This window comes from Paroedura picta, chromosome 12, assembly GCF_049243985.1.
Source record: "Paroedura picta isolate Pp20150507F chromosome 12, Ppicta_v3.0, whole genome shotgun sequence".
Classification (NCBI taxonomy): Eukaryota; Metazoa; Chordata; class Lepidosauria; order Squamata; family Gekkonidae; genus Paroedura; species Paroedura picta.
Window position 1 is genome coordinate 3,369,411 of NC_135380.1, and position 108,720 is coordinate 3,478,130.

At 52.6% G+C, this 108,720-nt stretch overlaps 4 protein-coding genes and 1 long non-coding RNA gene across 12 annotated transcripts; 1 reads left to right on the plus strand and 4 right to left on the minus strand.

The window, feature by feature from the left end:
• Positions 1-1,941: 1,941 nt before the first annotated feature.
• On the minus strand, positions 1,942-36,909 carry MCAM (melanoma cell adhesion molecule). 3 transcript variants are annotated; one of them, XM_077305334.1, is made up of 16 exons: positions 36,751-36,909; positions 18,878-19,002; positions 16,833-17,043; positions 15,811-15,878; positions 15,059-15,146; positions 13,851-14,030; positions 13,402-13,529; positions 11,856-11,994; positions 10,620-10,735; positions 8,919-9,060; positions 8,703-8,827; positions 8,108-8,246; positions 7,775-7,807; positions 4,121-4,262; positions 3,249-3,366; positions 1,942-2,190 (listed from the first exon to the last, which is right to left on the minus strand). In XM_077305334.1, the coding sequence occupies exons 1-16, from the start codon at positions 36,806-36,808 to the stop codon at positions 2,161-2,163; spliced, it is 1,842 nt and encodes a 613-aa protein (XP_077161449.1). In that variant the 5' UTR covers positions 36,809-36,909; the 3' UTR covers positions 1,942-2,160. The 3 variants fall into 3 exon arrangements, with proteins under 3 accessions (XP_077161449.1, XP_077161448.1, XP_077161450.1); XM_077305333.1 differs by having other exon boundaries at positions 8,919-9,063; XM_077305335.1 differs by lacking the exon at positions 3,249-3,366 and having other exon boundaries at positions 8,919-9,063.
• Positions 36,910-54,113: 17,204 nt separating this feature from the next.
• Positions 54,114-67,373, minus strand: LOC143821695 (uncharacterized). Of its 2 annotated transcripts, XR_013225879.1 has the most exons (4): positions 63,962-64,124; positions 61,676-61,841; positions 54,948-55,929; positions 54,114-54,720 (listed from the first exon to the last, which is right to left on the minus strand). It is a non-coding gene; the product is annotated as an uncharacterized LOC143821695 (long non-coding RNA). The 2 variants fall into 2 exon arrangements; XR_013225878.1 differs by lacking the exons at positions 61,676-61,841; positions 63,962-64,124 and adding an exon at positions 67,191-67,373.
• Positions 67,374-67,608: 235 nt separating this feature from the next.
• Positions 67,609-73,023, plus strand: RNF26 (ring finger protein 26). The gene has a single exon (XM_077305317.1). The coding sequence runs from the start codon at positions 68,344-68,346 to the stop codon at positions 69,802-69,804; it is 1,461 nt and encodes a 486-aa protein (XP_077161432.1). The 5' UTR covers positions 67,609-68,343; the 3' UTR covers positions 69,805-73,023.
• An 11,599-nt stretch (positions 73,024-84,622) lies between these two features.
• Positions 84,623-91,961, minus strand: C1QTNF5 (C1q and TNF related 5). Of its 3 annotated transcripts, none has more exons than XM_077305794.1 (3): positions 91,602-91,961; positions 86,545-86,766; positions 84,623-85,929 (listed from the first exon to the last, which is right to left on the minus strand). In XM_077305794.1, the coding sequence occupies exons 2-3, from the start codon at positions 86,762-86,764 to the stop codon at positions 85,412-85,414; spliced, it is 738 nt and encodes a 245-aa protein (XP_077161909.1). In that variant the 5' UTR covers positions 86,765-86,766; positions 91,602-91,961; the 3' UTR covers positions 84,623-85,411. The 3 variants fall into 3 exon arrangements, with proteins under 3 accessions (XP_077161909.1, XP_077161911.1, XP_077161908.1); XM_077305796.1 differs by lacking the exon at positions 91,602-91,961 and adding an exon at positions 91,438-91,581; XM_077305793.1 differs by lacking the exon at positions 91,602-91,961 and adding an exon at positions 90,236-90,384.
• Positions 91,962-92,986: 1,025 nt separating this feature from the next.
• MFRP (membrane frizzled-related protein) lies at positions 92,987-107,366 on the minus strand. Of its 3 annotated transcripts, none has more exons than XM_077306096.1 (13): positions 106,968-107,366; positions 103,923-104,070; positions 103,614-103,745; positions 102,776-102,925; positions 102,395-102,623; positions 101,697-101,827; positions 100,887-101,015; positions 100,544-100,620; positions 99,574-99,722; positions 98,376-98,506; positions 96,068-96,266; positions 95,156-95,283; positions 92,987-93,782 (listed from the first exon to the last, which is right to left on the minus strand). In XM_077306096.1, exons 1-13 carry the CDS (start codon positions 107,100-107,102, stop codon positions 93,706-93,708), a joined length of 1,815 nt encoding a protein of 604 aa, XP_077162211.1. In that variant the 5' UTR covers positions 107,103-107,366; the 3' UTR covers positions 92,987-93,705. The 3 variants fall into 3 exon arrangements, with proteins under 3 accessions (XP_077162211.1, XP_077162210.1, XP_077162212.1); XM_077306095.1 differs by having other exon boundaries at positions 96,084-96,218; positions 106,968-107,351; XM_077306097.1 differs by having other exon boundaries at positions 96,084-96,266; positions 106,968-107,327.
• Between the last annotated feature and the right edge of the window lie 1,354 nt (positions 107,367-108,720).

Here is a 108,720-nt window from a genome sequence, read left to right on the forward strand (position 1 = left end):
TGGTTGATGCCTGGATGGGAGACCGCCAGGGAAGTCTAGGGTCACTCCACGGAGGCAGGTGACGGCCAAACCACACCTGTTCATCGCTCTTCCCTCAGGAAACCTTGCTGGGTCGCTCCCGATAGGTCGGCTGCAATTTGATGGCCTTTCTCACCACTCCCACACCAGTGGAAGTGTGGCCTTTATTTTTTGTTCAAGAGGAAGAGTTCTTTAAAAATATCCAACTAGCACCCGATTTACCATAGCACGTAGAACATCCAGAGCAGGACCTGCAGGCCATGGTCTGCTGAACACGCAGGTCAAGTGTTGTCAGGCAAGGCAGCAGGACCCATTGAGGGACACTCCCTCCCCTCAGAGCTACCGTAATGAAGGCTAGTAGGTTGGGCTGGGGATTTTCCCACCTTCAGAGCCCGGAAGTGATGCTGGGCGGCCAATAAATACACTTCGAGAATCGAACTGTTTGTCACAAGAAAGCACTCGGTCTAAAGAGGAAGCGTACTGCAAAAGTGTAGCATGGTTTTTCACTAAACAACACACGGTCCACTTTGTACCTGGACTTGACTGTGTGAAATGGCAAATTCCACTTGCAAGCTGTCACTGAAGTGGATGGAAACGGCATCATTTGTCAGATGTGAAAGCTCAAGTGGAGTGTGTGGGTGGGTGGGTGGGGGGTTCACCAAAAAAACCCACCTCCTATACCCCGTTTGTGTGACAGCAGAAGACAACCAATGGCAAAAGACCTTTTAAAACTTTTTATTTTCATATACATATATAACATATATAAAAACACCCTGCAAGTCAGACACTCTTAAATTTACACACACGTCAACAAAAATATATATATAAACCAAAAAGTTTTGTTTGATAACTTTCTCGCTTACAAGATAAAGTACAACGCTCCCTACTCTCCCTGGGATTCTTGCCGCTAAGGATTTTGCTTGTCCATTGAACCATTCAGGAAATGTCGCTTAAAGTACAGTCTGCAATTTTTGCAAGGCTTTTTTTTTGGAGGGCGGGAATGGGGATGGGGGGGGGGGGGTTTGCCACAGAGTCTGTTCTGCCACAGCCTCTAGAAAAGCAACCTCTATAAAAGCGAGGGGGTGCTTTGACTCTCCGTCTGTGTCTGCTCATTTAAAAGAAAAACTGGTCCGGGAGGGAGGAAGAGAAGCAGACAGAAGAGGGGACATTATGGTCCTAGCAATGGGACATTAAAGAGGCCTGTGTTTGTGACACCTTGGTAGGTTCAAGTGCCGTCTTCTTTCAGGCTTTCCTCATGGCATTTGCCCAAATTCTCGAGGAAGTTGGCGGGATTCAGGAAGAAAGACCAGGATAGAAATCTTCTACCTCTGCTCAGCATCCGTTTCAGTGCCTTGAGGTTTTCCCAGAGTCTCGACAAGTGCTTTGCAGAAGTGAAACCTGCACATTGTTGCTTAGAGGGGAGGACAGGGAGGCGTTTGCAGGGAAATAAATGTGCCGATGAACAATTTGTACAAAAGGGAGACCTTGTTGCCCTTGTAGCTGCTACCGTGCAGGAGACGACCCTTTCTTGTGCTGTCTTAACTCTACATATATTTACCTAGAAGCCAGCCCTCCTGCCTTCGTCAGGGCCTTGCTCTGAAGGGGAAGGAGGCGGGGATTGCAGCTCTGTGCACCTGGCCTGCAAAGACAAAGGGCTGAGGGAAAGCCGCTCTCTTGCTGCACCCGAAGTTGCTCGCTTAGGGCTAAGCTTCAGCAGTTGGACACGGAGTTTCAGTTCTAAGCAGAGATGTGCCCAACTGGGCCTGGCAAGAACTGAGCGTTTCCGGGTCTGTTTTACAAATAAAAGCAACCAGATGCTGCAGCAGCAAATGCTAAACTTTTTCCAAGTTCGTTTCCCTGTGGTCTAACTCTGTAACAGGGAAGCAATCCGTTTTTAAGGTTTTTGTTTTTTAATTTGGGGGGGGGGGGGTGGTGGTCTGGAAGGAAGCCCAGTCTCCGGTCATCCATTCAGATCCTTCTGGTTGCTCAGTGCTCTTCGGTGTAGATCCATTTTGTGTACTTGTGGTGCTGAGCTTGAATGACTTTGGCTACTTGTCAGTGGGGTTGGGGGCGGGGGAGGCAATAAAAGGGACACGGGGGGATTTGTCTTGGAGGGGGGAAGCGCACTGCAGTCCCTCTTCCTCAGTTCCTCAGATCGATGTATCTTTCTCCCTTTTAAGGAGGCAAAAGGGGAAAAAAAACAGTTACCGTCCAGAAAAACATTTTTAGGAGCCTCTTCTGAATTTGCCCGGTTGTCGGGGGTGGAGTGGGGTGGGGTGTGTTGCAGCAGCCATGGTGTTAGTGGAGAAAGAAAATGGCACACTCGACCCAATTCGTGTCTTGGCGCTGCCAGACTAGCTGTGTTAAGGAATCTTTGCACTCTAGCAGAAGGAAGGGGAAACGTGTCCCAGGGTCACCCAGCATCCAGGTCCAGCATGGGAAGATGCTCCACGTTACGCCTTCATCCCAGTCAGGCAATGGCGCAAAGCGGTCACTGATGATGCCCTGTGGAAGAGGACCTGCTCCAGGTTTTGGGGAGCTCCCACCAGGGCTGTCCTTCCCACCCCCAACACCTGCGTTCTTCCCACCTGCTCACAGGTCCTCTCACTTGCAAATCCAGCCACCACCATGCTCAGATGCCTGGTCACCTGCATGCACTTTCCCCAGAGCTGTTGGTCAATGTATGCCACTGCCATGGGACCCGGAATGCTGTTAGTGTGCAACCCCCCCCCCCCCCACGCCCTTCCTTCCTTCCGGGGCTCTGGGCAGATGGCAAGAGGCTTGCAGGCGGGGATCCGCCGCAGGGGGATCCAAAAGAAGGCCTGAGCCCTGGCAGAGGTTCTGCTGATGAAGGCCCTCCTGCAGAAGCCGGCTCTGTACGTGCATTTGGATGGCCAATGCTTTGGGCCCTGAGAAAACCACGGCAAAGGTGGAGGTGAAAAGCAAGGATGGCACAGATGGGGAACCTTCAAGGAGGTACTGCAGGCTTAGCAGAAGCCAGTGGGCAGAGCCCAAGAGTGCGGCGAAAGACCTCTGCCCGCTGCAGGAGGGAAGGGTGGCTTAGAAAACAGGCCCTCTGGAACCCTGTCCGGAGAAGCCGAAGCCTCCGTGCTGCTCTCAATTGCACCATCAGCCTTTTCTGCACAGACAGGACAGGAAGTCATGCAATGGGGGGGCGGGGAGGGGAATGGAAGGTTTCCCAAGAAGCTAGCAGGGGTGCTCCGGCCTACCTGGTCGCCTGCCGATTTCTTCTCACCGTTGGCGCCCTGCAGAAGCCCCGCCTCTTCGGGAAGTTTATCTGACTTAACTTCAACTACAATCTCGTCTTTGTGTGCTTCGGGCCTTGTGCTGGGGAGGGAGGGAGGTTGAATGTTGAGACGGCTTCACACAGCCCCCCCCCCCCCCCGAGGCCGCAATGGGGTGGGAGAAGGTATGGGGGGTGCTTTAAGAGGAAACCGCAGGTGGGTGGGGTCGCTCATGCTCCTCCCACCCAGCCCTGCTTCATCTGCCTGCTCTATACTCTTATGGAAGACACCCACGTTTGGTTCTTCTGAAAAGGCAAGCCAGTTCCTTTTCGGTGGACTGAGTTCCTGGCCAAGCACGATCCTGAGTGATCTTTCTATCCCCCCAGTTCTGAGGTGGAACACAAACCAGTCTGCCCGAGCTGAAGGCAGTAGGATGCATGGGGCCCCTCTCCCAAAACATGGGCCCACCCCCTGATGCTCTCCAGGGCCAGGGGTCACCTCTTCTTCGGCCCCCTGCTAAGGGCACCAGAGGAGAGTGTCTGCGAGAGCTATGGCCGAGAGGCCACCTTCCGCTCCTTTCTGAGGTAGCTTCCCTCCCCCTGTTCAGATGCAGCTTTGGGGTCTTTCCACCTGGTGTGTGTGGAGAAGTCCCATTTCCCTGGCTGGAAGGTCTGGGCCGGGGGGTGGGGTGGGGTGGGGTGGGCTGAAGCTGTCACAGGTCCCCTCCCACACCACCCGCCCCACGCTACAAAGAAGCGAGCTGCTTGGTGCTATGAAATGAGGAAGCGTGGACTGTGGTGGACAGATGGAAGGGAGGGCGGAAGACACGGAAGTGGAAGGAGCCCGGCGGTGCTTACATCTCTTGCTTGCCGGAGCGACCGCAAGGGAGCTTCCCTTTCTTGTGCAGGAAGTAGAGGACTGCCCCCAGGACAGCGATCAGCAGGATCCCGACCACGACAGCCACGATGATGACGCCCTGGCTCTCTTGCGCCTCCTTATCTGCTCAGGTGCAAACACACAACACAACACGCCAATCACTCTCCGAACCCACTGGCCACCTCGCCCTCGCCCCTTGGCTTCCTCCCAAAGCTTAGCGCAAGCCGGGAACCCAGCGGGCACGCCTCCCACTCTTGGGCAGCTGGAGGCCCCCACACCAGCCTGGGAGTTCTGGCACCCCTCTTTTTTGGGGGGGGGGGGATGCAAACACTGGGCACTTTTTGCTGCTGTTGCTGTGCAGTCTACAGGCTGCTTTGGAAGAGCTTGCCAGCGTTGGGAGGAAGAGGGGCGGGGGGGAGGCGTCTCAGGAGAGCTGTCACAGCTTGTCCAGGGGCAAAGAGGGTGGAAGGAGCACCGGAGAAACAGCGCAACAGCACAGAAGTCGGCAGGATCACGTAGCAAAGCTGCTACCCTTCCCCATCCAGGCACCGTGGCTTGCCTGGGGAGGAGCGGAAAGACGGTTTTCGCAAGGACTCTGTGCCCATGCGTGCGTGTGTGCGCCAGATCCCATGACTCTAGAAAAGCCATGGAGTGTGGCACTATGGGTAGAATTCAGCTTGCCTGAGAATCTCTGCTTTTTAAAGTTTCCACCTCTTACCAGCTTGAAAATCCCTGGCCAATATCGGGTGAAATTTGTATGCAGACTCAAGAGAATCTCAGAAGCTGAATAAGATTTTGGGAAGGGGCAGAGGATCAACGGCCTTTACCCCTTCACAAAATTAGCGGGGGGGGGGGAATTTGCAAAATAAGACAGATCATGCGTATTTGCAATAATTTCTACAGCTTTTCTTTTTGCAAAATCAGGTTTACCGGAATGCGAAACCTTGTTTTTCCTCTTTCTTTCTTTCTTTCTTTCTCTCTCCCCCTTTTAAGCCCAGAGTTCACACAGCCAAAGCTCTTATCCTGTGAACTCAAGAGTTGTCCTAGAAAAGGCTAAAAGGCAGAAAGAACATGCGTTGAGCAGGGTGGCTGAATCAGGCCGTCAAGGAACCGTGCCGCATCCATATGGCTGTGCTGGGGGGGAAGCAAAATGGATACCTGTTTTGGTGAGGTTTCTGTCTGTACCATTCTGTAGCATTGTGTAGTTTTGGGGCGCTGCTGTCATGTTCAACCCCACATCTGTGATGTTTCCATCTGTGCCCTCCAGTAACCCTTCATAAGGCTGGGTCGTCACTGTCTGGTTGGACCCAAAAGCTATCTCTGTGATGTTTGCGGCTGTACCGAGGGGCACCCATGCAGGAGTCTGGGCTGGTGCTGCTTGACTGAAATCAAAATCTTTCTGTGTGCTGTTTCCAGTTGTACCCTCATGCATTCCTCTGTAGCTCTGGGTTGTTGCTGTCTGGCTAAACCCAGCCGCTTTCTCTGTGAGGCTGACAGCTGTGTCCTTGGGTATCCCTCCGGGAGCCTGGGTGACCGCTGTCTGCCTGTACCCAGCCGTTTGCTCTGTGACTTTTCCAGCTGCGTCCTTGGGTACCCCTCCAGGAGTCTGGGTGACTGCCATCTGGCTGTACCCAGCCGCTTTCTCTGTGACTTTGCCAGCTGTATGCTGGGTCCGGGTGGCCGCCGTCTGGTAGATCCCAATAGATTTCCCTGTGATGTTTCCAGCTGTACTTTCATGCACCCCTCCGTCAGTCTGGGTCGTTGTGGTCTCGTCAAATCTTGACATTTCATTGTCTGCTGAGTTGAGGTGGGGATGTATCCAGAGAAGGCGGCGAGTGGCAGAAGGGAGGCAGGGCTAGGGTTTAGTTCACAGTCCTGCATGGAATACTAAGTGTTGAGGGGTTGTGTGCTTGTTTGAGTAACGGGGACGGTGGCCTGCAGCAGGAGCAGCCAGGCGCCTTGCATGGAAAAGCCACCTTTTGATGCCTGGAGATTTGACTCATTTTACCTTGAGCTGACTGGCTGTCTATTTCTGGCTCAGCCCATCACTATAGATCAGCCTTCCTCAACTTTTTTTTTATTGTTGAGAAACCCCTGACACTTCCTTATATGCCTGAAACATTCTTCAGGCTTTGAGGAATCCCACAAGTGGCATGATAGTGCAGAAGAGAATTGGGAAGCATAGCTGTGGACACGCCCACCAGGGGCCCCTCCCCATCCCACCCCTCCAGGCCCATCATTGGCCATTTGGGAGGGAGGGCGGGGCAACAGGACCACCTATGGTCATATCCCCTGATAACTGTTTAACAAAGTTAAAATACATTTAAAAATTTAATTCACTCCCACCCATTCAGGAAACCCTTCCAGGGCCGTTTAGAAACCTCAGGGTTTTACGAAGCCCTGGTTGAGAAAGCCTGCTATAGACAGACACGCCCACCCACACCCTGTGCAAATGTCTTAACGGTTGTACAAAAGATGCCTCTACAGGGGGGGAAAGCTGAAGACTTCTGAAAACACCTTCCAGACAAGGATTAGAGGAAAAAATACTTCCGTCTGCTTCTGATCTTCCTTTTCTTTCTCATATTCTTAATACTGCTTTTCTCTCTTGCAACCTATCCTGGATTGGGAAGAAGGGCTGACAGCAGAGATGCCAAACCGGTGGAAACCGGTTTATCGTGGCCCGGCTGGGTTTTCAAGGCTGGAGACGGCTGGCTGCTGCTTGCCTGGCCTTGCTTGGGGGTCTCCCATTCAAGCACTAACCGGGACGGACCCTGCTTAGCTTCTGAGAGGAGTTAAGATGGGGCTTGCCTGCGCCTTCCCAATCAGGCAGAGTTCCCTTTTGACAGCCGCGCTCACCGGGGAGCAAAGACTTAAGCAGCCTCTGCTGTAGTGCCTCTGCTGTCAATGTCTGTATGCACCTGAAAGCTTACACACAGGAGTGCACAATTGGGGAACTGCACTAAAAGAGGTGTTCTAGAGCAGGGGTAGTCAACCTGTGGTCCCCCAGATGTCCATGGACTACAATTCCCATGAGCCCCTGCCAGCGAATGCTGGCAGGGGCCCATGGGAATTGTAGTCCATGGACATCTGGGGGACCACAGGTTGACTACCCCTGCTCTAGAGGTAAGGTGCTACCACCTAAAAGGTCTGTGGCAATTTTATAGTCTTAGAGACTGGAAGTTTTGGGAACTGGTGTACAAAGAAGAGATCCTGAAGGGGGCAGCGGGATCAGACAGCACTTCTCTCTCCTGTTAAGTGTCATCCCTTGTCTGACTCCAGACTGCTACTCTTGGGGCAGTTTCTTCTTCTCAGAAGCCCTTCCCTTAGTCTCCTCTCTCCCTCTCAGCTGGAGATTGAGCTGTGAACCTCTCTGTGTCTCCTCTTCCCTATCAAGTATGTTAGTTCCCTAAATAAACCTTTGTCTACCCTTTAATCAGGTTGCGCACCGTTGCTGTGTGAATTACTCTGCCCACAGGAAGGACCTTGGAGCCAGACCGGTCCCGCGGGGTAGGAGGAAGACTTCAATCTCCAGGGTCAACCCTCCGGCTCCCACGGGCCCAGACTGGTCAGCCCTTCCCCCGAGATCTGGCTGCAGGAGTCGGTGTCATCTAATAAAGCAGTAGGAAGGTGCTTACCAATCCTGGTAGAGGGAGATGTTGGGTGTGGTCCTAAGAAAGAAGGGGAGAAAAGAAATCGTCAGGTATGAGGCAGACTGGGCCGGGGGGCTCACTGTTGCCCCACAGGGCGATTTTCACCTCCTCTAGCAGCCTCCCCCCTCCCAAGCCTTCTGTTCCCCCTAAATAGGGCAAACTGAAGATCCAGGGGGATTGAACCTGGGACCTTCTGTGTGCCAGGCAGATTCTCTGCCACCAAGCCCCTTCCCAATCTGAGTCATTCTGTCACCCCCAGGCTTCCGCCAAGTGAGCCCCGGGCTTGCTCACACCCACCCACAGCTGCACACTACTTACTCTTCTGCAGACTGAAGTGATATTCTGCCAGGCCAAGGCTATTCTGGGCTGTGCAGTTGACTCCAGATTTCAGAAGTTCTGGAGTGACCTGGATCTGAAGTGTGCTGTTGACTTGGCCGTTCCGGTGTGAATGCCCACTCTGCAAGGCACAAGGGAAAAGAATGTAGGGGGGGGGATTAATTTTATCCTCCCACCCTCGGGAAAAACCTTTGCAAAGAGAGATCCCTAATGTGTCCGCGTTCAAGCAAAATTATTCTACATCAGGGGTAGTATTATTATTCTACATCAGGGGTAGTCAAACTGCGGCCCTCCAGATGTCCATGGACTACAATTCCCAGGAGCCCCTGCCAGCGAATGCTGGCAGGGGCTCCTGGGAATTGTAGTCCATGGACATCTGGAGGGCCGCAGTTTGACTACCCCTGTTCTACATGGTATGTTGTTGTTGGGGGAAGGATGCTGGAAGAAGAGGGGCTTGTTTGAGACCACCAGTGTTCTTTCCTGGGGAACATGAGATCTGTCTGCCCAGCCGCAAATGCAATGTCTTTGAAACATGGAGAGGATTTTGTGAAAAATTAGCGCTTTGCAATCCCCTTACCGTCCCGTTGGGGGCGCTCCACAAGATGGTGGCCTTGGGGACTGCCACCGCGATGCAGGACAGGCTGATGAGCTTGTTCAGTTCGGCGTATTCCTGGTGCACCTCTGCCATCAGGACAGGTTTGGCTGCAAGAAGGAGAGGCGGAGAATCTTCGGTGCCTGCCCCCCATCGCTCAGGGGCAAGGCGGGAAGGAGACGGGGCGGGGTTCCTACTTACAATACACGTTGACAAAGACGTGTTTGGAGTGGACGAGCCCCGCCACCTCCGGCATGGTGACCACGCAGCTGTAGTTGCCCAAGGTCTCGTGGGTGACGTTGAGCAAGGAGAGCTTCTTTCCCCGGGCCACCAGCTTCCCCTTCTGCTGGGGAGGAAGGGGTTGGGGAGGAGGGAAGAACAGAAGGTTGTCTTAGGAAGAGAGGCAAACCCACAGCAGTAGCATTTCTCTAAGCCCAGAGAGCGAACCTCAAACTCAAATACCCTTCAAAAGCTACCTCACCATGGAGCAGCTGTCCCCGTGGACTGACTTGTGTAGAATACTGAAGAAAAATCACCCCCGTGCAAGAAGAAATAAATAAAATCCTTGAGCTGCAGCATTTCGATTTTTTAAAAAACATTTCTATCCTGTTCTTCTCACTCATCAGAGACCCCAAATCAGCTTTTCACTTTGTCCCCCCTCCTCTACTTAATCCTCACAACAACTTTGTGAGGTAGGTCAGGCTGAGAGACTAGAAAGTGCCTGAGGTCACCTGGTAGGCTTGCATGGCTGAGTGCAGGATTCGAACCCCTGGTTGTCCCAACCCACATTGTCTTGCCCCCGGTCTCAATTTCTTTGCCCCTCTGTTCTTGTTGACTTTAGAGAACACAAGAGTCAGACCAGGGGTCTGTCTAGTCCAGCATCCCATTTCACACAGTGGCCAACCAGGTCGTCTGCAGGGTCAACAGCAGGGCAGAGAGGATGAGGCCTTCATGAGAACATCAGAAGAGACCTCCTGGATCAGACCCCTGGTCCATCTAGTCCAGCACCCTGCCGCAAACAGTGGCCAGCCAGGTACCCTGGACAGCCAACAACAGGGCAGAGAGGCCAAGGCCCTCCCCTGATAAGGACACGAGAAAAGCCCTGCTGGTCAAACCAGGGAGGGTCCATCTAGTCCAACCTCCTGTCAGTAGCCAACCAGTTCCTCTGGAGAAGCAACAACAAGGAGCAGAGGCCAAGGCCTCCAGCATCCTGCCTCACCCAGTGGCCTACCAGTACCTCTGGAGGTCCAGCAACACGGCCAAGAGGCCAAGTTTCAGCAGCTGAGGCAACGGTGCTCCACGAGCTTCCAAGGGTGACTAGAACCCATCAGGCCAATCTCCTCACTTCACAGGTGGGAGCTGATGACTTGGCCTTGGCCTGACCACAGAACCTGGGACCTAGTGGGCCTACCCCATGCAAGAGGCACAGGGCTGTCATGCCCTCATAGCTGCGCATGGCCCATCTTGGCCATAAGGAAATGTGATTGGCCTGGTCAACCGACCAAGAGCCCAGCGGTCAACCTCGGGGTGCTAGGCCCCTGCTGGGGGCAGGGGTCCCCCTGGCACCCATCAGCCAGCCAGCAAGGGACTTACTGGCAGGAAAACAAGGCTTCAGCCTTTGTTGTCAGCCGTTCTTTACAGTGTGCATCAGCACTGACACTACCACATTACTAGCAATGCAGGGAGACTGGCATCTGGAGAAAGCCTCTATGGTAAACATGACTTCGACCATAGAGTATTTGTCCAAACACCAGAGTGTCCCTGTGTCATAGGCCTAAGCCTCTTTTCTCTGTCGGTGACTCTCCAACCCCACTCCTTGTCTGTTGCCGGGGGTCCCTGGAAACCCCAAGTCAACCAACGGGGAAAGTGTAAAATCTCTTGACAACGGCACCATTGGAATACCTTTTTCCACTTGAAGTCCAGGGGCTTGGAACCTTTGGCGTCACAGTCCAGGTGCAAATCTTCTCCTTCCTTTAGGGCTTCGTGGTGCACTGGGGTGATCGTGGGCACATCGATATCTAGGGGGAGGGGCGGAAATCAGACGTCCCTTTTTTTGGTAATGAATTTTTCTCTGACATTAAAAAATATGCGAGGCAGCAAAGTGTCCAGGTCCAGCGGCTGCGCCAGCACCTGCCCTGCCAGACCCACAGAGGCAGGAAGGATGTGGTTCCACCCCCCAACTGGCTGGGATCCAGTCTGGCCCAGGGCAGGCACCCCGGACACGGTGGGTGGTGGGACCAGGGCAGGCCTCCCCAGTATGCAGCACAGCACGGAAGTCAGCCTGAGCCAATGGAAGTGGTCCGGCCTTGGGAAGGCGGAGTCAGACCCCTTGGGAGAAGGAAAGGCAGCCCCATGGGGGAGAAGGGGAAGATAAAAGGAGGCCCTGGACGTGCATACATAACCCCTCTATTCCCATTATACAGCAGAAACCCAGCTGACCCTCAAGGGCTTGGCCATGGGATTTCCAGCTGGGAGGAGGACCTGGGTGAGCAACCCCCCTCCCTGTTCTGAGGCCCCAAGGAGGGTCCCAAAGTGAAAGGCGCAACAGCAAAGGGGGGCATCTCGGGGGTGTGTCTGTGACCCAAACCATAACGAATACAACAATCAACTGCACCAAAGAAATCAAACACACCCATTGGAACAATAGTAAAACCAGCCCCCCACCCCTCCAAATTTGCACACTAAATCAATGATCAAAATTTGGGAAGCACGGAACGGTGCTCACATGGTGCCAGAAAAAGGGGTTTTCAGGAGGCAAGAAATCCCACAGCCGGGAAACCACCACTAGAAAGCACCCCCCTCTCCAACAACCACCCTTCCTAGCCTCTCAGACAGGCCGGAAGGCCTCAGGTGTTGCCGGGTCAGTTCCCAATGAACAGCCTGGTGTGGCTGGCAGATGTGCCTGCAGCTGCCCACTTGCCTCCATTTGTTGGTCTAGTTCAGGGGTAGGCAAACTGCGGCCCTCCAGATGCCCATGGACTACAATTCCCATGAGCCCCTGCCAGCATTCGCTGGCAGGGGCTCATGGGAATTGTAGTCCATGGGCATCTGGAGGGCCGCAGTTTGCCCCCAGCTTTTCTCCCAGGGAGACGTCAACAGCCTTCAGCCCCTCCTCCCACCCTCCCAAGGGCCACTTACAGTTGACAGACAGACTGACGTTGGCGGTCAGTTCTTTCATGCTCTCGAAATCAAACACTCGGCAGTAGTAGGGGCCGCTGTCCTCCTTCGTGATGTGTTCGAAGGTCAGCTCCCCATTGGGGGCATCTAGCGTGCTGTCCTGGGGACAAGAGGGGAGGCAGGAGAAGCTGGACGAGAGGGTTCAGGATAAGGGGCCATGGGGCAGGGTCAGCATTACACACAGAAGGCGCCAGCCCCAATCCTCACTGGGAAAGAGCTCTGTCGGAGCCCCTGGAGAGCTGCTGTCCGTCCGAGGAGACAGTCGTGACCTTCCTAGGCCTAGGGTGGACTTGTGTGTGCTCGGATCACGATTTGCTTAGACCCATCAGTCTTTTTGTCCTTGCAGGTACTGTGGCCCTGTTCCACCCTGTCCTCCTTTCCCAGTAACCTCCGGCACGCGGTTTCCCTTTCGCTCTCCACTGCAATACCCAGGGTCAACACTTTCATTGAACTATCCACTCTGACACTCCCCCCCCCCAAAAGGGGGGGAATTTTAATGGGGAATTTTAATGGTTAATATATTGTATTTGTTTTAAAACATTGTGAACCGCCGCGAGCCGGTTTCCGAGAGCGGCGGTCATACAAATCAAATAAATAATAATAATAATAAAGGTTTCCCCAGAAACTGGAGAGGCTTTTCTTTCTCCAGCATCCTGCCGCCATCACCTGACCGTTGTCGGAATTGCCTGTTGGGAGGGTCAGGATTCCCAGCTTCCCTTCCAAGTTCTGAGGCCTTGCTCCTGCCCGGCATCTGGTCACCATGGGGACCTGCTTGTTGCTCTGTGTGTCCCTGGAGGAACAGCCACCTGCCTTCCCCCCTGGGGCTCCTTTTGAAATAGCTTGTCCTAGCTGGTGGGGGGTGTATGTGGTACAGAGAACCACTACCAGCATGCAAAGTTATAAAGTATTTATTTATTGAAGAGGAAAATGTTCACAAGCCTACTTTTAGCTTCAGGGGAGAGGGGGGGGTGCACTAGTTTCTCCTCTTCTGTCGAAGCGTATTATGGTTTTGCTATCCTTGACAGAGGGCAGGAACAGGAACTACCTCTGACCCTCGTCCCCAAGGGCTGGCAATCTCAAACTGCCCTCTTTTCTTGACTTCTGAGACTCTTCCCTTGCTTCCTTTCAAGGCTAGCCTCCTGCTGCTTTTAAAAAAAAAATCATGCTGGGGAAAAGCTGAAAAGGTCCAGGGAAAATTCAGATTCATTCAGGACCGAGCTATCAGTGAGAGTCAGCCACTGATCTGTAAATGGAACCTCCACGCACAAAGGCAGTGTACCTCTGAGCACCTGCTGCCGGGGGTCAGAAAGCAGGGGAGAGTTACAACCTCCTTGCCCTGCTTGCTGGCTCCTCAGAAACATCTGGCTGGTGACAGGAGGCACACCTGGACAGATGTTGTGTCTATTGAGCAAAGGAGTCTTGGTGTCCTCCTGTGCCACGGCTTTCGGCAACCGGGGGACGGAATTTGAACCTGATGCCTGGTCACGGGCAAGACGTACTGGCTCACCTCCACTTTGAAAATGTTGTAATCCGGCTCAGGGTTCCCATCAGCTTTGCAGCGCAGCGTCACCCGGTCACCTTCCTTCAGCTCCCTGTCGGGGCCATCGATGTCGAAATTGATGTTCTCGGAGGGATCTGCCGGCCGGCAAAGAGAGAAAAGGGCCTTGCTTAGATTGCCAACACTCCTCCTCCCTGATCTCCCCTCCAGCTGGAGCATTTGTCTCTACCCCCAAATTATGATGAGATTGGGTTACGCCTTTCCTCCCCCCAAATATCCTGCTGCACCCCAGAAGATCTTAGCTTTTTTGGGGATGGGGGAATTGTGGGCCAGGCTCTTCCACCGCCCAGTACAAGCAGGCGTCCACCTCTAGTGAGGGCCAGCCCTCCTCTTCGGCCCCCGTCTCCCTTCCCAGAGGCCCCTCCCCAACTGACACGCCCTCCCCAGCCCTGCCTTACAGAAGACTTTGACTTGGAAGCTCTCCGTCTGGGACGTCCTGTTGATCCCCAGCAGGCTGTAGTTCGCCTGGCAGTGGTAGAGGGCGTTGCGGTCCTCCTTGGTGACGCGTCCGGAGAGGGTGCTGCGGACGGAGAAGAGGCCGTTGGACTCCCTGGTGACGGCGTGGTGGACCTCCGTTTCTGGAAGGACAAAGTGGGGTGGGATTTACTCTGGATTAGGGACTCCTGGGGGGAGGAGAAGAGTCTGGGAAGCTTTCAGACCCAGAAGCGCTCAGGGGGGCAACGGCCAACTTCTTCTCGGTGCGAAGATGGAGCCTTAAGGGGGCTCCCGGTGAAGATAATTTTTGCTGTGAACTGAAAACACATGAGAACGGCAGCGTCCTGAAACCCTGCCACTCCGATGGGCTGTGGTGCCCGTCTGCATCCTGTCCCGGTGCCCTGAAGCTGGTATCGCCCAGAGTGGCATCACAAACCGGCACCACCGTGATCGTGAAGAGCCAGGGACTGGGTGAATGGTCACTCAAGGGGCAAATGTAGTTCGACGTAGGTGAAAGGGAGATCGTGCATTTGAGGACAACATGCTCCCCCCTCCCCCCGCCAAGCACAAGCTAACAGGGTCTGCACTTGCTGAGAGAGAGAGAGAGGGAAAGAGATCCTTTTTTTTGGGGGGGGGGGAGTGTCAGAGTGGATAGTTCAATGAAAGTGTTGACCCTGGGTATTGCAGTGGTGAGCAAAAGGGAAGCCGCGTGCCAGAGGTTACTGGGAAAGGAACTGGAAATAATCCAGCCAGTATTATAAAGCCCCTGTGCAAATGCATAGTGTGGCCTCCTTTAGCAATTCTGGTCACCGTATCTCCAAAGAGAGACTCCAGAGCGGGAAGACTACAGAGAAGGGCCACCGAGACGATTCAGGAGTCAGAACACCTTTCTTATCAGCAAAGGCTGAAGACCCTGGGACTACTAGCCATTGGGACTGAATGGAACCTCCACGTTCAGAGGCAGTAAACCTCAGATTACCAGGCACCAACTATAGAAGGTCTCAGACTCTGTTCCCAGCTGCTGGCCTTCCAGAGGAAGTGGTTGGCTACTGCATGAGGCAGGATGCTGGACTAGACGGACCCTCCCTGGTCTGACCCAGCAAGGTTCTTCCGCTCGTATCTCCCCAAAGTTATTCCGCGAGGGAAGTTCCACTCTGTTAGTCGGACTTACGCGTTTTGTCAGAGTGCAGCAGGTGCTGGTCCTTGTACCACGTGATGTTTGGGGGCGGGAAGCCATTCTTGCTGATACACGTCGCAATCTAAGACAGACCGACAAACTCAGACACCTGAAACTCAACCTTAAAATAGCGCCCCACGGCACACAATCCCTGGTCTGGCCGACAGGACTCAGAAAGCCTTCTTGAATGGCACTCTGTCAAAATGAAGTCCCATCAAGATCCAGAGATACCACCTCACCGCAAACCCCCAGGGACTTTCCAAAGCAGGGGACATTCAGAGGTCATTGCCCCACTGCCTTCCTCTGCAGAGCATCTCGGGTCTTCTCTGGTGGTCTCCCATCCAAGCACCAACCAAGGCCTGCCCCTCCTTAGCTTCCAGCTGCTGCCCTCTAAGGGCTGCTGTTACTGTGGAGCAGGGGTAGTCAAACTGCGGCCCTCCAGATGTCCGTGGACTACAATTCCCAGGAGCCCCCTGCCAGCATTCGCTGGCAGGGGGCTCCTGGGAATTGTAGTCCACGAACATCTGGAGGGCCGCAGTTTGACTACCCCTGCTGTGGAGGATGAAGAACCCAGACAGACAGGCAGAAGCCAAGGCCTGCGCTATTGTTCACAGAGGGTTACTTCTCCCTGGGGGGACCCCTGGCACAGTGCTATGGAGCGTGAGGCTCTGCCCTAGACCCAACCTCTTAAGGTGCAAACGCAGGCCCACGAAGGCCAGCCACAGGCACCGCTGTTCTGTTCTCACCTGAGAAAGCTCGTTCTTGGAGGCCGGGATGCCCTCAGTCACGCTGGTCACGGATGTTTCTGGAGCCTCTGGGGAAGGGAGGGACAGGCCAGGGTTAGCGGGAAAGGGTGGAAAAGCACACCCTGGGATGCTGCAAGAGGCTCCCCTTCTGGCAACTCTAGCCACGTTGACATCATTGGTTCTTTATTCAATCGGTCACTTATAGTCTGTCTTTTTTGCTGCGACTGCCTAACGCAAACCAAGTACAATCAACAGGCCGGGACAGCCTGTGCGGGACACGGTGGGGATCTGAAGACAAGGTGAAAACTCAGAGATAAAACCAACCACAAGCCTTTGAACACGAGACATTAAGCGCTGCAGAAGCTCCTTGGCCCGAGGCCTACTTCTAGCGAGAGGCAGCAGTGCAGCCGTCCAGCCCACTGTCCTTTCTTTTTACCAGTCGGACGTTCTGACCATTTCGACATGATTTACAGGTGGAAAAAAAAACCTCTTGAATAATTGCATTTTGCACAGTCTGCGGAAAGCCAGAAGGCAGCCTAACTTTGGCCGGAGAGGCCGTTCCGTAAAACGGGGCCACATGAAGGCAATCCCACTTGCAGGATGGGACGTGCAGAAGGACCTGCGGGGAGAAGCGAAGCTGCTGTGCAGCAGCGTTGGAAGAGAGGCAGCCAGCAGCTCATCTGGAACCGGCCGTGGAAGACGATTTCTTTCCTGACCGGAAGACAGAGCTAGGTATTGCTCATGGGAGTCAGCAGGGCCCGAAGCACAGAGAAAGAGGAGTCTGGGGATTTTAAGGCATTGGGCCCACCTCCATCCATTCATTAGGACTCCGAACCAGGAGAGGGAAGCGAGGTGGCTAAGCCATTTCAGGATGTGCTTCTCCCATGGGAGACACGTCCTACGGATGCCTCTGAACGACACGGTTTGTTCATCCCACCTCGGGCCGCAGCCTCTGCCCACCCAAAGCCCCCTGAAGCGACACGTCACACACGCTGTGGGATGGAGGCCTCGTGGTGACTCACTCGAGACGCGAAGATCCACCTGCTTCTCCACAAAGCCAGCGCTGCCCGCTCCCACCTGGCACAGGTACGTCCTGGCGTCCTTCGGGGTCACCTTGCTGATGGTCAGGGTGAAATCGTCACTGATGTTGACTCGCTCTTTCAGGTCTGACTCCTTGTGATCCACTCCGACCTGGGTCTTGGACAAGATCTCCTTCCGTTCATTTTTCTCCATCTAGAGGGGCAGGAGAGGTAGCAAGGGACAGGGAAGATGTCTTAGAAGGGCTTTTTCTGTTAAGAGAATAAAAGGTGCCTGCACTGGTATAGAACGAGATGCCCATGCCTGTTGGCAACCCTACCCATGCGGGAGAGAGTTAAAAATGTTCTTTGCGTGGGATTGTTTCAACCTCCGCACCACCCCGCCCCCACCCCCACCCCCACCTCACCCCAGTTTTCAAGGTATCCGTTCTGCGGTTCGGTTCGGCTCCGTTCCCCAAATCTTCTGACTGGTTTAAAATTGGTTCAAGCTCAATTTCTTTCTCTTTTTAAAAAAGCATCTCATATATTTGTTTGATTGTGGGTCGATGCCTATTTTTAAAATCATCGGCAACCTTTGGCACTGCAGTTTTGCTGGCCGGTGCCGTCAACAAGTGAAAGAGAACTTATTTTGGAAGGGCGAGCATTCCGGCATGAGGGGCTCGGCACGGAGCCCTGACAATGCAGGGGGTGTCCCCACTTCAGCCCCCCCCCCCATTTGAGGACCGGACTGTCCTTACAGTGACAGACTGAGACGACACTCGGACTTCTTGGGCCACAGACCTTTTCTCTTTGGGGCCGCCGGCCACTGAGCACTTTACCACCAGGGGGCAGCATGGGGCTTTTCAGCGCCTGTGAGAAAACCTTTTAGGCTGGCGTGGAGTCACACCTTACAGGCCCTCCAGATGTCCATGGAGTACAATTCCCATGAGCCCCTGCCCGCATTCGCCAGCACTCGTGGGAATTGTAGTCCATGGACATCTGGAGGGCCACAGTTTGACTACCCCTGCCTTACGGGTCGACCAGAGTTTCAGGGCATACGCTTTTGAGAGTCCATGCTTCCTTCATCAGAAGCCAGTAGAAAACAGGGCAGAGAAGCCTTCCCCTGAAGTTGCCTCCTGGCTTTCGGATTCAGGGGGTTAGTGCCTGTGAATGTGGAGGTTCCCCTCAGGAGCTATTGTTAGACTTATCCTCCACAAATCTCTCTACTTCCCTTTTACTGCTGTTTACTTCTGTGGCCATCACTACCTCCTCTGGCAGCAAAATCCATGTTTTGGTCACTCTCTGTGTCAAGTTGTATTCCCTTTAGTGCATCCTGAACCTCCTGCCCATGAATTTCACCGGATGCCCTCAAGGGAGTAAAATTTTGCTTTGTCAACTCTCTCCACCCCGTCATTTTATATACTTCCACCATTCCCCCCCCCCCGCAGTTGACTTTTTTCTACACTGAAAAGTCCCAAACTCTTTCCTGCAAGGGAAGGGGCTCCAACCCCCTCATCCCCTTGGCTGACCTCCTCTGAACTTTCCCCAGTTCTTCCATTTCCTTTTTGAGATCCAGGGGCCAGATTAATTAACGGGGCAGCCGCGTTCGGTTTGTGTCTTGTGGAAAAACCCAAAGCAGAGTTCCACGGCATCTTAAAGACAGACCAATTTATCAAAGCCAAAGTCTTGAGTCTATATCAGCAAAGCTTGCCTAACAATAAATGCATTCGTCTTTAAAGTGTCACGGAACTCCTCTTTTGTTTATACGTATTCTGTATTTTTATTTGTCTTGTTGAACTGTGAGCTGCCCTGGGAACCCAAATCCAGTTGGGAGGAAAAAAACCTAGTCCAGGAACAGTAGGCAGTTCTACAGGATACAAAGCAGGGAAGTATTCCTGAAGAAGCGTTCTGCGTGACTCAAAAGCTTGCATAGCCGTCAGCCTGATTCTGTAAGATCGGCCTCCAAATCGGGCAGAATCCAATGAACATGCAAACAAGGACATGTCCTGCCAACACCCCCAACTACTTCCAGCGGGGTTTTTTAAACTCACGTAAAGCCACTTGACGTAGGCATAAGTGCTGTTCTCGGGGATGACGAAGTTGCACGAGATCGAGGTTTCCTTTCCAATTTCTGCCTCCACCACCTTTGGCACGTGGACTTCGAGACTGTTGGCGCCTGTTGAGATAGACCCAGGTCAGAGCCAGGGACACGCCCATCCTGCTGTCTAGCCGGACAGATCCTTCCTTTCTCGCTCCTTGATTAGCCAGGAAGAATATTCTCGTTCATAGAATCATAGAGTTGGAAGGGGCCACACAGGCCATCCAGTCCAACCCCCTGCTCAATGCAGGATTAGCCCTAAACATCCTAAAGCATCCAAGAAAAAGTGTGTATCCAACCTTTGCTTGAAGACTGCCAGTGAGGAGGAGCTCACCACCTCCTTAGGCAGCCCATTCCACTGCTGAACTACTCTGACTGTGAAAAAAGTTTTCCTGATATCTAGCCTATATCGTTGTACTTGAAGTTTAAACCCATTACTGCGTGTCCTCTCCTCTGCAGCCAACAGAAACAGCATCCTGCCCTCCTCCAAGTGACAACCTTTCAAATACTTAAAGAGGGCTATCATGTCCCCTCTCAACCTCCTTTTCTCCAGGCTGGACATTCCCAGGTCCCTCAGTCATAACACAAGGGCCTTTCAAATGCTGCACAGTAGTCTGAATTCCTCTGCACGTACAATTCCTGTTTGCAAAGGTGCTGGACCCGGGCAAGAGTTACGCATTTCCTCGGAGCAGCCTTGCGGGCCATGGGGGTCACCAACCTCCAGGGGAGACCTGGAGTCCCCTCAGAATCATGGCTCTCCAGCCCACAGGGTGCAGCTTAGAGCCAGCTTGGTGTAGTGGTTAAGTGGCTTCTAATCCGACATTTCGGGTTTGAGTCCTCAGTCCTCCACAGGCAGCCAGCTGGGTGACCTTGAGCTAGTCACAGCCCTGATAGATCTGTTCTGACCACGCAGTTATGTCAGTGCGCTCAGCCCCACCTACCCTGCAGGGGGTGGGGAGAGGAAAGGGAAGGTGAATGTGAGCTGCTTTGAGACTCCTTTGGGTAGGGAAAAGCGCCACAGAAGAACCAATTCTTCTTCTTTGAAGATAACTTTCCTAAAGTTCGCTACAGAACTTTGTGGTTAAGTGGGGAGGGGCAACCTATAAATCGAAATAAAAATTAAAAATAAATAAATACCAGCCTCTCCGTTTATCCCTCGCCTCTGGTAGGGAAACACCACCCCTCCTGTGCAGCCACCAGTCTCCTTTCCGTTCTGTTCTGGATGCCAAAATGGACGAATCCTATGAAATCAGAGTCCAGGAGCACCTTTTAGACCAACAAAGATTTATTCAAGGCGTGAGCTTTCAGGTCCCCTCTCAACCTCCTTTAGCTTTGCTCACGCCTTGAATAAATCTTTGTTGGTCTAAAAGGTGCTACTGGACTCTGATTTCATAGGATTCGTCCATTTTATTGTGCTACTTCAGACCAACATAGCGACCCACTTGAATCTATCCTGGACGAATCCTACATGGCACCAAAGTTTCCTTCCAATATTCTCCCGGCCAGACTCGGGGCTCCAAGAAGGGCTTTGGTGCCTTCCCTGTCCTGTTTTCCCAGGCAGGTGAGCCAGAGCTGGCAGGTGAGCCAGAGCTGAGTGCGAGCTCTCTGTCCTACCTGCCAGGGGTGTGTGTGCACGAATCCTTTTCGTCAGCCACAACACGGGCTTTGGAGCAAAGGGGGAAGGAAAAGGCAACAGCTGGGTTTCCTTCCACGGCTGCTGTTCCCATCACCTTCCGGAAGCGGAAACCATTTTCCACCCGCTGAAGCGCCTTTCCAGATGCTGCTTGCAACAGGTGTGGATCGAGAGATTAGGGTGTGCACACAAGGGGGGGGGGTCCTTATCCCGAAGCCTTGACTGCCTCCTCCGGCTACCAGCCCTTTCCTCCCCGCACCCCTGGCTTCCTGCCCCCCACCCTCCCCCTTCCCCCCTTCCCAATTGTTCTGTAATGACATCAGCAGGATACAACCTCCAACGTCCGAGGGAGAGTTAGGCCCTCTTTGTCTAAACATCTGCTCCCTTTGGAGATGCCCAGAGCCTGGCAACAGGCGGACGTGGGGCAGGATCCGATCTCCTAGACGCCATCTGGGATTTCCTTCAGGGGTTCTTCCCCTGCCCTTCCTCACGCATAGGAAATCCCAAATTGCATTTCGAGAAGCTCTTCGCTTTATCTTGATGTGGCAGACGCTGGTGCTTTTCCCACATGCTCTTGAGGCGGTGCTTCCTTAAATGGAGCACAAATCTCAGCCCCACTGGATCGAGCCCAAGGTACACAAGGGCAGTGTTTTCTTTTCAACAAAGGCCTGCTAAAAACACCTCTGGAATGCTCACAGCCACGCATGACATTCGCTTCCAACGCCTCGTCACCAAAGATATACTGCTTCGGGACATGGAGGTTCCATTCCGGCATCTTGGGTAATGCTATCTAATTCCCCCTGAAGCTTGTTGTTGGGTATTCTTGGGCTGTTTACTCTCTGCCTTTCAAGCTAACTGACCTCATAAGGGAAGACCTTCTTCGTGTTGTGAGGATAAAATGGAGGATGGGAAAATGATGTTGTAAACAGCTTTGGTTCCCCGTTGGGGGGGAAAGCAGAGTATAAATGAGTGCAAATGGATAAATGTTTAATGACTGCCTGATTTACATTGCTGATTGTTTATCCAGCATGATAAACCAGTGTGGAGTAGGACAATGTGTCAAACCCAGTTCTCCAGATTAGAAGCTGCCACTCTGAGCCACCACACCAAGCTGGGGAATTCCTGGAAAGCGTGAGGTTAGGGAAGAGGATGGGCAGGGCCTCAGGGGGGTGGAAGGTCTAGAAGCCCCCCTCCAAAGCAGCCACTTCCCCCCATGGGAACTGATCTCTGCAGATCAGCTGGAAGTTCTGGGATATTTCCAGCTCCCACCTGGAGGTTGGAAACCCTGCCACTTGCTCCCTTTGTGGAGCAAGAGGCAAGGCTTTAGTGCAGGGGTAGTCAAACTGTGGCCCTCCAGAGGTCCATGGACTGCAATTCCCATGAGCCATGGGTCCATGGACCTCTGGAGGGCCGCAGTTTGACTACCCCTGCTTTAGTGGCTACTAAAAGCAGCATCACTAAAAATCTGCGGATCCATCTCCTGGGCGTGCGTTCTCCAAGTAATAAGAAGAACAATCGTTATTACTATTAACATTTTTATGGCCCAGTTGGGCCCTCAAGGCAGTCATGAAGTATTGGGAAGGAACACACACCCCATTAAGAACACAAGCAGGAAGGAGAATAATACGGGAGCACCAAGCAAAACACAATCTTCACCTGCTGGCGGGGGATGATGAGAGAAAAAGACACAGGAAGGAGCTTCCAGGAACCCCTCTGGTCGTGGTTCACCCATCACTGGAGGATGACCTGGACCAAAACAAATCCATCATCTCTTCCCACGGCGGGCACAGCGGTTCTGGATTTCCCCTTTTGCAGGTTTGTCAACAGCCAAAAGGGATAACTTGGTCCCTGCCACCGTGTTTGCTAGCGAATAGTTCTTCTGTTTATAATGCGCCTTGTCCCAGTGAGAAAGGCAGACTAGACCTGATGACAATCCCTACCAGAGGAGCTCAAGCGAAACGGCAGGAGGAATAAAAGTGTCCACAGTCCCCTCCCTTCTCGCTTTCTATGGGTCTCACCCACACCGACCGAGCAGGGCAGGATAAGCAGGCAGAGATGTGCAGATGTGCAGAATCGTTAAAATGGTTTCGCTCCATCTCAAGCTAGAGGCCGGGGACTTGGGCTGTCCCCGCCCTGCCAAGGGCTTGCACGGATCCTGCTGGCTTGCTTTCTGCATCTGGTCCTAGCGGTTCTTCTGTGCAGCTCTGAAGTTACCACTATTTCTTTGACCTGCCCCTGCCCACACTCACCCTCCGGGCGGGGCTCATCCACAGACCCATGTGTCATGGGGGGGGAGACTTGCTTACAGCTGAGGCTGGTGGTCCTCTGTTGCCACTCCCTTCCCCTCCCACCTCGACGCCCACCGTGAGCTGGAACAGGAAAAGGATGCAGAGTGGATGCACACCCAACTGGAGTGGAACTGGGGCTGGATTGGGGGGGGGGTCACCGAGTCAGACACATGCAACAGCTGGCGATTAGGAAATGCAAACGAAGGGAGCAAGGAGCGATTCCAAGGGTGAAACGTAGGCTGCAAAACAGCTGAATCCTAAGGCTGCCAACCTCTGGGGGGGGGGCATGGAGACCTCCCCAAATTACATCTGGAAAGCAAAGGGCTGCTTTGGAGGATGGGTTCAACTGGCATTACCCGGCAAAGAACTCTCCCGAAACTTCACCGTCCCCAAGCTCCACCCCCAGATCATCAGGAATTTCCCATCCTGGAGTTGGCAACCCTGCTGAATCACCTTCTCTTGGCTGTCAGACCTTGCCAGAGACATGCTGGGCAGTGGGGGTACAAAGAGACAGCTGAAAAGGGCAAAAGACCACAAGCAGGGAGCCAGGACCCCGAGGTCTATCCCCCTGTCCACTACACGCCCCTCTTGAGGTCCTGGAGACTGGAACTCCCTCCCACGGGAGCTGAGGACAGCGGCTTCCCGAAAGGGCTGGCAGGAGAGTCTGAAGGCCTTTGAGCCGAACCCATAAGTCATGGTGCTGCGGGGCAAGCGGGAATTGCTGTTAATTGACATTTCTGAAAGGCCTTATTGATCTTACTCTATTGACTAGGCATGTTGTCAACCACCAGGCAAGGGGAAGCGGAGGGGGTTGGCCATGGCCTTCCTCTGCAGAGCCTTCCTTGGTGGTCTCCCTTCCAAGGACCGACCCTCCTTAGCTTCCAAGTTCCGGCAAGACCGGGCTGCACCAAGCCAACCTCCTTGCCCTGGATCAGGTTGTTGATGATGTGAAAAGAACTCTGCCTGAGACCCCGCAGAGCCATTGCCAGTCTGCCCCTGAAAGGCCGAGGGTCTGATTCCATGTAAGGCAGCTTCTTGCGTTCAGTAGTGGCCTACCTCAGAGGGCTCTTGTGAGGAAGACCGAGCTAGAAGCTCCAGTTTAGGATGGTGAGGGTGGTTCGTGGTGCATCTCAACCACGTCACCGAGACAGCTCTACCGCACCAGCATGTTGTACATGGCTGGAAACATAGAAAACAACTCGGGGGACAGCAGAAAATCATTGTGGGTGAGGGTTGCCACTTTCCAGGTGTGGGCTGGTGTGCTCCTGGGGTGCCAATTGTTCCTCTGATGAGAAATCAGTTCCTCTGGAGACTGGCTGTCTCTTTCTGGCCGTCGATCAGAAGTGGAAGGGGCTGCCCGAGAAGGTAGTGAGCTCCCCTCACCGGTGGTCTTCAAGCAACGGCTGGACAGGTCCTTCTCCTGGCTGCTTGAGGCTGATCCTGCACTGAGCAGGGGGTGGGACTGGATGGCCTGCGTGGCCCCTTCCCCCTCTAGGATTCTGTGATTATCTAAGCAAAAAGCCCCCTGTGCCATGCCCAATTGGCCTCCAGAATTCTTCGAAAGTTGCAAGGACAGACTGCGGGGGGAGGGGGGGCTGTCAGGGGCCTTAAGTGATTTGGATGCCATCGGGGGGGGGGGGTGCTGACAATTCAGGCACTCCCTCTTCCTCCTTACCCCCCTCATACCTCCCAAGAAAGCCATCTCCGATGCTTTGCAGAGGGCAAACGGAAACCAGCAGGGGGTCAGGTGGTGGGCTCTGGTCTCAGCGCGGGAAATGGAGCGTCTGGCTGGGCTCCAGAGCAGAAGTAATGGGCTTAAATCGATCCGGTGCTCTTCTTCCGTTAGGCAAGCAGAGGCCGGCAGAGCAAACAAATCCCAGCATACAAACAGAGGCCTGGTCTGCTGGGGAGAAACCTCCGGACAAAGTCCCCCCTATTCCGGCAGGAGGAGGAGGGACCCGCCAAGCTGTGCTGCCTCACCCCCGGCACGAGACCTGGCCTGGTTTCCAAAGCTCAGCCAAAAGGACCACCAGAAGACGTGCATTCCCCGGGCAAGGACCCCAAGTGGAGACTCTGGCTTCTTGCAACGGCTTCAGGGGTTAGCCAAGAGAGTTTTAGGGTTACCAACTTCCAGGCAGGGCCCGTAAACCTCCCAGAATGACAGGGGATCTCCAGCTGACAGAGATCAGTTCCCCTGGAGAGAACGGCTGCTTTGCAGGGAGGACTCCACGGCAAGGTAGCCAGCTGAGGTCTCTCCCCCTGGCCTACCCAAACCACAACTCCCCAGGCAGCTCCCATCGCAGAGTTGGCAACCAAACCCCGGCTGTAGTAGTAGAAGAGCTAGGCTCAACACCAGAAGCACCAGAAGCACAAATGCTGGCAGGGGCTTCTGGGAATTGTAGTCCATGGACATCTGGAGGGCCGCAGTTTGACTACCCCTGGTCTTGGCAATAGGGCTCAAATCTCGCAACCTTCTCTCAACAGCTGCCCACCGTAACGGCCAGGCAGCCTCTCCTCCCGGGACTCCAAAAGTGCCTGTCTTCAAATCGCCCTTTCAGCTGGCAAGATGCGAGACCTAATTTCATCCGGGACGATCTGATCTGGAGCACGTCCCTGGGTAGCTGGGAGGGAACTGCTGGGGCTGATGTGACCGCTCTTCATCCGGGAGGAGGGAACTGGAGCTGCTGGGGCAGGGAAAGCCGGCCGCGGTGTGCAAACAGAGATGCAGCCTTGGCAAGCAGGCCCGGAGATGGACGGCCGGCCACGGATGCTGCAGGGGAGGGGGGGGAGCCGCTGTGTCCAAGAGGGCTGAATGGAGGCCTTGAGTCAGAGCTGGCTCCAGCCCCGTTTGCCAAACGCCGAAATCCCAACAGCCCTTCCTAATATGGGGCTCGATCTCTTGCACACGCCCCTCCGGAACGAACATGGGTCCCACATGAGCACAAAAGAGTGGGGAGACCAGTGGCATTCGGTAACTAACACACGTGCACAGAGTGAACAAGCGCCAGGATTTGACCGCTGGCAAGGCACCCTGAACGCGTGAAGCTGCTTTACACTGAAGGTCAGAATTGCCTGCTCTGACTGGCAGCGGCTCTCCCAGGGGCTCAGGCGTTGGTCTTCCGTATCGCCTCCTGCCTGGTCTTAACTGGAGAGGAGGCCGGGACTTTTTGCATGCCAAGCAGAGGCTCTGCCATTGAGCTCTACCCCCTCCCCAACTGGTCCAGCATCTTGTTTAAAGGGAGCGACAGCCTGCAGCCCTTGCCAAGTAGCTGCATGTGCTGCGTAAGGACATCAGTGCAACACACCCACAGGCCACCTCTGACGGGCCAACGAAGGATACTCTGCACTGTCCCCAAAGGATCCCTGTCCTGTTCCAAGCTCTTCTGCTTTGCATGCATCACGTTCAAACCTGGCCAGAACAGTCAGGGTCCAGGGGCATTAGGGGAGCCAACCTCCAGGTGGGGCCTGGAGATCTCCCACCATTGACACTGATCCCCAGCTGACAGAAGTCAATTCCCCTGGGGGGGGGAATGGCTGGGAGGAAGAAGAGCTGGGTTTTTATAACCCGCTTTTTACTACCTGAAGGAGTCTCAAAGTGGCTTACAAACCTCTTCCCACAACAGACACCCTGTGAGGTAGGCGGGGTTGAGAGAGCTCTAAGAGAACTATGACCGGCCCAAGGTCACCCAGTTGACTGCATGTGGAGGAAGGGTGGGGAATCGAACCCGGCTCTCCAGATTAGAGGCTGTTAACCACAGCACCAAACTGGCTTTGCGGGGTGGACTTTGTGGCTCCAGAGTCCCTCCCCAACCTTTCCCTCCCCAAGCCATAGGCTCCACCCCCAAATCTCCAGGGATTTCCCAGCCTGGAGCTGGCAACCCTACGCAAGAGCAGAAGGACAGCTGTCAGCAGCCAGAGTCCTCTTCCCTCAGCGAGCAAAGGAGGGAAATGATCGATCCGGCTCTCCGAAATGCTCCTTTGGATCCGTTACCATCAAGCATGATCAATATTCAGCATGTCTCGTTTCCAGACTGGCTCTGCGCCACGCCTGCCGGGGCCCGGCCACGTCTCCCACGAAATCAGCAACTGCGGCACGAATGTCACGTTAGGCGGGACTCTTTGCCCTTCTCACGCCGCTCCAAATACCGGCAGGGGCTCTTCGCAGACCCTGGACTCAGGTTGTTGCCATGGGCCTCCCAACTTCCGGTCACCCTGTCTCCCCCCCCCCCCCCCCCACAGCATTGCCTTAAACAAAAACTGGAGATGGGGGGGGGAAATGCAGCCCCCTTTTTATTTTGCAAAACCCAAAATGCTGACTGAAATGACAAATGCCTGTGCCAATGAGCTTTCCAAAATATTTAGGATCCTCTTGTAACAGAATTTGGCAACAGAGATTAAATGGTCTCTTCTACTGGACCCAGCTAAATACAGTCTGAGTCCAGTGGCACCTGGGTGTCATGGGGAAGAACAATGGGCTCAAATCTGGGAAACCAGATTTCATTCCCCATTCCTCTGCACACAGCCAGCTCGGTGACCTTGGGCCAGTCACAGTTCTCTCAGAGCTCTCTCAGCCTCACCTGTCTCACAGGGTGTCTGTTGCGGGGAGAAGAAGGGAAGGCAATTGTCAGCTGCTCTGAGACTCCTTCGGGTATTACAAAGTGGGTACAAAAAAAACAGCTCTTCTTCCTTCTTTAAGGCCAACCAAGTTTCATTCTGGGTGCGCATGCCCACTTTGGTGCGCATGCCCGCAGTCTTCCGCTCCATTTCTTCAGTGGGCGCACACAAAAGCTTATACTCAGAATGCAACTTGGTTGGTCTTCAAGGTGCCGCTGGACTCAAACCTTGCTCTGCCACTTCCAACCAACACAACAACCCACCGGGACACATTTGAGCTTCTGCAGGGAGGATTTTACAACCTTTCATCTTTGCCAGGATGTGACATCAGGGCAGGCTTTGAGGTGCCAGGTGGGGAAACCGCCAGGCCTGTCCCCGAATGCCAGGCATCAGTTGGCACTGCCCACAACCGAGCTAAGCTGAGTGAGGGCCAGACTATCCGGGCACCATGCACCCCCTGCCCCTCCCCCGGGCACAGCTAATTTCCTGGCTTTGCGCTGAGCTCATGGCCCAGGAATGTTGCACATGTGCCACTCGACACAAGCCAGAGAACGTGCCTTTTGTCAGCCCGCTGTCTCTGAGGTTGGCACGCAGCTCTGGGCTGGCACGTCATTGCTACCATTGCCAACTTCCAGGGAAGGGGAAGGGACGCGTAGGAGGAGAAATGGACCACCTGGACGGCCCCGTCCCACCAGCAACAGGTTAGAGAGGGAACATCAAAAGAGGACAGTTCACACCGGCCTTATAAACAGGGGCTAGATCATACGCCCCACTTCCCAGGGCAGGCCTCGGCCTCGAACGGCCGTCAGAGGCAGCCCGTCCGTCCGTCCATCCCCCTTCCTCTTTGGGAAGGCGAGGGGGGGGGCGCATGGGCACAATGGCTTTATTCAGGGCGCTGCAGCCACAAGGAGCTCCAGGGAACCTTCTGAGCTGGGCGGAGGGCAGGCTGGAAACAGAGACCCCATTCTCCCCACAAAGCCCTCCCCTTCCAAACGCCCACCCAGCATGGCTTGCCTGACGCAGAAGGAGGGAGCCCCCAGGGGTGACCTCAACGGGGACAGCATCCCCCTGCAACCAAAAAACGGCTTTGCTCCCCAGGACGCAGGCTGACCTCGGCCCATTAGCCAAGGGTCGGCAGAGACGAATGCCCGCAAGGGAGACCCTGACGCAGATGCAGAGCCCGGAAGAGGGATCTTTTGAACGCTCCTCACTTGGGGACAGAGACGCAACCGTCGCACAGCCACCGCCATTACGAGGGAACTGAGCCCCCCAGGGAAGGGGAAGAGCTGCCCGAGTGGCCCCCAGGATCCGGCCTGGATGGCAAGAGGCCTTTACTGATTAATGTTATTGATTGACTTCCGGTCTATGACACCTTTCTCCCCCACCGGGATCCAAAGCTGCTCACTTCCTTCTCCTCTCCTGTTTTACCCTCCCCCAAACCCTGCGAGGTAGGCTGGGCAGAGAGCACGTGTGTTTCGACGCAGGGGGAAAATGGTTCCCTGCCTTTCAGCCCCAAGGGCTGAACTGAACTCTTTCCCCTTCTTCACTGCGTGTCTGTCAATCCTCCACACGCTGACGGGGCACCCAGACTTCCAAATTCTCTGAAAGGGAGTTCTGAGTGCTCATGAGATCTTGGGTAATTGGATGGGATGAGGCTATGAGCCAGCGGAGGGGAAAGGAGCAGCGTCCGGACTGGCAGCTCAGGCGCTTTTGTTGCGTCAAGAGAATCTGTCCAGGCAAGAAATGCACCAAGCAGGGTTATGGCAGGATGGCCATGCTGGGGGTCCTCGGAGGGAACAAAAGACAGCAAGCCCAGGACACGGGCCCACATTCAGGGACCCACCCACCCTATTCCGCAGCTTGCATGCTGGAAGAAAAAGATCACTCCATCCAACCTCTGGTCTTTCAGAGCCTTAGGGAATCTCTTGCAAACAAACAGGGCAGGAAACCTCTCCGGTTGGAGCTTTGCGCTCTCTCTTGGCTTGAACCAAGACAGAGAAGAGCAGGAGGGGGCTGTTGGGAAAAGTCCCTGGCAGGAAAGAAAAGGGAACGTGAATTTGCCACTGCGGAAAGGGATGCCATGGCCTGTTTGGAAGGGGGACACTCTGGAAGCAGCAGGACCCCCTTCCCCGGGCTTCACTCGCTTGTCCAGCTACCAAAACTGGGGGGGGGTATGGCTCAGAGACCGGCAGCCATCAAGAGCAGACCTCTGTGGCCGTGATTTCTTTGGCAGGTGAACCTGGCTGGGCAGAAGAGGCCTTTCACGCCAGGAAATAGGAGTTGCTGGGGTGGGGGGTGGGGTGAGGAGGCTGAACTCTGCAAACTAAGGCAGAAGGGAAAGGGGCCTGTAGTTCAAGCAGCCCATCTTTGTTTGTTTTCTCCACCCGCCTGACTCTTTCTAAATCCTTCTGGAAGGCAGAGTCGAGCAAAACCAACCTCACCTTTCCCATTTCTTCTTTCTGTAAAAGCAACATTCACCTGTGTGAGTGTGAGCGTGCAAAGGGCTGCCAAGGTGGTCCCAACTTATGGCCGTGCTTGGAATTCACGTCCTCCAAAATGTCCTTTCGGTGACAGCCTCGCTCGGGCCTGGCAAACTGACGTGGTCTCCCAAAGGCATCTGGCTTCCTTTAAACTTCTCACCTCCCTCCCACCCACCCACCCACCACTTGAAGCTCAACAACTCTGAAGATTCTGCGCTAGCACTTCGCGGTTTGGAAGTTGCATTTTCATTCAGCACAGGCCAGCAACCCCCGGTTAAGAAACAGCTCCAAGATTGCTGGCCGGGCCTCTTCCCAGATGCTCTCTGGATTGCAGGCATGCAACTTTCCACTGCACATGTGCAAGGAGTCTGCACAATCAGAGAGCAGGGGGGGGGGGATCCACGGGAACAGCGTGCGGCCCGGCTCACAGAGGCAGCAGCACCGCTACCCGCCGTCCGTTAACCATATTTAGGCTGCCTGGGAACAGTCAGGACGCGAACCTCACAGCCCTGCCAAGCAACTCCCTGAGAAGTCTCCGAGGACCACGCTGGGGCAAGGGAGAGAGTCGGGACGGGAAGGAGACAAGCGAGGCAGAGAGATCTCCAATCTGTCCTTTTTGGCCTGGAGAGGGGGGAGACATGGCTGCATGGAGTGGCCCTGGGGGATTAGGCCGGCTTTACTAGCGGAAGAGGATGGGGCAGGGGGCCCAAGACGCGGGGGGGGGGTGGACACCATGCATGCCAGAGGGGTGAAGAAAACAGCATCTGGAGGAGTTAAAAAAGGAACAGTGGGAAAGTCCAAGACAGCCCCCTCGGAGGGGGACGCTCCCTAGCAGGGAAAGAAATGGCCATCTCCCAACCGCACTTGCCGGCCACAGTGTCTTCCGAAGAGCAGAGGGGAGGCTGAGCTCTGCCCCAAGAAGCCCACAATCCAAATGCCAACAGGGCGAGAGACGGACGCAGGAGGGCAGGAGGGGACGGGCCGAAACGGAGGAGCAAAGAGGCCCAGAAGGAGGCTCCAAGTCATTTGAGGTTGGCAGTAATCAAACTTCAACATCCAGTTTTGCAGGCAGATGCCCGTTTGGGAGGGAGGAATCCAAAGGTACCCAAAGAGGGGGAGTCCCGGGAAACATGGGGATTCCTTTCCCGCAGCACACCTGCCAAGTTTCACAGGCCACAGGGAAGGTTGTTGCCGAGCAGCTGCAAGTACGGCTCATGCCTCTGCTGTGATGGGGAGGACCAAGCCCCGTCCTCCCCTGCAGGAACTTGGTATTTCCCTAGATTCCCAGGCCTAGCTCTGCGATCCATTTCCCCCGGGAGGTTCCCAGGGCAGATCAACAGATGTGGAATTGGGGGGGGGGGGAGGGTGATCGGCGATACGCTCATCAAGATTCTCCAGTCGGATCAACTGCAGATCTCGGTCCCATTTTGCGCAGGGGAAACGGGGTGGCCGAGGTCCCCCGTCCCACACACACCACAATCCAATCACAATCAGGCCAATGTGGGCCTGTGATGCTTGAAATTCTTTGTCCACATCTGCAGGCCCGCCCGCCCGGGGAAAAATGCATTGTGCAGTTTAACGTACTGGGGCCGGTGGTCCCGTGCAGAATGTGTGCTCAGCCTCCGGAAAGGGAGTGGAGTTATTGGGAGGGGCTCCCATACCAAAGCCACGCCTTTCCCGCCCCCAGGCCAACTGTTTAGCATTCCTGTGTGTGTGTGCATGCACAGATCTTTGCACCGGATCCACTCCCGGGGGTTTAGACTCCTCTCTTCCCCACCTTCTTTTTACCTTCCCCTTGACCTTTTGCTTGAAGGGGTGTGTTTTCGAAGCAGAGAAGAGCTCTAACTTGCAAATCAGTGAAGTCTTTTGATCCCCCTCCAAATTTTCATTTCTCAAGCTTGAGGGTGGGGGGAGCTATGGAAGAAAAACAACATTCTGGCTTTGGTGGTAATGCACAACGTTTTAAAAAGGGGTCAGACATCTCGGCATGAGAAGGACAGGTCTCCGCTGCAGCCCCGTCTAAACAATCCTGTTTGATTGTTTCCCTCCCTCCTTTCCCAGAATTCTCCGCATCATCACACGCTGGTTACCCAAGATTCCTTGATGCCACAACACCTTGGAAAAGATGACCTTGATGAGCGTTTCTAGAGGTCACAAGACAAGCCAGGTCAAATGCAACAGCTGGAAGACCACTAAGGGCCCTTTGGAAGGTTGCTCAGACGACCACAAGCTTTAGAGATGTTCTCAGACCAGCTCTGTAAGACGGGACGTTGTTATCTGTTCCTCTCTTCCAGCAGCCAGGGCAACAGCGGCTCGCCTGTGGAATCAGTGGCTACCTAAAGGATCCACAGAAGATCCCAAGTGACCAACCCGAACTCCCCCCCTAGAAAAAGGCAAAGTGGCCCAGAAGGCAGAGAGGTCTTCCTTTCCTCCTTCGTCAGAGGTTTGGCAGGCCCAGGTCTCAGGACTTGAAGGGAAGACTGCATGGCTACGAGGACAGAGAGAGCTTGACGAGAGCAAACCCCGACCAGGTCCCCAGTTCGAATCTTGCCACGGCCACCAACTCACTACGCGGTCTTCTGACAAGGTTCTACAAACTCTCATCCAAAACTTGGCAGCAGGGCAGTTGAACATATTCCCAAAAACAAAGAGCACTTTAAGCACAATGTCTCTGTTGCCTCCGCCCCACTGCATGATCTTGCCGGAGGAAGCGTCTTTGCTGTTAGTGAAGAGGGCGAACTGCAGCTCAGTGGCAAAGCCTCGGCTTGGCGTGCAGAAGGCCGCAGGTTCAAGCCCCGGAATCTCCAGTTAAAAAGCCAAAGTGATGTGGAAGACCCCTCCGGAGACCCTGGAGAGCTGCTGTCAGTCAGAGCAGACAAGACTGATTACAACAGACCAATGGGGGGGGCATCTCAGCCCCTCTTTCCTCTCCTCTGCAGCCTGCAGGGTTGTTCTTTAATGCAGGCCCCACAACCCCAAGAATGAGCTTTCCAGCGGCCAGAGGGTTGGAGGCTTCAGGAACGCAGAAAGACGCGGGGGGGGGGGGGAATGGTGCACTCTCCCAAAACGGGGTGTTGGCTGCAAGCCACTCATGACAGCAAACCGAGACTGAACAGAGAACCGTCTCCAGCGGATCCCAACGGAGTCTCTTGCTCCCCGGACGCCTCCCACACGTACAGCCTGATTGCAAACCTCCTGGCCTAATCAGATTCTATTTCGGCAGGACACAGGAAGCTGCCTTCTACTGAATTAGCCCCGTCTGTTCAGACTGGCTGCTGTCCTCCAAAGTCCCAGGCAGAGGAAGGTCCTTGAACTGGAGGTGCCAGCTGAACGTCATTGAAATGCAGACGCCTGAGCAAAGTGGAGCTTACTGCCCACCATCGTGGGCTCTAAGTCTCCGTGAACGACATTTCAAGAAATGCCCATTCACCCAGGTGCCTGTGCTCAAAGGGAAGTAGGCAGAGCAAGGGAAGGGCATGAGCATGGCAGCAAGGCATGTTCACGTCCGGCACGGCCCAACCTCTGTTTTATCTCAGTTCATCACGTTTGCACGTGGCTCAGTGACAGAACATCTGCTTGGCGTGCAGAGGGTCCCAGGTTCTATCCCCAGCATCTCCAGTTCAAAAGATCAGGTGATGCGAAAGACCTCTGCCTGAGAGGGGAAGGGAGGGGCCGTGGCTTAGCGCCAGAGCATCTGCTTGGCACGCCCGAGGTCCCAGGTTCAATCCCCAGCCTCTCTCTCTCGAGTTGAAAGGATCACGCAATAGGTGATGCGGGTGACCTCTGCCTGAGACCCTGGAGAGCCGCTGCCAGTCTGGGCAGGTAACACTCACCTGGATGGACCGAGGGTCTTTTCACGTGCCCATCCCCTCCCCCAGGTTCATCAGCCTCGGCACCAAGTTCATGAGGTAGCTGAGAAACCCGGCCGGGGTGGGAAGCGCCGAGCAGGCCTTTCCCATTAGGCAGGGGGCGGGGAGTGGAATTCAGGCTCCAGTCCAGAAACAAAGCTCTCTGCAGCTATTTTATGGCTCAGCTTCCGAGACGGGAGATAACCGAGTGATCGCCGCAGGGGACACCCATCCACAAAGTCCTCCCAGATACTCCCGGTCCTCTTCCGTTCCCCTGAATGCACACCTCATGTGCACAAACTGGCACACTTGACACACACTTGGTTCCAGGAAGGCAGGGAAGAGGAATGCAAAGTCCAGGTTTCTCCCGTCAAGAAGAAAGAACGCTCAGCCCACCCCCTGGAGTCGGAAGGCCCTGCCGCTCTGTGGAAATGTTTTGGGCTGACAAAGACCCCCACACACCGCCTGGTCCACGAGCAACCGGAGAAGCCACAGGCTGAATGGAGGCTCTCAGCGCTGCCGGAGATGGTCTGCGTGCCCTCCCACCCTCCAGACTTTTTGGTTTCCTTTGGCATCCCCCCAATTACAGTCTCCGGCCCTCTTCCCTGGTTCTGGCGATGTTTATGTGTTTTAATGAATCACCTGTACGATTTTAAACGTATTTCTTTAACTGTTCAAAAATATTTTTTCAGTGTTTGCCATCTCAGGGACCCTGACCCAGTGGAAAGCAGGAGAAAAATGTTTCCAGTCAATAAATCAACAATGCAAACGGGGAAGTCTGTACAGTGGCTGGGAGGGGAAGGCGGCAGAATTCCAGAATCGGGGGTTGAGGGCAGGCGTGTCCCACCGAGCGAGGTTGGCGGCAACCGAGACACGGATTCAAATCCTCTCCAGACTAACAGCCGAACCCCACGTTGGCGCATCCCCACGGCGACTGCTGTGTCTTTTAGGTTTCTAACAACGCTCGTTGTGATGGCCCCCCAAGTTCGGCCTTTATCGAAAGCTAGATGCTGCCCCCAACTTGGATAGCCTGGCTGGCCCATCGCATCCCCTCTCGGGCACGAAGCAGAGTCAGCCCTGGGGCCACGGGGACACAATGCAGAGGCAGCGATGCCGAAGCACCACCTGGGAGCATTCTCCTACAGGGTCACCATGAACCGGCTGTGCCTTGGCAGCTAAAAAGGGAGAGCTCATTTTAACAAGCCCCCCCCCCCCCCCAGTCTCCCATGCGACTGGAGATCTCCTCCAAGCAGGGGGAGAAGGCTGCTGGAGCAGAGGAGACGATTTTTGTCCCCGGAGTGGGTGGGGACGAGACCCCTCCGAAATAGCACAGAGAGAGCCACGCCAGGGAGAACCACCGTGGGCAGGTGGAGCAGAAGTGGTGGTGGGGGAGGCAGGGAGGGGCCGAGCCACACCACACCACAGTCAGGGCCACCTGACTCCCACCCAAGACCTCCCCCGTTCCCAGACAGAAGGGCGGCTTCTGGTCTGGCGTGTGCCCTGAATCCCTCAGTGCCCTCCTTTCCCCAGAGACACCAGCGGGAGGAGGTGTGGGGGGGAATCAGACTGGTCTCACCTGCTGCAGCTCCCCCACCCTTTCCCTTTTGTCTGCCTTGACCTCCCCCAGGAATCTTCCCACCGGGGAGAAAGGGACACCACCCTTCCCCACCCAGGTTTCAAGCGCGGTTCCTGATTTCATTGACGTCCAGCCTAGAGACCGCCGAACTGTCCGGGGCAGAAGCTTTGGGGAGTGTTTGCCGCCCAAAAGCTTCTCCCCCCCCCCCTCCCAATCCTTGGGGTGCTTTTGGATTCGAATCCTGCTCTTCTGACAGCCCCCCTTCCCCAAACTCCCCCGCCCCCTTCCTCCTGTGCAGGGGGAGACATCCCCACCGTGGGAGCCCTCTGGGGCAGGCTCCCCCAAGACATTCGGGAGGGCTTCCTCCCAGGGGAGCTGTGGCCCTTCCCAGCCGCGCCCGGGCCCCAATCCCATGCACCCCGCCGCGTGCCTGAGGCTTTGCAAGCAGGCTGGCCAGCCAGACAGGGCGTGTTCGGGGCGGGGGCTGGCTGTCAGAACAATGCCTGTACCCCCAAATCCAGCGCTTCGCACCGGTTTCCCTGGGCTCCCCCCCTCCCGGGTCTCCCGGCCGTGGCAACCGGTCTCCCCTTCCGAGGGGCTCGCAACCTAGACGGCGCGGGCATTTTGGGAAGAACGTGTTGCCTGGGGAGGGGGGGGGGAGAAGGGCTGCGCCCCCCCCCTCGCCCCCCATTTCGAAGTCTCTCTCACAAAGGAGCCATAAACCCGAGGCTGAGATTTCTGGGGCGGGGCCGGGAGAAATGCGAAGAATGACTACCTGGGTCTTCCAGCAGGGAGGGCTGAGCTGGGGAGGAAGGGGCTGCGGGGGGCTTCAGGGGGCTGCATCCCCCCCTCTCTTACCAAAAGATGCAGCAGCAATCCGAGCCCCCCGCCCAAAGCCCCCCGCCCGGGCGGATCTGCATGCACGAGGCTGGCCCGCCCCCCTTCTCCCCCACCAGTTGCCAGGGGCTTCCCGCAGCCGAGACCTAGCGGGGTGGGTGGGCACGCGCGGGCAAAAGACGCGACGACAGAAAGGAGCGGGCGGGTAAATGAATGCAACGCCCCCCACCCACCCCCGCCCGCCAGACCGTGCAGACCCCCACCTGGCTTGCAAATAACAAAGCCCCGCTTTGCTGCCTTGCAAAAACGATCCCCGCGGGACGCGAGCAGAAAAAGGGGGTGTGTCCGCCCCCCCCCCCGGGCCGGCCGCCCCACGATTGCAGCCGCCCGCCGAGCGCGGCACTTGCACGGTCCCCGCCGCCTGCTGCCTGCCCGCCAAGCAAAGAAGAAACCCCCGCGAATGCAAAAGAGTCCGCCGCCCCCCTTCCGCCCGGGGCATTTGCAAGCGCGACTCTCCGCCCGCCCGCCCGCTCGCCCGCCCGGCGCTCACCTCTGCTGCGGCAGGCGGCGAGCAAGAGGCAGGCGAGGGCGAGGCGGGCGACGCTCATTGTTCTCCGCGCCGGAGTCGAGGCTCCAAATGCACCGACGAGAGGAGCTGCCGGCCGAGGAGCCCGGGCGGCGCTGACGTCAGGAGCGAGGGGAGGGGGAGGGGGAGAGGGAGGGGGAGAGGGAGGGGGTGCCACCCCCACCCCTCCCACCCACCCCTGGCGAGCGGCCCGGGAAGCCCCGGCCAGGCAGGCGGAGGGGGCGGCCTACCTCCCAGGGATGCCCGAAGCCGTTCAGCCGCAGCCGGGCCAGGGAGCGCTTCGGGGTATTATAGGGGAAACCCTGCCCGCCGCCAGCACCTTCCCGAGAGAAAGCCACACCGGTTGGAGAGCGGAGAGCCGGGCTGGAGTCCCCCCTCCTGCCCCCCCCCAGGCAGGCAGCTGGGTGACCTTGGCCCAGCCTCAGTTCTCTCAGAGCTCCCTCCGCCCCACCAACCTCGCAGGGAGGAAGGGGAGGCCATTGGAAGCCCCTCTGGGACACCTCCAGGTAGTGAAAAGCGGGGTGCCAAAGAAGCCCCAGTTCCTCCCCATCGGGTGCCTTTCCTACCGTCTTATCCTCCTAAGGCAGGTTCGGCTGAGAGGGAATGTCTGGGCCAAGGTCGGCCAAGGGAGCTTCCATTGCCCCCATGGGGAGTCGAACCTGGTCGTCCATCCGCCCCCCCCCTCCATACAGCCCTGGCCTGGGCTGCTTTGGGGGTCTCCCCTCCAAGCGCTAAGCAGGCTGACCCTTCCTGAGCGTCCAGGCTCTGTGCAGATGGGCCAGGCTGGGCAATCCACAAAGAGATCGGTGTCCTTCCGGGGTCCCACCTTTCGGCTCAGTGTGCAGCCCCCAGACCAGATTTGGGCTCCGGAGGTTGAAATGTCAACCAAGTGTCTGTCAATCAACTGATGTGTGAGGAAAAGCATTTTGAAATGAAATCAAGCGTCATGTTTCTGGAAGAGAATGGCCGGCCACCATGCGGGGCTCATCTCTGGCACTTTACAGCCCAGGAGCCAAACGGGGCATTTGGAAAGCCGGGAGTCGGCTGAGAAAAGGCCTGTTGGTACCCTCGCCCTCTGAGCCGGGCAACCCCTCGGCCGCGCCCACCCCTGGCTGCCGCCCAGGACAGCCCCCTGCCCAAACAGTTTCCAGCAAGGCGAGGCCAAACCCTTTGCGTCCTGCTGCCGCGGCCTGGATCGGGGCCGAGCGGTCCTGACGGTGCTGACCGAGGCCGGAGGGCCACTCTGGCTGGGCGCTTGCTCCCAGTGGAATCAGCAGACGGCCGCGTGCTTGGCCAGAAGCGGAGGTGCTGGGTGTCATCAGCGGGGTGTGGCTTGAAGGCACGTGACCCAGCAACCTTGCTGAAGTAAACATGTCTGGGATTAGGCCTGTCTGGGGCGGGGGAGAGGGGGGATTATTTATTTATTAATTATTTATCGTATGGCGTGTGTGTTCTGCAGCCAAGGGATCCTAGGACTGTCTGACTGCTAAACAAGAACCTTTGCAGGTGGTTTGCCGTTGCCTGCTCATGGGAATTGTAGTCCATGGACATCTGGAGAGGCACAGTTTGGCCGTCCCAGAAGGGGAATGGCTGCAGACCTCTGGGGGTCCACAGACCCCTGGCTGGGCAGCCCTGTTTTAGATATATCTTTCAGTGCTTGTTATACCCAGCGATGCATTTATTCAAGGAAGTCTATGGCAATTGGCATGAGCCTCTTGTGGTGCAGAATGGTAAGGCAGCAGACATGCTGTCTGAAGCTCTGCCCATGAGGCTGGGAGTTCAATCCCAGCAGCCGGCTCAAGGTCGACTCAGCCTTCCATCCTTCCGTGGTCGGTAAAATGAGTACCCAGCTTGCTTGCTGGGGGGTAAACGGTAATGACTGGGGAAGGCACTGGCAAACCACCCCGTACTGAGTCTGCCATGAAAACGCTGGAGGGCGTCACCCCAAGGGTCAGACAGGACTCGGTGCTTGCACAGGGGATACCTTTACCTTTATGGCAGTTGGCAAAATGATAAGCCAATAATTAAAACACAAGAGAAAGAAGAACATTCAGCACTGTGGGGAGAAGTAAAGATTGAATACATAATTTAAAATACATTAAAATAGCCACTGAATTGCTGGCCGTTTTACCAGGCGCTGAATTAATGGCCCCGACCTCTGTCCCCTGAAGTTGGCCCTGCTGTTTCAGCGAGATCCAGCCAGACGAGGGAGCCTGCTAATGAAGGACTTTGCAAGAGAAGTCTGAGCCACCAGCTGCCAGGGACGCTTCCCTGACCCACTGATCCAGGCAGCCCCCCGTCCGAGGAGGGGGGATTAGAGGCGGCAGCCAAGACAGGGACTCCCTCTGCATCGTTCACTCAGCTCCGAGACCAGCAGACGAGACCCCCAACTAGAGGCCAGCATGAGTCAGCCCGTACCATGTCGTAAGATGGCACAGTTTGGATACTATGACGCCGTTTACTAATTTGCCACTAATTTACCTTTTCTATATATCTGTACACTCGTGATCCTCGTTCCATTCTGTCTGAGGAAGGGGGCCTGCACACGAACGCTCCCGCCTTGAATAAACCTTTGTTGGCCTTTAAGGTGCTCCTGGACTCCATTTTTGTTGTGCTCCTTCAGAACAACACAGCGACCCACTTGAATCTATTCCCAAACTAGTTTATTCCGTGGTGAATCCACCTTCAAGGAAGCGCAAGATTAGTTGCATGGTCTTGTTGTAGCGATTGTGTAGTTCTGCTAAATAATATGAACGCCGGGCAGCAAATCTAGCTGTGGCTTCTTGACCTTTAGGAAACCTATAGATGTAGCCACAGGAAATTTGACGCAGGAGGTAGACTGTTACCAAAACTGAGAATAGGACGTTACCGGCATCTGTGTAAGGGCTCCCCACAATGTGCCGGGCATGGCTAGCCAGTCAGAATGTAAATTAACTGCTTGTTATATTATCCCATGAGTCCCTGCCAGCATGTGCAATAGCTACCTCTTGAACTGGCTTCTGTTTGTTTACAAAGACCGAGAGGTTAAACGAAAAAAGGTGGGCAAGAACGGACATGCCTGGCACTTGGATAAAACCTTGGGCTATTACGAACAGAGTTCTTCACTCCCGTTCATGGCTTGAGGTTGAAGTATTCCTTGTGACACAACGGGAACTCAAGCAAGCCACTGCTTTTGGGACTGAGGGTGGTGAACAGAAGGCCTGGCGAAGTGGGGGGCTCTGGAATTCTGTTTCTGGTTAAGTTGTTGGTGCCATCAACTCCCTGGACAAGATGGCTGCTTTGGAGGGCAGGCTTTGTGACACTGTCCCTGTCCTATCCGGGCTCCACCTCCAAATTGCCTGGGCTTTCCCAACCTTGATCTGGCAATTCCCCATGGGTCAACAGGGCGGGGGGAGACACACCTGACAACCCCACTCAGACCAGCGGAAGCTGTCCAGGGTCTCAGGTGAAGGCTCTTTCCCATCGCTTGCCCTCTGAGCCTCTTCACTGGAGACCCAGCAGGCTGAACCAGGCCCCTTCTGCAGGTCAAGGCATTTTACATGGCTCTTTCCTGCTGCTTTTAACTGGAGCTGCTGGGGCCTGATCCTGGCATCTTCTACCACTGAATCAAGGCGATATGCCCTCCTTAGGCTTACTTTTCCTGCTTTCTTCCCAGCCTTGAACATGCAGCTTTCCTTATTGTCATTTTATGGGTTCCGTTTTTTAATTCTGCACGGCATTTTTTCCTTGTCCATTTCATTGTACCAAAAGGCTGGCGACCCATCCATGCTGCATGGTGGAGTGATTAAGAGCAGTGACCTCTAATCTGGAGAAGCTGGTTGGATTCCCCACTCCTCCTCCACACGCCACTGGCTGGGTGACCTTGGGCCAGTCCCAGTTCTCTTAGGGCTCTCTCAGCCCCCTCCTGCCTTTGTGGGGAGAGGAAGGGAAGGAGATTGGAAGCCGCTTGGAGACTCCTTTGGGTAGTGCAAAGTGGGGTATAGAAAAATTCAACGCTTCTCCTCCTCCATTGGTTTTGCAATGGGCTCTCTTCTGTGCCCCCTCCACTCGAATGCGGATTCCGGATGGGAAATGCCAGGGCACTGCGGCTGTGCAGGGAGGGAGCTGTTGCTGTGTCCCCCCCCCCCCCCGGTCTCCTGCTTCCCATGTGAAACCAGGCGCAAGAGTCCGCTTCCCCCCCTCCTTCTGCCCCATGCAGCTGTTGGGTCATGCATAGCAGGGCAGCTGTGGGAAAGCCGTTATCTGTCCTATAAATTGGGAGGGGGGAATGTTTGACAGTTGGGCGGCTGGAAGCTCTTCTGCACGCTGGCAGGAGCGAGACAAGGCCCTCACTGTCCGGCCACAGACACCTCACAGAGCCTGCCTCTGCAGCGAGCCCTGGAAAGTGTGCCTGGTTTTGGCGTGGGCGTGCTGGTTGCCCCGTTTGTCCCCAGCCTGGGGTGGGTCATTCGGCCCCCTTCGTGCCCACAGTTCTGATCACCGCTTGGTGCTCGGAAGCCTCAGCCGGGGAGCCGATGGGCCCCGATAGATCCTGGCTTCCCCAGACCTACAAAGAACTGCCCTTTCGGCACATTTCTTTCTGTAAGCGGGCCTAGGGATGCCAGCCTCCAGGTGGGGCCTGGGGATCCCCGGGAATTTCAGCTCATCTCCAGGCTACAAGAGATCAGTCTGATCAGGAGAAAAGGGGTGCTCAGGAGGGTGGGCTCCATGATCTTGTGCCCCACTGAGGTCCCTGTCCTCCCCAGGCTTCATCCCCAGCCTGGAGCTGGCCACGCACTGCAACAGGCCCTGCCAGTGGCCAGGGGGAACCTTGGCTGCCAATATCTGGCTGACTTTAGTGGCACATGTTGTGCTTGGATGCCAGAATGGGGAGACCCCCAGCCTCCACCCCGGGTAGATGTCGTTGCCCCCGCCCTTCTGTCTGGCTTGGCAGGGCTTTCCCATGTCTTCCATAGTCCTCTCCGCTCCTCTCTTTTGTTTGCTTCCCTTGACAATGCAGCCACCGTCTGCTTCCTTCCCCCTTTGTTTCTGCAGCTGAGTGCCAGGAGGACTCATTTGTTTGGGCACAGATGGGGAAGGGAAACGGGGAGGCAGGAAGGGACAGAGAGAAGACCTGGCAGAGAGCCTGATGAGGAAAACAGAGAGAGAGAAGGAAGCCCCGAAGCAACCAGGATCAGTTCCTCTGGAGACAATGGCTCCTTTGGGGGGTGGACTCTCACCATACCCTGCCTGCTGATGTCCCCCACGTCCCCAAACCCCACCCTGCCTAGTGACGGGGTCTTCTTGAATGACTCTCAAATTCCACAATTGGGAATGCATTTGTCCATTCATCTTTAATCTTGACATTTTTATTTCCTTTACTATGTTTCCCCTCCGGAGCTGAGCCCAAACGAACAATGATCTGCTAAATGTAGCTTATTATTTCTGAAAGGCCCATGCATCTGGTCAACGTCTTCATTATGTCGTGTCCTAATCCATGGGCCACTCTCCGCTTGCATAGGTGGTCTTGGCACTCCCATTTCATTGTGTCTGACAAAATGTGCTGTGCAGCGCATGGAAACCTACACCTGGAGCAAAACTTAGTTGGTCTTAAAGGTGCCGTTGGACTCACTCCAACTTGATCCCGCTACTATGGTTAGGGTTAGGGTTTGGGTTAGGGTTAGGGACCAACACAACTACACTTGCTTTGTGCTGATCCTGCGTTGAGCAGGGGGTTGGACTAGATGGCCTGTCTGACCCCTTCCAACTCTATGATTCTATGATTCTACACACTTGTATGGAGGAGCATAGGGTGCGCAGGAAACAACCTTGGTGCCACAGCTGCCTTCAGTCATGAAAGGAGCACCACACAGACGTAGGATCACTGTGGCTTTTATTTGGGGCGAAATTGGTAAATTACCCAACTCTATCAGCGGGAAGGAATTTTAAGGGGAGGGATGGACTGAGCGAAGGAGAGGCACCCTTCGTCTTCAGAAGCTTGTTTTGGTACGGTTGTGTTCCTTCCAGCGGGGCTGAACATGAAAACATTGTGAAACTGGCTTCTCCCATCTCAGAGAGGCAGGTTTTATTTATGATGTGCTAAGTTCATTGCTTGGGGTAATGTTTATATTTTGATTAATCTTGTTAACGAAACCTGTTAAAAGGCAGACCGGCCGTCAGCTGCAAGCTGTAGGATTGCTACACCCCTCTGGGCTCCATGTTAATTTGGCCACCGACGTCTTTGTTCCAAGCGCAATTAAATGGACACCCCAAATATTTGAGCTGCAAGAGCAGACAATAAACTCCACCTTGAAGCCCCCTCCCTGTGGACTGGGTGTGATTTGCAAAGCCTACCTGAGCCTAACAAAGGCACTGCTGTTCAGGTTAAACATGCAAAGGTCATTTTTGGCCTTCCCCCCTCCCCCTCCCAGGCTTCAGTGGGACATCCACAGTTCTCCTGCAAGCCTTCCTTTTCTCTAGTTAGATTTTCTGTTCCACCGTCACTGCAAACCTCTCTTCCCTTCTTGTACAGAGCGGAATGGGCTCATATGATTCATCAGAAATGATTAATTCCCCCCCCCCATGCACATACAAAATGAGATTAGTTGCTTAAAATGGCATCATTGGGCTGAGATAAGATTCCGGGCACCAGACTGTTCCATTTTGCAAAAGACAGAGTGACTGGCATAGCCGCAGGGAAGAGGATTCCAAAGGGAGAGCGAGCAGAGCTTGCCCCCAAGCAAGGAGGAAAGGAAGGCGAGGGCTGGGGAGGGAAGGCAGAAAGGCAGCCACTGATCCGTTTTCTCTTGCGGGGTTTTGCTAGGTCTGGGCCTCAGTTTCAGAACCTGCTGTCAAAGAGCAGACAATGGATTTAAGAACGGAGAAACACAGGGTCATGCAAACGCATGTCTCCGTGGGTCCTGCCGACTGGTGGCAGGATCGCCCTGCACTCTCAAGAGCAGGGGTAGTCAAACTGCGGCCCTCCAGATGTCCATGGACTACAATTCCCATGAGCCCCTGCTAGTGAATGCTGGCAGGGGCTCACGGGAATTGTAGTCCATGGACATCTGGAGGGGCGCAATTTGACTACCCCTGCTCAAGAGCTTTTCAACAATCTGCCTCCTTTCTCAAGGAAGAGTTCTGCGAAAAAATCTCAAAAGTGTAGCGATTGATGCACTGATGCAGGGGTAGTCAAACTGCGGCCCTCCAGATGTCCATGGACTACAATTCCCAGGAGCCCCCTGCCAGCATTCGCTGGCAGGGGGCTCCTGGGAATTGTAGTCCATGGACATCTGGAGGGCCGCAGTTTGACTACCCCTGCACTGATGGGTAACACCGTGATTCTCCTGTGTAGCGAGGCAGGGATTGGTTTAGGGCTGTCAGGTACCTCCTGAGCACTGGTGGAAGATGGGCAGGTAACTTTGCCAGCTCCCAGTTTGAAAATTCCAGGAGGTTTGGAGATGGAGCCTGGGGAGGGCAGGGGCCTCAGAGGGGGTCCCTTGCCCTAGAGTCTGCCCTCCAAAGCATTCCTGTTTCCCCAGGGGAACTGATCTCTGCACTCTGGAGATGAGTTGTACTGCCAAGAGATCCTCAAGCCCCACTTGGAGGCTGGCATCCCTAGATTGTTTGCATGGGCTCTTGCACTAGCGTGGTATTTGCACATTGCAGCGTGGCACAAGATCAGCCACATGGCTCCGTGCCAACAGGATATTAGGACCTACTGACCACAGCTGATACCGCATGAGATGGATCCAGCTTGGTGTCGCGGTTAAGAGCAGCAGCCTCCAATCTGGAGAACCAGGTTTGATTCCCCGACCCCGCATGTGCAGCCAGCCTTGGCCCATCACAGTTTGCTCAGAGCTCTCTCAGATTCATCTACCTTACAGGGTGTCCGTTGTGGGGAGAGGAAAGGAAGGTGTCCTGTCCCTTTAAAAGAGACTCAATATGTGGAAAGGTATAACCCTGGGAAATAATAGGAAATGGACCTTTTTCTCCAGGCCTGTTGGCATCCCTAGCTGGCAGATGTCGGCTTTCCTCTCTTTCTTATCCCCGATCCGCCATCCCTGCTGTAGCTAGAGTTCTGCCGGATCGAAAGGTGTCTCACCTGCTCCTTGCGCCTCTCTGGGAAATCCTTTTGGGGCACAAGAGGGAGCTGCAGAGGGTGGCCTTGGCCTGTCCATCTGCTGCCCTTCTTTGCATGCCTTCATTGGCTTAAGCCCTGCCATTTGCTGTCAAAACAAACAGATTAGGAGACTGAAGAAGAAGAAGGTCAGCTGGTTCCATTCCCATTCAAACAGCGAAAAGGTCAAGCCGGATCTGTGTTCAGGGAGGAGGGACGGATTCACTGATAGGGACTAAATCAGAAAGGCCTGTTGTTTTAAGGGGCTGGCTATCAGCAGTGCCTGAAGGATATGGGGGTAATAAGGAGGTTTCAGAAAGCAAGCAACGGCTTCTGAGTCAGCGCTCTGTTTGCCTCGATGCTCTGATACTGATCTGGGGAGCTGGATGCTGCTGAGGAGCTCCCCGGCTTTTGGCCCTTGCGTCTGGTAGCCCTGCCCTGATTGGCCCATGCTAGCTCCGTCTCATCAGATCTCTGAAGCCAAGCCGAGTGGGCTCTGATCGCTTCTTGGGAGATCCCCGAGGAAGTCCAGAGTTGCTATGCAGAGGTAGGCCATGGCAAAACACCTCTGCTCCCCTCTTGCCTTGACCACCCATCAGGACAGCCCTTCCCGCCACCGTCCGGCAAGACTTTCCCTGAACCTTCCCAACTCCATTTCCAGTCGGAGTGCAGCGAGACCGTTGCCAAACAGCCTGAGTCAGGAGTCCCTAGGGAGGCACGGGGTGTAGAATGCAACTTCCCTTTGACCCCTCCCGGGCCATCAAGAAGAGACACCTCCCCCCCCCCCAGCAAACACCTGACCGAGCAATGCACAACAGCCGAAAGCTCCACCAGCTCCAGCCGGGTATCTCTTGCACAGACGATGATCAGATTTTCTTATAAACACCTTCAAACTCTTCTTGGCTCATTTCTAGACAGGCTGTCGTGGCCAGCTACTGTGATACAAAACACACACACAGCGTGTGCATTCAGGTGGGAGACTATGAGCTTGCTCCAGTTATCCACCTTCAACCCTGATTTCTTCTGGTTTTCAGAAAGGGCTTCCGGGATCTCGAGAGCTAGAAATGTCCCATGGCCTGCGTGCTAGAAAGGGTTGCCAACTCCCGGTTAGGAAATACCTGGAGATTGGTGGGGGGGGAGCCTCGGGAGTGGAGAGTTTGGAGAGGAAGCTCAAGCCACAGAGACTGTCCTCCATTTTCTCCAGGGGAGCTGATCTCTGCAGTCTGGAGATCAGCAGCCATTCCTGGAACTCTCCAGGCCCCACTGGGCAGCTGGCAACCCTGATGCCGGAGGAGAGGTTAAATTCCAAGCTGGTACTGTAAGCCAGCAAATATGCTGTCCTGATGTTATCCTTGGCTAAAAAAAGAAAAGGCACAAACAAACTTGCCCGCTGTTTGAAAATACCCATATTTATTGGAGGGTTTAGTAAGTCCAAATGAAGGGCTGGGTTGCTATCCATGCAGGCCTGAAATCTGGGTCAGGGTTTTTCCTGCCCTGGCTCGTTCCTTAGAAACACACATAAAAGTGGATTAGGGTCCCCATGAGGCAAAGGGGTGGGATGCAGAAGTATGTGGGGGTGGCGGTGGGGTCCCCACACACTTTGAAGCAGGGGTAGTCAAACTGCGGCCCTCCAGATGTCCATGGACTACAATTCCCAGGAGCCCCCTTCCAGCATTCGCTGGCAGGGGGCTCCTGGGAATTGTAGTCCACGGACATCTGGAGGGCCGCAGTTTGACTACCCCTGCTTTGAAGGACCCCCAACCCCCTCTAGCCACGCCCACCCGTTGCATTTTGACCAACTGCAGAGCAGCATGCAAATAAGCTGGGATGAGAGACCCTTGTTCCGTCCGATGGAAATTCAACGGTAATGTGATAAACATTTAGACAAGGAACCGGGCAGCTCGCCACGTCAAAAAAAGAGAGGAGGAAAAAAGTGGTCTTCTCTTCTCAAAGCAAACAGAGAAGGGGATCAGAGGGCACAGAGCTGTTTATGATTTCAATTAGGGGGGGGGACCTAACACGTCTCCTTCCCCGTTTGGCTCGGCTTTAGTGCTCTTCACCAAGGCTTATTAAAACACCATGTGGGGAAAACGTGACACACACAGGAGAGGTTTATCTCCGGGTTTGGAGAACCAGATGGTCACGGTGGTGTTATCAGGCCTCCCAGACCGGTGGGCAAAAACCTTAGATTGAAACTGCAGAGCTTGCAAGAGAGAGAGAGAGAGTCCGGTGAAGCTTGGCAAACGTTTTTATCAATTGCTTTTACCCCATTTGTAGCCCACCTTGGTTTCCATGGGAGACCCAAACGGCTGATGAATTCCCCAAGGCAGAGTGGGGATTCGAATCTGGGTCTTCCTGCTCCTAGTCCAACACCAGCCACCAGCCAGGACCAACTGACCTCGAGGGGTTTTGGACCTGTGCAGAGCTTGCAAAGTGAGGAAGGAAGTTTATGACTGCAGTTTTGAACTGTAGCCACCAAATATTTGGCTGGTTGCTGGCGTCCTGCAATTCAAGATCGAGTCATGTTATTGGGATTGGCCAAGGTATCTCTGCAGGATTCTTTCCATGCCAGGCAACGCCGTCTTCTGGAGCAGAGCTGACGTTATCTGTCCGATGCACAGAAAGGCCAGGGGTTAAGATTCTCCATGATCGAATGTGATTGTTCTGGTAATGAGCCAAGAGCACTCTTGTTGGACCCACTTCCATCTATCTAGCCTAGAGTACTGTTGCCAAGTGGACAGTCAAATGCTTTGAGGAAGAGGATGGGCACAGAGGCCGTTGACGTCATGCAGAGTCCCCCATTTTTCAACTTTGGACCGTGGCAGACAGACGAGCCTCTGTGGGGCAGGCAGAACATATGTACGCATTTCCGTGTGTGAGGAGCTATTCTCCGCCCCCCCCCCCGCCTCTGCCCCTGCTTTCTTTGCAGATTGTCAATCCCAGCTGCAATGGCCATTGTTTATGGGGGGACTGCTGGCATCTTGGGAAATGAAGCCAGTGAAGGGGGAGAGAAGAGGAAGGAAAGCGTGAGCAGAAGAGGAAGGGGCTGAGTTTAAAATAAAGCACATCTGGATTTTCAAGTTGGGTTAGCACGAGACCTGTTCTGCCCTTGACAGGCTGGTCTCACCGCAGAAGGAACTTCGGTCTTTGTCAACAATAACACCCAGCCCTGCTTTTCTGAAGAGGAAAGGAAAGAACAATAGCCCCCCCCTCTTTCGCACACACACCCCCTGAGATAACCAAGCCTCAAAATAGGCTTTCTTATTTATTCATTTAATTGATTTTAATTAAATGCCTTTCTCCCCAATGGGGACCCAAAGTAGCTTGCATCATTCTCTCCCCCCCTTTATCCTCACAACAACCCTGTGAGGTAGATTAGGCCAGCAGAGTGGGACTGGCCCAAGGACACACAGCGTGCATTCGTGGCACAATTGAGGATTTGAACCTGGGTCTCCCAGATCCTAGGCCGACACTCTTAATCACTACGCCAGACTGGCCAACTCCAAGTTGAGGAACTTCTGGAAATTTGGGGGTAAAGCCTACAAGGCAGGGTTTGAGGGAGAGAAGGGAGTTCAGCGGAGACACGTGGCTGCAGAGTTCCCCCTCCAATGTGGCCGTTTCTTTAGAGAATTCATTCTCTGCTGTCTGGAAATCAGCTCCATAAAATCAGAGTCCAGCAGCACCTTTAAGACCAACAAAGATTTATTCCAGGCGTGAGCTTTCGAGTGCAAGCACTCGTGCACAATCTTTTCTCCAGGCTCCAGCCATTTGAAGCTTATGGCACCCTTTCCAGGAGCTACGATGAAGAACTGAGGGGTGAGCTAAAGCCAGTAGAGCCATGGCGCAAAAGAATCAGAGTCCAGGAGCACCTTTGAGACCAACAAAGATTTATTCAGGGTGTGAGCTTTCGAGTGCAAGCAATCTTGGTTAGACACTTGCACTCAAAAGCTCACGCCCTGGATAAATTTGTTGGTCTTAAAGGTTCTACTGGACTCTGATTTTATTGTGCTGCTTCAGACCAACATGGCTACCCACTTGAATCAGGGCCATGGCGGTGATGATGGGCCTGTGGCATCTCTTCAGCCAGCCCTGGGATAGCAGCCCTCCTGTTGCCACTTGGGTGTTGCTCCTGCCAGGGCGTGTGGCGCCTCTGAGCAAGCAAGGCCCTAAGTCAACCTCCTCTTTGAGACAGCATGCGCCTTGTCTCCACAGCAACAGGCAGCATCTGTTCACACAAAGGGTCCCCCCTCTTTCATTCATTTCCTCTTAATTAAACATCATCTCAGACAGCCTCGGGGAGGTCAGGAAGAGGGAGGCAGGAACCGGCAAGCGACTGCATGTTTATTGTTTAAGGTGTTTGTTTTCCTTGCCGTTCAAAACAGCTTGCAGAAACAAGGGGAACATGCAAGGCGGCAGGCGTAATTAAATTGCAACAAGGAAGAAAAGAAGAGGGGTGCGCTGGACACGGAGACCTCGTGCAGCCTCTTTTGGAATACTCTGCGCAGTTCTGGGCCCCGTCTCTCAAAAGAGGCATTGCAGGGCTGGAAAACGGACAGAGGAGGGCAGCCAAGATGATGAGGGGGCTGGAACACCTTCGCTGTGAGGCTGAAACAGCTGGGACATTTCAGTTTAGAAAGGGGGGACACGGTAGAAGTGGATAAAATTTGGCATAGGGTGGAAAGAGTTGACCAAGTGAGATTTCTCTTCCCCTCCCCAAATACTGGAACTTCCAAAGCAGTCATTTCCTCCAGGGGAAATGCGTCTCTGTTGCTCAGAAACCAGTTCTAATTCCAGGAGTTCTCCAGGCCCCACCGAGGCTGGCAACCCCACAGATGGAGGACTCCAAATTGGCGGGAGTGGCACACCAAATCCTGCCTCTATAAAACGGGCCACTCTTTGGGAAATGGGCCGCGGGAAGCAAGAGCGTCCACCCACCCCGCCTCTTTTTTTGTGTCCGTCTTTCCTTCGCAAACAGCGCTTGTGTTCATCTTGCCCTTTAGCGCATGCATGAGGAAAAAGCCCCCATTGTCTGGGAGCCAAAGGGATGCGTTAGGCGCTGGTCGCCCACAAAGGCCGTAGTTATGCGGCTGGCCCAAGCGAGTGCCGTGGGTGGAGGGAAGGACAGGGAGGCTACAGGCGAGAGAGCAGCTGTCCGGCTTCTCGCCTGAGCTAATGAACTAATTAATTGCAGTAAAGAGGGCTGGCCATCAATTCCCGGTCTGGAAGAGTGTACCAGGTGGGATCCAGGCAGGGGGGAGGCCCAGGTGGCAGGCTGGGAGACGGGGGCCATTCATCTCCGTGAACAGAAAATCCCTGGGCCCTGGATGAGGAGAGGACGGGATGAGCCGTCGCTGTCAGTCAGGGCTCTGTGGGATACGGTGTCCCCGCTGGTAGCTCGCGGCACAAGGATACGGATCAAGGCCTGTCAAAAGGCTGTCAGAGCCCCGAGGCCCTTCTCTCCAGAGCGGGCTTTGTCAGCGTCCTGGTAGCCGTATCAGTTAGGGTTGCCAGCCTCCAGCTGGGACAAGCAGAAGAAAGATCCAACAATATGGCAAAGGATAATAAATGCAGTTTTTGAAGCGTCCGTCTGAGTCCTTTATTGAAATGAAAATCATCCACACCATCTCATTCTCCGTTGGAGCCTGGAGATGGGACTGGGAGCATTTCCAAGCGGTACTGGAATGGCATGAATCCTCCCTCCAGGAAATGGCAGGGGCCACTTAGGAAGAAGGGACACCATCAGAGCAGGTGAAGGATGCCAGCTGAGGTTTGGGAAGTCCCTGGAGATTTGAGGGCAGTGCCCAGGCAGGGCAGCATTTAGGGCGCGGAGGGAGCTTAGCCACATGGCCTTGTGATGCCACAGAGCCCTCTGAAACGGCTGCTTCCTATCAGGCAACCGCTGCTTGGGTATCCGTTGTCATTCTGGCCACACCTTCGCACCATGATAGGGATGCCAGCCTCCAGGTTTGGCCTGGGGATCCCCTGGAATTGCAGCTCCTCTCCAGCCTACAGGGGTCAGTTCCCCTGGAGAAAAGGGAGGCCTTGGAGGATGAACTCGATGGCATCGTGTCTCTGTCCTCAAATCTTCAGGGGTTTCCCACCTTGGATCTCGTAACCCTGACCTCTCTACCGCCCCCCCCCATCCCCCAGGGCCATGGAGGACAAGGTAGTCCCAATGCCAGAGCTAGAGGCTGGCAGCCCCGGAGCAGCTAACTCAGTCTAAAAAGGGCAACTGGAACATAAACACTGGTTAGTGCCCTCCATCTCCAAATTAGCAGAGGAAAAAGGGTCAGCTAGGGCGTGGGGGGAGAGATGTAGCTGGAACCAGGGATGTAACGCACAGAGGCTGTTTTTGAAGAAACGAAACGCCTTGCTTGGCGACTCAGGAGCGCAGAGGAAACGCCGGTGGAGCACATTTCCCTTGGAACGCTTCCCAGGGCTCAATTTCCAAAATGAGAGGCTCCATGGCTCAAGCAGGCTGGCAAGCAATGCCACCTGACCTGGAATGCCTTCTGGGCTTGGGGCCAGGGCTGAGGCTGGGTGCTGCTTCATCGTGACGTAGGGATGCCCGGTCCTCTCTAGCGGGGGACGGAGGGGAAGGGCAGCTGGATCCAGGTCGAGAAACCCCTGGAGATTTGGAGGTTAGTCAGGAGGGTGGCAAGACCTGCTGGTCCTCAAGGCTGGTCATGGAGCTCAGCCTTGTATCCCACTGGGGTCCCTGTCCTCCCCCAAGGCCCAGCCCCAACTCTAGGAGTTTTGCAATGTGGAACTGGCCACTCTACACTCCCATCTCCTGCTGCTGGCTGGGGATGGGGGATGGAGGAAATGGGCAATTGAGTGCAGGTGAGTTGGGGGACAGGGAAGAAGGGGGGAGGGTGACGGGCAGAAAGGGGCATCGGGGGGCACTTTCTCCCCAGAGTCTCCCAAAACTCAGAATCAGCTGTTTTCGGCACAGGTAGGCAAGGAGTAATCCTTACCCCTTCAGACATGAGACCTCTAAGAGAGGAGTCCTTAGTGTGTCTGTGCAGAGTCATACTTGAGTCTGTTTTCAATGAAGGGTTTTTGGGGCCACACCGCAAGTGCCTCGTAGGGTTGCCAGTTCAGTGTTGGGAAAGTCCTAGCAATTGAGTGGGGGGTGCCTGGTGAGGGATCTCAGCAGGGTATAATTCAGTGCAGTCCAACCTCCAAAGAAGGGGAACTGATCTATGTAGTCTGGTGTAAATCCAGGCAATCCCCAGGCCCCACCTGGAGGCTGGCAACCCTACCAAGCAATCAATTTACTCTACGGAGAGCCTACCTGAGGAGGCTAACAAAACAAAGAATAATCAAAAAGCAAAAAAAAATATTAACAGTTGTTAATAAAATACCAGCATTAAAAAACCTTGCCAGAGTGAGAAAAGAAACCGCTGAACAGCTTTCAAAGGAATTTGGGAGGTTTCAGGCTGAAAGCCCATTTTAAAAATGGTGCAAAAAGATCATTCCCTTAATTAGAAGATTGCACAAGCTTCAGCTTGGCCAGTGTTGTAGGATTCCCAGACCGAGCTAGCTCTCTGCAGCAACTTCCTCGACACGGAGGGATGCTGTAATCCCTGGTAGGTGAGGAACAGCCGGGAGCTGCAGTCTCATCCTGCCTGCTCGGGACTTTGGGCCAAGCGCTGGCTAGTCCTAAACTTCACTTCAGTTCTGCTGCAGCAAGGAAACGGGCAGGTAGAGGCAGCCAGCAGGCCAGGCTCTGAGATCTGCCTTCCTTTGGAGTCATTTGGCTCGGCATGGCTTTTATCTTTCACGTGGCAGGCCCGAACCTCCACAACTTGAGAGAGATGTGACTTTCAGGGTTTTCGCTTTCCATTGGGCTGCTTGTTCTGGAAATGTGCAGCTTATTTAAGGGCAGCCTCCAAGTGAGGCCTGGTAGGGAAGCCATCCCCAGGTGGCACCCAGGGACCCCCTGGGATTACAACTTATCTCTGTCCAGACTCCAGAGGTCAGTTCCCCTGGAGGAAAGGGATGCTTTGGAGGGGGGACTGTATGGCACTGTGTGTCACTAAGCCTCCACTCCCATATCTTCCGGAGTTTCCAACCCAGATCTAGCAACCCTGCACCACCCCACCCATCCCTTGCTGGTGGCTACCCTAGGGCTGCCCCGGAATCCCAGTTCATCTCCAGGCTCCAGAGACCAGTTTCCCTGGAGGAAATGGATGCTTGGGAGGGGGGACTCTGTGGCTTTGGACCCCACTGAGGGTCAGGGATTGCAGCCCCTGATTGGGAATCCCTGGCCTAGACTGTAGACTTTTCGGGGGGGGGGGGGTTCTGTTCCAAGAATGTTGGGGGGGGGGGGTGTAGCTTGGAGATCAACAGAAGGGGCAGCCAATCAGCTGTACTGGAAGATCATATATTTTCAGCATGGGATAGTGCAAAATATGCTAAGCGTAAGTCTGAAAGCACTTATTCAGAATTGCTCAACATCCTGTAAAACATAGACCTGAATACTTATAGGCACCCTTTGCAAATTTTCTACCGTGTTTATGAATTTGATTTACATGGCTTTAACTCATCCAAGGTCACCTTTAAGACCAAGGAGGTATAAGCTTTCATTTGATTGCACACTTGCCCAATTGGTGCTATGCTCCAGAGGTTGTAGCATTTTTAGTGTGGAAAGACAAATGAATGTATGTGCTTTATCTCTGTAATGCAATTTTGAGAATCTTATCCTGAAGATGTAAGAGAAGATAAACAGGAGGTATGTTTTGACTTCGGGTTGGAATATTTTATTATTTGCTTCGGTTCTTGCTCTGTTTGTATTTCAGCAATTGATGACATGCACATGCCAGGATTTCTTTCTGAAGATATCTGAGTGGCTGTCAGAAAAACACAAACAAACAAAAAGGTCTAAAATAATGCCATAAGAATGGAGAAAATGGGAGAGGGCAGAGTAATCTACGTTTCTGGGGTTGGATTAGTTTTGTTCTTGTGACAGGACAGAGAACGGAGAGCTGGCTGCCAGCATCAAACATCTCTGAAATAGAATTAGAATGACCACCCATACCTTTCTTCTGCAGAGATCCAACAATGAGCATAAATCTCTGGACTCTTTCTTGTGACACACATAGGAGAGGCTGTGACTCAGTGGTAAAACATCAGCTTGGAATGCAGAAGGTTCCAGGCTCAATCCTCGGCATCTTCAGTTCCAAAGACCAGGTGATGTGAAAGACTTCCATCCCAAAATCTGGAGAGCCGCTGCCAGTCTAAGTAGATTTTATTTTATTTATAATTTGATTTCTGTACCGCCGCTCCCAGCAAGCTGGTGGCCTTAATGGACCAGTGGTCTAATTCAGTATAAGCCAGCTTCATGTTCATGAATTTAAGTTGTCCTGCAGACTGTTCAAACCTCAGGGCTCCTGCACACCATTTCCCAGTTCAGATTGAGGCATGGATGGAAGCAAAGCTAACAAAACTAGCTTCACAACTCAGTCCTCCGGACTATCCCAGGGGAACCTCAGCGCTTCCTGTACTCCCAAGTATTCACAGCGCTCAAGTAGAAGGGCTTGCAGCCACCGTTTGGCTGGGCCCCATGATATTGTTGTCAGACAGTGCATAATGGCTGGAAGAACAGTGTTGTTTGAGGACAGCTGGATAATCAGCCCCCGTGGGGATCAGCGCTTATTTCCCATGGGTCATTTGAAGCAGGGAAAGAAAGCAAGCAAAATCGGCTCCCTTCATTGAAACCCAAAGCAGCTGACCTGGAGGGCGCCCCCACAAAAAGGAGGTAACTTCATGCTGGAAGGGAATTCCTAAGGAGTCTCCAGAACAAAAAGGAAGCAGCCAAATCCACAGCTGATCTGTTGGGAGAAATAAAAAAACACTCGGTCCAAGGACTAAGAATTCTGAGGATGCTTCAGTCGAACGGGTGTCTGTGGATGATTCACTTGGTGTCCCACATTGTCTTGGTTTTACTGAGATCACACTCAGCAAATACCTGCCTGTGATTCAGGGAAGGTACAAAGTATGAGCATTATAATTAAAAAAAAATGACAGCATGATTTTAATATGGGAATTAACACCGTACCTTTTAGTGAGTGCCATGATGCGGCTTGCTCATCAAGATTCAGGACGGATTCTTCTCTATTTTTTTTAAAAAAAGGTTTGGTAGTCTGGCAATGGCTTTGCAATTTAACTCTGAGCTGCTGACCTTCAAAAATCTGTATTAATAAAAACAGATGCAAGAATCCCACAGTGTATCCGCTAGCTCTTTAGTTCATGACCTTTATTCAGTTTAGGAGGGAGAGGCTGGGGCTCAGGAGAAGAGTCTCCGCTTTGCATACGGAAGTCCCTGGCATTTCCAGCTACAAGGATTAAGGATGGGCACACACCAGGTCAAGAACTAAAGTTCATCATGAATTTTGGCTGGTTTGTAGAGCCACCGGGAACTTCCATGAATTTTAAAGCAGTTCATGAAGAGCCAAAAGCAGAGGTTAAACCCCTGCTTTCTGCTTCCTCAAAAAAGCAGCAGTGACCAGAAGGCAGAGGTCACAGACTGATACAAACCGGTTTTGTGTAGAACTGTAGAAATGTGGTTCGTGCCCACCCTTAAAAAGGATCAGCAGCTGATCTGAAGGATCACCAAAGGAGACCTTGGAGAGCCACTGCCAGTCTGAATGGACTATATTGGCCTTGATGAATTGACGGCTGACTCAGAATAAGTCCGCTCTATGGCGCTCCGACTGGGAACTCGCTCCTGCTGACTCCTGGAACTTCGGTGCATTATTCACATCCTCACTGGGAGATGCTCTCATGCTTTGAACAATGCTTTGCCTCCTGCCAGTAAATCCATTTGTCATCCACGGGAGCTGAAGGAAAGTTCAAGCTCTCTGGTACTTTTGTTCAAGATAATTTCCCCCCTTTCTCCTGACACCCACACAGTCCATCTCTTGGGATTCTTTTGGGATGAGTCCTGCAACTGAGGCCGCAGAGCCAATTCTGTGTTCATATATAGTGTCAGTATGTTGCAGTCTGTTGAAGTCACCCAGTTTCATTTCTCCTTTTCAAGTCTGCAGGTGCAACAATGGATTCCGTTAGCTCAATAATCAATCAATCCTTCCCTCCTTCCTTCTTCCCTCCCTGTCTTTTTCCTTCCTTCCTTCCTTCCTTCCTTCCTTCCTTCCTTCCTTCCTTCCTTCCTTTCCTTCCTTCCTGTCTTTTTCCTTTTCCTTCCTTCCTTCCTTCCTTCCTTCCTTCCTTCCTTCCTTCCTTCCTTCCTTCCTTCCTTCCTTCCTTCCTTCCTTCCTTCCTTCCTTCCTTCCTTCCTTCCTTCCTTCCTTCCTCCCTCTGACACAGAAGTTGCTGTAGAGATAATGGGATTAGGGGTCCAGGGAAGCAAAAGCCAAGCTTGAGCTCCCTCCCATGAGCTCAGGCCAGTAGCTGCTGCAGTTTAATGGGTAACATTTGTCTTTGTTAAAGACACCTGTTTTCTTGAAATGGCTTCACCAGCAACTCCACAATGAGCAGAATGCACTAGTAGGTGTGAGGAGAGGGGAAATGGATGAGGTGCACATCCCAGGTCTCAGGGCAACTCTAGCTCCCTGTTACTTGCCCCATTTGGAATACCTTGATGTTCCCCAAATAATATCCATTTCATGCAGGGCTTCCTCTGCCCCAATCCCACAAAGACTCGCAGATGATAACCAAGTCCAGGCAAATTTATTTCAAGTGGATTAATAATCGGAAGCTCAGGTTTACATTACTTGAATATTTTCGTGGATCGCTTCAAAATTAAAGTCTTCCTTTTAAAAGCGCAATTGGGGACTGAGAACGTTAGTTCCCTTTAATTCCACCCCCTACCCCCCCCACTGAGTGAAACAGTTCAATCCTGAGCAAGGGGCAAGGGGCAGTGTAAGACCTTTTGCAGCTCCAGATTGCATTGAGTGGGGCCCAAACACACAGCTTAGAGCAGGGGCAGTCAAACTGCGGCCCTCCAGATGTCCATGGACTACAATTCCCATGAGCCCCTGCTCATGGGAATTGTAGTCCATGGGCATCTCAAGGGCCGCAGTTTGCCTACCCCTGGCTTAGAGGGAACACTGATCCATGTCTCCTTTGACTTGCTGATGCTGCAATCCTCCCTTCTCTTGTTTGTTGTTCCACGGTTTGTAATTACCTTGAAGAGGCAGACAGCTGAGAAAAGCCAGCTCAAGAGTCAAATGACAAAGCAAGGAAAGAAGCGGGGGAAACTGGCAAGGCACCAGGGCCTGGGGTGGGTCAACTCTTGGCCACCTGTCCCTCAGTGACAGATCTGCAAGGTTTAGCCACCAGCTGCCCACCCCTCTTCCACTCCCAACTTCATAGACTTTCTCTACTCTGCCAGTCCCCTCCTCCCACAGCGCTCTTTGGGCCCTTCCGCCAGACGTCGTTTCTGCCACTTTCCAAGGCAAGCCAAAGCTTCATAGTCTATTTCAAACACCCCAAGTGATCAGGCAAAACCTCTCAGAAGAAATATGCTAGACTGTAGAAGAGTCAAAAACTGCACAAAACCCCCCAGCAAATGTTTTCTGCTGCTGCTGCCCTACAAATATTGCCTACAAATATTTGTTATCTATAGGCCACTTTTCTCACTGAGACTCCAGGCGAATCACACAGTGTAAGCCAATATGATCAACAGCTGGGGTACCCAATAAACAACATGATAGGGTTTGGAGATGTCAGAAAACAAGCAGAAATCCAATACAGAGCAGGCACAAACCTGAAACAAGGAATAAGCGTGTAAACAGGACACAAATTATGCAGAACTTATACAGGGAGGGGCTGTGGTTCCTGGGCAGGGCATCTGTTTGGCAGGCAGGAGGTCCCAGGTTCAGTCTCTGGCATCTTCAGTTAAAAGGACCAGGCAGGAGGGGATGTGAAGGACCTTTGCCGGAGAGCCTGGTCAGCTGCTGCCAGTCTGAGAAGACAATCCTAATTTGGATGGACTGAGAGTCTCTCAATAGAAGGCAGCTCATGTGTCCAACATCAAAAGAGCCGTGCTGGATCAGACCGGTGGTCCATCTAGTCCGGCAACCTGTCTCACCCGACTGACTGCTTTTGAACATGGAGGTTCCCCACAGTCATCACGGCTGCTAGCCACTAGTAGGTCTATCCTCCATAAATCTATCTAATCTCATTTTAAAGCTGTTTATTCCCATGCCCATCTCTACATCCTCTGTCAGTGAAATTAGGGGACAGGCTGTGGATCAGCGGTAGAGCTTCTGCTTGGCACAAAAAAGGTTCCAGGTTCAATCTCTGGTGTTTTCCAGAGGAGATGTGGAAGACCAACGCGTGAGCCCCCCAAGAACTCTGCCAGTTCAACTAGGCAGGACTACTAACTTTCTGATTCAGTATAAGGCAACTTCAGGTGTGCTCAAATTGCCCAGTAGGAGCATACTTTCCACGATAAATAGTCCACAGTCCCAACTCATCAAAGGACCTTTCTATACCATTTCTTTCAGCACAGCCCTGTGACTGCATACAATTTTGTGCTGTCCCTTCACTTTAAAAAACACATTTGACTCCATTATCACATCGCCTTCAGTACACAGTGGAGCCCATGAGCCTCACATAACCACATTCCACACAGTATCCATAACAGCAAAACTGTTTAACTGGGGCCAGAAGGGACGAGAGAACGGCATTATTCCTGTTGCAAAAATAGTGGTTTGAAGACCAGGACAGTGTGGTATCCCAACCTTATGGAGTGGCCTGCCTGAAGAGCTGGGGAAAACTAGAATGATGACAATGAATACCCTGCCTTGCATTTAGTGCCTCACAGCAGTTAGCGACACAGTTAAAACACATCTTATCTTAGTTACAATAAAAAAACGTTATAAAACATAATTAATATAAAGCCAGAACAATTTAGGACGAGGATTAATTGACCTCTAGTCACTGAAAAGGCCGGCCAAGGCTTATAGGAGTGATTCTTGGAGAAACGGTAAAGAGAAGGGAGTGTATACGTGTATATATGTATGTAAGGGGAGCCCCATAATTACCTGGTTGTATCCTATTGTGTAAATTCCATATCACTGAATGTGTCAAGGCCTATGCTTCAATTCTGTTCAGTTTCATTAAGATTTAATACCCTATAAGCCACATGTCTCTTGATTCGTGAATGTAAAAAGACAGCCTAACAGAGGTTTGCTATGAGGTCTACAATACAATTTTGACACAAGCTGCTCAAAAACAATCGGAGTCTTACATTATCAGGGAAGGATGAATAGTTCAAAATCCATTTTCTCTGTTCAGCTCTGTTTTCAGATGTCTAATCAGCTCTACAACCTTAATCCTATTGTTTCGTGCACTGAATAGCCCATCCTGTCAATTGTATTGACTCACTCTGTGTCACCCACCTTGAATGCAAGCGAGAAAGGCAGTCTGCAAATGACACAAGTAAATAAAGAAAAAATATCCATGCAGCAGCACGGGCATCTTGACTGAAGAGGTGCATTTATTGCTCAATAAGCTGATCTTGTGGGCGGACCAGTTATGAAGAATATTATCTGCTGTCCCACTCCCTTGAGGCAGACGGCTTTCGAGGCAAGAGGCACCAAAGAGTCTTGTCTGTCATACGAACTCTGCCAGCCATAAACTACTCGGGAAGGAAAATATTCCATTTTCATCCTTAAGGGTCAGCGATTCTGCACAGTCAAGTCTAATTTCTCATTTTTCTTACACTGCCTGCTGCTGCCTGGGATTCTGGCTAACCTCAACACCACCCTGCTTTGTTACAAGGCTCTGTTTGCATCAAAATGAGCATAAATGACTCCTAATGAGGTTAGGTAAGGGAGGCTGGCTGGCTGGCCATTTCAGAATGAAGCATGAGGCAGAGCTGGGAAATCCATTCAATTCTCAAAAGCAGCTGAAGTCACCTTGGTGTCATACTGGGCCAAATAGTGGGGAGGAGGGGATCAGTGGATTATATTCTTGGGGAGAAGCCACAGAGAAATTACAATGTCAGCTGTTGATTTCCGCATGATGTCTTCCACCAGTTGCCTGAAATGACAAGAGCCGGCTTCACAAAAGAGCCTTGGAGGAAGCAGTGCTTGCTGATGTTTTCCAGTAAACACACACAGAGATCTGGGCATGTGTCTGTCCTCAGCAGTTCTATCACAAATGCGATGCCTTTTAGTCAAGAGCTGCAGTCATGCCTTTGTAAGAGTGATTCCTGGACCTGTGATGCAACAGTTAGCAGCAAAGGCCTTCTCATGACTCAAGGGTTGTGCTGTGACTGTGGGGCTGTTTTACTGCCATTGACAAATGCTTCAGACAGCTTTGCACAGATGAGTGAAACTGCTACAAGATTCAAAAATCACTTTTGCAAGGAGCAGATTGCACCTCTCCAATTAAACAGGTCCAGTCACTAAGTGATGTGAAAGACCCCTGCCAGAGACCCTGGAGAGCTGCTGCTACACTTGAGTAGCCAGTACTGCTCTTGATGGACTCCTGGTGTGCTTCATGTTCAAAAGGCCCAGTGACACAAAAAATGGACACCTTTAACACTTCCCATGCCAGACCAATGTCTGTTTTGGGTAGACTGCTCTGTCGGTCGAAAGCCCTCACGGTTTTATGGTTCCTCAGAATGCGGGAAACGGAATTGGCAGGAGGGTATTTTTTTTATAAAGGTTTGTGATCTGCCTGTGAAAAGTACTGAGTGTTTTCATTGGCATTGTTTGTGTGTTACACCGTTCTTGCGGTATTGTTTTCGGGTGATGTAATCTGCCTTTTTTGCACTGTTTATTGTATTACACTCTGTTTGTTACATTGCTCTCTCTCCTTTTATAATCCTGTTCTATTGCATTATGTGTTGTGTATATATATTATGTTTTATTGCATTGGGTTGTTTTTAAATTGTACAATCCGCCTTAAGCCTTAGCAAGAAAGGCAAACGATAAATGAATTAAATAAACAAAAAGAAAATGTGGAGGATAAACTCTCCACTAACTCAAGGCAGTTTTGAGAGATTTTATCAGCTATGAATCATGCAAAAATGCCGCTGCTAATATTCAAATCGCTGCAAAGCTTCTCCATGCCATAAACATTTTGCCTTTGTTTGGAAACAGCCTGTCAAGTCTAATTCCTGGTTTGGAAGTGAATCATAACCAGATGAAGGAATCTACCTTTGAAGGAGGGGGCTACAGAAGAGGATGGGCCAAGGAGGAAGGGGTAGCCCACAGGACGGAACAGCAACAGAAATAACATTTTGTTCAAGAAAGGGGCAGGGGGACAGGGGCAGAGAGCACAGGAACAAATGGAGCTGCTGAAATGTCTCCTTCTCTCTGCGCTTCCTTTGCCAAGCTCAAAAGCCTGAGTAAAACAGTGAATGAAATGGACAGAGGCCATCCTTTTAAAAAGAAGTCCCGAATCCAAACATTACCATAAATGCTCAAAGTGTTTCCAGCTCAACGGGGGGGCGTGGGGTGTGTGGGAGGTGCACTAAAATCCACAAAAAGAAATCAGGGAGCGAAAGCTAAACATCAACAAGAAAAAAGATAAACTGTTACAAATAGAAGTGAGAAAGTCTGCCTGCTACATTATTCATAACCTGATACTAAAAAAAAAGAAAGAAAAGACATCAAGGACTATTATTAGGATAAATGACAACATCTGTGCTCCATATACATCTAATACTTACATCTTGGGATGGAGAAATGTATACCAAGAGAGGGTATCTTTGGCTCAAGCACCCCAGATAACCATTTCTCCCCTCCCCCTGATTGCACGGCTAAGTGAATCCATCTGTTAACATGAGCCTCACAGCGCTGTGAGCACCTTTGCACATTTGTGCGATGGCAGGAGATCAGAATCCGCATCACTGGTGTGCGTTTCAACCACCAGCAGGCTTCCCTGTTGCTGCAACACCTCACCCGTCCCCGGTGCTGGGGAACGAGGCACCTCACGGCCAGCTTCCTGCTTCCATTTTAAGGCTTGCAGTACCCTGATGTGGAAAAAGAAGGCAGAGAGAATGAAGGGGCAGTGAAAGAAGCAGCATGGGTGTTTCCCCCCTTGCTTGTTCCCCTGACCCTCCACCACCAAGAGCCTGCATAGTGTAGTGGCTTAAGTGGAGCAGGATTTTGAGTCCCCACTCTGCAAGGAAAGCTCGCTGGATAGGGATAGGTGCTGGGAAAATTCTGGAGATTTCTTGGTAGAGCCTGGGATGAGTATGGTTTGGGTAGGGAAGGGCCATCCACTCTCTAAAGCAGCTATTTTCTCCATCAAGAGATCAGGTGTAATTCCCAGAGATCTCCACGCCCCTCCTGGAGGCTGGCAATTCTATCATTGGGTGACCTTCACATGCATGCTCTCAGCTTAACAGCATTGCTGTCACATATTTTGAGTCCCCATTGAGAAGAAAAGCACAGTCAAAACATCTTAAATAAACAAAAACTGCTATTGCCTCCTTCCAGTACTGCTACTGGGAGGGAGGGGGGGAATGCATCCTGCCTCTTTCTTTGTTCTCACGTATTCAGTCTGGGTAGGGTCAGATCATGTATGACCTTTGGATCGAGATGAAGGACAAGAGTCAAAGGGCTTTCGGCTCTTAGCCCATTGTGCACAGCTTGAGGCCTTGAACTGAGCTGATCCAGTAGATCCAAGGGCTATCCAAGAATTGGAGCCTTCTTGGTAATTTGTTTGGTTTCATGCATTTATTTCAGCTGTATTTGGAAGCTCATTTTGGTTTCCAAATTAGTGAAAAATGGGATAAATAAAGCACAGGCCATCCGTCTCAGGCTGTGAGCACCTCATTCCCCAACAACAGAAGGTGGTGGTGACGGAGTAGCCAGCTGGTGTCTACAGCACTGGCCATTGTTGTATTCCGTGATATGCTACAGGCACACATGAAAAAAGAGACTTCAAAGTCTGGTCATAGAACTGCGAGTCTCTTTTTATAGTTAGGCTTTATCATGTATCCTCAAGGCACAGAACAAGAAGATAATATTCTTGAAACTGTTCTGGGTATCATTTTCCTTCCTTTTTGCTCCGGAGTAAAGCAGCACCGGATCTGGATCCAGAGAATGTGAAAGAGCACCACTAGCAACCTTCCATGAATCATTCTTTTGTAATCCCTTTCCTTTAAAACCTTTCAGGGTCTTGCTCAAAGTACAAGGAGTTTGTCATCTGAATTTTGATGAGTTGGGAATGTATCTGGCTCCCAAGGAGCCCTGAAGTGTCGACCCTACCGTTTGCTTAACAACCTATTGCATTGAGCTAGGTGGAGAAAGGAAGGCCAGGCTCCAAGTACTCCTGTCGGGAACCAGGGAAAGGAATGTAAACTTCAAGTACAGTTGGGATGGCACAAGAGTTATTTTGGAAGCTTGAGAAGGGTAGCAACAAATAAGCAAATAAATAAAACTTCAGAATCCAAAGAAGCCAGGGCCTTCCTTAGATATAGGGAACGTGAGCAGGGAGATGTTTCATATGGTTGGAGAAGCAACTGGAAGCAGCCCATAAAGTGCACTTCTTTGAGATGAGAACACGTGATCATATTGGCAGCAGCCTAGCTGTGTTGAACTGCAGGCAGATGCTAAGCAAGTTGCCTTAAAAAGGTCTGTAAACCCAACACCTGCCTTGCTCTATCTGTCCATATATGTCTTATCATGTTTTGTAACTTAATGCTTGTCAATCAGCCTCTATTATCTTTGCCCGTTGTATCTCATTCCAGGCTGGGGTTCCCGGCACTTTTATTCATTTATTTTCTTTGACGGTGTTCTCAAGAAGACTCAAGATGGATACCTGGAAACTCATAATGCTCTACCCCTGGTTTCTTTAGTCAACGGACAAACACTGAAACCTCAGCGGTAAATGTCATCAGTGATCATAAGGCACAAATGAAGCATGCATCCCCTGTTTTTGCTTGCCTGTCAGCTGCATTTCAGCTGGCAGGAAAAAAAGCATGCTTGAAACTGCTTTCTCTTTTTTCATCCCAGGCCCAGTACTGGCCCAGGCTGTGCAGTTTGTATGGCCAGCTTCTGGCAGTCAAAACAGTAAGGTCAGTTGGTACAAAAACTGTATGTTCTGATTTAGCATTAAAAACAAAGAACTAACAGCAAACTGCACCTTGCAAAAGTGATTTTTGAGTCTTGGCCAAAGCTTTCGGCCTGTTTTTGATCAACGAACTCATCTGTATTAATCTTCCGTGCAGGTTTGTTTTCTACAGAAGAATGAAGAAGAGCGGAGCAGCATGCTAATATGCATCTGGCAACTGGCTTTAAACAGGATTTAAATGCTGTTAAATCAATTAAGCTTTGCCTCTCCCAGATTCTGGAGAAGGGGCACCTGCATAAACAGAGCACAATCAGCTTCTCATCATGGAAAAAACACAGCATCGAGGCGGAAAGTACAAGGTTTCAGTGGGTTCCCATTTCCTTAGTTGTCAATCCAATCATAAATATTAATGATACGAAAAGAATCCCCCCAATCGGCTTTGAGGCACCACAAAGCTGACACCCCCAGATTTGGGAGACTTTATCCAACCAGAGAATCTAAGCTATTCCCCAGGTTAAAACCTGATTTTAACTCTTAGATGCTTCAAAGCACAGTGCTGCAAGGGAAATAAAGAGTAAGGACCAAATTTTGCCCCAAATCATGCACATCTAGACTGTAAGGCGTGTGCCCTGACCCAAACCATGATGGTGCTACAGAAAGCTTACAAAGCGTGGTGGCCTCTTCCAATGGGAAGAGCTGAGTTTGAAGCAACACACAGAGGAGAAGGCTTGGGGAGCAACCAAGGACATCGCTGGGGACACAGCTGAAGAGATGCCTCACAGTCTTGGTAAGAGTGTTTTTCTGTTACCTTGACACCTTGTCCGGATTAACCACTTCACTACCCTGCTTATGCCTCTTTCAAGACAGCTCAGATATTTTCTCTGGGCATCTTGGTGCCACAACTAAACCACAAGTATGGAAGCCACACATGAGGCACAGAATTTTGGGCATTTTCCTGCAACACTTCTGGAAAAAAATCTTATTTACTGGAAACAACCTGTATTTAACCCAGCAACAAAAAGGTTGTGTGTGTGTGTTATTCTCCTTTGAAAAGGGGAGGGGAGCCCTCTGTACACTGTACAGGAGCAAAAGGAATTTCAAGAGGTTTGACCGTGAATCATCACACATCATAAGAAATCTAATAAAGCCTATTAACAAACAGAAAGAGGGACTTTCCATAACAGGCTTTGCACTCAAGATATATCGTTTAATCTTTTCTACAAATAATCTTTTGACAAAAGTAACCATCTTGTGAAGCTGAGAGTAAAATTGCACAGTTCATAATGGTCATGGTGTTTCTGGAAGACCTGTCACATATTTTAGCATAATGTATATAATATGCTTTTAACAAAGTAAGCCTCTATTATTGATGATTATTAAAAATAACTCTTGCTACTTCCAGTCTGTTTGGGTTTATTGCAAATAATCTGTCAAGCTGCTTCCTTGTTTTCTTTTTGTTGCCAAGCAAAAAGATTCCTGTATTCTTAAGAGTCCATCCTGGCTTTCAAATGATTACAGTGCTCTTTTTGTTGCATTTTCCAGGCATCTTAATATTGTATTCTGTAATGTTTAAATGATTTTTTCACTTGTGAACTGCCTTGAGAATTTAATTAAAAGTTGCTAATAAGTTTGAAGAAGTTTTCCGTTCACATAGCTTCACAAAACAACGGGCTACAAAAGACAGAGCAGCCATTTACACCTGAAAACTATTCCCATGATCTGGAATACTGCTGTACAATCACCAATGACCATTTAGTGCAGAAGGAACTGTGGGCAGCTACTCCACGACAGTATCTCCCTTGATTCTTCATACAAACCGGTAGACATGAAAGAGTCAGAACCAAATTAAGGGGTAATTAACACAACATATCAGGTAACTTGAAGTCTCCAATTCATTGGTTCTCCAGACTATTCACTGAGGTAGTTAAAGGTAAAGGTATCCCCTGTGCAAGCACCGAGTCATGTCTGACCCTTGGGGTGACGCTCTCCAGCATTTTCTTGGCAGACTCAATACGGGGTGGTTTGCCAGTGCCTTCCCCAGTCATTACCGTTTTACCCCCCAGCAAGCTGGGTACTCATTTTACCGACCTCGGAAGGATGGAAGGCTGAGTCAACCTTGATCCGGCTGCTGGGATTGAACTCCCAGCCTCATGGGCAGAGTTTTCAGACTGCATGTCTGCTGCCTTACCACTCTGCGCCACAAGAGGCTCTTGTGTCATGTATAACTGAGGTAGTTATACACGACAAATATGCTTGCTCAAGATGGCGTGATTGGCCACAAGCCATAGTTCCTGTCAATGACCATTGGTCATGATAGAGCCTGTATGAATAGAAGCAGCACATCTCTTGAAAGCTGTTACTAGCAATGGAGGACTGCTGTCTTCGGCTGCTATGTTAGATAGATCTTGGCACGATCCAGCAGGGTGTTTATGTTAAACCTTTCTGCTGTACAGCAAAAAAGTGTTAATAAAAGGAAATGATCTTAAAGTTGACTTTGTTGTTCTACTTTAACCTTGAATGTGTCCAAGAAGCTGTCCTTTCTGTTCTTGCTAAATCAAATTTGTTTTTTTTCCTTCACTTAATGTCCCTCTGCATGCACCATATCTTTTTTTTTTTTGTCCCCTTGTGAATCACGTCACAATTGGAAAGGAAGAATCACCACTGGGGCGTGTTCTCTTGCAAAAGGCACAAAATTGTCAGCCTGACGTTTCCTTAGAATTGTCCTTTTTTGAAACATACAAAGACTGCATTTCATTGTCATCTCTCTGGTAGAGGGAAAGGAGATCAACTCAAAGGCCCCAAACCCATAAAAAATATATTGATGGTGCTCAAGAGCTTGAAAGGGAAAGAACTAAGCATTCTTTTAGGTCTTATGTAAGTAGTTGCCAAAAATTGCAAGGCTTGCTTCCCATTTGTGTTTTTGGAAGGAATGTTATTACTACCTTCTGCGTTTTTGTATCTATGCTGTGTATATATATGCCTATTCTGAATCCAAGGAAACTAATAGTTCTGAAAGAACCTGCACTGCAGATTTTTAAAAAAACGACTACTGTTTTCTGGCCAAGCAATTACTGAGTAGCTTCTTGGGATTTTCTATCCTCCCCATCCCCATTTCTGATAGATACTTTTCTGTTTCTGTAAACAGGAGAGCAACGTCTTAAGGACTAACACATTACTGGAGAACAAAGTGCGCAGAGTCTATCAGTTCCCAAGGAAGCCAATTATAATTCTGAATATTGCTTTCTGGAGGAAATTTTGAACAGAAAGTATAGCTTAAAAAGAAAAAAAATCCCGTCTTTACTTTTTCCCTGGACGTTTTCACGACTGAGAGGAAATTCCCCTCATGCCTTCCAGCAAAGGGGGGAAACTCCCCCTCCCCGGTCTGAACCCCCCCAGACTGCAAACAGCACCCAGAGCTGAAATGCTGAGCGGGTCTCAGATGGAAATAAAGGGCCTTTCTGCCCACACGGAGGGAGGCTAACGAATCCCCTCAGCACCAACGGTCAACATTAACACCCCCTCACAACTCCCAATCTAGTACGCATGCGCGACTCCTAAACGAGCGCACCGCACTTTTGATCGCCTTCGACTAGTGGGCGGGGCGTTCTCGCCTTCCCCGCCCCCCTGCCCTGAGCGCCGTCAACCGTCACTGGCGTCTTTCAAAACTGCCCAATCGGGTCGAGACTTGGGGAGGGGGCGTGCGAGGTTCGGCGGTTGAGGCTCGCGCGGCTCTGCCGGAGCTGATTGGATGGGGAGCCGTGGCCCCGCCTTCCAAGATGGCGGCGCCCATGACAGCAGGAAGGGGATCCTGAGGCAGCCGCGGGGGAGACCGCGGGCGAGAGGCGGGTCGGGCGGCCCCGCGACCCTCGCCCTGCTCAGGAGGAGAGGCGGGAGCCGGCGGCCACTTGCGGGGCGAGGAGCGGAGGGAGCCCCCGCCCCCCTGGGGGAGAGGGGGGCCAGGTGACCCCAACCGGCTGCTCTTCCAGGAAGCGCCCCCAAGGAGCCCCCCGCGCAGGGGGAGGGGATGCCAGTGGGACCGCCCACCCCCTCCCCCACGGGCAAGCCACCTGCCAGTTACTTGGGGGTCCCGCTCCAACGGACTCTGCCTGCCTGGGCATTCAGCCCTCACCAATTATTCCAGGAGTGCTCGCATTGTCGTGGGGAGCCTCTTGTTGGAATTTAGAGGAAGACAATTTGGGGGCTGCTGCTGGAGAACACCAGTGCCTCCCACCTTAGGCTTTAGTGACGTGAAAAAGGGAGCAAACGCCAAGTGCATATAGGTGTCCTGCGGTCTTTGGACGCCTAGGCGTCGAGGCATTCCATCGTTTCATAGAAGTCTTCAGGATATACAGGTTTTCCCTCCCGGCAGCCCTTTGGGAAGCATTTCGGTCCCCTTCAGTTCTCATTCAACACGGTTGCTGTCATCTTTGCCACTCCCTGTCTGGAGTCCAGCCATGGATCTTGTGTTCCTGATTATCAATGGCATAGGGATGATTTTGGACCTGCTGGTCATCTTGCTGGATGTCAACTTCTTCCTGGTTTCCACCTTGGTTTCCGTCCTGCTCTGGCTCATTGCCTTTGTTTACAACTTGCCCAATGCGTTGGTGGGCTGCATGATCCACTGCTGGAATGGGATTTTGTTGTTCTTGCTGTGTGTCGCAGAGGCATTGTATTACCTGACTCTGGGCTCTGTACATACCATCTTCAACTTGCTCCGTGGTTTGTGTTCCAGCATGGAAAGCTTGAAAGTAGTGGGGCACCTGTTCACCCACCTGATGCTAAGAAGCAAAGAAATGATGCACCGGGGCCTCTGGAACCTGGTTGGATCTGGCCAGTCGATTCTGAGGCAGGTGTGCGAAGTGTGCGCCATTGCCATGAGCCTTGTGGCTTACTTTGTCAACAGCCTCATCAACATCTGCCTCATTGGGACCCAGAACCTTTTCTCCCTTGGGCTGATCCTGTGGGAAACCATTGTCAGCCCCTTTCTGAGTGTCACAGACATCTTTGCTGCCTTTCTTGCACGTTTGTCCAGCAGTGCCATTGCTATGTCCATCCTCCTGTGGACACCTTGTCAGCTGGTGTTTGATCTCCTTGCCTCCATGAGCAAGCTGTTGCTTAACATCTTCTTCCTCAACTTATACGGCTTGGTGCTGCTATCGGGTCTGGTTGCTGCCTGCATCTTAACCCTCAATCCTCAGATGACATGGACACTGGTGGACCAGGTGACTGGCTACCTGAACTCTATGCCTTCCTACCACCGGGTGCGCAGGGACTTGTGCCGCCTCTACCAAGTTGTACTCTTATCGCTGGACATGATCTTGAGCTCACAGGCTTGGCGCAGGTTGGCAGATCGGGGTCTCCAGATGGCCAATTGGAACAGAGGGGGCAGGGGAGCACACCGCCGTGGGGATCAGCAGCAAGAATGGCTGCCATTTTTGACCTATTTTCTAAGACTGCCTTCTCTTGGGGTACCTTATCCAAGACGACAATGGTTGTCTGCAGCCACTCAGCAGGCCGCAGTTCCTGCCCGCCAAGGGCAGCAGTTAGCAGCCCGAGGCGGTGGGAGCCAGCATGGAAGAGACATTGATCTGGGACCGAGTTCACAACAAAATGTGCTGGCTGGGCAGCAGCCCCCAAGCAGAGGTCCAAGCACATCACATACCAAACCTGTGACAAAAGAGCAGTTGAATGCTCTGAAAGAGGACAGCGACCCATGGCTTCTTCTGAAGGAGCAAGAAGAACGGAAAAAGTGTGTCATTTGCCAGGACCAGACAAAGACGGTCTTGCTGCTTCCCTGCCGCCATCTTTGCCTCTGCGAGGAATGTACTGAAATCTTGCTGCAGCAGGCCTCATACCAGCGCAATTGCCCACTCTGCCGGCAGATGATCCTGCAGACTCTCAATGTCTACCTGTGAGGCGCCGCCGGGGTGACTATTATCTACATTCCACCAGACTTTTCAGGAGCACGGAGTTGTGTCTTTCACCTTTGTACTCACTGCTTTCTACACTGGCTGATGGAGAACAGCTTCCTGCTGATACTTAGCGGCAGCATTTTTACTCCCAAAGAGCCTGTATAATCATTGGACCATGGAGAATGTTGCTAATGTCCTCTCCATGTTCCTGTTTCCTTTTTTTGCTCCTGCTGTTAGGAAGCACACTAGCTGATTGCAGTAATTATCCAAAATGCCACTGTTAAGAGGTGTGCTGAGTTTTGAGCCATAGAACGATCAGGTTTAAAAAGCCCACCAGAGACCTGACAAAGAGCATTTGTATAGATTTTCCTGGTAAGCAACAAGCTGTTACAAGGGATCAGTGACTGAAAGTCTAGGTATTCTGGGGTCTCTATTAACTAGAGCAAAGTTTTCTCTACTAGACTTACAAGAAGAAAAAACCCTGGATAATACTTTCTCAGTTCTCCCACAGGGAGGATGTTCATTTGGCCATGTTGACTGTGACATGCATTTCAAGATGTGTGACCAGTGCTTTAGGTCTTGGGGCCAGAGTGCATCTTCAGGATGTGCCGTTTTTTTTCCTTTTCAGATTTGTTGTGTCCATTTGTTTGGGGGTGGTGGTTTCAAGATCAAGAAATGTATACTGGACACCAAAGTGCAACTAGAGTACACACACAACTCCCTGACGTGTAATGGGGATGTGAGTCAGGATCCCACTGCACTGACTAGCATGTAACTTCCACTGGTCACTATGCAAAACTGTGACATTCCAGCATTGTCGCACAACTGAATTATATACGCTTTTTCTCTTTTTTTTAATTGTTGGAGGAGGGGATTACTACAATTGTATGTTGTTTGCTAACAAATGAAAATGTCCTCTCAAATAGCTCCAGAGATAGCCTTTTCTGACTTTTTGTCTGGGTGGTATTTGAGCAGGCTGGTGACCTCATTAGTAAATAGAGGGTCTAGAGCCTATAGCTTAAGTTCTCAAGGCTAAACTATGCAGTCTCCTAAGAGCAAGCAGACTTCATTGCTTAAGGTAGAGGGACTGTCAGGGAGGGAGGAATGAAAGGATGCAGGCCAGTGTGGTTTATTGTGTTCCAATTCTGGGCAACAGGAAATCCTTCGGGTTTCCTTCTTCCACCATTGCCCATTCTCAGAAATCAGGCAGTGAGAGGGAATCCAAGAACCTGGGGAGCCCAGGGGGCTGCTGCTGTTGACCGGTGGTCCATACCTGAGTTCAGAAGGTGAGCCCGACAGAGACGATGGTCAAACTTCTCCCACCCTCAGCCAATTTACTTATTTTTTAAAAAGTTGGAAAGTGAAATCTCAGAGACTCGACATCCTGGCGAGTAATTTCTTTTCTGTTTAGCAATTTAATTATTGATGATCTGTTTAGATTGTAAACTGAGCCTTGCCCTTGGCAGGAGAGATCTGCACTGCCTGGTCTGTTTGGCAGGGTGTTTTTTTACCATGACGCAACATGGGTCCTTCACAGAATGTTTTTAACAGCTAGAGCATATGACCAGCACCCCAGTCTTAAACTGGCCCTGTTGGTTTTACTATTGTGTAAGCAAATCCAAGTGCACAGCCTTACTGGTTCTGTGCAGATGATGGGAGGCTGGGCCACTTACTAGCCCGGCCACTGTGACTTGACATGCCACGCTTCAATGACGCACATGGGAGCGCTCGCTTTTGGGACCTCGTTTAGCATTCAGCTCTCCTGCAAAAATAGTTTGGGGGCTAAACTCTGCTTTTCAAAATGGAAGCAAAAGAGTGGAATCCCGAAGGAGATTTTCCAGCCTGGAGAACAAGCGCTGTTATGTTAGTGCAGCGAACTCCCTGAGAGGTCTGTTGTTTTTAAAAGCAAGGGTTGAAAGGCTGTTGTTTGTGCCAGTTGAAAGTGGGGAAGAAATGGTTCCCCATTGGGTAGAGACGTGTTCAGATTCCATCAGTGCAAGAAGCTGTTAGAAAAAGTAATAAACCAAATTTTATCTGTTTTTGCATCTGTGTTGCCCAAGGCTACACGATGGCTTAGGCCTTTGCAAGGTCTCTTGGGCAATCCGGCAAGAACAAATATGTATAATTTTAATAGTCCCTCCCCCCCACAAAAACAAAAACAACAACAGAGCACTGTTTCTTTGATGCGTTCCAGTTTAATCCCTCATCGCCATTTTCAGTCTGGTGAATAGGTAAACAAGCCTCCACCCAAGATCTATTATTTTAATATATATATTTTAAAAACCTTGGAGATTCTCTTGTGTTTGGTCTTAGTTTGCTTTTAGATTTTGAAACGAGGGAATGAATTGTAAGGGAGTGTTTGCCGAACTCTTTGGATTTAGAGCCAGCTGAAGTGTCTCTCTAGGTGATCTGCCAGAGATTTGATAGCTGGAAGAACGGATTGGAGTGCCTTAGTTGTGAAAGGTCAGAAGGGAAGACAGCGCTGAAGGCGAGCAAACTGTGGTATAAACCAGTTTTAAGTGTGTGTGTTTGGGGGGGGGGGTCAGATTAAAAAGTTGCTGAAATGAAACTCTGATCTTCATGTGGGGCAGAATGAGACAAACAGGAGCTGGCAGAGTGGATTAGCCAAGACGAAGGAGAGGAGGATTTTAAAATTATGCTTTCCTGTACAGATACACCTTCCAAGCTTAAAACAAGCTTGCACACTAGGAAAGGAGGTTCATCTAGCTTCTTCCTTTCTGCGATCATTTTTCACTTGCCCCAAGAGCTCTGATTTTTGCTTTCCGTGTCAGGGCATATCAAACCAGTTGTTATCCCTGTGACCCTGCCTGACACAACGCATTCTGAAGTGGTGCGGTCCGTCCTTCCCTGCGAGGGCTACCACCAACTGACTCCGTATACTTCAGTTTTCAAACTGAGCTGTGCCAGGGATCCAGAAAAAGCACGAGAAGACAACAACGGCACACAAAGCACTATGCAATTCTCCCTCCCCTCTGGTCTTTGGGAAATGTTATTTTAACTCTTTGGAACAGTTTTAGAGCTCAGGTGAATTTCAAGCCACTGGCAATGGAGGGAGAAGAGAAGAGACATGGTCAGAAGGCCAAGGCCTTGTCCCTGTATAGCTAGCTGCTCCTTTTTGCTTTGTGCCTTGTTAAGCTGTGACACTTTCTGTTCCTCTGTGGATTTTATTTTTTACAAAAATACAAGATTTGCTTTACAGAATGCATTTCCTTATCCTGGGCCTGCTCTCTCCCTCCCCCCCCCCCATATTCCTGTTTGCCTTGGGAGGGATTGTTTGCTTGCTTGTGTGGGAGCACCAGCGTCCATTCTTTTGCTCTGTGTAAATGAGGAAGGATGACCCGGGAAACTACAGACCAGTGAGTCTGACCTCTGTTGTGGGGAAGATAATGGAGCAGATATTAAAGGGAGCGATCTGCAAACATCTGGAGGACAATTTGGTGATCCAAGGAAGTCAGCATGGATTTGTCTCCAACAGGTCCTGCCAGACCAACCTAGTTTCCTTTTTTGACCAAGTAACAGGTTTGCTGGATCGGGGAAATTTGGTTGATGTCATTTACTTGGATTTTAGTAAAGCTTTTGACAAGGTTCCCCATGATGTTCTGATGGATAAGTTGAAGGACTGCAATCTGGATTTTCAGATCGTTAGGTGGATAGGGAATTGGTTAGAGAACCGCACTCAAAGAGTTGTTGTCAATGGTGTTTCATCAGACTGGAGAGAGGTGAGTAGCGGCGTACCTCAGGGTTCGGTGCTCGGCCCGGTACTTTTTAACATATTTATTAATGATCTAGATGAGGGGGTGGAGGGACTACTCATCAAGTTTGCAGATGACACCAAATTGGGAGGACTGGCAAATACTCCGGAAGATAGAGACAGAGTTCAACGAGATCTGAACACAATGGAAAAATGGGCAAATGAGAACAAGATGCAATTTAATAAAGATAAGTGTAAAGTTCTGCATCTGGGTCAGAAAAATGAAAAGCATGCCTACTGGATGGGGGATACGCTTCTAGGTAGCACTGTGTGTGAACGAGACCTTGGGGTACTTGTGGATTGTAAACTAAACATGAGCAGGCAGTGTGATGCAGCGGTAAAAAAGGCAAATGCCATTTTGGGCTGTATCAACAGAGGCATCACATCAAAATCACAAGATGTCATAGTCCCATTGTATACGGCACTGGTCAGACCACACCTGGAGTACTGTGTGCAGTTCTGGAGGCCTCACTTCAAGAAGGACATAGATAAAATTGAAAGGGTACAGAGGAGAGCGACGAAGATGATCTGGGGCCAAGGGACCAAGCCCTATGAAGATAGGTTGAGGGACTTGGGAATGTTCAGCCTGGAGAAAAGGAGGTTGAGAGGGGACATGATAGCCCTCTTTAAGTATTTGAAAGGTTGTCACTTGGAGGAGGGCAGGATGCTGTTTCTGCTGGCTGCAGAGGAAAGGACACGCAGTAATGGGTTTAAACTTCAAGTACAACGATATAGGCTAGATATCAGGAAAAAGTTTTTCTCAGTCAGAGTCGTTCAGCAGTGGAATAGGCTGCCTAAGGAGGTGGTGAGTGCCCCCTCACTGGAAGTCTTCAAGCAAAGGTTGGATACACACTTTTCTTGGATGCTTTAGGATGCTTAGGGCTAATCCTGCGTTGAGCAGGGGGTTGGACTAGATGGCCTGTATGGCCCCTTCCAACTCTATGATTCTATGATTCTATGATTCTATGATTATTTACAAATTAAAAAGTATCCCTTTTCACACAGTTGAGTCTCCCGTCTCGTTAAGCAATTTGACAGCGCTCCCTGTCTCAATGGCCTGCACCTCGGAGTGCCCCTTACTTGGAGTTTACTCATTTATTACATGTTGTTGAAAAGACAATGGGTGTGTGTGTTTGTGTGGACACAGAGGGCCAGTGTGGTGTAGTGGTTAAAGAACAGCACGTTTGATTCCCTGTTCCTCCACTTGCAGCCAGATGGCAGAACCTGGCCTAGTCACAGGTTCTCTCCAGGGGGTCCTGGATATAATCCGTGCAGCTGCATTCTAGACTAATTGCAGCTTCCAGGTCAGGGATATCAGAAGGCCTGTGTAGAGCATGTTACAGTAATCTAACCTGGAGGAAAACCGTCGCCTGGATCACTGTGGCTAGGTGTTCCAGGGCCAGGTAGAGCACTAGTAGCTTTACCTGGCGCAAATGGAAGAAAGCCCGGCGTGCTACTTCGGTGACCTACACTTCCATAGTCACTGCTCCCTTCTTTTCTGAAAAAGTGAGCAGTGGCTCCCGAAAGCTCTTCTCCTGCCGCAAATTTTGTTAGTCTGTGAGGTGCTACCGGTCTCATCTTTGAGAACTATGATTGGAAATTCTCTTCAGTCATAACTGATTTGCTGCCCAAAATTGGACACAAATCTTCTTAGCCTTTTAAACTCCCCTGCGTCTCCCTTAAAGGGCTGGGTGTCTTGGAGATCCGGTGCTGAGATAGCAGCACTCCGGAAATTTCCTTCCAACAGAGAGCAGTGCCAATGTGGAAGTTTATCTACACAGAATCACGAGCCCTGTTCAGACAGAGAACATGATAACCCGCTTTGAAACCCCAGCAACTATGATAAAGAGTCTTGTGGCACCTTAAGAATGGCAGATTTATCGGGTCTCAGGATGTTGTGGGCTAGAACTCACTTCAACAGATGGGCAGCAGGCCTGAGACGAAGAGAAAAACAACACATTTTTGCAAACTGAAAGCACAGTGGACTGTAGTCTGCAAAAGGTCTCATAAATCTGTCATTCTTGAAGGTGCCAATTTATGTGATTCTTGAAGGAGCTGGTTCTTCTGCAGCTGCCCTCCTTCTGGAGTGAGGACCTGCCGGATAACCCGGGGACCCAGACAGAAGGCAGCCAGGCTATGTGATCTCGTGAAAATCAAAAGTCTCTTAATACTTCCTGTTTATCTAAAATAAGGTATAAGGCCAATGAATTGTTGTAGACTCTCATGGCTCTCAAATGGTTGCTGTGGGTTTGCTAGGCTCTGTGGCTGTCATCAGATAGCTTTAGTCCCTCATGTAACGATGGCTGGCATCTTCAGTGGTAGAACGTGGCAAGATGGGAATCTCTTTGGCATGAAAAGCATCCATTGAACAGGGAGGTCAATGCCAGGGTGGGAAATTCCTGGAGAATTTGGGGGTAGAGCTGGGGGAGGGAGGGACCTTGGGACTGCTAAAGCCTGGAGATGTCATTCCAGGAGGCCTCCTGCTCCATAGCTGGAGAGATCAGGTGGGTAGCAATGAATAGTCTGGCTGTAGCAGCAGCAAGGAGCAAGAGTCCAGGAGCACCTGAAAGACTCACAAAAATGGCGTCAGGGGAGAAGCTTTTGTGAGTGTTTGAAGAAGTGAGCCCTGAATCATGAAAGCTCCTCCCCATCACAAATTTTGTTAATCCTAGCTGGGGGTTGGTAACCCTTCCAGTGAAGCACAGTCTGAAGTCATGTCACCCACTCACCCCTGTGGGCCTTGAACAGTGACTGACCCCAGCCCCCAACTGCAGAGGCATAGAAGGTCAACGCAGCAATAAAAGAAGCAGAGAAAGCTGAGGAGGGACCGCCTGAAATCCAGTTGTCAACAGCAGGCGCGCCAGCAGAAAAAACACCAAGGATTTGAGCCGCTGATCAGGGTGTGATCTCATGTGCGAACACAACGCACCATTAAGGAGTGTCAATATACTCTGGTGTTATAGGTCTCTCTGTGTAGTTTGCAAACAATGAGATGGCTCACAAGCACTTTGGCCTGTAAGAGAGAGAGGCTGACTGTGTGTCTTTCTCTTTGTGTTTTGTCTGCCTCTTCTTATCAGTGTTGGGTATGCAGGAGATATCCCACGAAGGGTAAAAAGGCAAGAGGCAGTACAGACAAAAGGATACGGTCGCCACCTTGCAGATGGTGTGGGGAGATCTGCTCTTACAGCTAATCTCCAGATGACCAAGATCGGTTCCCCTGGGGGAAAATTGCTGCTTTGGAGGGTGCCCCAGGTTCTGCCCCCAAATCGCCAGGTATTTCCTAACCCAAAGGAACACAATAAACTCCCCCCCCTTTTGTTTTTGCCTCGGCTGACTCAGATAATCAATTCTAATAGTATTTATCCACCAACTTAGTTGCTCAGATGTGTTCCTGCAGAAAAGAGCAAGAGTCCAGGAGTGCCTTAAAGATGAGCAAAATTTGCAGCCAGGGATGAATCAGAATCATAGAGTTGGGACCTCCAGGGTCATCTAGCTCAGCCCCCTGCACAAGACAAGAACTCACAACTACCTGCCCGCCCACAGTGGGCCCAATTTCATGCTCAAGTGATCCTCCCCAAAAAACTACCAGAATCCAGCCTGGCCTGGAGGAAATTCACCTCCCATCCCAGTGGTGATCAGCAATTCCCTGAGTATGCAAGGAAGGGTCACAAGGGACAAACCCTGGCACATCCCTTCCTGCCCACCCACTGTGATGTTATAAAATCATAAAATCAGGATGAGTTTTCATGGGATATGGAAAAAGTGAACAGTGACTCATGAAAGCTCCTCACCTGCCACAATTTTTGTGCTCCGGGTGCTCCAGGACTCTTGCAGTTCTCTGCTTCTTACAGACGGACTCACATGGTCTCCCATCCAGACCTAGAAGCATTCATAGGTAAATGGCATGGCATTATCCCCCAGTGAGCCCCCTGTGGTCCCTAGACCCTGGAGTCTCCAGACTCTGACCAACCCTTCTTCAAATCTCCAGGCAACCCTATTTGCCCGGGGGGTCCTCACGCATGGGAGAGGCACACAGTTCAAACAAGACCCTTTTCGGCTTTAAAAAGGAGCCTTCTCCCAACTGTGTCCGTACTTTGGACACAAAGAGATCTGTGCTGCTCTGGAGAACGACTCAGTCAATCGGTTCTAGGGATTGCGGGGTGGGGGACAGGAGAATGAAGGGATTGAAAGGGGTCTTGACCCTTTTGCGGGCGCTCATGAATGGCGTCAGGAAGGAAGAGAGGGGAAATGCTCTTGCCCCTGGTGAATCAGCCCTCCCTTCCCCTGTGCCGCTCTTTCCCCTCCAGCCTCATTCTGTTCTTTGTGAGAGAGGAAGATGCCACGTTCTGAAAGATCCATCTCCCCGCAAGGAGACATTGAGCCTGCGGTTTCATTGCTGACTGGCTGCTAAGAGCAGGCCATTAACGGGAGGGAGGGGGATCAACTTGAGGAAAAGCTGCAATTCTAGTTAATGCCGCCAAGGTGGTCAGCTTTTGCACCTGCTGATGTGGCAGGTATTGCCAACGGACCTGGAAGCATGCAACCCAAAGGCGGAAAGAAGAGGGTGTCCCTGAGATGTGGGCCTGAAAGCCAGAGAGGGGCATCACAGAGTCTTGGCCATTGCCTCTTCCGTGCATGTCCTTGCTGTGCTGGCCAAGCTGGAGCCATTCGGCATTTGTGCGGTGCATCTCACGGGGCAAGGGGTGACCGCCCGGCAGTAGTAAAAAGCAGAGCTTCTTCTCACATGTCTTCTCTTCCCTCCAGAGGCTGCCCAGAGCACTCTTGCCTCCGGCGCTCTGGAGGAAAGAAAGGGGCAGGGGGGAGGGGGGCAGCAATAAATTATTAACCACCACGGTTTCCATTTCAACTCCACTTCCCAGCAAGGCTCTCAAAGAAGCTTGCAAACTAGAGTTGAGAGATAGCTTGCAGGACAGATTAAGACTAGGGACAGAAGGATCCACTGGCCGTCTTGAGGAGACCATAAAAATGGGACAGAGCCTCCATCTGCAGAGGCAGTGTACCAGTACCTTTGAGCAGGAAGTGTTCCGGAGAAACTGGGGACGGCTGCCGGTAATTTGGTGATATCAACTCTGAAAGGTTATTGTTGTAAAGTTGTTAGGCTGCTGAGCTGTACCACCCCCTTCCTCTTTCTTCAGGAAGAGAAGCCATCTCCCTTGTTTGCAAGGAGCAGCATCCTCCATGAAGCTCTCTGCTCTTTCCGTCTGCTGATCTGATGGGATGTAGCCTGCCTGCAGCCTAGCCATAGTGGCTTTTAACATGCAGCTTTTGCAGCTACTCTTTAAGTTCTTGTACTCTGCCTGCCTGAAGCCGATGAATAATATATATATATCTGTAAATAATCTTTCCCGGTAAAGATTCTCTCTTTTAAACCTCAAAGCACTGTGAGTCTGCATCTGTGCTTCATCCACAAAGGTAACTAACAACTGCTTTCTTTCAAAATACTTTATCTGTAGCTCTATTTCCCTGCAGGAACGGAGGACCAAAGCAAGTCCACATTTGAGCAGGGAAACACCTGGGGACTTAGGGATAGTGTCCAAGGAGGACAGGGACCTCAATGAGGTACAGTGCCAGAAAGCCCACCCTCCCAAGCAACCCATTTCTCTAGGAGCACTGATCTCGGTAGTCTGGGGAAGAACTGGAATTCTGTGGGTCCCCAGGTCCCGCCTGGAGAGTGGCACCCCCATGAGTACTTCCCCATCCTTCCCCATCATGTTCTCCTCATTGCTGGAGAAGGCGGAGGCGGCTGTCATGTGCATCCATGCAGGGCTGGTCCCCCCCTCCCCCGTCCCAATCCTTTGTCTGGTCAGATCTTAGCCATAAGCCCCAGGGCGGAGGGAGCGGGGAAGAGATCAAGTCCAGGTGGCAGCTTTAATGAAGAGGGGGGTGTTTATGCTGCAGGTTTGCCTCCCAGCCAGGCAGAGGGAAGGAAGCAGACGCATGATTTCCCCCCCCCCCCCCCCCGTGGTCTTCTATCCCGGTCCCTCATCTGTCAAGAATGAGCTGGGCCGGGCCGGGCCGCCAGATCCCTAAGCAAGGGAGCAAACTAATGAGGCAGCCCACAGCCCAGCAGGGAGCAGCTGAGCCGCCCTGGATTAAGCACGGGAGTCCCAGTTCTGTTTCCAAAGGAGCGCATGTGTTTCCTGGCGCACAGAGTAAGCCCACCGGCCTTCTGGGCTGCAGCAACGGGGTTTCTTGCATCAAGGGGCTGTGCATGGCTTTTTCTGGCAGACTTTAAGCTTCTCTGTGCAGGTATACTGCCTCTGGACATGGGGTTTATATTTTGAAGATGCCTTGGCAACAGCTCACGTTGCCAGACTTCAGGCAGTGGCTGGGGAGCTCCCGCTGTTAGAACTATTAGGCACGGATCCGTTCCCCTGGAGAAAACAGCTGCTTTGGAAGTGGAATCTACAGCAGGGGTAGTCAAACTGTGGCCCTCCAGATGTCCATGGACTACAATTCCCACAAGCCCCTGCCAGCATTCGCTGGCAGGGGCTTGTGGGAATTGTAGTCCATGGACATCTGGAGGGCCGCAGTTTGACTACCCCTGATCTACGGCATTAGGCATCATAGACCTCCCACATTTCCCGTCCCGTTAATTCCCCAACCTGCAGCTGGCCAGCCTAGCAGCAGAGTGCCCCACACATTTGGGCAAATGGGCAACTCCCATTTTTTTCGTTGGGGTTTGAGCTGAAGCACATCCCCATGGATTAGACCTGATTAGCCCCCCTGTTTGGAATCTAATCTCAAAGAGTACCCATTTTATTCCGCAATAGACAAGCTAGATTCGAATCCAGGACCACCTCAGGATCCAACGAGAATTTGGGGGGCCTGCCCTTTGGAGAGTCAGCGCTGTGTTTGAGCTTATAACCCCTCCCCCCCATTTCCGCTGGTCTTTAAAGGGCCAGGGGACTCAAATCTAGCTCTTCTCTTTGCCCTCTGGAGACCCCCATCTGAGGCATCGTTATGATGGAAACTCATAGACCTCCTTCCCTGGCGCTGCATCCAAAACAACAGAAGCCGGCCGAGACCGGAGCCTGTTTAGCACCGGAAAGGATTCCTCCTCCCCTTCTCGTGGAGCAAAGGCATTGATCTGTGGATTCGCTTAGGAGCTGGGAAAACATCTCTGCTGACAACAACAGATCTATCTAGTCAGGACGTGCATTTAGCGAGAATCTGATCTACTTCCAGGAAAGAAGCGAGAGACCCTGGGGAAGGTGAGAGAGGTACCAGCCCAATGCGTAGAATGGAAAGGAGAAAGCTGGGGAGGGGCCATGGCTCTCGGGCAGAGGGTCTGCTCGGCATGCAAGAGCTCCAGCGTCTCTAGCTTTTAAAAAAGGGCTGCTTGTAGGTGGTGGGAAAGACCCCCGCCCGGGGCCCTGGAGACCCCCTGCCAGTCTGAGGAGGCAGGACCGAGAGCTTGATTCCCCATAAGGCAGCTGGCTCTCAAACAAACACCCAGAAAATGTTCCATTTAGCTGTAAAGGGAAGATGGAAGTTTATCAAATGGTGATATGCAGAAACCATTCTCAGTAATACAGCTATTAAATAGCTGGTAAATGTTTTGCTCGCCTTTTCTCTGACCGGTTCAGGGAAGGTTATCCCCTGAATTCCTCCCACCTACCCAGTTTTGTCCTCACAACAATCCGCGTCACACCAAAAACACTACATCACCCAGGAAGTTTCACGACTGAGTCAGGATCTGAACCCAGGACACCCCCCTTCTAGTCCTTTCGCCACTCCATTGGCAACAACTCTCATCCAAGGACATTGATTGATCGTGGACCTAGAAAGGATAAAAGGAAGTTATGTTCCCACGGAACGTTTCAAATGATAACCCTAGTGGACATGATTTTTAAAAAATTAAGGATTGCAAATGAAGCCTCCATGCTCAGAAGCTGTTTTCTGTTTGAAGGCTGCATGGTTCTCACCCGCCCCGTCATGAACCCTTTTTTGTTAAAAGTCTAGAGCCGCAGAATGCCTCCATAAAACACCTGGAAGCATTTAATTTCTACCTTTCATTCTGTTCTCAGTATAATCACTTCTCCTTATAGATACAGATTGGGAAGGTGGGGAAGGGAAATCGCCCTTTATTTGTAGGGCAACTAGGTGGATAAATAACCAAAGGCACCAAAAGTCATCTTCAAAGTAAGCCTGAACAGCGTAGATTTAGAAGAAGAAGAGTCAGAGTCTCAATCACCTTCCCTTCCTCTCCCCACAACAGGTAACCTGTGAGGTAGGTGGGGCAGGGAATACTGTTTTAGGTGCAAGAAACAGCATTTTGACCGTCATAAACATAAATGCACAGTGCGCTTCAATCTTTGTTATAAAAAAAGGACAGAACATATTTCCAGAGAAACAACCTAGCAGCAGTTATTTGCTGTAAATCCAAAGTGGAACCTCCACATACAGGGGCACTCTACCTGTGAATGATAGGTACAAAGAAGCAGGACGAACTGGGGGGAGCCATCTCCCTCGTGCCCCTCTTGTGACTTTCACAACCGCATCCGGACACACAAAAAACAGGGGAGGAGACAGAGGGCCGTTCTGATCCGCCAAAGTCAAAGTTATCAAACTGAGATGACCCCCTGGTTACCTCGGGCCCCAGGGCTCCAGAGGAGAATCCCACCCTCTGGGCTCCTCGTGACTCATGACTTTTCATTGCAAGAGTCCTGGTTTGCAGGGCATAAAACGTATCTTTGCAAATATGACAGCAGAGGCCCCTCCCCCTCAGCAAAAAACCCACCAGGCGTCCTTTGATGGCTGCGGCCCACTCAGGCACCAGATTAATACAGAAACGTACGACTGGAAGGGATCCCAAGAGTCATCTAGTTCAGCCCCCTGCTCAGTGCAGGAAATTCACAATTCACTCCCCCATACACACACATACCCCATCCCGGTCTGTGCCCAGAGGAAGGCAAACTCTCCCAGAATCCCTGGCCGATTTAGCCCGAAGGAAAATTCTTTCCTGACCCCAAAGTGGCAACCAGCGTTACCCCGGGCAGGTCAAGAGGCCACAGCCCAGGCTCATCTCCCTCCTGCCCTGTCCGCTCTAAGCATCTGGAAGTTCTTCCTGACATTTAGCCAAATTTCAGTCTGCTGGTTCCAGTCCAGCCTTCTGGGGCCACAGCACACAACCCAAGGCCCATTGCCTTTCCTCTTCCCGCCTCCGTCCAACACGCCTGGCCTGAACATCGCTGCCCAATGACCCCCTCGGGGCTTCCCACCAGTCCCTTGCCCTCCAGCTCAACCGAAGCCCAGACAAGTTCAGGAAGGTGTCAGGGCTAAAAGCCCATCGTTATCCAGACTGGCAGAGTGCCCTGGGCAAAGAGGGGCCTGGAGGGTGTTGCCAGCGGAGGTTCCCCCTTCCCGCCTCCTCAGGTATGACCCCAAATCCCAGGCCTCTGCAGTCAGCTCTGGGAAACATCTCCAGCTGGGCCGGTTCCAAAAGCATTTGGGGAAAGGAGCAGGACGGGGCCTATTTTGGGCAAGAATGCAGCGATCTTTCTTCCTTCCCCGGCTAAAAATAAAAGACCTTTCTCCCAACGGGGTCACTGTTCTCACAGTGGGATCCTGGGGCCAGAAAGGAAAAGTTGGCTGAGTCTTAACCCCCCAAAGCCCCAGAGGAAAGTTTGGGATGAGGGGCTGTCCCAGCAAGGTTCCTGCCATTTCCTCCTAGCGCTGCAGAAGTCTCAGCTCGGTTTTCTCCCTGCAGCTTGCTCCTCTGCCCCCTGCCTTTCAAATCGGGCATCTCTATGGTGGACGGTGGTATTCTCTGCCCACGAAGCTCCCATACTGAGTCTGACCTTCTTGGGCCCATCAAGATCAGTATTGCTTACTCAGGTCTCCAAGGCCTAGAGGAGAGGTCTTTTGCACCCCCTGCTGCCGGCTCCTTTGCACTGGAGATGTCGGAGATGGAACTCGGGACCTTCTACATGCCAAGCAGAGGCTCTGCCACTGAGCCACGGAGCTCCCCCAGAAGACATGAAGCTGCCTTAAACTTAATCCGATCCTTGGTCTACCAAGATCAATATTGTCCACACTGACTGGCAGCTTTCCAGGGTGTCAGTGAAAACCTTAACTGGACATTGAACCTGGGACCTTCTGTGGGGGAGCAGACTGAACCCTTTATGTGGAGGCAGCCCTGCTTTTGCTTCCCCGGCTGCTGTTAAGGAGAGGAGGCAGAATAAAAACGGGTAACCCAAGAAATGCTGTTTGTGGCAGGGGGCAAAATAATCTCACACATTCCAGAGCACATTTTCCTCTTACATATACAGTTGTGTGTGTGTGTGTGGGGGGGGGGGAGATATGCATTATGGCACACATATGCACATTAATGGCACAGCAGAAGTGTGAGAGTTTAAAATATCTGTAGATGAAAAAAGTTCCTAGAATAGGATTAATATGCTGCAGAAACAATAAACCTTCTGGGTCCTTCTTGGCCCCAGAGCAGGTTCCAATGAAAGAAACTCAATTCTGGCCTGAGGCCGCCCCCTAGTGGCCAAACTGCTCTCTACATTACTATTGGCCAGATAAATATTTCCACAGGTTGGGGCACGTGAATGGGAATTTGAAGGCCATTTCCTTTATATCCCCAGGCAGAGAGTAAGCTCATCCTGTTCACTGTTCCAAGCAACTTTCGCACTGCCTGGACACCTTTGTGATTCGACCTTGATCAGAATTAGAATCGCACAGAACCGGAAGAGACCCCCAAGGGCCATCCAGTCCAGTCCAGTCTTGGGGACTTAAAAAAACACATAGTCCTGAAAGGTGCTCATATCTTTCTCAACTGAACACAAGACAGGAATATAAACTGGGACAGCAATTTCTATTTTTTCTTCTTTTCTTTTCTTAAGAGCAGGCTGGCAACCACTCAGTTTTCACCAGGTGAGAAGACAGAGCAAGACCTGCTGGGGCTGCCTGGAGTATCTGCTGGAGCTGGCAGCCAGTGCAGGTAGAGGGAGGCTTCCGTGGGTTTGGTGTCCAAATTAAGAGGACCACATATGAACAAACCCGTGACAAACACAACTGTGATTTAGAATGACTTTTATGGTGCTTTTTCAGCATGCAAAATACCACGCCCCTCTTATTTCTCCTCCCAGCAGCCCTGTGAGGAAAGTCAGCCTGATGCCACAGCTGGAGACTCAGCCCAGGAGCTTCAGGTGCGTGGGCCATGTTGGCCCGAAGCAGCAGAACTAAGGTTGAGCCCAGGGGCACCTCGAAGGCCAACAAAGTTCTGCTCAAGGTATGAACTTCCATGTGCATGTACACATTGTCTGTATCTGAAGAAGTGTGCATGCACCTGAAAGCTCATACCTTGAATAAATCTTTGCTAGAAGAAGAAGAAGAAGAGTTGGTTCTTATATGCCGCTTTTCCCTACCCGAAGGAGGCTCAAAGGAGGCTCAAAGCGGCTTACAGTCGCCTTCCCATTCCTGCTAGGCTTAAAGGTACTGCTGGATTCAAGACTTGGTTCCATTGTTCATTGGGGATTGGAGAAGGCAAAGAAATGGTCCAGCTTACCTGGCTGGCTGTGGTGAGGGTGGGGTCTACCTACCATCAAAGAATACACTTTGAGTACTAGAGCAAAACCCACAAATGCTACTTGTTTCTCTGTTGCACGGTTCTCTCCTCCTCGGCATGTGGACGTCTCGTACTAGGCACAATGGCAGAAACCTACGACCCCTATAAGGGTATTCACTACAGGGGCATCACACCCCTTGGGTTAAGAAAACACACATATCCCCCTGGATAATGTCAGTGGCAGAGTTAGGAGCCGGCACCCACGGATTCTCCACCCGTGGAGAGGAGGGTCCCATCGGTCAGGCAAAGACGGCCGAGTTTGGCCAGTAGGAGTAGACCAGGAACCCTGTGAAGGTGCTGTCCGTCTTGACGCTGGCGTAGAAGCCCGTGTAGTCCCCCACTCCCACCTGCACCCAGACCTCGTCCTCGGGCTCCAGCCGGACCAGCGTGCCCCCGGACAGCGAGGTGGGCTTGGGCCAGTTGCCGTAGAACTGGAAGAAAGAGGCCACCGACTTGCCGTTCTTCATGATGTCGAACTGGAGGCTCATGCGGTAGACGGTGGCGTGGACAGCAAAGTAGTACAGGCCGGGGATCTCGCAGAGGAACTTGCCCGAGGTGCCGTCGTAATGGCCCTGCTCGTTGATCAGGACGACGTCGAAGACGATCGGCTGGTCGGCCAGGGGCGGGCTGCGGGACTCGGAGCGCTTGGCGCTGAAGGCTGAGCGGGGTGCCACCGCACACTCCCCCGGGGTTCCCTTCTCTCCTGGCAGCCCGTTGGTGCCAGGGCTGCCCCGGTCTCCCCTGGGGCCCGATGGTCCTTGGGAAGAAGCAGGAAAAGACCCGTTGAAGGGGGCATCCCTAGATTTCCATCACCAACCCCTCTGGTCCCAGAGAAATCAACTGGGGAGCACAGAAGGGTGGGTTTTGCCATGGCCAGCCCCGCCCCACCCAGAAGATCACCCACAGATCAGGACACCCACCCCATTGATGAGCCTCAACCAGCCACAGTGAAGAGACGGATAACTCCAGGCAAGAGGAAACGGAGAGTTCCAGGGCATTCAAACCAGCAAGTCAAGCTACAGGGCAGGGCCAAAGGACACGGATCCACAAAGCAACAGCCCGTCCCCTCCAGGAATTAATTATTTGATTTACTTCGTTTATACCAGCCTGGTGTTGTGGTTAAGAGCAGTGACTTCTAATCTGGAGAGCTGGGTTTGATTCCCCATTGGATGACCTAGGAGTAGTCACAGTTCTCTTAGAGCTCCTCTCACAGAGCAGTTCTATTAGAGCTCTCTCAGCCCCACCACCCTCCCCGGGTGTCTTGTTCAGGGGAGAGGAAGGGAAAGGTGTTTGTAAGCTGCTTCGGGATTTCTTTGGGAAGTGTAAATTGTGGGGGGGGGGGGCGACATCCAGATCTTCTTCTTTTTCTTACCTGGCTGCCCAACCTCGCCCTTCTCTCCCGGCATCCCTGCTGCTCCATCCCGGCCGTCGCGTCCGTCTCTGCCAGGCAGCCCTTGACTACCATGTATGCCCGGGTTCCCCGGGATGCCAGGCTGCCCCGCACACAAGCTGGGGATCTTGTTGTCCTCGATCTGGGCGGAGTCTTCCATCAGTGTAAGGAAGCAGAGGCAGAGGTAGAGAGCGTGCTCCATCTCTACAGCGGCCAGAGGAGAAAGAGACCCGTTAGTGGGAAAAGACACTTGTTCCCCACGGGGCTCTCTCTGCTAGCCTCTCTACTCACAGTTTTCGTGGCCCGAAAAGGACCAAGTTTGGTAAAAATTGGTTGTGTGGTTACCCACGGACAATGTCTACTCACCACTGGCGATCAAGGAGTGGCTTGTAAGTCTGACTCAAGGGCTGAATGTCAAGATGGGAGGCCAGGTTAGTCTGGCTGTAGCAGGAGGAAAGAACAGGTGTCCAGGATCGCCTGGAAGACTCACAAAGTTCATGGCAGGGAGCAGCTTTCAGCAGTCATGGCTCATTTTTTCATAGAGTCGGAAGGGGCCGTACAGGCCATCTGGTCCCAGGAGGGCCCCACCGGTCAGGCAAATACCTGCATGGCCAAATGTGATACCTGCATGGCTTCAGCTACCTGTACGGCTAAATGTGGTGCTTTCCATGGAGATGCATCAAGATGGACGGCTGCGTTAGTCTGGCTGTAGTGGCAGCCAGCTTGGTGTAATGGTCAGGGACACGGACTTCTGATCTGGTGAGCTGGGCTTGATTCCCCACTCCTCCTGCATGTGCAGCCAGCTGGGTGACCTTGGGCTCGCCACAGCACTGATAAAACTGTTCTGACCGAGCAGGAATATCAGGGCTCTCTCAGCCTCACCTACCCCACAGGGTCTCTGTTGTGGGGAGGTGAAAGGGAAGGCGATTGGAAGCCGCTTTGAGCCTCCTTCGGGTGGAGAAAAGCAGCATATAAGAACCAACTCTTCTTCTTCTTTGTAGCAAAGAGCAAGAGTCCCAGAGCATCATAAACACAAACCTGTGCCTATTGCATCCGATCTCCAGGTAAATAATGCTTTTAAGCAGGAGGGGGAGTGCTTTCCTTCTGAACCAAAAGGCCTCCCCCCCCCCAAATCTGGGATTTAAGGGAAGGGCTTTGAAAGGTTGGCACTCACAGAGTCAGAGTCATATAGACATATGTTCTCCTGCTGAGGCAAGGAACTTTTGGATGAATTTAAACTGAGAACCCAGCATGAGATTCATGCTGGATTGAACTTGGGGCTTCCTGCATGCCAAGCAGATGCTTTCCCACTGAGCCCCGTGGCCCTTCCACAGCACAGCCTCTCCCTTTCTCCTTCCCTTTCCCACCAGGAATTGTTTTTCAGGAAATCTCATGTTCGGCTTCGAGCCTCCCTGGCCCTCGTTGCAAGAAAATTATCCCCATGCACAAATGACAATGAAATCACAAAAAAGCCCCTCTTGGTGGTTCTCACAGGAAATTATACAGCGTCTTGGCTGTTCTCCTCAATTTGTGGCTGACCCCCCCCCCTCCCCCTGTAGTTCTGATTGGATTGTAGGAATAACCCTATAATTTGAACCATCTTTTCTAACATTCGGGGGGCTTTAATGACTCAGAATTCTGCAAACGTCCCATGCTGGGATCGGTGAGTGCGTTCTGAAGATCTAAAGCGAGACGCGATGGGAAAAAACGAAGCAGGCAGGCAGGCAACGGCCGAGAAACTCACCCTCCTCCCTTCCTGTCTTTCCTGGGCAGAATCAAACACAGGAGGAGGAGGAGGAGGAGGAGGAGGAGGAGGAAATGGGCCTCTGGAGGGAATAGTCCTCCAGAGGCAGGATGGATGCTGAGCCAGCCTGGCACGCAAGAGAGCTTCCAAGTGCAACTTCAGCAAAGAGTCTAGGGCAGGGGTAGTCCAACTGCGTCCCTCCAGATGTCCATGGACTACAATTCCCAGGAGCCCCTGCCAGCATTCGCTGGCAGGGGCTCCTGGGAATTGTAGTCCATGGACATCTGGAGGGACGCAGTTGGACTACCCCTGGTCTAGGAACTGGGCTGCTCCTCCTCCTTCTCCCTGTCCTCCCTACATTCCCCCCTCCCTTTCACCGTCTTTGTGTCTCATCCACGCTGCCTTTTCCCCGCTCCCCTCCTCTTCTTTCCTCTGCTGTTTTGCCTCCTTTTGCATGTGCCCAGGTTGCCAGCGGTTCAGCGTCAGACTGAGCTGTAGCTAACGGGTCTGGAATGCGAGGATCTGCCCAAAATGTCTGTTTTGCATTCCTTCTGCATTACTGCTGAGGTCTGCCCCACACTGGGATTGGGGTGCGGGTGAAGGGGGGAAGTTGAGATCGGCTTTGGAGGAGAGGGAAAGAGGTGTGTGGGGGGGAACCGGGCTCTTCCTCTGTGTGTTTCTCCAGGGCGGAGTTGTACAGGAAGACACAGGCTTAGGGGTTCAGCGGGTGGGGAGTCTTTTGTTAGGGGCTGGACATACACGTACCTAGCAGGAAAAAATTTCTACCAGGAGATCTGGATTCGAGTTATGCTTTCCTCCTGCACTAACTGTGGGTTTGGGTGAGACCCCCTCTTTTAATTTTCTGTTTCGATTTTGTGTGTATTTCAAGTGCCATCAAGTCACTTCTGACGAATGGAGACCTTACAAATCAATGTTCTCTGAAATATCTTTTCAGGAACAGCTCTGCTCAGGTCTTGCAAATGGCTTTCCTTGATGGAACCGGTCTGACTCCGGTTTGATCTGCCTCTTTTCCTGCCACCCCCCAACATTATACCCTGCTTTTCCCCTCAACTGCTTTTCCCCTTTTTCCCCCAACATTATACCCTGCTTACCGTCATCCCTCTCTCATCCGTTTTATCCTCACAACAACCCTTTGAGGTAGGCTAGGCCAAGAGTGGTGACTGACCCATATTCACCCAGTGAGCGCTCATGGCAGAGTGGGGATTCGAACTTGGGAGTCCCAGAGCCTCGTATTATTCTGGCTGGCTGTTTTAGCAACGAATGATCCTATGGCTGAATTTGTATATTGTGACACAGTTTACTAATTTACCATAATTAGCTTTTGCCTTATATCTCCACTGTTATGATGGTTGTTCATTAGTCCGAGGACTGGGGGGAGGGACTCTCCCTGTGATATTAATTCCCAGCGGTTGTCGGAGGGTCAAAATCTCCCACACATTATTGGGAAGTGCTCCAGGAAGCACCAGGTCAAAAGGACCAGATCGGAGGTGATGTGAAAGATCTGAATCTGCCGAGCGCTCCGGCCTGTGACGGTCTGATTATAAAGCAACTTCGTGGCTCCGAGAGGCGAAAGCAGGATCCCCTTTGCCAAAAGGAGGAATCAAAAGAAAGAAACTTTCTTTTGGTGTTGGGGGGATGCAAAGCAGCCTCTAGTTGGGCACCCGGAAGGACTGAAGCGCAGATATAAAACGGTCGCTCTTTCTCCCCTTCCGCCCAGCAAGAACAACTTCACATCTTTGGCAAAGTTTTGGCATCCCCCCCCCCATCTTCATCCACCCAGAGCGGCTGCGGGACCCCGAAAAGCCGCGTCTCCTCTCCGCAGGGCTGGGCTTTTGCGCCTTCCAGCCTCCCCTCCCTCCCAAGACGCGATCCTAAAACCGCCGCGCCGCGCCGAGGGTCGGTACTCACCGCTGGAGCCCCTTGCCCGGGTTTGCGCGCTGCCCGCGATCCAGAGGGCGCACCCCGCTTGGCCGCTCGCAGAAGCCCCGAGTAGCAGCAGTAGCGGCGGCGGCGGCAAGAGCAGCGCCCCCCCCCCCGCCTCCCTCCCTCCCTCTTCCCAAACGCCGGAGGAAACCGGAGCGCTGCAGGCGGCGGCCAAGAGCTCCGGGCGAGAGCGGCGGAGAGGAAGAGGCCGGGTCGGGCGGGAGGCGACCCAGCTCCGGAGAGGGCCGCGAGGTCAGAGCGCCCAGCTGAAGATCCTCCCGGGAAGTCCGGAGAGAGCTGGTCCGCAGCACGAGAGCCGAGTTCGAGTCCAGCGGCCCCTCTCCCAGCAGCAGCCAAGGGGGAGTCGAGGAGGATGTTTTGGGGCGCAGGCAGTCTCCAGCAGAGGAAAGCGCCTGGCCAGGGGCGCCCTGCAAACCAGCAGCGTTTTCCTCGAGGTGCCAGCTCTGTGGGCACAGCCCATGTCCCATGTCATGGGAACGCCCCCCCCCCCCCAATGTCCAGGCGCGGAGGTCGCGGGAAAGGAGCATACAGCACCACGAAGATGCTTCACGCATTCAGGGACCAAGCAAGAATAGCTAGCTAGGCCCATAAAGTGACCACTGCTTCGGGTTCATTTCGTGGGGGGGGGGGCAGGGTGAAGGAAATAAATCCATCAAAATTGGGGATAAATGGGCAGCTGCACCCTCAGCTGTGGAATGTGGGGAGCAATTGGCTATTCGCAGCACCCCGGAGTTGAGAACTGCCCTGATCCCGCATGGCCTCTCTTATGCTCTTAGGACTGGGGCAGGGATGCTCTGTCTTCTTGGGCTTGGGGGGCAACAGGGGGAGGGCTCCCGAGTTCTGGCCCCACTGGGGGACCTCCTGATGGCCCCTGGGTTTTGGCCACTGTGTTCAATCCCTTTGGGATCACAGCTCATGCTCTTCACTGCTGTGTTTGATGGCTGTGGGTCAAAGGGGCCACACCGCCCCTGTCCTGGCCCATCGACACTGGCTCCCAATTTGGATCGGGGCGCAATTCAAAGCCAGGGGGAGGGGCCGTGGCTCAGTGGCAGAGCCTGTGCCTGACATGCAGAAGGTCCCCAGTTCAATCCCCGGCATCTCCAGTCCAAAGGACCCGGCAGTGGGTGGTGTGAGAGCCGCTGCCAGTCTGAGCAGACAATACTGACCTGGACATCCCCGGGGTCTGATTCTGTATAAGGCAGCTCCCTGTGTCCGGTCTGCACTGCACGCAAGCCAGGCTCCCAGGGCAGCAGGCAACCCCACACGTGTACCATGCACACGGGCAAGCGTGCCACCCGTGACCTACTGGATAGACCCGAGATGAGCTCACCCTTCCCGTCCTGGACTCCGGGCACTTCCCTGACTCAACAGCAGCAGCGGCTGGACAGGCGAGGCCTCTCCCAATGGCTTCCGCAGGCGCTGCTTTTGCCAGCTGTCTTCCCCAGCGAGTCCTCCCTTGTCTCCGAGAGATGCTTCCCAGATTTCGGCGTGTTTTCGCTGACCCCGGAGAATCAGGAAGGAACAAGGCCGGCCGGCCGCACGCAGATCGGCTGTCCAGGCCGGGAGTGCCGGGGCCGTCCTTTCTCCAGGCTGGGAACTGCATGAGTGAATCCCATGTTTTGGAAAAAAACACGCGCACAGATACAGTGCTTGGGAAGAAGGCGAGGCCCCTTTCCGAAGGGCAGAGAGACTTTCACGACAGGAGCGATCGTGCACACACGCATGCCTCCCTGCACCTGCAGTCTGGCTGCATGGCCCCAAGAACGCAGTGCTGCATGAAACAGCTGTGCACACAGTCAGGGACAGACACATTCCATCTCTCCAGAGCAGAATTAACTAACTTAATTGGGAGAGGAAAACCCCCAGCCTTGGCTCCTAATGTAAATTCCACTAGTCAGATTTTTTTTAAAAAGTTATTGATGGCTGTTTTGTTCTTGTTCACTATTAGTGGTTCTTCTTCTGTTTTGGGGGTGGTTTGAACAGACTTGCCTAACACTGAACTGGATTCTTGGTTTATCAGGATGGCAGAGGTCTTTCTCATCACCTAGAGCCAGGTTGGTGTTGTGGTTAAGAGTGGTGGCCTGTAATCTGGAGAGCCGGGTTTGATTCCCCACTCCTCCTTTTCCTGCTGCAGACAGCTGGATGATCTTGGGCTAAAAGGCATCGCAGCCCTTTTAGAACTGTTCACACAGAGCAGTTCTATCAGAGCTCCCTCAGCCCCACCAACCTCACTGGGTGTCTGTTGTGGGGAGAGGATTGGCAGGCGATTGAAAGCTGCTTTGGGACTCCTTTGGTTTTAAAAAATCTGCGCAGCCAATCAGAAACCTTGCTGGGCAAAAGCTCTTCCTGGCTCCACCCACCCTCTAAAGCAGGGATGGGCAAACTGTGGCCCTCCAGATGTCCATGGACTACAATTCCCATGAGCCCCTGCTGCCATAGACATTGTAGGCCATAGACATCTGGAGGGCCACATTTTGCCCACCCCTGCTCTAAAGACATCAGGAAAAGTTTGGGCAGGTGCCATGGTAGCCATGGGCAGCCCTATTACAAATCCTTGTCCTCCAGCATAGGAGGGCAATTGCACAACGGCTGCATCGTGGGTGTCTGGATGAACTGGACACTGCTTAGCAGTCTTGTGCGGTTTCATCATGGGAGGGCGAATGTTGATATGCCCCCCCCCCATTCCTTTGACATTAAAAAAACAACAACCCTGAATTGTTGACCAATTAATCTGGGGAAGCTTTTTAATTGACCAACAGTGTTTTAAACCATCCTTGACAAAATGTTGCATCCCTAAATTATTACAGGGTCCTGGGCAGCTCTGATGCCTGAAATTTCATTGCACCGCAACATTCCCCTTGCAAATAGGGTTGCCAGTCTCCAGGAGAAGCCTGGGGAATCTCCCGGAATTGCAGCTGGCCTCCAGACATCAGTTCCCCTGGAGAAAACGGCTGCTTTCGAGGGTGGTCTCTGTGGCATTATACTCTGTTGAAGTCCCTCCCCTCCCCTCCCCAAACCTGCCCTTCCCAGGCTCCACCCTCAAATCTCCTGGAATTTCCCAGTCTGGAGCTGGCAACCCTACCTGCAGAGGCTCTTCCTCGCCAATTCATTACTCAGATGTTCAGGAGCAATTCCCTAAACTGGGTTGTGCCGAGAACAGATTCCACGCCCCACTCGGTCCTGGGGAACGGGAGGGCGGGGGGTGGGTGGGTATCTGGCCCTGCAGCCTCTCCAAGGCAGGCTCACAAAGCCCCCCTCCTCCCTGTGCCTCCTGGGACAGCCCCCCTCACGGGGTGAAGCACTCCACGGGGTTGTCGGAATCGGGCAGGATGTTGCAGTTCAAAGGCCAGTGGATGCCCAGCAAGCTGAGGGATGGCCGACAGTGCCGTTCAGCTTCCAGGCAGACGGAGCGACACAGTTGGAGGATGCCCCCGTCAGGCGTGCATTTGGGCACAAAGAGGCTGCAGATTAAGGCACGCAGGTATGGGTAGCAAGCGAGGCCCTCCAGCACCTGGAAGGCGAGAGAGAGAGAGAAGGGCTGCGTTAGATGCGGCACATGCGGGCCTGGTGCTGAACTATGCAACATCTATAGTGGGCATGATTCAAAAAGCATATGAAGAGTGTCCTGCAGGGGGCATCAGAGCAGATGTGTATCTAGCATATTTAAAGCAGGAACTTCCTGATATTTGTCCAAATAGCCTCCTCTCGGTCCTGATTGGTTCAAAGGGAGACTTTGGGCAGCTTTGAGCACACCTTCTCCATGCTTGGTGGCCACAGAAGTGACAAAGAGTGTAAGAAGATCATAGTCCGACGAAGAGTGCTTGCACTCGAAAGCTCTCACCCTGAATAAATCTTTGTTGGTCTTAAAGGTGCCTGACTGGACTCTGATTTTAACAGTTAACCAGTTCGTTAGGACTCTCTCCTCTTTCTCTTTACAAAGTTGTTTCTGTCTCTTCGCAATCAAACTATTTAATCCTTTAAGCTGCTTGGTGCTTTGCTCCTTTTGCATATTTAAACTCGCCCAACACCTGGGACCTTGGCCGCCTGGGAAGACATCAGGTGAGCAAATAGATTCTCCCACCGTCATGGCTTCTAGGAATTTCATAGCTCTGGGAAGCCTTGCAGAACTGCTGCTCACTCTTGGCTGTGTGCCTCAGACCACTCCCACTGCATGATTCCCCGCTGAGGTCATTGCATTCTTCTGCCCAGAATGTCATGATGTCATCACACTTTCCGGCATTGCTAAGATATTCTGAAGCCGGCCTAGGAGATGCTTCTTTCAGGGTTCGCAGTTTGAGTTCTAGTTCTAGTCTTGCGCAGCCCTGTCTGGCTCAGACTCATCCCAGCACGGAAACTCAGCAGGGTCCGCCTTGGATGGGAGAGTCCTTCACACCTGCTGTCCTCCCACTGTTTTGTTGTTTACCTGATGTTATGAACTGTCAGAACGCTGTTCTCTCTGACTTCTCTCGGCCCCGGGAACAGCCTTACCGCCGTGAGGCCACTCCCGCGGCCGAGAGAAGACAGTCTCCTAGCGCCAGTTTTATTCAGACATAAAATGGGCTTAATTTCTAGTAGAAATATAATACAATATAATAAAACAAACAAATATCAAGTGATTTCAAGTTGCAAAGAACCTCCGGGCCTATCAGTTTTCAAGGCAAGAGATGAGCAGAAGGAAACCCTTCCTCTGAGCATTTTGAAGGAGACGAGCCATCGTTCCTCCCGCTGGCAGAGCAGAATTGCATTCTCCCCAAGAGAGATGTGCTGGCCTGGCGTGGCCCTTGTTTCTCTGCCTCTTGCCTCCGCCGTTCCACGTGAAGCCTGCTCCTTATAGGTATTCCTCCTTCCAAACACCCTCCACCCCGCACCTTCCACAAGGCTCACCTGGTAATCCCGGAGCACTTCGGCAGCCCCTTCCTGGTCCGCAATGGTGAGCCAGATGTTGGGGAAGGAGGTGGCGTTGTAGCTGAGGTCCAGGCACATCTCCACCACGATGGGCTCGCAGGTGGACTCTGCAGGGAAGGAAGTTGTCACCCAAAGGATGAAGAGTTCGCTTTTATATTCTGCTTTTCTGAACCCTGAAAGTACCCAAAGGAGTCACAAAGAGGCTTCCAATCACCTTCCCGGGCAGTGCCCCCAAATCTCCAGGAATTTCCCAACCCAGAGATGGCAACCCCACCCCAAGCAGTACAATTTTTTTGCCCCTCTTGCGTGTCTCCAGTTTCTGGTGCTCACAGATAGACTGTCTCTGAATACGCAGGTTTCATTTCTTAATCAGGGCAGAGCTGGTAAAGAGGAGGGGGGATTGCTGAAGGCCCTGGATTGGGGCCCTTTGCTGGCTTTTGAGATTTAATCATAGCAGTAATATTTTAGCATTCGAGACATTTTCCCGGCATTAACTTGGTGGGTATTTTCCAGATTGCACCGATGTTCCATTTTCATTCCTCGATTTTGTTAACGTCCTCGGGCGGACCTGGTTTCTCCTGCCCCCCACCCCCCGATTTCTTTTCCGAACTAGTTTTTCCCATACATCCCCCCCCCTTGCGGAATGAATTTGCAAGAAAGCCAGCACAGTGTAGTGCAGGGGTAGTCAAACTGCGGCCCTCCAGATGTCCATGGACTACAATTCCCAGGAGCCCCTCCCAGCGAATGCTGGCAGGGGCTTCTGGGAATTGTAGTCCATGGACATCTGGAGGGCCGCAGTTTGACTACCCCTGGTGTAGTGGTTAAGAGCCTAGTGAACCAGGTTTGACCCCCCCTTCTCCATTCCTCCCCTCGCAGCAGGGGCCTCCTTACCTGTGGGGCCACTCACCTATGGAAGGGTAAGCGATATCCGTGCAATTGTCTTCGTCACTCCCGTCCGGGCAGTCAAGCCAGCCGTCACACACCAGCTCCAGCCACTGGCATTCGCCATTCCGGCAGGTGAACTCAGAGGGACTGCATGTTTCTGGGTGTGGGGGGAGAAGCGCAACAGAGAGGAAAGCACAACAGGAGGCTAGATGGGCATTGGAGAAAGGCAAACCATCAACGACATGGAAAAAAGAGAGCTAAATCCAGAGCTATCTATATACCTATTCTCCATGCAAGTGTCTCAAAAGTAACAAGGTTCACAAAGGAAAATTAAAAAAAAAGGAGTCTGAAGGATCAGCCACATTTACTGCTGCCTCCAGTTTCACAGCTTAATGCCCAGACGCATACACGGAGGAAGAACACAGCAGGTTAAAAGTACAGGTCAGCAGAACTGGTCACGGATTCCCGACTCGACTTGATCTTTGAGCCCCAGAAAGCAGTTTCCTGGGAAACAGTCGGAAGGAATGCAAACATGATGTCCCAGGAGTTAAACCACGTGCCAAGACTCTGCCCGGCCTGCAGATTTCAAACCTCCAGAAAGCGGCTTAACGGTTCACCAGGCCCAGGCGGCTTCTGCCTGCGTTCCGTTAGACGTTTGCAGGAGAACGCAAATCGCATTGTCAGCAGCTCTCCGGCCAGGGAGTTTTCTTTGTCAGCGATGGGCCTCGCTGGCGTCAAGAGCAAAGCAACAATTAGGGAAGTAAACAAAGGAAGAAAACCTCTGATTGTCCGAGGGGATGCTATCTCAGGGCAGCTGGCAGTTGGGAATAAACACATGCGTTTCTCCTGGGAGGGGGGGGAGAGCATGGGATGATCCCCCCCTTTCAAAACCTGTGGGCAAGGACTGGCTCCAAATTCCTGTGCTGAAAGAAGTCAAAAGGGGAACGTGGCAAGGCTGGCGTTTCCCAGATGCAAACTGGGGCACGACGGTTGCGACCACCGAATCCTGGGGCCAAATGAGGCTGGGATGGTCGCTTGGTCCAAAACTGCACTCAGCAGACACACAGCAGGGGCAACGTGGGAAAGGAGGGGGGGTTTAACTTTCATGCGCATGCCATTCACACCTAGGTGCTAAAGACACAACACATTTGCCCCATGCTCAGGGGAAGAGTTAATTCTCTAGAGCAGGGGTGGGCAACTGTGGCCCTCCAGATGTTCATGGACTACAATTCCCACGAGCCCTTGCCTGCTGGCAAGGGCTCGTGGGAATTGTAGCCCATGAACATCTGGAGGGCCACAGTTGCCCACCCCTGCTCTAGAGGCCTCTGGGTGTGTGCACGTGAGCTAAGCCTAGGAAACGACAGGGATACCAGCTCTGGGTTGGGAAAATTCCTAGAGATGGCATGGTGGCACCTGGGTAGGGATGCCAGCCTCCAGGTAGGAGGGGCAAAAGCAGAAACAGGAGACCTGCCAGCGGGTAGATGCCCTGGAGCAGAAAACACGATGAGGAGGGCTACAATTGCAAGCATCCCGTCTCTGGTCAAGGGTGATGAGAGCCAGGACAAGGCCCAGTTTCTCTCTTGTTTTCAAGGGAACTGCCATTTTCAGGACCTCCCAGCACTTATTTCTAATCTTACGAATTTATATCTCACAATACGCCTTTCCGCATTAGTAGGCGACACTTTCGCGTATCCATATGACTGCCGGATCAAATGGTAAATGGCGGATCCCAAGTAGCAACTGTCTCCGAAGAGGAGCGATAAAGAGAGAGCTTAATCTAAGCCTGGAGCCCAGAGGCAGAGCCCAGGGGCTTGTTTCTGAACGTTGAAACTCAGTCCTGGGCACACAAGGAATGAATAGGCATTTTAAAAGGGAAAGGGTGTTTCTGAGCATATGTAAAGTGCTTTTGCAGCCCGCTAGGAGAGGAGGGCTTCCAGGGAGATGTTGGTCTCTAGGTGGGACCTGAGACTCCTTGGAATTAAAGCTCATCTCCAGACTACAGAGATCAGTTCTCCTGAAGCAATTGGATGCTTTGGAGGGGGGACTCTGTGGCATTGTGCCCCACTGAGGGCCTTGTCGTCCCTGGGCCCCATCCCCAAATCTCCAGGAGTCCTCCCCCCCCCCAGTGGCTAGGAGGGAGCTGGCAACCCTAGAGATGGACATTTGGCCTCTCCATTTGGAAACGGGGAGAGAGAGACTGAGGGGAAGAACAGGGAGTCTGGAGAAGGCCTCCCAAGCGGCGGAGAGAGCCGGCTGGTCTGTTCCGCCATTGCCAGAGGAGGCAGAGGCCTCGGGGTCCGTCACCATCACCTACTTTCCGTGGCGTTGTGGGCCTGGTAGGTGGCAAAGAAGCCGTCGTCCACCATCCCTTCGTCAGCCACAAACAGGACCGTCATGACGTGCTGCGAGGAGGTCAAAAGTGGCGGGAGGTCCGAGCCGCAGAACCTGCAGGAGCAAAGAGGAAAACATGACTTCTTTTTGTGACGTGCCACAAGCCGCTTCTGATTATGACGACCGGGTGAATGAGTGACTTCCCAAACGTCCTGCCACTGCTTGTCTGGCTCAGGGCTTGCCAGCCGAGGTCTCTGGCTTCCTCCCAAAGGCCCTCTCCTGAACAGCCTCACTCAGGCTTTGCAAACTGAGGGCTGCTGTGGATTCCTTGCCTGAGTCCCTCCATCTCTTTTCCTGCTGCCTTCCAATCTCCCTGCATGAGTGTCTTTGCTATGGGCTCTTTCCTGAGTAATGTTGTGTAGTCGTGTGTAGGGTGCATGACTGAACAGAATATGGGGAATGTCCTGCAGGGGGCGTCAGAGGAGATGCGTCATCCGCATATTTAGGTCGAGAACTTTCTGGTACTTGGCAAATATTCCCCTCCTGATTGGCTGAGCTGGAGACTTCCTGCTCCTTTGAGGACACGCCCTCCCTGCTTGCCTCCAGGACAGACTGATTGGCAATAACAGAATGGTTAGTCTACTAGGCCTCTCCTCTTTCTTGACAAAGTTTATTTGTCTTCACAATAAAACTATTTTATTCTTTTAGGCAGCCCGGTGCTCTGCTCTCTCCCACATTTAAACACTTCCAGCAGGAAAACATGGTCATTGAGGTGTGCACGTGATAGGCATGGCATTGCGAAGGGGTCCTTTTTTGGTCATTTCGATCCTGCCGAAGTCTCATTCTGATATTTGACTTTCCACTGGCACACAGTTGATGACCCATGAAGGCACCATTGATCCATCACGGTCCGTCACTTGCCTATTCAGACTGAGGGTGGAAGTCTGGCATTTCAGACAGAGGTCTTTCCCATCCCCTCCTCTCTGGTCCTTTCTAACTGGAGCTGTCAGGGATTGAACCTGGGACCTCCTGCATGCCAAGCAGAGGCTCTGCTGCTGAGCCACCTGCTATGAGTACACCTGGGAGCCACAACAGGGACAGAGTTACTACTGGGGGAAGCAGCCCCAGTGTCAGAAAGGATCGAACTCCCAAGCATTTCCCTGCCTGGGAAGCTGCCCTACCTGCCCATGACGCTGGCTCTCCCCATCCCAGAGCTGTCGAAGACTTCCACAAAGTCAAAGAGGCAATCCTTCTGTGGCTCGAGGCTGAAGTTGTGGAACTGCAGGTGGATCACGTGGCCCACGGGCACCGAGATATGCCAGTGGCAGAGCTGAAGAAGACAGGCAAGGGGTGAATCGGTTCGGTGGTCCGCAGGGGCTGAACACTATTCAGGGCAGAGGGCGATTTCCTCATCTGGCAGCACTGCCCCCAAATCGCGCTGACTCATTCCAGATGTCGAAGTGGGCCCAGTTTATCTGCTCAGATGAATCATTCTGACGGCTGTCCCCCCTGGAAAGGAACCTTAGAAGCGTGACGGCTCACTGATTAAGCTCTGCATATATTTACATACAAATAAATACCAGTTTGAAGGGGGGGGGAACATATTTTCTTGTCAGATACTGAGGAATAGCAGGTGGTCTCCTAGAACAAGCCTTCCCCATAGGAGAAAGAGGAATGCCCCTGTGAATGGCCACGGAACAAAGTTTGAGTCCAAAGTTTGTGTCGGAAGATGTAGGCGTGCTCACAAGAGCTTATGCCTTGAATATGAATGTTGTTGGTCTCAAAGGTGCCCCTGGACTCAGACCCTGTTCTGCTGCTACAGACCAAGCAGCTTCATTTTGGAAACTCAGACCGGGAGGGACGAGGCCGATGCATCCGAGTGTTACCCAGGACTGACCCTGCCTCTTTCCCCAGGGCTGACAAGCTCGGGCTCGCCTGGGCCATCCAGGCCAAGGGAACACTTTTCCCTCTCCTTATGCAAACAGGAGACAGGATCAAACGGGTTTTCTGGAACCGAGTCAGCGTCAGTCATTGCATAAACCACCGCAAACAGCTGGAGGGCCTGGAAAACGGCCAGCTGTGCTTGGCCAGGTGAGCATAACGAGACGCCCTCCTCATTGGACGGTGATCCAGTGGCCAGCTGTCACTCACCTGCAGGTTGGGGTACTGTTGCGGGTGGTTGGGGCTGGAGAGCTGGCCTCCCAAGCTGGTCAGGGTCCCCCCACATTCTACAAAGAGACAAAGAAGAAGGAGAGTCGGTTTTTATATGCCGCTTTTCTCTACCCGAAGGAGTCTCAAAGCGGCTTCCGGTCGCCTTCCCTTTCCTCTCCCCACAGCAGGCACCCTGTGAGGCTGAGAGAGCCCGGATATTCCTGCTCAGTTAGAACAGCTTTATCAGTGCTGTGGTGAGCCCAAGGTCACCCCGGGAACTGTCGTGGCCCCACCTCGTGTGGGTCTCCCCCACCCCATTCTCATTGCTCTGTGGGTCTCTCGCCTGAGCTGGGCTTGGTGCTGCAGTTGGATTCGTCGCTCCGGTCCAGGCAGTTGTAGAGGCCGTTGCACACCGAGGACGGGAGGAGGCAGCGTCCGCTGTCACAGAGGAACTCGCCCCAGGAGCAGCTCCCTAGAACAGAGGAGGAACTTGGAGGAGGAGAAGCCCATTGTACAAAGCAGCTAGAGCCTGTCTGGAAACCCCGAGGAATCTCGGGCACTGGGGCATTCTGGGACTATTATCCGAGGCCCTCAGCCCAGGTAGAGAAAAGAAGTTCTGGAAAAGGGACCAGTGATTCATGAAAGCTCCTATAATGCCACCAGTTGTGTTAGTCTCCGCTGGCCTCGGGGTTTGCCCTTGGCAGATGCCCTACCATGCCAGTGTTTTATGTCAGACCCGGCTGGCACTTCCTTCCCTCATTACCATGGCGTCCTCCCTCCCTCCTCCTTAATCCCCCCTCTGACTCAAGGCCAGGAGCTTCTCAAGGCAGGGACTAGCTAGCCCAGGGGGAGTCAAACTGCGGCCCTCCAGATGTCCATGGACTACAATTTCCAGAAGCCCCTGCCAGCGAATGCCAGCATTCGCTGGCAGGGGCTCATGGGAATTGTAGTCCATGGACATCTGGAGGGCCACAGTTTGACACCCCCTGGGCTAGCCCTTTGAGCTTATGATACGAACACGATGTGCGAAGATACGGCTCTCATGATCTTTGCCCAATTACCCAGGGTTTGGGTAGGGCACCTGGAAGGATTGCAATCAGCTTGCTGGGGGAGTTGCTCCTTCCGGCTCTCTCTGACAGGTGGGTGGACTTACTTTCACTTGGTGCAATCGCTTGATACCGGGCGGTGAATCCGGAGGCCGTTGTGATTCCATAGGAGACAAAGGTGACTTGGAGCTGGCTAGAGTTGGTGTTGATTGTGGCAGGGGCCTCTTGGCCACAGAATCTGCAGAAGCCAGAAGAACACATAGAAGAGCCCTGCTGGGTCAGGCTGGTGGTCCATCTAGTCCAGCATCCAGTTCCTCTGGAGGGCCAACAACAGGGCTTGGAGGCCAAGGCCTTCCTAAGGACCTCAGAAGAGCCCTGCTGGATCAGACCAGTGAGGGTCCATCTAGTCCAGCATCCTGTCTCACACAGTGGCCAGGCACCAGATAAGAACCTAAAAAGAGCCCTGCTGGGTCAGACCAGTGGGCCATCCAGTCCAGCATCCTGTCTCACATAATGTTTGACCAGTTCCTCTGGAGGGCCAACAACAGGGCAAAGAGGCCCTGATGTTGCCTCCTGGTTCTGGATTGAGAGGCTTCGTGCCTCTGAATGTGGAGGTCCCCCCACAACCCCCCACAACCAGTAGCCATTGATAGATTTACCTTCCATGAATCTATCTGATCCCCTTTTAAAGCTATTGATTCCTGTGGCCATCACTACCACCTCTGGTCCCTTACTCCGTCAACATCCCTCTCTCTTCCATCAGTCCTTCTGAGGAGTGTTAAAAGACCTGCAGGTGATTCCTTACCTGGAAGTCCCACCCGATAAAGAGGCAGAATTCTGCTCGCTGTGTATCTCCAGCCGGTCATATGAGCAGGAGACGGAGTTTTCTATGTCTAACGTCTCCACTTGCAGCTGGATCACAGTCCCCGGCCTCCCCTGGATATGCCACGTACACAGGATATTGGGGGGGTAGGGGGCTGGGAAATTGGGGGAGCTGAAGAAGCCCTCGGGGCCACGCAGGATCCCCCCACATGCTGCAAGGAGAGACACAAAGAAACCAATTATGGACTCTGCGGTAGACAGAAAAGGCTGCAGAGCTAAGAGGAGATGTGGTGAGACAGTTGCAGTAGTAATTTGAGAGCAGTTTGGTACTCACAAGGTGATTCGAGAGCAGTTTGGTACTCACAAGGTGCCGATGCCATGGCCTGGGGTGGGTCTCCTTGGGACGAAGCTGCCGTGGCCTGGAGGGAGGTCCTGGCGGGGGGAGCGGAGGTCGCGTTGGTGTGAGCATAAGGTGCCCCAGGTGAGAGTCTGGCCAGGTGAGAGGATTTCAGTTCTGCTTCCAGAGAAGAAGCAAGTCAGAATGAAAAAACAGACACTAGAAAGGCCTGCCCGAACCTGGGTCACACATGCTGGGAGCTCAGAGGACCAGAAACCAGAGACAGATTTTCTTTGCCTGCAAGGAACATGCAAAGCTGGAATGGGCTAATCCCCTCTCTTGCCTTCAGACTCTGCCCCTGCATGGGGAAAGCCAGACCCATCTCCCCCCTCCCCTGACCAGAGCTCCATGCATAAGTCTCATCCTGATGCTATCACTGTGCCCATCTTGCTCTCTGTTTAAGAACTTCCTTGTCCCTCCTTCCAGCTTTGGGAGAAGAGGAAGAGCTGGGATTTTAATACCTTGCTTTTCACTTCCCAAAGGAGTCCCAAAGCAGCTTGCAATCGCCTTCCCTTCCTCTCCCAACAACAGACACCCTAGGAGGCAGGCCGGTGGGGCTGAGAGAGAACTCTGAGAGAATTGGGTCAAGGTCACCCAGCTGGCTGCATGTGGAGGAGGAGTGAGGAACCGAATCCGGTCCTCCAGATTAGAACCCACCCCTCTTCACCATGACATCACGCTGGCTTGCAAAGGAAACCAGTGCCCATTGGCCCGGATGTCGCGACATTGTTAAGAGGCCCGCCTCCCTCGAGGGAATGCCCTGCAGGGGAAGAGTGCTTGCAGAACATCCATGCCAGGCACTTACTGGAGAGGACGATGATGCCCACCAGTAAGCCCAGCAGCACCATGAGGACTAAACTGAGGATGGCCACGCAGAACCAGGAGAACTTGCAGTCTGGCTTGAACTTCCTGCTGGCCATGCCCCGGACCTGTTGAGCTGCAGGCAGAGAACCAAGGGTCACAGTCGAGCAGCATTTAGCTTGTGCTCAGGGGCCTCTGGAGGGATCATTCCCCAGCCTCCCTCCCCGGCTCTCAAATCCCCCTCCCCAGAGGAGCACCACCGTGACTCAGCCACCCTCTCCGTAGCATCTTCTCCCCCCTCCCAGGGTGATACCAAAGCCGTTGGCAGAGGGCTTCACGCTGGTTCCGTCTTCCTCCGCTGGGTGATTCGGGGACACGGCCTCGGCCTCCACCTCGAAGACAGGGTTGGAAAACTCCGTCAGCAAAAATCGGGGCAGGGTCAGAGGAGAGCTGACGTTTTCCTGCAAGGAAACCAGACAGTGGAGAAGTAGAACTGGTTTTATACACAATTCCCCCGTGTCCTAAGGAGTCTCAAAGTGGCTTTACAATGGCCTTCCCCTCCTAGGGATGCCAGCCTCCAGGTGGGCCCTGGGGATCCCCTGGAATCACAGCTCCAGGAAACCATTTCCCCTGAGGAGGGGGATTCCCCTGAGGGTGAGCTCTATGGCGTGCCCCACTGAGGTCTCTGCCCTCCCCAGGCTGCATCTGCAAATCTCCAGGAGTTCCCAACCTGGATCTGGCAACCCGTCCTCCTCATCCCTTGCTGGTGGCCAGAGGGGAGGGACCTCTGCAGGGTGCAAGGCCATAGAAGTCACCACCTAAAGCAGCCATTTTCTCTAGAGGAACTGAACTCTGTAGCCTGGAGATGAGATGAACTTCTGGGAGATCTCCAGCTGCCACCTGGAGGCTAGCAACTCTAACCCCTGAGGCAACATGGGGAAGAAACAGAGGCGGTTGGCCATTGCCTTCCTCCGCAGAGCCTTCCTTGGTGCTCTCCCTTCCAAGTACCGGCCCTGTTTAATGTCCAACTTGGCAATTCTAGCAAGGGGCTTCCTAGGCAAGGAAGAAGCAGAGGTGGCTGGCCATCGCTTTCCTCCGCAGAGCCTTCCTTGGTGCTCTCCCTTTCAAGTCCTGACCCTGCTTAGCTTCCAACTTATGGCAACTCCAGCAAGCAGCTTTCAAGGCCAGGAAGAAGCAGAGGTGGTTGGCCACTGCCTTCTTCTACAGAGCCTTCCTTGGTGCTCTCCCTTCCAAGAACCAGCCCTGCTTAGTTTCTGAGATCTGCAGAGCTGGGCTATGCTGTGCTGCCCTTTGTCTCACTGAGAGAGCTTCACAAAGGGTGGTGGTGGAGGGAGCAATTAAAAAGCACTGCTGAACTGGCCCCAGGTGGGAGGCAAAGTTAGCACTTGCCAAAAGGGGTTAATTTGCCCCAGGTGCTGGCTCCTGCCTTTTCTCATGCTGCTTCTAGCCAGGTCTGAGCTGAATTCCTAGGGCATTCCCAGCTGCAGTGTGGGCCCAGGGCTGCCCCTTCCCTCTGCCAGAGGCAAGCCAAGCCATGTAGGGTCATCTGCACTCTCCTTGTTGTGCCGCCCCACTTGGGGGGCTGGCCCTGAGAACAGGTGCAACCTCTGGATATTTGTCCAGGTGTGCTATGGTGTGGCTTGAACTGCACATGTGTTCCTGTGGCCAGGGCACCTTTTTGTCTAAGCAAGGCTACAGTGGGTACGAACAGCCTCTGGAAACATCATTTTTCACAACCCCATGTCTAAACAACAGAACAAATTTGGAGCCCTGTGAAACTTTAAGACCGACCTAGTTTAATTCTGGGTGTAAGCTTTTGTGGGCAATGCACACTTCTTCAGCTGCCCCTTCGGTGGCCATGCACACAGAAACTGATGCCCAGAATTAAACTTGGTTGGTCTTCAAAGGGCTCAGACTTTCTTCTAGGAAAGGATAAGTGAGATAATCCTTAACCCTCTCAGTAGAGCTTCATTAGCTCTGAGTAGTCTTGCCCAGAGTAGGTTTGTGGCAGAAGTGTTCAGACCAAAGATCCTGGTGACGAGAAGCCAATGGTGCCATCTCCGCCGATATTTCAGAGGTGAAAACAGGGGGGACTCAAAAGACAGTCTGGCTCTCCCTGTTCTCCCACCAAAGAAAACACGCCCCCAATGCAAACCTCCCTGAAAGCCCCCTTTTGCGGACCCTCCCCTGGGCCAGTTCAGAAGCGAGAGAGATTCACCCCAAAACCCCAATGCAGTTTGGATTTAGAACACCTGCAGCAGATGGCTGCAAGATGCAGCAAAGTGAAAAATGGGATAGATGCCTTCATGTTTGAACATTCACATGTATGCACACCAGGACCTGGCTGGAGCTGTCCCGTAGTAAGAGATTTCCCAAGGAGGAGGCTGATTCTAGAACTCTCACATTTTGAACATCCAGCCCCCAAATCTCTCCATAGGACACATGAGGGACACCTTAACAGGGTTGGCTAGATCCAAGACCATTAGCACCTTGTTGTTGTTATTAGGTGCGAAGTCATGTTCGACCCATCGCGACCCCACGGACAATGATCCTCCAGGCCTTCCTGTCCTCTACCATTCCCAGGAAGTTTGCACCGACTGCTTCAGTGACTCCATCCGCCCACCTCATTCTCTGTCGCCCCCTTCTTCTTTTTGCCCTCAATTAGCACCGTAGAGACCAGCAATATTTTGGGGGAGGATGGGCTTTCAAGGGTCAAAGCTCCCTTTGTTACAGACAAGTCAGAATGGAGATCCCTGAGCCCTTATATCCCAATCTGAAGGCCTGTGTGTGTGCTGCAAAGAAGAGAGTCAGGATGCAGAAGTACAATGCTGTGCTGCCTTCCTGTGCTGCTAAACTGCAACTGATAACGAAGCTCAAGACAATACATCCTCCTGGACTAAATCAAGACGTAGGTTTCCAGTTTCATTGCCAAGTTAGATATCAGGGAATTTTTTTTCACAGTCAGAATAGTTCAACAGTGGAAATGGGCTACCTAAGGAGGAGGTGAGCTTCCCCTCCATGGTGGTCTTCAAGCAGTGGCTGGACAGATCCTTATCCTGGATGTTTGCATTGAGCAGGGGGTGGGACTAGATAGCCATTATGACCCCTTCCCACTCTAGATTCTATGAGTCTAGTTCAGCAGTGGAATGGGCTGCCTAAGGAGGTGGTGAGCTCCCCCTCACTGACGGTCTTTAAGCAGTGGCTGGACAGCAGGGGATGGGACTAGATGGCCTGCATGGCCCCTCCCCACACTCAGATTCTAAATAGGAGCTCTCCTGGACCATGGAACAAGCACGCTCCCCACACGGCCAATGTGCCCCCCTCGCCCTGTCCTTACCTTGTTCTGATCCAGCACGTCCGGGTAGAGGATGATCTCAGCATAGTCCTTCATGGCCGTGGGGGAGGACGTGTGGAACGTCGCCAGAATACCTGCCCTGCCTAAGCCGCTGCATCCCCCCATCTCCTGCGGCATCGGGGCGGCTGTGGTGGCCGTCCCACTCCTCACCACGTCCGCAAGGAGAGGACGCCAGGGGGTCCTCTCCTGAGGCCAGAGCCAGGACTGTCCCCCAGCCTCGATCTTCTGGCCCGGAGCGTCCAATGGGGGAATGGAACGGGCGGCTCTCGCTACCACCCCGGCCGGCCAAGACCATTCCCCGTGAGGCGCATGCTGCAGACAAGGGGCCTTGGCTTGCGGGCTCCTGGGAAACCGAGGAATTTGCAAGCATTAAAGCCACCAACCTTTCTCCTACTTCTTAATCCAACTCAGCTGAGGACAGGGAGGTCAAGGACCCTGAGCGCTGGCAACCCCGGCCTTAAAGGCATAGCACCACCAGGCCCTCGCTTTCCTGCCCAGAGATCCTGGAAGCAGGTAGCAGGAGCCAGGAAGGGCGGTTTGCACAGTGCCTTCATAGGCCTCTTTCTCTGCAGCCCGACAAGCGGCTGAGCTCCGTTCCAGAAGACTTTGCATACCCCGACCTTGTTCAGCACTTGTCTCATTCCACAGAAGGATGGTCACAGAAACTGGCCTACGCCCCCTAAGGATGCCAGCCTCCAGGTGGGACCTGGAGATCCCGTTGGATTACAGCTGAGGTCCTCCCCCCCCCCCCAGACTCCATCCCCCAAATCTCCAGGTGTTTCCCAGCCTGGAGTTGGCAGAACCCCAGAAGCCCTCCCATTGTGGCCAAGAAGACAGAGCATCATTATCCCAGACAGATTGTCCCATCTTGACCTTGTGGCTCATAGCTCCATATAGGAAGCCACACTGATCTGGCCAGAGGTCTGTTCAGTCCCACCCGCTGTGCCACCCAGTGGCCAGAACCCAGAGGCCATCAGAAAGTCCACCTGTGCGCCAGGACTCCAGAAGCCCTCCCACTGCGGCCCCTCCCCCAAACACTAAGAACGTGGACCAGACCAGAAGAGAAGCCGTGCTGCATCAAGCCAATGACCCACCCAGCCCAGCACTCGGACGCTGGGAGATGACCGTTCCCTCTGCAACCTGCTGCAACCCTAGTCCAAATTCCGGGGCCTGTTTGGATGCACAGAGACAAGAATGACAAATGCCGAATCAGAATATTGGCCCATCCAAGTTGGTGTTGCCGCCCACTCAAGCTGTCTGTCACTTTTGCTCCATCTGGCAGGTGTCCTTGAGTTATAAACCTAACCTTTGATGAATCGGTCTGTTAAATTTACTACCCTCAAAGGCATTGCATCATTTGCAGATCTTTTCCCCAAGCACTGAATTTCCAAGGTTGGGGCAGGTGTGTGTCTATGTCCCTACACGTGTGTTACTCACTGTATCTTCCAAGGGGCTTTAATGGAAGTAACACCCAACACACCACCCCCGCCCCATGCCCCCTTGTTCCAAAAACTCTAAAAACTGCCGGAACCGGGCTTTTAAGATGTAAGCATCTGGACTGAGTTTTCCAAGCGCTGTGGTTAAGTCATGTACATTCCTGAGGTTTCTTAATGCAAATTTTTTTTTTGTCCATGTTCTTAAAGAAGGGGAGAAAGAGGTCATTGTTTTAGTTAGTACCAGCCCTGTGGAGAAGGAGGGGAGGGCTCTGGCAGTCCAACTCTCTTGCAGGAATTGG

Bases quoted from the DNA above. Each gene is read 5' to 3' on its own strand.
- C1QTNF5 (XM_077305794.1), bottom strand. From the start codon at position 86,764: ATGGAGCACGCTCTCTACCTCTGCCTCTGCTTCCTTACACTGATGGAA. The intron at 85,930-86,544 runs GTAAGAAAAAGA...CTTCTTCCCAAG, and splicing joins GGGCGAGGTTGGGCAGCCAG to GACCATCGGGCCCCAGGGGA.
- MFRP (XM_077306097.1), bottom strand. From the start codon at position 107,102: ATGCCGCAGGAGATGGGGGGATGCAGCGGCTTAGGCAGGGCAGGTATT. The intron at 103,746-103,922 runs GTATCACCCTGG...CTCTGCCTGCAG, and splicing joins GCCCTCTGCCAACGGCTTTG to CTCAACAGGTCCGGGGCATG. The intron at 93,783-95,155 runs GTGAGCCTTGTG...CTCGCCTTCCAG, and splicing joins AAGTGCTCCGGGATTACCAG to GTGCTGGAGGGCCTCGCTTG.
- RNF26 (XM_077305317.1), top strand. From the start codon at position 68,344: ATGGATCTTGTGTTCCTGATTATCAATGGCATAGGGATGATTTTGGAC.
- MCAM (XM_077305333.1), bottom strand. From the start codon at position 36,808: ATGAGCGTCGCCCGCCTCGCCCTCGCCTGCCTCTTGCTCGCCGCCTGC. The intron at 4,263-7,774 runs GTAAGCACCTTC...GCACCTGAGCAG, and splicing joins ATCTCCCTCTACCAGGATTG to ATAAGGAGGCGCAAGAGAGC. The intron at 3,367-4,120 runs GTAAGCACCGCC...CTCCCTCCCCAG, and splicing joins CGCTCCGGCAAGCAAGAGAT to CACAAGGCCCGAAGCACACA.